This window comes from Andrena cerasifolii, chromosome 2 (genome assembly GCF_050908995.1).
Source record: "Andrena cerasifolii isolate SP2316 chromosome 2, iyAndCera1_principal, whole genome shotgun sequence".
In the NCBI taxonomy this organism is placed as follows: Eukaryota; Metazoa; Arthropoda; class Insecta; order Hymenoptera; family Andrenidae; genus Andrena; species Andrena cerasifolii.
This window is the reverse complement of record NC_135119.1, coordinates 956,769-1,100,947: the sequence shown is the minus strand read 5'-3', so window position 1 is coordinate 1,100,947 and position 144,179 is coordinate 956,769. Positions and strand designations below refer to the sequence as shown.

Here is a 144,179-nt window from a genome sequence, read left to right as displayed (position 1 = left end):
TGGATCACTCGACACCCGGTGGGACTGCGTAAATTTCTGTAAATTGCGACACCTCCGGCCGTCCGTCGTCGCTGTCTACTGTTGGACGACACCGACTGCAAACCGTTATTTTCTTGCGCCTTCAATTCGAAGCCCGACAATTGAACCGGTTTGTCCGGATCCTTCCACGTTTCCGTAATCGCGAGATAGTCTGACTTTTGAAGTTGACTATCGGATGCGATGTCAGCCGTGTGTGCGACCAAACTCTGGGCGTTAATTACGGTGGTTATTATCGTGATCGCGTTTTTGTTTATTTCGCTATTCCCTTCGTCCTCCACCTCGCGGCGGGACGTGAAGCATCGCAATTGCTGTGTTTTCGTAGGCAACCGGTGTTGTAGCAATCTGGAGTACTCGTCTCGAACTTCCTTCACCATCGGAGCCGTGTTTCTCGCACCGTGATAGAATTTAAAGTTTCCCCTTGAGTTGGTGATGTAAAGACCGTCTAAGCTGATCACTCGGCTCATCGCCACGTACACCAATTGATTTTGCAGAGATTTATCGTAATCGAAGACGACCCGCTCGAACGTGGCTCCCTGCGACTTGTGGATCGTAATAGCTGCTGTAGCAACCAGCGGAAATTGTTGACGTTTACATGTGACTGATCCATCAAGTCTGATCGTAGCGGTACGTTTACTGATCGGCGTCCACTTCAAACCATCGTCGCCGAACTCGCTTAACTTCGACAGAACCCGAGGTTTGCATTTTATTCTCGCTGCTTTGCCCATCTTTGCCTCTGAAAACTCGGGCCACAATCTAACTCGTTTCAGCGGCACTTTGCCGCCACCGCCACCTGTCGAAGTTGATGGAACGGCTACGGTGCTATCGTCGTGTAACTCCTGGTGTTTTTCGTAAAGTCGCTCGATGTGTTTCAACGTCGATGTTAGACCTGATCATATACGGAGACTCTGTAGACAATTTTATTCCATACGGCAAACCCACAGTGTCGACTGCACACATTTGGTGTAGCTTATTCCGCGCCGTCACAAGTTCAGAATTCTTGCCGTAGCCAGTTATCGTGTCCTCTGCGATGATGTCGAGTTGGGTGTTTATCATGCGTTTATTGTACGCATCAACGTTGCTGTTTCGATGATACAACCTGACCACGCCTCTGAGATTCTGTAGATACCAGTCATCAGTTCTGAAATGGCTCTCTATCAGTTTCAGCTCATCGAACAGCAAGGGGTCACCGTTACCGATCTGGGTGAGTATGCCGGAGAAAGCTTCATCGCTCTGTCGCATAACTCGCACTAGCGGGAAGTAATTTAGCAACTGCCACAAGGCCACTCCGTGAATTAAATCTCGACTGCCTTTGTATATCGGGCGGGCGTTGACGGGCGGTAGCTGTCTGAAATCGTCGCAGAAGATCATATGCAATCCCCCGAATGGCCGATCATACATGCCGGTTATCTCGTGCAACCTTTGGTCTATACGATGAAAGAGATCAGAACCGATCATGCTGATCTCGTTGATGATCACGCACTTGACACCGGTGAACTGACGATGATACTGCTGCTGAACTCCCCGTGATAGATTGCAACCTTCTTACTCAGCGGAGTGATCCGAAACGCCGAATGGACCGTATTACCATTGAGATTGATCGCCGCCTTGCCTGTAGAAGTGCACGCCACGTACGCATTTCTGAGCGTGCTATGCTGCTGCCCGAATATGTTCAAAGTCTCCATAATGAGTTTCAACGTGAACGTTTTGCTACTACCGGCCTTCCGGCCAAATACAGTTGGATTGGTTCGGCGTCGGACGTGCACAGACGGTGGACGAATTCGACTATGAGCTCTCGCCGCTCCTCGTTGGTCTTTCTCATCAACTCGCAGTACTGCTGCTTGGTCATGATGTTGTAGCGTTTTCTGACCACTGCGATGTTGTTGTTAATCTCGCATTCAAAATCGTCGTTATTTTCCTGACGCGCCTCGGCGACCATACGCACAAATTTCTTTCTCTCGGACTCGTCGATCATCTTAACGCCGTCGTCGGCCTCCTCGCACAGTTTGCTCAGTTCGTCCATCAACACGTCTATATCTATGTTGTTCTCGTACTCCTTTCACTGATTCATTATCTGCTGTTGCTTGCGATCATAGATCTCGTTGAATTTAAGCTGATTAAGAATGTGGACTAGCTCGTTTCGAAACGGGTAGAAGAGCGTCACTATTTCGCGTTTGTATTTGATAGAGTCTTCGACGTCGTAATGCCGATAGCGGATAACTCTCGCGACGTCTCTGCGGCGGTACTGTTTCACGACTGTAGACGTCTCCTCGGTGGCGTCCTCCTCATCTGCGTCGTCGGGCTCGCCCAAGTGAGTGTCGTTTAGCCTCGAGCGCCGTCTATCCAGCGTTGGTGTGTACTAAGCGACAAAGTCCGCCAAACAGATTTTGCTCAAATCATCGCCGTTCCTCGTACTTTTCGAATGTGGACTTGGTCCATATGTTGTTTGAATTTTCTTCGATGCCCTCCTTATTCATCGTTGTACTCTTCTTCATGGATCTCTGGCGCTCCTGTGGCCACACTGTGGGAATGTAGCTCACTAGTCAGCTGCTGTGGCTCATCGGCTGTCGCAACAAATACCAGGCGGCCTCTTACGCGCTCATTTCGACTGTGTTCAGTAATTTAATGCTCAACTGCTTCATGAGCTGTAGATATTCCTTGTCCGGATTGTGTTCATGTAGGTTCAGCAGCTCGCGATGCAAATTACTGATGCCTCTGCTCGACTTATTGACATACTCGACTACGTATTGCGCGCAAGAGTACTCCTCCAAGATGATCTGCTGGTCCATGTTCGAATTCAACACGGATGCTATCCACGGGTGGAACGTGTTCGTGTGGATCTCGGTCATGGTCGACGCAGAGATGCACGTATGATGTTTAAGTACTGGGCGTAACTTAGGTTGTTGTCGTTTAGAAATTCGTTGACGGTACCGTAGTTGCGCTCCTCTAGCGTACGTCTCAACTTCAACGCTGTGCTATTGAACGTCGCTTTCCGCGTGTCGTCTTTGGCCATAGGCAATAGAATCTTAGTTTCACGCATCGGCCAGTACGGTATGTTGAAGCGACAATTGCTCTCGCCTCGTTTGGTGCACGTGAAGGTATGCCGATGGATCTGATTATAGTTCTTATCGTCGCCGATGTAGTCGCGGCTCACCGAGCACAAATCCGTTAGCAGTTGGATCGTCTGCGGCATATCCTCGTCGATGGTCTCTCGGGGATCGTTTTCGAGCCACAACAGTATATGGGCGTGTGGACTGCCGCGATGTTGAAATTCGATTCTGAGGAAGTAATCCTTCACACGGTATTTGCCGAACAGATTGTGTTTCTGCTTGTTCTGGAGCATGTTCATCAGTGTGTCGACGAGCTTCTTAAAGTACACGCAGCAAACGACCGGATCCTCGTTAACAAGGTGACTGCGCATCGATCTGTTTAATTTTTCTAACGCGTTATGCATGTTAACATCGTCGATCCGTTTGTAGTAATCATTGAGACGATGCAGAGTCTGCAGTAAATGCGGCCATCGTATCTCGTTGGCGCTCATGGTTAAGAACATTGTGGGCTTTCCTCGCTGTCGGATGCTCGCGAAGAGATCATTTCGGCGGCTCTGCCAGTACGTGACCGAGTTGGGCAGCGATTTCAGAAATGCGAAATTTTTCTTCACGCACTCTTCAAGGAATTGCCGATTCTCGATCTGTTACCGCGTGATATTCTCTATCGCTTTGACGCACCTGAACGTGTTGTGTATACCGTCCACGATTCGCAGTCTCAGAATCTTCATCGCCATGTGGAGTATGTGCTGCGGAGTGGCTCCACGACGATCCCGTCGCCTGATTTCGCTGGTGTCCATCATATATGGTGTTACGCTCACGTCCATGTTGAACGTACGAGGCACACCGTAGTAGATCGCCGGGAATGAAAGCTCATAAATTATATTCATCGGCGTGGATTTCTGGCCAGGGGCGATGTCGAGACAACGGTCCTCGTCCCAAAGCAGCGTGTGTTGTCTTGCGAGCAGCACCTCAGATTCCGGCGCTCGTTTGGTGTCCAATTTCTCTATCTCACCCACATTTCCATCTCGTCATTGATTTTGTTCAGAGTCAGTAGCATTCTTTGTGCTGGTACTAGCTATATTGTGTATACTTTCGCCAGTGTTATAGCGTCGATCGAGTTTACCCCAGTCAACTTGAACATTGTACATTTTGTACAGAGGTTGGTCAACCAGATATCTCAACCAAGCCTTCACAACACGTTTCTTAACGAACCCACTCAAATACACACTCTTATGAACAAGATTTTGCTTAATACTGATATTTAACGCATAGTCGTCATCTAACTGTCGCGGCAGGGAAGTCACCATACTGTTGACGTCCACAGGCACATTTATCACTTGGCCGATGATAGCGTGTCTCTCGTGACGCAGCCGACGAAGTTGCATAAAAGGTATTCGTGGCGATACAAGTCTCTCAGTTATGGGATCTAGGAGCGGCAAAACTGGCTTCGGCGGATACTGAAACCCGTTCGATCTCGACATCGGCGGTATTTTCCCTTTGATAAATTCGTTCGGCAGTAACAGTCTAAAGTTTATGACGTCTTCATTGGGAAATTGTGGCTGAAGCAGCGGCAGCACTTTATGAGTAACCGTCTTTATGTCTATCTGGAACCACAGTCTGTCGCAAATATGACACGTGTCTCCAAATTCATTTTTAAGAAACGTATTGTTGAAATGCTTTGTTGCTAATTGATAGATTGTGGTAAAATCGATTGGCCGATACAGTTGCGACGTCATGCGGTCTTCCTCGTCTTCCTCATCATGTGTATCTAATTCCTTAACCTCCAACGTATCATTTTCGCAGACTTTGCGTTTTCCGCGTCGTCCACTATGATACAAATATCAGGAGCGGCAGATGTACTCAGCTGCGGGTCTGCTGTACTCGTGTGCTGCGCGCTGCTCTCGTGCGCCTTGGCTTGGAGGCGTTGTCTGTATTTCCTCTGACGTTCAGCATTTGCCTTTTTTGATTTTTGACGTAGAATACGTCTTACCTTTCAGGCCAGCAGTATCCCCCCACTTGTGTGATGATCCAGACTTGAATGCGTATACGCTGAGCAGGCTGAGCGCGCACGAATGACGCATGCGGAGGGGTCGAAAGTGCCATTGTGTCTTCCTTCGCCAACTTCTGTGCTTAGCTTAGCCCACTCCGCAGTCGTAAAGATGGTGTGATTAGCTAAATAAACATACAGCTCAACCCTCCGAGTCATTGGAGGACAACCCCTCACAGTGCTTCACTGAATTTTATGGGTTTCGACCCTCGAAACGGTTGGAATACCATTAAAAAGTCAGAAATGTCCAAGAGTTCCGCATTTCTCATCAGACCCTTGCGAAAACGACATCAATTCATTCCTTATGTTTCGCCGATAAAACTAACACCAAGAACAACGTAATTCGGACCATAATGAAGGAAATTTCGTGAAAAATTGATTTATATCATTTCAAGCTGAATTCGTTAAAAATAGTTTTGTGTGATTTTTTAACACAACAGCGAGGCGATCAGGCTGTATGAATTCAGAATAATGCAGGGTGTAGTGAAGAAAAGAAAGACAAATTATTCAGTAAAATAGAGCTTTAAAGTCTATCATATGGTAATTGCATTATATTGTTCAAAATGTCATTTTTAGATTTTTGATTAACTGTTTATGACAATATTAGCAATGGATGAAATTCATTCACATAGATCCATCCTTCATGATTAAAAAAAAAAGACGCAAGTCCATACCTTCAATAATTTAGGTCATTAAAATGAATTTCTGTAGGCGGGTTTCGTAAAAATCATCAAAACCAGGTAACTTTGAAGATTTGTATTTTTTAAACAATTTCGAATCTGCAAAAATGAGGACTTAACACTCCCTAATTTCATATGGACTACCATATATTTCAATATTATGAAAATCCGATATATCGAGGATTTTAGAAAAGTATCACATCTGCTTCTATCTTCCACGCTGAACGCAATGTACTCCAAATTCCCTTTGATGTGCGGAAGAAAACCGACAACGGTCGACTAAGGCCATGTGCCTTCGGTGGCATTCGCGAGTCGGGTCGCACGCGCCGAGTCACCACGAATGACACGTCCACACTAGCATATGCGTTCACGCTCACCCTTTCTGACGTAGAAGCATGCGGTCCTGGCTACAGTTTCATCCGTCCACATCAGAATATTCGTGCGCGCTCCGCCTGCTCAGCATATATTTATTCAGGTCTGGACCCGGCTTTACGCAGTGGAAGTGTGCTGGGCCCATAACCTGTTGTAAATCTGCTTTCTTAAGGTCGTATTCAGATATATTGGCCGGTGAGTTCGGTTTCGCGAGCAGCGTGCGAGTAGAAATCAGCCACCACCACCTGACGATCGTGGATTGGCAGTTGAAGTTGTTGGGCCCTCGAAGGGTATGGTGGGGTAACGGGAAAGCTGCTCGGCTCCACCTGAACGAAGCCGTGTGGCTGTTGTTTATTTTTAGCGTAATAGTTGTGTGCGTTACGAAGCTGTGCGTAGACCAATACGAGTTGAAGTTATCGAGAAAGAATCAGTGTTCTGACCAATAAAACTCCTGAATTTTTTCGGACCTCACGCACACCTATTCTGATGTATGTATTTCTACGTTAAGAACTCGGTTTGGCCTACTCGTCAGGAGCTTGGCGCTATCCCCACCACTTCTGACTCGCTCTTGTTCTGCGAAGGCGAGAGCGAGATGGAACGAGAGCAAGAAGGAAACGAGAAAGTGGTGGGGATGCTTCGCTGCGTGTTACGTACCTCACGGGCACTGAATCCCCACCGCGCGACGAGCAGGCCTAGCCCGAGAGAGAGAATGAGAACGTTGAGAAGTGGAGCACCGCGCAGGCAAGCGGTATGGTGGGAGAATACCCCTCATGAAACTCACCGGCCAATATATCTGAACACGACCTTAGTCCTTATATCGTCTTGGGCGTTTAAATGAATTACACTTCTTGCTGAACTTATATTTAATTGAATTAAATGGAATATAATAAAAATAACGGTTTAGAGATATCGCGACGGTTGTCGACCGTGTTCAAACCAAGACTAACTATCAATCGGTTCCGTTGACGATCACAACAGCGCAGCACCATAACACTTAGAAAAAACCCCGAGCTACGCCTTGGTCTTTGTGTCGATCCACGCGTGGCTCTCTAGACAGATATATAAATATACATATACATAGTTTAAATATATATTTTCAATACAGTCTATTCACTCACCGTATGAACCACCAGTCACCATTGCCTGCAGTCTATGCACTGAATGCGCAAAACGGAACACACCCTCAGACGCGAAGCAGTTACTGCGCGCATGCGTATTCGTTTCTACAATCTTTGATTATTCGAATTTCTCTATTTCCAATTGGAATTGGTTCCAAGCAGTTTCCGCAAGAATTGAAGCAATTTCCAATCGGAAATAGAGAAATTCAGCTAATACAATTTAATGAAAAGTAATAAAACCATTTAATTCCGTAATGATTATAACTGCTACTTTTCTACGTTATTGTTTTGAAGAAACTTCACCTCGTGTTTTTTTAATACAAAAGTATAATTATAAACTTATTACCTACCGAAAATGTTCTTCGAATATTGTTCTCGAATATCCCGGAATGACACGTTCTACGTAATCTGACGTAATCAGTCAATTTTTAGGCAAACATAATCTCTCCGGGCGTTTTGTTTACAATTAATGATATGTATAATATTTCCGATTCTAAATGGCAAGTTAATATCATCTTCATTTTCGCTTTCATCAGACGAATCACAGCTGCTGATTTCATTATCACTATTATGTAATAGTATCGAGGTTATTGTAAACAACGTTTCTTTGTCCATGGTGATTTCGCATGAAACGCAGGAAAAACTGTTCTGTTTTCGAGAACGCATGAACCTTACTAGGAAACGGAACGATATGAATGCGCGCAGCGACTGCACTGCGATCTCTGCACTCAATGCGCGAATCGGAACGGACCCTACCACCTGTGAAGAAGGCGACGCGCAACGCTGCTGAGGAACTTCCATCGTCGCTGTGGTCTTTGTTCTTGCTAGCTCGGCCACCCTTAAAGCCTGCAGGCTTTATTTTACAAAAAGTAGAAGGCAGTGGTAGAGAATCTATATTATGACAAAAATGGCAAGGCTCCATTTAAAAATGTTAAGCTGACCTTCGTTAAATAACTTCTGCTTAAAAAGTATCAGAAGCAGCCGAAGATCGTGGCAATAGTTTCAGCGAGCACCCTGTACAGTGTAAATTTTAAATAAAATGTTGGAATATGAAACAGTAGGCGGTATTGCAGGTATAGCGAATAATTTATAGCACGTTTCCATTGCAGCCTTGATAACATCGATATCGGGTGTGGCTTCAAGCAGATATGAAATATTCTTCGTATCAGACAACGCGACTTTTAACGCAACCGGGGCTGATATATTTCTAAGAGGCACTGTTCGCATTAAAACGTATCGTGTTCGATAACATCAGGCGGTTGCTGTATTACGGATACCATTATCGCATTCCTCGCGCGTTCACTGCAAATTACTTAAGATGAAGAAATATTAAAGTGAAAGTGAAAATACGCCAACAGCAGATTATTGAAACACGTAAAATAACTTTCGTAATAACGCATATTCTGTTATTCGATCAGGCTCCCAAGAAATTGCCTCCAATAAACTTCAAACGAAAGGAAAAATGTCATTTAAGTACAATTTGTATATTCGTTATACAAAAAATTATCGCGTAGTTGGCACACAAAAATTTATTTAACACGTGAAAATAGATATACCAAAGAATATGTACTTTACATGCCAGCAAAAAATGAAAACGTATTTATATTTTTGTATGGCAGAACTGCTCAACAGTTTTATGTCAACAGTAAAAATATTCCGTTCGGAAAGAGTAATCATTACGTTAATGATTTTGTCAATGACGTTTGTAATTTTCGATATTATAAAACTATTTTCACGCATTACTTTTGTATAAAGGGTACTCGCGTTATTATAACAGGTGCTATCCAGCGTTTTTCTCATCAATGGCAAGTGTATAAAGGGAATGGAAGCAGAAATTTAATTACTTTTGATAAGCAACGTGATTGGTGATATTATTTTTTTAAAATAACAATAACTTTTGAACAACGAAGATGACCTTCAATCTTTTTAATAGGATGCTATATACATTTTTTTATATTATGTGACACAGACTGTCAAAACGTATTAAAGATATAAAATAAATTAGCGTTTAGAGTCACATGTGGTCAGGAATAACAGAAATTATTTGAACATTTTATAGCTACACATGTTATACATATATACTTATTAATAACAAATACTAAATAGTAATAAACAGAGTGTTATGAAATTATTTTATTCCTGCCATCATGTGACCTTGGACGTTAAAAGTACAGTTCTGCCCGGTTAAGTTGAACTTTACCTCCGTTAGGTTCACACAAAACCAATACCATTTTTTGCATCCTTAAGTTGTGTTTTCGGTAGAACTACTAGCTGTCTCCACTGGCAGTAACGTCGTAACGCAAGGAGTAGCGTAAGTATATGTATTTCTGCTGTTCGACGCTCGGCTGGTTACTCGCAGCTAGGCGCTAAAAGCGGCTCTTTGCGCAGCCCTGTCGTAACGTCTGGCAGTCATTCTCTCGTTTTATGGACACAAATGTACACGTTTTCGCTCAAACACCTAACTGCCGCGTTCACATAGCGAACGGATGGCTGTTAAGTCTTAACTGCGAAGGACTTATCTCGAAGAGAGCAGTCCAGACGCGACGGTCATACCTGCTGTATGCTTAGAACATACTCAAATTGATCTTGGTTTAATCTCAAAAGTTCCCTAATTTTTTTTCTATCACCTTGCAAATGTAATGTTGTCAATATTTCGAAGTAGCTTTCCGCATGTCTTGTTCGATATATGTTGGAAATTCTAGCAGCATTCTAGCTTTTGTAGGTATCAATTGAATCAGCTCCCTTTCGTCCTCGTCCTCGATCAAAAAAGGCTGTCATTTTTGAGTCCATTTTATTGCACAAACGCAACGATCTGTTCCTTTCGAAGGACAAATGTCGACAAATGTATATGGAAAATAGTTGGACGTGAGTGGAACGATGACTATCAGCTCTACCGAAAAGACACCTTTAGCACTTGGGAACCTACGCAACCAAACGCTCGGCACTCGAGAATAGGTGACCGGGAAGACGCGAGACATTAATCCTTTCAGCCCTATTGGGACACATTGTCCCAGTGAATTTTTGTGACCATCTGTGGAACAATATGTGCCACACATGTGCGTTGTTTTATTCATTTTTAGTTAATCTGACTATATACTACTATCTTTGATTGCCAAACATGAGAATAAGCAACGTAGTAACGTGCTGGATAAGTTTTATTTTGGTAAGGTGTCTGGCTGCAGAGTCGCAATGATAGAAATCTCGTGTCTTACACGCGTAACTGAACAATTCTCTGAAGGTTTTTATTGTAGCCTTTCAATTTAGTATGCTTTGTTTAACAAATTTTTAATTTTTGTTTTTATTTATCTTAGTGAGCATGGAGAAGTGCCTATGCGTTTTCGGGGCACATACGACCCATTAGATAATTTCATTTTTATTCCTGAATACGGTGAAACTATTTTTTCCTAGTTACGCTGCGAAGCCCATTATCGCCGGTGAAATGTTATACTTTGTCAAAACGCTTCTTCTCCATCCCTCTGAAATATGTAGAAATGGACCTAATTGCAATGTATTCATTGTTGGATGCTTACTTTTTGCATAACTAGGCTTAATTGATATTCATTGGGAGGAATATCATAAGAATACATGTACGTCATACCGACAGCAGATCGGAAGAGTTTAATCCTGTTTAACTGTTCCGGGACACACATGTCCCACTCAAAAACACTGCTGAGACACAAATTACGTCCCAATTTTTAAAATTGACGTATAACTTTTAAATTTGATATGTACCTCTCCGCTGCCAAATACAATTGATTTCTGCAAGAAAATATAATAAAATCCAAATAGAAAAAAGTCGGGTTGAAAGGGTTAAGAAGTGAAGAATGTCAATTTTCGAAAAAATTAAAAAAATTCAAATGCAAAGATTGTGAAATCAACTTTGCTAATTACAATTGTAAACAAATCAATTCAGTGCTCAGATTTTCAGCTTCGGTTTTCGGTAATTAGCGGGCCGTATGAAGATCATTTTACGATCGAAGATAATAAAAACTTGGTAGAAACTAATTTAAAGGAATCAAAGTCAGTAGTGGATTAAGAGAGATGCGGATTTTTTTCTTATACAACGGCCCGCAAATTACTTAAAACCGAAGCTGAAAATCTGAGCACTGAATTGATTTGTATACAATTGGAATTAGCAAAGTTGATTTCACAATCTTTGCATCTGAACTTTTTTAATTTTTTCGAGAATTAAAGGGAATTAGCTTCTTTCATACATGAGTCATGTTTATGGGGGGTGGGGGGGATTATAATATTTCTGGATAAAGGTTTTCGTCTGTTGAATCTGCTTTCGAAAGGCGACATCTACTGGCGTCAAGTGGAGAAGTAAAACGAAAATGGCGACATCTACTGACGTCAAGTGGAGAAGTAAAACGAGAATGGCGACATCTACTGGCGTCAAGTACTAGCGCTACGTGACGTCTGACTGTCTCGTAAAAAATGTGTCATTTTGATAGCTATTAATTCAGAATAATTCTTTTATCTTTTATAAAAACAGCTTGAAACATTAAGTAAAACAACAAATGGGTTAAAAAAAATATATATATTCGCTGGATCATGTTAAAACACCGGAACAATGTCTAAGATAAGATAATAAGGCCAAAATAGCTGCGGGGTCATACCCATTTCGCTAGCATTCGTGTACAGAGACATGGTCGCTCAGTGTGCCTATAGGTAGGAGGAAGAGGAATTAGCTTCCAGACGCGACCGCGTCTGTTGATCAATCGATTCTTTAAGTTTTCCCCATGAATGTAATAAGAAACCCGACATAATTCAGACTATAATTAACGGCATTGCATCTAAAATTAATTTGCAGAATTTAAAGCCAAGTTCGTTAAAAATGGTCGTATTGAGGTCGTATTTGGGATTATTTTCATCAGGAACCGATTAGTACTATTTCCATGAAGATCAAATGAAAAATATAGAAATTTCAACATGCAGTCGGGGGTATTTCACGCTTGGCCGCGTGGTACCTTGTAAATTTTCTCACTTTTCGGCTTCGACGCGCACGTGTGCCTAGAGTCACTCGGTGATTTTGCAAAAAGCCAAGTACTTTATTTTTTATCGTATCGATATGAAAATCGCATCAATTGATTTCTGGCATTCTTCTGATTAAAAGACACCAAGTACCATTTCAATTAGACTATTTTTAACGAAGTCGGCTTTAAATTTTGGAAATTAATTTGATACATAATTTGGTTAATTATGTATGCCGAATTATGTCGGATTTATTATCATTTTCATCCGAAAAATGCAAGGAATCAATTGGTGTCACTTTCGTGAAGACCAGACGAGAAATGCGGGGCTTTACATTTTCCCGAGCGTCGAAACGTATAAAATTTAGTGAAGCGTGAAATCGCAGATGTGACATTCGCCTACCACCCCGAATAAAGATAGGCTCGAACTACGCCTTGCCTCGCCTCGGCGCGACTCCGAGCCGCGGATTCTTCTTCGAGAATATTTTGACGAAGAGAGGCGAGGCGTAGTCTGAGTGGACGCAATGCCACCGATTTCGGTGACAGCTGAAAGAAGAAGGAAAGGGTTCTCTGAGCAACTGACCAAACACATGAACCGTGGCAAGCTCAGATAACTTCAGTTACGGAAAACTCGAGGCGACGCGAGCCTAGATATGAGTGCGAAAAGAAGTTGCGCCGAGGCGAGGCAAGGCGTAGTGAGAGCCTACCTCTAAAGATAATCTCTGGAACCTGAAATTATGGACTTAACCTAGCACAAGCACAACTATCGTTCAGTATATCGATCCTTCGTTAATTAAAAGACACAAATTAAAAATCGTATTCCGTATAAAAAGTAGTAAAACTTTTCCCTTCCCCATGTTGTTTATACACTTGCCAGTTGCAAGATAAACACTAAATGGTAATAACGTAAACAAGCCATACCGGGTAAAAGTATGTTCCCCTGTGCGGAAATAATGCAATATTTGTGATGCTCTAACCGACATATGTACTACCAAACATCGAGTGTCACTTGCGTTATTTCAAGTGACTGCTTCAATGTAAGTAAATGCAGTAGTATACTTGTCCATAGTAATCTAGCATTAGATGACAGTGTAAGTAGTACCTACAATGGCTTTTCCGAACATGGTTATGCCACAACTTCGTCTCGAAACAAACAAAGAATAAAACACGTAAAACAGCATGAAGAGAGACTAACATTAACTCTCACTACTAGGAAGTGGACTCCTAGGTTCGAGAATGCTCCCTGAAAATCGTGATAGCTACAGAGATACACGGTGTTCCGGTTGATGGCGTCGATGTCTTCAAGGTCAACCGGAAATTCGGAAGCTGTAGTTAGTTCTGGAGAATTAGCACTGACCTAGGGAAGGCCTCGAGGTCGTCGATGGCACACATTCCGAGTGCGCCTATATTAAGTTAACTGCTTCATAGCTGCCGATTGGACAGTTGGTTTGCCATTGCCAACATATAGGTATATGCAGGGCATAAGCAATGCCAATTGTACGCATCCGCAAATTTGCCACCAACTGGCACGCTTATGTTATAGAGTTACTACGGCTCTACTTAAGTGGCTCCTCTCTCTAATTGTAAGACACTCGGTAAAGGTGTGCACACAACGATTATCCTCGCCCACTAATTGTAAGATATGTCAACATTGTGTTTTGTTCCTTGGGTGTTTCGGAAATATTTGGCTGCGTTTGGTAGGTGTATTCTTAAGGTGGAAGGATGTTCGTTTAAAGCTTGAAAATACATGCAACTGAAGGTCCACTTGATGGCGGATACAGGGTCCATTTTAACCGATAATAGGTAGGTACCTATAATTTCGTCCGCCCAATTCTGGGAATCAGTTTTGTGTTAAATATTGATTTTGTTATTCTCATGAATGATTATTTTCTCAAAGCACTATTTAATTCGAATAAGTAATGAGTGGCATAAATTATTTCGGTTGGATCCCTGTATCCTCCAGGCGAAAGTTCACAGAAAATGTGCTATTACGTGCCAATTACATGCTATGATGCATAGCTTAAAATTTATTTACTGAAAAGTTGTAAATTCTATCGAATTGTAAAGAATGTAATTCTAAGAAAGTTGTCGACTCTATTTTGTAAGAAGAATTTCACAAATAAATAAACGCTAGAATATATGAATAATACAACAACATGATTATTTGTGCGTAACTATGCATTTCACTATTATGTATATGCATTAGGTTGTTCGTTACATTAACGTTAGATAACTTGACACAATATATGATACTTGTTTTATGCAAAGTACCGATCATTACATCATTAGACTAACGCGCGGTATATCGTATTGCGACGGGTAGTAACGTAGTAACATAGTTTTCGTGAAATCACGGCTACAAGTAATTGTAATTCGCATGATTAGCCCTGATCAAAACGCGGTGATCGTTCTTTGAAACGTAATTGTCACATTCACCATCGAATTATTTATTCGTCAACGAATTCCCTGTATGAATATAATACTGATTTTTAACACTAATTATTGCGTCCATACCTGTTTTTACTAAAAGAACTAATGTGTTTTTTACCCTCTTTTTACGTACGTACTAAATCATGTCTTGCTTTTCTTACTTCCACACTTATAAAAAAATATATATATTACTGAAACTAATAAACACGTAAGATTTAAATGCATACATACCTACTCCATACCTACCTACATACTTCCGCAAGACTTCTCAATTAGCCTAATAATTTTGAAGTACTTAGACAGGAATACATTAAAATAAACTTCAGAATGCATGCTACCCTGAATACAACCCCTCACCACTCGCGTCCATTATTTTCTTTTAGAATATCTAATTCAATCCCGTTATGAAGTGTTTGGTAATTTATGTTTATAAAATTTGTTTCTTCCCTAAAATAAAGCTTAATTGGTCAGCTTCGTAAGTGAAATAGAACTGAATGTTAGAGGAGATAATATTATGTCACGCTCACACATGTGTTACTGGTGGCCATGCTCATCAAGGTTACAACGGAAACTGATACAAGTATTTACATGTGATGCAGGTTTGCTCCCGGTGATCTGTGATTAATGGGAATTCTGAGATTATATACTACGTAGTTCCACATAGTACGGGAAGTTCCAGTTCGTGCTTCAAACTTAAAACTCGCGTAAAAGAAACCCGTTTATCTAAAGAGATTGAAGATTTGATGCGGCCTTAACTGATATGTGAACTGATATGTGTCCCCAGACCTTTAATCGGTTCCAGGCATGCAATGTACTTACTTACGTTTGCTTCTCAAAGTGGTACAGGCAACGCATTCCTTGCCTTTATTTACTTGATAGCACATATTTTCTTTAAACTTGATATAGTTTATCGATATTGCCGCTGCAGTAGCGATATCAAAATTGGACGTTACATGATTCCGAAACGAGCACGTATTTTGTAACGAAAATATTTTTAGAAATCACTTTTAAATCTGTTTTTTTCCCCGTTGCGATAAATGCCGATAAATTACCGTGATAAAACTGAACAAAATAAGAAAAAGGTATTTAAAATTGCAATGCGAAGTATCTTATAATATTGCAATTTTACAGTAAATATTGAACAGAAAAAAATATATTAAAGCTTAACGATATTATTAACTAAATCGTAGCGACATTTTCAAAAGTAAAATGTAATTACCTGGATTGGTTTCGTATTAATACCTATCAGTTTTGGCTGATGTTACTTTCAAAAAATGTTCCTTATATATGCAGTGTTCCATTTTTATATGTGTTTTGTTTTAATGCAGTAGTAGAGCAGAGTAGTATAGCTACAGGGTGTCTCGTAAATGGTAGTACAACCGAGGGAGTAATGAATTTACATGAAAGAATAAATCGGAAAAGGGGAATTAAATTTGTTCTCAGGATGGACTTCCTTCTCTAGAAAACCGATTTCCAAAACTCGTCTGGTACATGCGCAGCCTACAAATTACAGAAAACCAGTAGAATTGATCAGCAAATATGATACAACTGCAGATGCAATGAATTCACGTACATAAATACAGTTAAAATTGTAAAATAACTTTTGTTTCAATGAGTTCCTGTTTTCGAGATTTTCAAACTCCCTCGATTGCATACACAAGCACCTATGCACTGGATTAACAATAAGAAAAGGCTGAATTTTTAAATGGATTTTATCAAAAACAAATTAGTATTGCCTCGAAGACAAAAGACAAATTCTTAGACAAATGCACGCGTACGAAGTGAGTTTTCAAAATCAATTTTCTCAAAAGCAAAGTGTTCTATGAATAAATTCTATTCCACGTTTGCTACTTATTTTTCCACATACTTATTTCTTCCCATTTCCTCGTACCATCCTGTACAGAAACAGATTCGGCAATTATTGTCGACCGCGTAACAATATTTCACTTGCGATACAGTCTTCGATCCGTCGATTCGTAACGGGTGTATACTTACCGGCAGCGAGGTAATGGGCGTGTTAGTCGTTTAGCTCGACTCGATTCGCTACATGCCCCTCGACTCTCCTTCTTTGCCCGTCAGATTCTCTTTCTGGGTCAGACAATATGTATACGACGGGTGTCGGTCGATATGACTAAGGCTGCTTTCACACGTAACGGTTTTCCGCCGGCCGGTAAGAAACCGGACGGTTTGCGTCCGAGGAAACTCTTTTTACAGGCAATGGTGTACTTATCGCCGGACGGTTCGAAAATGGCTTGACCAGCAGGTTCGAAGGTATTTTGGGCGCAGATGCGTTTCATTACTATGCTTTATTTTCGTTTTCCTCCTAATGACGAACGTATTTGTTGAATGTATTAGAAAAATCTCTTTTTATACTATTTACCAGAAATAGGGGAAACCTGCCCAAAATCGTATACTTAACGTTCTAGGTCCATAACTTTTTAAATTATAAAATAAATTGGGTAATGAGAACGGTATTTATTAAATGTTTTCGTACACAACAGAAAATAACGAAAATGTAATTGAAAAGTCCAAACAGACTACTTAATTTAGCAATAAAACAAAACCTGTTTTTTTTTTTCGATTTTACCCCCGTTCTAAAGTAACAACAATAGTATTCAGTTTTATCCCCCCCCGGAACCAAGCAACTTTTGTCCCAAACATTTCTTCGTATCTCAAAAATTATAGGACCTATTCAGGTGGCTTGTCTTAGGTGGCTCATCATGTATACGCAAAAATTATTTTCAACGTTATTTTCTCTACGATTCGTTGGTTAGCATTTTTTGTTCGTCAATTGTTGGTTTTCAGCTCTTATGGATTGCTCTATATTCAGAGTAGGTGTTTTCTTCTTTTTGTTGCTTGAAATAGCGTGGTACGGTTTTACCTCGTACGGTTGTGCCCCAGGACTTAAACACTACTACTCTTTTGGTTGCAGCTAAATAAGAAAATTAGAACAATCAGCCACGATCTTCAAAATATAATAGAATTAAATACTGTTAACCTTCGGAGGGTTAACCACCTAAGAATTTGGATACTTTTCCCGCCATTTTGGTGGTATATATGCATAAATTTGAAGTAAATAAAATTTACAATTTCAATGAAAAAATCCGGGCCCTCTAAAGGTTAATAGATATCTTCATGTAACTTACATTCTAATTACCAAAACACTATATAGTCCACTTAAAGTCAGTCGAAAATAAGATCAGACCACTTAAAACAGAATAAATTTAATAATTCGCTGGAGCGTACGTATTTCGCCACGAATCTCCGTTGACCAACACTTCAATGTGGCAGGAAACAATTGCCAAACGCGCGTGGACTTCTTTCATTTAGTTTCAGGAATAAGTATGGTATACGGTTTTGCACAGGCTTCCCCTACCCACCATTGCCACACGGCTTCCATTGCAATATAAGTAGTTTCAGGATCGCGCTGAGATTTCCGTATGCGGTTCTCTTCACCTCCGCCTAAACCCGTACTTCACCCCGTCGGTGCAGGCCTGTTTAGTTAAAATTAATAGGCAATTTTCTCGAAAGCGAAGCGCGATATGAAATATTTGTTTTCCACATTTTTGTCATATTGTGACCTGTAGAATCGCCTCCTAAATGGATCACCATCAGTAGCCAAACAAAAAGATATATGTATACAGGTATCTAAATAGGTACCTACTACCACGCGACTGGACCCAGGCGGCACAAACCGTCCAGCGAAAAATCGCTGCGTGTGAAAACGCCTTAACAATAAGTCATCGACACTGTACCACCTCGGAGGAATTCTCTTTGCTACGTCAGTAGTCGAGATGATGGAGACGCGAATAAGTGATAATCGATAATCGAATGCCACGGGTTCGAATGGTTGTTCACGGCGAAATACGACCCCCGCGCCGAAGACAGCCGAGGAAATTAACTACATAGTGCTGTATCTTCGATCGCTGAGTCGGTTTTAACTGTCCGCTCTAGTGCGATTCACTCGTTGCAAATTATGTTTTATGCACGCGCTGTTTATCGTTAGTGCGATCTCGGGTAGTTGTTGTGGAACTTGGTTGCGGAGGATGCGAGTCCCGCTGGGATAACTGTTGTGGGATATTTTTCTCCATTTTTTTAACCGCATCTTGGTCCCTTTGCAACGATACCAGCGTTTATCTAATCGTTACGAATGAAAACGGGTGAGTCTGCTCTCACTTAGCTCGTGATCGTTAATCGATTTCTTATAAATGATCATAATGTATCGCACGCGAAAGAATTAATTATTTTTCTGTCGCGAATGAATGATGCAAGTGAAGATTGGTTTATTCTCGCTGACGTTAAAGATTCCTCTGACAGAAATAGATCAAAATATGAATTATCAATAGATCAGTAGGATTAATTAGTTCTGCAATATGATTTATATTTTTTTTTGCTATTTCTATTTAGTTTATTTGTTTCTAAAAAAAATGGAAATCATGTTTTCTAATAATTTGCAAACGTAATTTAAATAATATTATTGTTGAATTGTCGATTGACACAGTAGGTATGTTAGGTAGTAGGCAGCAGGGTGGGCCGAAAAAATAAAATTTTCAAACCTCGAAATCTGGGGAAGCAAATGGAGGCAAAATTTTTTTTTTTATCAAAGTTTTTAATTTTTTACCAAGTTTGGCGACTTCTGTATATTTTCATAAAATTTGCATATTTCACAGCTGAGCATCAGAAAATATTATTTAAGCACATAAACACGTGAACTAGTGTTTTATATATTGTCGCGAAGCGGAGTATCTATGTGTTTCTATTTTGAGACGTAACACGGTTGTAGCGAAAGAGGAACATATTTCATTGATTCAAGAGCCGTACCAACAGCCATTTTGATCTGTGATATTCAATAGTCATTTCTTACAGCTTTTTGTGCGCTGAAAACGAATCCGCAAACCGTTCATCGCCATTACTCTCTGTTTTCGAGAAATTCGATTTTGAAAAGAAAAGGTACATTTTTAACTTTGGACGTCTTTTAAGTTCAAACAGTAATAGTTATTCGGTTGCTCGTTCCGCCAAATTATTCTATGAACCCTCGCGAATACAACGATATAAGTTATTATTGCATTATTAACATTTAAAAATTTTTAAACAACGATCAAATGACACCCAAAATGCACCACTTTTTGCAGATATCGCCCTATATATATAAAAAAAACTAAGGGTCTCGGAGAAAATCTGACAACTCCACGGGACGCAGCTAGACATTTTTCCTTCGGAAAACACCAACAAAAGCGGTAAGTCACGTTTTGTATTCAATACCTTAGCGAAAGAGTTTGGCAAAACGTGCGGCGTCGACAGTGGTCGTCGCACGCGTTTAAGGGGGTATACCCGTTTGAACCCTCGGAAAATGTATACATTTTGTGGATTTTTTTACAAGTCAACGGTTTGATGCAGATTTCCCGTTTTTTAACTATGTTTACATAGTATTATGAACTACTTATAAAAAAAGTTTCAGTTAAAAAACTATTGTTTTTCGGAAGTTACGGATACATGTCCGAAAGTCTCTCGATTTTAGACGGCTAAACGGTGGCCCTAAAAACTCGCGCTACGTTCAACCAATTTACTTCAAATTTTGCATGCAGAATCATAATAAGATTCCGCATCGTCCAACGAAGGCTTTTTTTATTTCGATTCCCCGTTTATTATTTATAAAGGAAAAAGGTGAATTTTTCTCTCAGAAAAATTTAACTTTACCTTTGATCTCTCACCATTTCTTTATTTTTCAAAATTTTCAAAATCGCCTTCGTTGGACGATGTGGAATCATATTATGATTCTGCATGCAAAATTTGAAGTAAATTGGTTGAACGTAGCGCGAGTTTTTAGGGCCACCGTTTAGCCGTCTAAAATCGAGAGACTTTCGGACATGTATCCGTAACTTCCGAAAAACAATAGTTTTTTAACTGAAACTTTTTTTATAAGTAGTTCATAATACTATGTAAACATAGTTAAAAAACGGGAAATCTGCATCAAACCGTTGACTTGTAAAAAAATCCACAAAATGTATACATTTTCCGAGGGTTCAAACGGGTATACCCCCTTAAGCGATTCTGTTGATGACCGGCAGTGGGTACGCCCGCCGCTGTTGGCTATTGTATTGAAACCAAAACGTGTCTTACCACTTGTGTTGATGGTTTCCGGGGGAAAAATGTCTGCTGCATCGCGTGGAGTAGTCAGATTTTCTCCGAGACCCTTAGTTTTTGAAATATATATAGAAAGATATCTGCAAACACTGGTGCATTTTGGGTGTCCTCTTCCCTTTGATCGATGTTTAAACATATTTAAATGTTCATAATGCAATAATAACTTATATCGTTGTATTCGGGAGGGTTCATAGAATAATTTGACGCAACGAGCAACCGATTAAGTATTACCGTTCTCGAAAACAGAGGGTTGCAGATTCGTTATCAGTGCACAACAATCTATAAGAAATGGCTATTGAATGTTACAGATCAAAATGGCTGCTGGTTGCCGGCTCTTGAATCAATAAAATATGTTCCTCTTTCACTACAACCGCGTTACAACCGAAAATAGAACACACATAGATACTCCGCTTCGCGACAATATATAAAACACTATTTCACGAGTTTATGTGCTTAACCTTTAGAGGGTCGGGATTTTTTAATTGAAATTGTAAATTTTATTTACTTAAAATTTATGCATATATACCACCAACATGGCCGGCAAAGTATCCAAACTCTTAGGTGGACACTATAGTGGCCAGCCCGGCCCTGTAAAGGTTAAATAATATTTTCTGCCGCTCAACAGTGAAACACGCAAATTTTATGAAAATATACAGAAGTCGCCAAACTTGATAAAAAATTAAAAAATTTAACCCATTTTGGGCTGGGTCAAATATTGACCATTTAAAAAAAAAATTTGCCTCCATTTGTCTTCTCCAAACGTAACTTTTCCGCACTAGGCTGTTTCGAGTTTCGAAAAGTTGCCCACCCCAATAGGCAGTGTATGCAAAATGGGCGATAACCATTTAAGTGACTGACCCAGTAATTGTTTTGAATACTGTGCAAGGCTTTGTAGAAACTCGAAATAGCAGTAGCTACACTTTACAAAAATATCTGCTGAATGTTTAAGTATAAAGTAAAATGTCTACCTAGAAGTATAAGTCTACGTACTTCTTATCTTTACGCTTTCACATATTATCTCGTTTTCACGATATTCAGTGCAGTGGATTTTATCGTGTGAAACACCTGCACGCTCGTAAGAGGTCTCTACATCAATATATCTGGAAGTAGTAATCACTCTCTTCGGGCACGCTTTTACTTAAAGTATTTGTCTAATGTCTTCCTGCATCGTCCCCCTTTAACGACAATCCAATTCCAATGTACCTTTGGCTACCAACATATGCACCTTGTGAGAGTAGTTTCCTGTTAACGTACATATACCTACATGCACACTATGTGCATTCCTTTAAGCATAGTAAAGGCAATTTCAAGAGCTATTTTTTCTTCAAGGCATATTTATCGAAGCTTAGGGTAAAATGAAACACATTAAGATGTTGAATTATTACTTGCGTTAATTTCGGATTATACAACATGGAATTTGCAAGTGGCGTGTATCTCTAACAGGAAAGATCGGGGGACACACGACGATTTTTATGAAACTGTGCACAGTTGTTTATTGGTCCACCCTAAGAACTTTGTCTTATATGGTTGGTGCTAGTTTCGTACTTTAAGGGCGGAACCAGCCCTTTCATTCAAATCCCTTGTTATTCATGCCCTTATAAGTCGTGAATTACAAAAAATATCGGGAAAGGATTCAAATGAATGTTGCACCATTCCTGAATGGCTATAATAGTTCCATATTCTATAGAAAAAAAAAATTGGTGCAAAAGTTACATTTTTCCTCCCCTCTTGTGTCAGAAATTTATTTTTTTTCCATATGTATATAGTTTTTTTATTCTAAATCCAACGACGTACTTATAACAATATATAATTACTGTATTTAGTAAATTGATTAATATAAGAATTATTTGGATTTCGGTATTAACTCGGCGGGAGGCGCTACTGTGTAAAATTTACCACAGAGGCGCTAGTTGCGAAAATATGAAGACCGTTTGAGTTTTAGTTACAATTTTTTAAAGAACTTTTATAAAGATTTTAACATATTTCATAAATTTTGTTTGATTCTTAAAACACTGTACTTTAACATAAAAATTACAAAGTTAAAAAAAAATATTCTGAAACCGTGGTTTTTTACGTTTCAATTTTGGGTATTTTTAACCCGGTAGCGACAACGTGTGTTACAATATGGGGTGCGCCTCCTGCCGGGTTAAATACACAGACAGTCTCTTCCACAAGAGCGTGCTCCTCGGAGCCACGACCCTGTACTTTAAGAAGGAGTGAGCCCTTCAGAATTCGGAGGAGAAAAGTGTCTTCTAGTACGCTGATTAACACGTGTGGCATTTTAGTTTGTGATTCCGTAGAAAACAGGCGATTTTTAAACTGAGAGTTCCGTATTTTTTGCCGTTTTTGCACGACGTGGAAAGAGGAGAAGAGCATAGTAACGTTTGCACTGACCTGCACAATCGTCTGATGCGAATCCAATCGAAAACGTTTGGGGTTTCATGAAGCACAAGCTTCAAGGAAAACGTATATTCACGGCCAAGCAGTTACCTGGAGAAATTAGAGAAATATGGTCTTTATCTCCGGAGTATGCAAAAAAGTTAGTTGAAAGCATATCTAAACGGTGCCAAGCGATTATCGACAGCAACGGAGATTGGACCATATAGGGTGGATGCACCATTTGTGGCCACTTTAAGATATTGTACCAGTTTTGGCCACTTCTTAAAAAATATAATATTTTTCCGTATAAGCAATAAATGTAACCTTATATTTCTGCTGGTATACTAAACAAAATATTTATGATGTGAAATTCTCCACATAATAATGATCCACAAGCAATTTAAAAATGAGATAATTAAGGGGAGGTTCCGGTCTAGAGCCCAAAAAACAGGTGATCTTTAGGAATTAATTAAAGGAAAACTACTATATATAATTTAATGAGACTTCTTGCATTGTATTAAGGATATCTTGAGTTATAGAAATATATTTTTTGTTTTATAATTAATCATTATAGACGGCACTGGGGAGTCGTTAAAGTCAAGACATAAAAAAATTGATCAAAATTGGTGGGACCTGTATCCCTAAAAATTATTATCCGATTCGACTGAAACTTTTTTTATTTTAAAGAATATATTTCTGGCTAGGGGGGAAACCAGAAAAAAATATAAAATGACATTATTTTAGAAAATAACGACGCTTGAAATTTGAAATCACTTTTTCCCTATAGTTTTCATCCTCTCAACGCCTTTGAAAATTATAAATTTTGAAATTTTTGTATTTTTTTCTGGTGTCCCCCCTTGCCAGTAGTATATTCTTCAAAATAAAAAAAGTTTCAGTCGAATCGGATAATAACTTCTGGAGATACAGGTCCCACCGTTTTGAGAACACTGTTTCGAGAAAAACGCGTTTGAAGTTTTACGTGAGTGCCAATTGGCCGGGTGTTACCCCTGCATTTGCCGCTACTCAAATACCTATAACTTCGGGAATATTACGAATTTCAACAAATCCTTTTAAACAAGTATTCCTAAAAGGTTGAACATTCGAAAACTGAAATAAAAAAAAATCGACTTTTAGACCGGAACGTCCCCTTAAGCACATGTCCAAAAACAGTGCAATGGCCACAAACGGTACACCTACCCTAATAGGTAATTGCGTATTAGTTCATAAAACATACTTTTCGGCAATATAGACTTTTTTTTAAATCTAATAATTCCTTTCAGTGACACGAGTAGCACGCTCTTGTGGAACAGACTGTACATACCTATACGTATATTAGTAACAATTTACACGAATGCCTGATAATGAAGTACGACGCGGTCAAATAAGTGCACATATAGGATGTAGGTATTATAATGGTCATTAACATTCAAGAAATAATGTACTGTTAAAAAGTTTATTGAATGTGGCTTTCACAATAGTGACACCTCTAAAAAAAATGCTTGAAACAGAAATACGGCTCCACCAAGCATGACGAAGTATAGCAAATTCTCGGCATACACGGCAACGATGAATTTCGTTATCCTGTTTTTCGAAACAAGAATCTAAGAATTATCATAACGAGTCGGACGTTCCTCTGGGTATCCACTTTTGCTCCGTGAATGTTTAAGCATATTTTTGAATTTAGGTGAGGAAAACTGATTACGGATAAGCGATTTTAACTTTATAATACTGTTTCTGCGATGTAAATTAACGTCGTGACTAAGTAAAATGACTTGATTGGAGAAAGTTTTCACAACATTTTTCCGAATGCGGAAACCAGGAATATCAAGAGGTTGTAGTCTTCTTGTTTTTTTTTTTTTTGTACGGTGAGAATAATGACCTCTTTTGCATGAGGAACAAGTTGTTGTTAAACATCTGAAAAATGTCCGCTCCGGGAATCCAATAAAAATACGATTCGAGGTGCCATATGGGGCAAGTGTATTTGCGCAAACGAAGTTTTAAAGTGATCGTTGGTTCATTTGCCAGATTTCGAAGGAGAAAGACGATTTAGTTTTACGTCCATGTTTAGTGACCGCCTGAGCTCAATGTCATGGATTATTGATCCTCTGTAAATAGCATCGATGAACTTTGGAAGAACATCATCCAAAATATAGCCTAATAAAATTTATCTCTTCGTGTCCCACCTGCTTTTATATAAGTACTTCTTCCATCTGCATAACTATTTGCGTGTCTTGACCTTTCCAAAACGATTTTTGCACCACGTCAAAGGATTTCCGCTTCGTTTATGTATCTGGCCCCTTTTCCAATATTCTACTGCTCTCTTTCTGTGCGCGAAATCGGCATTACCTTTTTAACAGACTTCGAAAAGAGAGAGGTTCTCAGTTCGATGTGCATGGTTGTATGTATGTATACTGCCTTTCATTTAAGAAGGAACCTGCCGACCGACGAGTTTAGACCGATTCTGCGCAGGTTGACGCTCATTGGTGTCGGGAGAAGCCACTATTGGCTGTACCCTCACCAACGCTTTTTCGGAGCCAATGAGCTCATTCTACATGCGCGAAACGGGTTCCTTCTTAAATGACTTCTGGTGTAGTATACATTATGTTTGTCCGCGAATTTCTCCCTAACTACTGGACATATTGCATCTAGTTTAGCTTCTCCAACTTAGGTCACGAAGGTAGAATTATCAAAATCGGTTAAGTAGTTGTGAGGTTACACCAAAAACAAGAAATCTGTTTCATTTCGACACATTGTATAATGTATGCCTTACATGTTTAGTCGGATCAAGTTCACCGATAACAAGGCCATCTAGGATAAATAGTGCTCTTCGCCTAATGCACTTATTTTCACAGTCTAGGGTAAAGGACCCAATTACTGTCACCTTAAGCTATTTTACTTAAAATAACGAACAAATAAACGTTGCAAAGTCGTGCACAAAAAGAATTATGTAATTCAACCTATAATCTATACTATAGATTATATACTATAGTTTATTTATTCGTTATTTTAAGTAAAATAGCTTAAGGTGACAGTAATTGGTTAGGTGTCAGTAATTGGGTCCTTTACACTATCAACTAATAAAAATATGCAAATAAAATAAAATTTTTAAAAATTTAAATCCACTTCAAAATGGCTAAGAAGAGCATAAAATAATTTTTCTTATTACTTTCTTAAAATTATACCTAATAAGTATCAATTTATACTTTTCCAAGTCGGCGCCAATCAGTTAATTTGAAAAAAATGCCGACTTCAAAAAGTATAAATTGATACTTTTTAGGTATATTATTAACCAAATATTGAGAAAAATTATTTTATCCTTTTCTTGGTAATTTTGAAGTCGGCTTAATTTTTTTTTAAATTTTATTTTTCGCCTCCTCTTCTACAAATTCCGTATCCGTAATATCGCCAGGTGATATGTCTACAAACTCTGCTTCTAATCGCCTTGCCTCTTGAAATTCTAGAATCTCATCTTCTTCAGCCGAAAAGGATCGATCTTCAATGCTTCTTATTATGATTCCTTCCAGTGTTTTGCAAAATGCAATTTCTTTATAATTCACTGGAGTCAGCGCTAAATTTAAAGAGTGTACTGTAGTCAGTAGCAAATTAATCACATTTACAGGATTTATAAATACTATTTGTTGAAAATTGGTGCACTGATCGAAGAGAACAATAAATAATAGTTAATTACCCATGCGTTTGCTCTTATACATAGGTATACCACGTAATACATATATTCTAATCTTTGTACTCTGTTATTCGCCGTTATTACTCTTTTCGCAATTAATATTATATCTTTATTAAAGGTGTGATCTATAGTCATTACTTATTCAGGGACTATCGGCCACGATAACAGCTAATACCGAAATGCACAAAATTAGGCCGACAATTTTACACAGTAAATTTAAGATAAAAGAAGCGTTTATTCATCAAGAAAAAAAAAATTCTGAAAAATATTTTTCGCGTAATTTCGTAAAAATATGATTTATTTCAAAATGCTTTCTAGCAGATATTTAGGCGTTCAGTAACAGTACCTATAACATTAATTTAAACCTTTTTTTTCATATCTTTTGTGATTTACGAATTATAAGCGCTTTAGTAAAAGGGCCCGCTTGGATAAAAGAGGTGGTTTTTCCCTTGTATTACAAAAGTAGCACCAACCAACGACGGCAAAGTTCTTAGGTTGAATCAATAAACAATTGTGCACAGTTTCATCAAAATCGTCGTGCGTCACTTATCGATCTTCTCTTTAAGGGGTCATTCTGGTTAGACGGTTTGAAAAAATCGATTTTTTTTAAACATTTTTCGAAAGTACATATCCTCAAGAATGTACTGTTAAATTTTCATTGAAAAAATTCAATTATTCTAGCTTCTACATAGGCATTTTGTAGGGAGCGCAGACGCTGGGCCTCTACAGATGAAAACTTTGAACGCGTTTTTCTCGAAACGTCATTTTTTCACATGGCGCAGGTAAAATCTAAAAATCTATCGAACCGATTGCTTTATAAATTGAACTGCTTATTCTGCACACCTATGCCTCTAGCCGGTACTACAACCAAGTATTTCTGTTCAGTCTAACCTACTTTTAAAATCGAAAATATCACAGAAAACACAGCCGAAATACATCGATTCTGGTATTTTGCCCGCCATTTTGTTAATTTTAAGGTTAAATCATTTATTCTAGTACGGGACATAGCGGCAGTCATACTCATCAAGAATCAGTTTGTATTTTTGGCTTCAGATAAGTCCAACTGCTGAAATCACTTGCACGAGCGAGGCATGAATTTTTAAACATTTCATCAAAATCGCCTTCAAAACCATTTTAAAAGCAATAATTTTATTACTTTTATATTTTTTATTTATTCTATAAATGTGGTTTAATCAATAGAAAAAAGTTTTATTCCATTACTGTAATTCCTGTCTTCGTAATAAATTCCTGAAAATCGCTGAATTTATCGGCGCGCTAACCAGAATAATCCCTTAAGGGGACTAGGCAGTCGAAAAATCGAATTTTTTATGGCATTTTCCGAAAGTACTATGTTTTCTGAATAAAATGCCGCTTGGTTTACAGTAAAATTCTCTAAATTGTAGATTTGGCAGCTAAAAACGTCAAGCGACAACCTATAGCGTCGCCTTTGCCCAGAAACTTTAAACGTGTTTTTCTCGAATATTTTTTTCTCTTCATTTTTTCCTGACTGCGAACGAATTGAGGTTCAGATCGACTTGGAAAAAATTACAGGATGTGTAAAACATGTGCCATTTCGGGGCAAACCTCTTATAGGGTACGTAAAAATTCGAGATTTGCATAAAAAAAATTAAGAAGTCACCGAATTTTGTTAACCAAGAACCATCATTGTTTTTGCGCTACAAAAATCCTGCGACTTCTTAATTTTTTTATGAAAATCTCGTATTTTTACGGACACTATAAGAGGTTTGCCCCGAAATGGCACATGTTTCACACATCCCGTAATTTTTCCCAAGTCGATCTGAACCTCAATTCTTTCGCAATCAGGAGAAAAATGAAGAGTAACAAATATTCGAGGAAAACGCGTTTAAAGTTTCTGGGCAAAGCGACACTATAGGTTGCACCTTGACGTTTTTAGCTGCCAAATCTACTATTTTGCGAATTTTACTATAAACCAAGCGGTATTTTATTCAGAAAGGATAGTACTTTCGGAAAATGCAATAAAAAATCGATTTTTCGACTGCCTAGTCCCCTTAAGTAAGTGATAGAACGCGATGTTTTAGGTAAGCTGTTGATCAGAGTTCTTGCGAATGATTATTTGCAGCTATGTACCTAAAATACAGGTACACAAGTTTATGTGATAGCACGATTACTCTCATTATTATTATTATAAGGAATAAATTTAGCGCCTGTAACTGGTTTGATATTGTTCCATTGCCCGACATCAATTTCTTTCGATGTGTCAATCAGATGTGTAGAAGTTAGCTGATTCCTTGTTTTAGTGCACTCATTAACTATGCTACACCCAAGAGAAGGGACGAGAGGGAGAGAGACAGTTTTATTTAGACAATGACGTAAATTGCCAATTTAGTTTTATTTATTTATAATTGAAGAGCATTGTGTGAAACTTTTGAAATTGTTTTGTAATTGTGTTATAAATTTATATTAGAAACAAATTTTTGCAGAATATTTTGAATTACCTTGTGTTTTTAAATATGTGTAGAATTTATCACACATTTTAATATGTTCGCTTAAAGATAAAAACAATTACTATTTTCAGCAGTGTTTACAGAAAATGGTTCCAGCGTTCCTGCCACATAAACATTACTCACACTGTTACTGTAGAGGAGTTGTAACATTCCATTCCATAACCTTCCCATAATTTTTAGATAAATACCTTGAGTAGGAAAGAATGGAATACACCGGGCGATTTTTTGTGCAAGAATAAACAAAAATTGTATAATTCCATTTTTTCATATGAGCCTTCATTTTTTAAAAAAAATCGGTTTAAACATTCGTCGGATACCCGTGCAATTGCTCAGAAAATTTGTCCAATCTTGAAATCGATTTTCTCGAAAACAAAGTTTGATTCGAAGAAACTTGTTCCATAATTTTATTGAGACCCAAACCGCATCCCGGTTTTACTAAACATTTATTCACTAATATCAATTCTATCTACCATTAAAAACCCAAAAAGCCTTATATTTAATTTTATAAAAAAGAAAGAAGAAAATAAACATGTAAAGTTGACTTTGCTGCAAATAGGGGCAGCTCCATAATTTCCTGAAAATGTGTAAAGGTATTCATGATTTGGTAAGCATATTTCACAATCGTTTTCCTAAAATTGTGTAGATTGATGTTTTTTTATATATTTCCATGTAAGTAGGTACTAATATCTAGTTTTGTAACATAATAATGGTTTAATTTAATTATTTACCCGAGATAAGTGGATTTTTATAGAATTCGATGGAAAAGGGGGAGCAGCCCTAAATATTAAAAATTCACCCTGCCATAGAAAAAAGATATTTTTATTTACAATTACTAGGTAATACTGCTAAATGATGCGTCAACACTTATGCAGATTTTAAGTGGGTAAAATACTTTGAACAGTTATCTAAAACTATTTTATTAACACTGTTTTTATTAGTTCTCGAAAAGTTAGTAAATTTGGAGCTGCCCTCTTCTTGCTGCAAAGTCTTCAATTGTAGTTCTCCGATGGTTCTTGGGCAACGCATTAAAGGACAAAACCAGGGAGAGTGACCGGTGTTCCCCAGAACGATTTTACCGGTTCCCCGAGACAGATCGCGCACACCTATCGCTTCCGAGTGTGCCTCGCAAATCGTGGTGGGGCCGCGACAGCGAGCGGAAAGTTGGTAGGCCTGCCCGCTGACTACGTTCTCTCACTCGCGGCTTGTCAGAGTCCACAGTCCTAACTCGGCCTCAGGCTACGATAGATCGTATCTTTTCGTCGGTTCGATCTTGCCGCGTATTCATCTCGCGCGTGTCAGACTTTGTCGTCCCTGGCCGACCTCCTTTGCTCAAACAACGACCGATCGAACGACCCTCGACTATCGCCAAAAACCCACCGGCTTGCTTTCTTTTCTCACGCGTCAAATCGGTAACACTCCCGCGAAACGGTCCTCCCTTTTTCTTCCAAGTGCTGGTGAACGTAGCGTGTCGAGGATAATTTTCCTGTTCCGAGGATACAATACCAAACGAACACAGGGGACCCAAGAGGTAAGAACACGTGGCTTACACAGCCAATTACAGGAGCCGACAGCTGCCCGTGACAAATTTGACTCGAGGTGGTCGCGCATAGGTGCGGGGTACTATCGCAAACTATGCTGGCGATTACAAGGGATCAACGCGAGTCAATTTACAATTAATTGTTTTTTTTTTTTTTTTTTAATACACCGACTGCTAGTAATTATCTACCTAACCCATTGGAAAGGGATAACGATGCCTGATAACGATGCGTGTCGTGGAACACTGGATTGCAAAAACGTGTCCAGTTTCATGTGAATGTTTCTTAACGAACGTGCAACTGATTTTCAACGAGGCAGCACTAATGTAACGTGACTTTTATGTCACATTTTTATTGCTCTTTGAGAAGAATGTATGTATGTAGATAGGGAAGAAACCTGATGAAAAATTGAAAATCATTCAGCGAATTCAGGAATTTCTTTCTTGGAATTCTTGTAATCTAGGCAGGGATTATTTTAATACTGACTTCTATATAGTTCGAGCTTTCCGTATAAGTAAATACCTGCACACGTATATATGCATATAACAGGATAGCATATTTTATGTCGGGTCGTATTTTCTTTGTAACGCAAATGAACAACTATTTCTACCTGTGTCCTATTTAGATTCGATTCGATACCCAGTTCGGTTCTTATGACTTTTGGGGAACTGCTCTTCCGGTATCAGTAGCCTAGCCGGGTTTTTCTAAAATTAGAACGAAATTCTAGAAATCGAGTAACGCAATCACGAGACAGTTCGGATTGAGCAACAGGGTGCAGCTCGTCTTTATTTTCATATGCGATAAGTACTGATAAACTTTGTTGCACAGCCATGTTCTTCTTCGGGAAGGCGAAGATTGCAGAAATTAGCCGCGAAAGATGCTATAGAACTTTGAAGAAATCGGTAGAACTGAATTTCATAGAAATGTAGGTATGCGTATATTATAAAGATTACGTCAAAAAAAAAAACACAATATGTTGCATGTAGGTATATACAGATTCATTTATATAAGAACTTCAACTGAAGTTAATAATGAATTCAGGTCACAGGTTGAACTTCCTGACGTTTACAGATTTTATTGTAGTTCGCTGTTACCTTTTCCTTACTGACGATGATATCCTCTACTTTATCCAACCAAACAGTGGGATTATTGTTTTTAACAGTGTAGTGCTCTACGTCGTTATAGCACAGTACCTATTTATGGTACGGTTACTTTTATGTTTTACGCTTATTTTCGCTATAGTATGTTAATACAATACTTAACATGTATATGATACTGATTGAATAGAAACCTATCATTATTATTATTATTATTAATATTATTATAGTGCTTTTTAGTAAAACCATATAAATTGGTCGAAATATATTCACTTCTAGGTAGGTACCTACGTGGAAACCTATTTTCCGTTTACTTACATTCAAGAATAATATCTGAAATTTGTTCTTTAATTTTGCTACGAAGGTATACAGAATTCGTTGAACAGTCTTCGCGTGAAAAGCACTCTTGAAATAGCAGTGCATCTTTGAATGAGTTTATCATTATTATGCACTAAAAACATGACTCATTGTCAGTCAAATAAAGAGTTTGTTCGTGCGACTATATTTTACCTTCAACTTGGCGGTACGGTCGTTTATTTATAGTGCGTTTAAGGTGCAAATGCATTCTTCACATGATTCGAAGAATCACTTTACCGTCCTTTTCGTAACGTTTCACTTCTTTCTGTAAAATTCATGCAGATTTCTCGGTTACGTCAACTTCTGTTTGATTGCTTATGGCTTTAAAAAAAATGGCTATTAAGACTAAAGCTGATATTATTTATTTTATCAGAGTGAACCTAATATGTTACGATTTTTTGTGCTGATTCGGAAAAGCTGGTCGATCTTTGTTTTAAGACAATATTTGCTGAAAACCATGTTGGAAACTGAAGTCATGACATCTGACTGTCTGTCCCAAGGTGCCGGGATAGATGGTTCTCGTCGTTGGGAGAGACCACTCGTATAATTATTCATGAAAAAATAACAAAGAAGAAAGCAAAATTGTTTATAATTTTGACTTCTACAACTGCAGATTTATTGATATTTAATTTCTTCATGCTAAGCAAGTAAAGATCATTTCAAACAAAAAATGAATTTGCTATTGGCGATTAGCGCAACAAATAAATACAAAAGTGAATAAATAAAATAAGTAAATGAAAATAATAGAAAAGAAGGAAACAAAAAAATCTCTCGCAAAGTATTGTAAATTTAACTGATAGAACAAAAGTTTAGAACGTCAGTCATCTCTCACCCACAATTTCAGAGTGAACTATTTATCCCAACCATAACTCGACCATCTCTACTTTCTGAAGGGAGAGATGGTCTTCTCGTAAGCTTTAAAAGGAAGGATTAATATGGTCAAATACTTTGGCTGCATTGTCCCCAAATACCTCTACTATCTGACTTACCCTTTATAGCCTATAAATCCAGAAAAACACAGAAGTAAGCAAAATGGCGCTATTCATTGAACTGTTTGGCTTCTAGAGAAGCTATTGTTCTGTACTGTAACGCGTTCTTACGTACAGAGTCTGAAATATAGAGACCCACCAACTCTCCTGCCCCACCGACCCATCCGCATTTACCCATAGAAGACAATTTTAATTTAATGGGACTGTTTCAATTTAACATTATCGGAGAATTCGTATATTCCTATTGATTTAATGGTGCTTTATCATTATTACCAATATATGTATACCAATGGTACTTTACAATCAGAAATTCTGGGAACGCGTCCTAAGTACGTGGATGGTATACTTTGAAACAAGAATTTAACTAATTGAAGTAGGAGGGGAAATAACGTTAGGGATTTTAATTAAGGGGACCTTCCGGTCTAGAGCCCCCAAAATAGGTGATCTTTGGGAATTAATTAAAGGAAAACTACTACATATAATTTAATGGGACTTTTTGCATTGTATTAAGGATGTCTTGAGTTATAGAAATATATTTTTTGTTTTATAAGTAATCATTGCACACGGCACTGGGGAGTCGTTAAAGTCAAGGCGTCAAAAAATTTATCCAAATCGGTGGGACCTGTATCTTCAAAAGTTATTATCCGATTCGACTGAAACTTGTCTTCCTATTTTGAAGAATATACTTTTGGCTAGGGGGGGGGCTGGAAAAAAATAAAAAATGAAATTTTTTTAGAAAACAACGACACTTGAAGTTTGAAATCACTTTTTCCCTATAGTTTTCATCCTTTCAACGCCTTAAAAAATTATAAATTTTCAATTTTTTGTAATTTTTTCTGGTACCCCCCCCCCCTGGCCAGAAGTATATTCTTCAAAATAAAAAAAGTTTCAGTCGCATCGGAGATACAGGTCCCACCGAGTTTAAGAACAATGTTTCGAGAAAAGCGCGTTTAAAGTTTTACGTGGGCGCCGAGTGACCGGTTGTTGCCCATGCATTTGCCGCTACTCAAATGCCTATAACTTCGGGAATTTTACGAATTTCAACAAATCCTTTTAAACACGTATTCCTAAAAGGTTGAACATTCTAAAAATGAAATAAAAAAAATCGACTTTTACACCGGAAGGTCCCTTTAATTTCATATTAATTTTAGACACTGATAGTTCTATAAATCAACGTAATTTAAAGAAAATAGGCATTAATCAATGGCATCACACATGTAGGTACCTAAACACCGTTACCAATTCTTCTATCGCTCATTTTACGTAATTACATGGAGATAAGCGTACATATCTTTGCTATTAAGAGTTGACACGCTCTTCACTCTTATCTGCAAGATGCTTTTCGTCTAGCAAGTGAATTAACGAATTAAATCTATGCTATTATATAAAGAGAGAGCCGATTTTTATGTTCGCGCAAAACTCAAAACCTATTGAACCGATCTTCCTCAAATTTTAACACGTTATTCCTGCATACTCTAGGATCGACATAGGTTATGTAGCATGTCTCAGAAACGCGTTATTAACATGGAACGAAGAAGCGCCTGGTATATGTGGCACTGGAGGGAAAGTAAATCTCCCAAAGGAATGTTATCTTTTCCAAAATATTAAGAAGAAATTAACCTTTTTTCAAAATACTTAATTTCCTTAAAAGATATTAATTCTAATAAACACGAAGCAGTCACGCTGATATCTCGGGCGAATCCGACACGGGGGGCGCTAGTGACACATAAAAGTCATTCACTTGAAAGGAACATCAACGTGGTTCAATATGCTTTACAGCTACAGCAATCCATACGATACCTAGGTACTGATATGGCTACATTCACTCATTGTCAGTACACTTAATCTACTAATGACCACAATACATTTCTTAAGAAGATTAGGGAATCATGTTCTTGGCTAATTCAACGAAACAAGTAAAATCTCAGGAAAGAGAGAAACGTATCTAGCCTATTGTTGCTTTCGAACTGTATTAGATAGTGTGCCGCCATCGTCAGTGGGAGAAAAAGGATCACTCGTGCAAGCGATGCATGCTCCAATTCTTCTTTATTATCCTTAATCGTACGAAAGTCCCATTATTGAGAAACTTTCGTGTCATTCGGCTGGAATTTTTCTTAACGAGCGTAGGTATGTGTGTGCAAGATGGCATGAGAAACTGTTATGGCGATATCAAGCTGATACACCTCCGTTACTCCTACAACTACTTCATTCATCACTTACCCCCACCCTGGAGACCTTGACTATTCTCACTAGGACTTGTACGCGGAATATCAAATGCACTTGTCCATTGGTCTGTGTCTTTGTTGGTTTTAATGCTACCTCCTCCGGAGAGAGGACATAGCGGTAAAGCGTCTTGACTTCATTTTATCGTGCATGTGGGAATCATTACTGTCTTGGTATCGACATATTATTGACGGATTGACACGTGCACGCATGATCGGATTGCCACGTATGTCACGATTAGTCACGCCACCGAGACGCACTTCCCGTCTCGGAGTTGGGAAACAACTAATTTTTTTAAAAATTCCTGCCACGGCACGGCTAATATCAGGCTACGTTTGCTCCGCAAATTTGCACGGCTGTATGTTTTTATCTTCAAAGTACACGAGCCTCAGTTTATGCAATTATAATTATAATTTTAATAATTATAATAATAATTATAATTATTATAATTATAATTTTTTTTTAATTTTAATTTTTATTTTTATTATTTTTTTTTAATGTTTATTCATAACGAATTTACCGGTACTGGGGCCATTAAACTGTTGCTAGAACATGTTTAATCGCGATTGTTGAGGAACTTGACTTGACTGTGTTACCATTGGTTTCCTAGTTGGTATTAGCAGTATTAAAGAAAGTGATTTTATTCTTCTAATCATTCTAATGGGAACTGTAATTATTCTACATCTTTCAGCTAATGTGCTGTGACGTGCCTATAATTATTAGGTATTCAAGTTTTAGTAATATTCTTCCTCATTAGCTGTACATATAATGTAGGTATATATGTAGTCTTTTATTGACTAACATAATTCAGAATAATTCGCAGTCAGAATAATGATTTCATAAATATAATTCTACCTCTATGCAGGTAACATAAAATTATTTAAACTATTTAAGAAGTCTCAAAAGTTCAGACAGACATCATATTTCGTCAAATTTACAATTTGATTCTAAAGAACTAAATAATCCTATGCCTCAAGTGCTTTTTAAAAGATTTTTTTTTATTAAACAATTTCATTCTGCTTCGATCCTCTGTTTATTTGTATTATGTATGTTTGTTTGGTTGAAATCTAGAAACTCAATTTTAACCCACCTCCAACTATCCAATTAACTTGAAACTTTGCAGCGTGCGTAGTTTGGATGACAATACAAAATTATGGAAGAAAAACACCAAAGGGTTTAAAAAATTACCCAGTCACCAATAATTTTAACCCATAACCACAAATCCAAACGACTTCAAATCGACTACTCGCGTTCTTTACAAGAACGACAAAAAGGGTAGTCCGCATCGCGATATTCGCGATTTCAAATTATCGCGATTCCTGTCATGGAGCGAAATCGGTGGACAGTACGTATTAGGGCAGGGACTATTTGTCGAATTTTTCGGTATTCGAATATTCGAATAATTCAGTTTCTCAATTATTTGGTGAATATAATTCGAATGTCCAAGTATTCGAAAACTATTCAAATATTTAAGTATTCGAATGCTATTCAAATATTTAAGTATTCGAATAGTATTCGAATATTTAAGTGTTCGAATACTATTCAAATATTTAAGTATTCGAATACTATTCAAATATTTAAGTATTCGAATACTATTCAAATATTTAAGTATTCGAATATTATTCAAATATTTAAGTATTCGAATAGTATGGTGTGAATTATAAATCAAGTTCTTTAGGTTCATTTGTCAGGGTGAAATCTTATAAGCTAATTGTTACCCACTTCACACCATACTATTCGAATACTGATGTATTAGTATTCGAATAATAACATTCGAATACTCAAATATTCGAAGTTTATTCGTAGCATTCGAATACTTGTAAAATATTCGAATATTAAATTATTCGAATAGTCCCAGCCCTAGTAGGTATATGTACATGGGAGTCGCGTGCGAGGGAATATATGTGAACATGAACAATATGATATAAGTAATTAATACAATCATTTAGCACTATATGGTTTAAGCAAACTTTTAAACTGTATACAGCAATAAAATATATTTGTAAAGAAGTCTGAGCTATGAAATGTAAATCCACAAATACTAAAAGCTAAAAAATAAAAGAAATACATACATATATAAAAAAAACAGAACATGAATCAATTTAATACAGTGTCAAGCGTCGAAATGAATTTGTTGCGAGATATCCTGTTCGTGATTTTATTTAAAGTGAAAAAACACCATCGATTGTAGTACAAGATAAGAATTATTTTTTAGTTTTTAGTACATTTTTAATAAAATCGCTTCACATAAAATTTTTTTTACACATTTTTTTATAACACTATGAAGGAGTAGTATATTTAACATGTGCTGATCACCAACGAAAATATTGTTCCTAATTGAAGATTTCCTTTTATGAAAAGTGTAAATCTCATTTCCGTGTTGTCACATAATACTATCATTGTTCTAATGCATACCGATTATTATCAGTCACTGGAAGCGCCGCGCCGCGTCGCCCGTCCGACCTGGTGCTTTTGCTCCGCGGTGAGTTATTTCGGTTCTAAATTGCTCTATGAGAGCACAAACGTTCCACTTCAAGGGCAACGATTTTAAGACTCTTAATTTTCTTAAGTGAGAATACGATGACTGTGGATTTGTCGCGGCTAAGCTGGGGATTAAATATTGCTTTTGATTAACGTCTCGTTGCGTAATGATTTATCCACGACGCGACGTGACAACGAAGGAACCTGAAAGTTATGTAGTAGAGTTGAGTACAATCTGATTCCGATGTTGAGTAATTCATTGATTGTGAGCTTCTATTAGTCACAAAGGAATAAGTTCTTTATCGAATAGGAATTCATTCAACTATTTCACATAGGGAGATAATTAATTTTCATTTGCATAATTATTTATTCGTTTTGTGCACTATTTATAATCTATATTATTTGTTATCCTTCTAATATTGTATTTCCTTTATTAGTCCTAGGATTTATTCCTTGCCAAAACCGTTGCCAATCAGCAAGCAGCGAAAACTATTAATCCATTATTTGCATTATTATTCAAATACTTTTAGAATACTTATTGAAATAAATTATTCGACTACATAACAATGAATTATTCGATGGACATGGTAGAACAATTTATTATGAATAACGAATAATTATTATCTTGATCATTCTAGATGAAGTGTTCAATTAAAGAGAATTCGTTTATATAATAGATTGTGAATAAATATTTATTTCAAACAATACAAATCATTCTCAATTATGCTGTCTAGGCATAGGTAGGTACTTGGGCGCGCATCATATTAATACCATTGGTATATATCATTAGTTTTTTATATATCAATGTTTTTAAATGGGATTCTTTTTTATGGGATTATTAATTTACCGTTCTTTGCGCTCATATACTTGGCGCTCTTTTTTGAACCTTTTTTTAAAAATGGTAATTTTGTGGGGATTTCACACATTTTGTAGTGTTTATTGATGAGTGGATAATTTTTTCACCCCCTCGGGATTATTTTTTTTTAAATATATTATATTAGCATACAAACTACGCACGCCTGCAAAGCTTCGCGACAATTGAATTGGTGGAATTGGTTCAAATTGAGTTTTCAGGTATGAACCAAAGATACAAGAAGCAAAAAGAGGATCGAAGCTGAATAAAATCGTTTAATTAATATAATACTATGTCACAATAAATTGTTTTCTTTGACGTAAATCACACTCCATTATCTGCTGCTTCGATTATCTGTAAATATATAAAATCCACATTTTAGTTACAACTTAACGTAGAACTTATATAGAAACAGAGTGGCCCTTTGCTATAGTAAGTGCAGAGACTACAAAATGTGTCGGAAGGAGGTGAGAGCGTATGGCAGAAAGTCTTGTTGCAGGAAATTTAAATGCTAATGATAATTCAGCGAAAATGAACGAAGAGATCCAATATTTTTAACGCACAATTTATTGGTGTTGGAATAAAATTAATTTAGTATGTTTATTGGTGAATTAAAATATTGTTAATAGGAAACTAATAAAATTAATGAATAACGTGGCAACTACTGTGGATTTTAAAGTATTGCGAATGTCTTACACAAAAAATTGAAAAGAATCAAGGGAGATGTGCAATTCGCCCTAATTTTCTAAATTCTTAATGCTATGCCTTTGGAAATTTTTATCGATTTACCTTATTTGACAAATTTCCAGAAACTTGTGCGATAGAAGATGCTTCTCTGTCGAATCTTCTCCGGACAATTTCCAAGTCTACATTCCCTTCGTTTCTATAGGCTCTACATAAATAGTCTATTAAAAAAATTTGGCGACTTACCTTGTTAATTGAGACAATTTTGACAACTTACCGTATTTGACATTTGACAGATTATGATTGATTGACACTAGCTAGGTTAGGTTTACTAGCGACCTGAGCGCAGCTGCTTTTTGTCTTTTTCGTGCTGCATAAATTGGCGGTACATTTCCTCACCCTTTCATGCTCGCCTCTTGCCCACACTTGGCGCTGGAGAAAATATCTATACTATTATATAAAATTGAAGTTGCATACTTCGAAATGCGGTTTCTCAGTAAATGTGAACTGTACCCACAAGTGTGTTACATCACTTTGTTCGTCTTGGCGAGGGGAAGGTCCTAACGTTTTTATTTTATTTAAATAATTAAATAATGATGTTTAAATAATAGTAGTTCGCGACGCGACCGCCAGGCGGCGACCGGGCGAGCGCTTCTCGCTTGCGAAATAGCACCGCGGCGGGAATAAGTGGCCGACGGCTCTCGAGTCTACAGATTTCAGATTACAGATTATGAATCAGTCACGCTAATCTTTCGGGCGAAACCGAGGCGGGGACGCTAGTCTTAATATAAAATTCGCCAAATTGGAAATTTGCATCGAAATATCTCAGCTCATAAGGAACGTAGGAACAAAATGAGGACGCTTTTGTAATGCAAATCAAACACAAGCTATCCATTGAGACCATTACAAAATTAATCGGATCAACCATTATTGAGAATCAGTAATCGAAGGGTTTTTCCAAAAAATATCTGGTGTAATATAGGCACGGTCGTCTGGCACTGAATATGTACTTGGCGCGAGACACTGCCGTGTTTCTTGATTTAATACTTGTTGCGGAATTGAAAGAAATAATATCTTAAAATGCGTAATATTATTAACATTTAAAGCGAACACAATATTAGGAAAAATAATAGCTGCATATGTAACACAATGAATATCACAAATCAATTGATGTTAGCCCTGAAGATATTGCAATCACAAACCTTTCAAATTAATCTTATGAAACTGTTAAGGATTATAATACATTATCGTATATACTTACAGATTTAAAATTGATTAAATACTTAATAGAGTTAATTTCGTCTTTTTCAAATGTTAGAAATCAAAAGCGCCCACTTCCATGTCTGATCATTGTTATGGTACATCTTTTCCTTTTGTATGTTTCATAATCATGGAGTTTATATGACATATAAACTTATAAACTTAACTTCTTCAAATTATAAAACTATACACGAATTTTTAAAAGTTAGATACATACATGTCAGTTAATAAATATCGCCCTGTTCCCCCAGTTATAAATGAGGTTTTGCAGATAAGCCACAGTTTCGTCTTTCAATCGAAACGGTCACGTATTTAGTCAAGACATATGTATGTCTGTCGATGCGTGAAGCTCTCGATCATTTAGAAGGATTGATTCACGATCAATTAGTTTAGACGATACTGATCGAAAGAAATTGCCGCCGCTTAAGAACTAATAGATTGAAATCCGTGCGACCAGTTTGTGAATTGATTTATCTAGGAACGGATTGATTTTTAGAGGTTCAGGAACAGAACACGCTACTTCACTTATAATAAAACAAAACAGAATATTTATCGTATAATAGGATACAATATATAACCGGAAAATGAATTAAACAGAAATGAATTAAAATGACGCGCTTCGTGGTTCTTGAACGACCGACTTGTTTTTTACTTCTTCTCGCGTCTTCGGCCCCTTCCTTTTCCCCACGCGCTTCCACGCAACACACACACGCTCGTTCCGCTCGTTCCCGCCTTCCCTCTTTTATAATTACTGGGATATATTCTAACCTAAATACAACTGCATAACACATCAGTATAAACATTAATTAAACTATCTTTATTTATAGCAACAAGTTTATGGCGCTTCGTATGCTTTCGTGTTAGATACACTTTATCTGTAGAGTGAATCATTAAGAAAGTTACAGGCTCTAAAACAAACTCGATGAGAAAATATATTTTTTAAATATCGCGGCTTCTTGGTCACCCAGCAAATTGTGTATCGTATTAAACAGGAGCATATACGTATCTTCCGTTTGTACTATAGGAAAACTTGACACTCATTAATATCATGCATCATTAATATCTTTTTATAGATTCGACAACTAGCAATTAATTTACGTCATCGCGGCCATTAAGAGCACACCGTAAGAGTGTAAAAAGTAAGACGACGTATGTCTCGGGTCACTCTCGGTATTCTGTTGCGTGTAGGGGGGGTCAAGGAATTAAAAAGATACACAGCACTCCTCGTTAGGTAAGAAAAAAAGTTGCAAGGTAATGTTTGTCGTAACGAGTAAACGATTACAAGAACTTTGCTGTCGGTACCTAAGCAAGTTCAAAGAACACAGCTATTTTGCTGAAACATTTAAAGGCGCGTACAGATTGAGCATGAGCGCCAACGAGGCATGCCGGGGCAGGGTTGCCAGGCGTGCTGAATAAATGGAGGCGTGCTGGCGTATATGACGTCGTACATATCTTCTCTTTCGTCGTACGGTGTAGGAGAAGGGACTTATATTTGGTTGGTGACGCCGTGACGTCATACCAACGCTAAGCCAATCCAAACCAAGTGACGTCATATACAGCGTCAGCGTTTTATCCTGCAACCCGCGCTCGCGCGAACATGTAACATGGCAACAGCGCCTCACGGACGCATTCCACTACAACCATGCACTGGCCCAGCGGAGAGCTGCCAGCGACCGCTGGATAGCAGTGATGCTCGAGCTCCGAAAATTTTAGGTTGGTCTCTTTCAAATTAACGTCGCAAAAAACTATTGGGAATTTCCCGGCCCAGGCAATCGAGCCGCGCGCTCCGCTTTTATGTCGGTTTACGACTCGCACCCCAGATTTCTGTAATGAGGTTTGAAAATAATGTCGACTGATCTCGTACCCGTCTCAATTTAAAAAATTTTAGCTATGACAGGGTTCACCGCGGCGCTATACAGAGAGATTTTTCGCCACCTGCGTGAAAAACCACAATAATGGCGCATCGTTCCAAAAAATGACATTAACGGAAGCCGGTATAGGCGTGGCGTTGAGTAGCTAAACGATTAAAACATTCAGACACAAAAATTCTAGAAAAAAAATTCAAGCACCGCTACAATCAAAGACACGTCCCATTAGTTACCCCTTACGTCTGATCTAGGTATGCACTGTATTAAGGATAAAATCATAAAAAAGAAACCAGAACAATAGATTTTGAGGTCTGCAGAACTAACACATAATTGAATAAAAATTTAATTTCTTAATTTCTGAAAGTTATGATACAGAAACAACTAGCCTATTGTTTATCAACACCACGAATTTTAAAAGCAGCATTAAATACAGTATCAAATAAACAGTTTGCAAAAGCTTTTTAAAACAATTATGGTTAAAAAATTGATAGAAATGATTAAATAAATGTAAAATATGTTAAATTATCCATCATTAAGAGGGAATAATTTTTTCTCATTTTTCGGCGCAAATTGCATTCCAATATCTTTTATATTTCAAAAGTTATACGAAAAAGGCCCCAAATTTTTGAACCCGGGCTGGGAAATTTTGAATAGCTCTTTGCGACGTTAATTTGAAAGAGACCATCCCAAAATTCTCGAAGCTCGGGCATCGCTGCTGCCCAGCGGTCGCTGGCAGCTCTCCGAACGCCGGGACGGTGCATGCTAGTAGTGGAATGCGTCCGTGAGGCGCTGTTGCCATTTTACCTGTTCGCGCGAGCGCGGGTTGCAGGATAAAACGCTGACTTTATATACGGATTGGAAAAATTGAGATTTTTTGTGCTGTGCGTTCCGCACGAGGCAAACTGAGGCAAGCTGAGGCTTGTACAAATTTTATTGTTTTGTACAATTTGTTGATGTAGAATAAAAAAGTGCAAAAACGGAAGTGTATTATTCAATAACATGTTGATTGAAAAAGAAAACGGCGGATTCAGTAATTTTGTTAGAATCTGATGAATCGGAAGAAGATTTCACTGTTCTTTTAAACACTATCAAAGATAAAATATCTATAAATGATACTGCTCTCCATAATGCCGTCCCGTCTTAGGAAAGATTGGCTGTAACTTTATGCGTCCTTGTAACTGGTTAGTGGTGATTCCTTCACCAGTTCGCAGTAGAGTTGACCCTTGAACAACGCCGGTCCAGTTAGGGTAAAGGACCCAATTACTGACACTTTAAGCGTTGACTCTGACATTATCTTATAGTTTTGTACTTATAGACTAAAAGTATACGTTGTTCTTATTATTTATTATTGTTTAATATGTTTACTTGATGAAAAAAATTTGTTGGATCTTAAAACTTCGATTTTTATGTATAATTTCATCAATTTCAAAAATATATTTCGGGATCTATTACTGACACCCTTAAAATGTATCTGATTGAATTACTGACACTCTAATTACTTCCAGCTAACCTAATACTGTTTATCTCATTTTAAGGTTATGTCGTCTCATGTACAGGAGCAACTACTGCTATGACAGTAATACCAAAATCCTTGAAACGCTTGTACCAATCACTGTCACCCAATTAACAAATAAACAGACTTAATGAATCGTTGTATTCCGATCGTTATTACTTTCTATGATTCTTATATTATCTAAAACATGATATTTTGTTATGTTAATAGCTTAAATATTACAATTACAGCATTTTCTTTAACGTCTTGTTTTCTCATTTGCTAGTAAGGAAGTCATCGTTTTCACTCTCCTAATATCCGCTTAAAATGTTTGATCATTTTATCCAAATTAACGAAGAAAAAAATTAAGTTCTGTTTTTTGTATCGTGTAAATAACAGTTTCAATTGTATGCTAAATTTTTTTACGTATCATTTCACAAGATTTATTCGTTATTTTAAGTAAAACAGTTTAGGGTGACAGTAATTGGGACCTTTACCCTATATACGTTTTTTTCTTGGAAAATTTTGGCGTCGGCCGCGAGCTTATTTGGAATCAGTTTATTCAGTTTGCCATTATTCTCTATCGCAGCGAGTGAGAGGGCTGAAAAATAGCGAGAAGGCATGTGCCATCTATGGTAAGCCATAAATTACGGCCTTCGCAGTAGCGGAGTCGTCCATTGGAAAAAAAAGACGAAATAGGACCTCTCACTAGCTGCGACAGGTTTTAAAATAACATTTCCTTTTCTCTACCTTATTATTTTAAAAATACAGTAATAACGCGTATAGCGTACAAAATAAGGCTTTTGGTCAACAGTAGGGTATTGGAGTTAAGTTTTTGGAGAGTGAAAAATTATAGGTACGTGGCTTTTCGACTACGCGGGGAATCGGCGCGGCGTCCCTAATAGAGCTATTACTTTTTGACCCGTCGGGTACCCGGCTACCCGGAATAACTTCAAGCCATTGCATGTGGTATTGTTCGATCATTTTCGGCTAACATCAGACTATACCACAGACAATCGCAGACAATACTAAATTCAATTACTTAAAGTTATCCCGGGTAATGTCCGGGTACCCGGGTACCCGACGGGTCATAAAGTAACAATTCTAGCCCCTAACCCTATTTTTTTTCAAGGATCAACTGTATTTGTTTAAAATATCAAAACAACTGACATCATAAATAGTTCCAAAGTATGTACCAAGCAAACTGTTAAAGCAAACTATGTAATAGTGCAATGGTGCATTTACCATTTCAGATTAGGTACTCGCAATGATATTGCTGTGATTGTGACAGCAGTGGATATGTTAATTATTATAATTTCGTTTCCTATCGCATCGCCAGGGAAACTTGGCTAACTTTAATTAAGCTTTTTTAAATTACTCCTCAAAACTTCTTCATGATCTTTACTGAAAATATGCGTAGGGGAGACCGGGTATGGTTGTCTCATTTCCTTATTTTGATTTTTTTACGGGTTATAGCTGCAGGGAAGTACGTCCGTTTTTTATAAAAAAATTGTCCTGTGGAATATGTCAATCAGATTAGGAGCTAATTCACGTTATTTGCAGGAACTATTTTGTGACAATATACCCCGAGGCTGGGTTGGTTGTCACAAATTTAGATAGCTAAGTTTATTAATAAAAAGCCGGTTCAGTTAAGGAAGTAATATCATTTTTTTATTGTAATTATAAATGCTATAGTCTTGAACACAAAATTAAACTTAAAAACATTATTAACCAACAGTTTACAACTTTATCACTCAACCCCAATTTGTCTGAATTGGCTTTCTGAATACAGAGAAAAGCAGGATATACTTCCGAATGGCCCCAGTGGCCGATCGCCGCGAGGTTTAAGGGGAGGGGTGGCGAGAGGGTGTGGACCCTAAATCTAAAGTTGTAGCTTCGGGTATTTATTAGTTTCCGAAATATTAATAAAAAATTATTGTTAATATTTTTTTACAAATTATTTTTTTGAACTGCATACCGGTAGCCCTAACGGGGATCCACCCTACCCCCCCTTTGTTCTACGGAAAGTTGGACGCGTTCTTCTTACCTCTGCGTGCCCTACAGGCGCTTAAAAGGCAGTTGTATTTAGCTGAAATTCAAAGCCAATTTTCTCGAAAACGAAGCGCGATATTAAAAAATTGTATTTTATATCTTCTTCTTATTTTTGCCTGTAGAATCACCCCCCCCCCCCCCCCGGAGTAGTGATTATCAATAGAGCAATAGGTAGCCACCCTGTATAGTAGGATGGCTCGCAGCCGCAAGTTTCTGGTTCAAATCTCCAAACTCACATCGGTTCGCTACCATGCTTTACGCACCCCCCGCACTAATCGAACCGCAACGTATACTAATACCAGGAACAAGTTGAAAAGTGGAATGCGTTGTGTCGGAATATGTCAGCAGAAATTCTAAAAGTTTTTTATTAATATCTCGGAAACTAATAAATTCCCGAAGCAACAATTTTAGATTTAGAGTCCACGCACCCTCCCCACCCCTCCCCTCAAACCACGTGACGATCGGCCACTGGGGCCATTCGGAAGTACAGCCGACAAGCACACAAAGCAAAAGTCTTCTTCATTTTCTTTTTCATCTTTATTATTTGTTGATACTTTTCCCTTCTTTTTATTTTTCCTTTATTAGATAAAAAAACTCGTTTTGCTTTGTTCTTCTTTTCAAATGTTCTGTGACAACTTGACCCAACCCGTTAAACAATCCCACCTCTTTACTTACTCATGTATTAAGATGTTTAAAAAATGCAAAAAAAAAAATCATTACAGTAAGAGGGAAGAAACTCTAAACTACGAGAATAATGCAACAATATTATAGTCAATACTAAGAAATAACCTATACTTACTTCATAGAAAATACGGCGTAATTTACTTCGAGCTTACGAAAACAAACAATGACACGTCATGTCTTCATGCGACTCCGCAGAAAATTGAGTGATGGGGGATGGAGGCGGCAAAATGTTTACGCGTCGCCATGGATTATTAGTACATTCCTATTGTTTATAGTTTCTTTAATATAGCAGTTGTGACAACCTACCCTTGTGACAACCATACCCGGTCTCCCCTACATATATCCTGCAAAAGTTCACGAAAAAATTAGCTACCCCTACCTGCCCCTTCATTTTTAATATTTTTTTACCTAGGTCAGCGGCGATCTATTACAATTTGTCTGTGTATCTCCGATAATAAGTGGATGTGAAGCGATTCAGGAGAAACAAACACTAAACTATTTACTTTCATTCCAGCATATTTTATACTATATTTCATTTTCTTATACCTATTATTATATAATAACACTACATCGACTCCAATTGTTTTTTTTAATTATGAATGTTTTTTTCTTTAATTTCATTTCATTAACTATGTATGAAAAGAATTCTTAAAAAAACATAATTCGTTAAAATGTGTATAAATAAATGATTGAAACTCGAAGTATTATTTTTGTCCCCAATTCCCCTTGACTCAACCCGCTGTGCCACCGCGACGTCCACACTTGCATTTAGTCATAGTTAACAAAAGTAGTAGCTCTGTTAAAACATTAATTACATTTTTTTTCAAAATAATACTATACGATATGTATCGGCACTATCGGCTATATGACACACATGCCTTTTTTCTAGCGAGGCGCAGGGAAACAGAGATAATTTAACAAAAAAACTTTTGGTTACCTACTAGCTTGGTATAAACCGATTGCACCCTATGATCTGCAAAAACTATTAATTCGAAAAACGACCCCTTTGACCACCCAGGGCGCGGATAAAATCAGCGACTTTTTTTGACACACCTCACACCTTTTTTTGACTATGTCAAGTCAGATTTAAAAAAAAATTTATTCAGTCCGTTTTCGACCCAGCCTACCTTGCATGCTCATTCGGTCTCGGCTTGCCTCATTTGCGTTCGTACTGAAGTCTGTACGCGCGCCTAAAACGAGAGGAAATATTGAGACAGGTCGAGCTGAAGATCAAATCGAGATCTACTAGGACTTTCATTATCTTTTGTTTTGCTTCGCCAGTGGGGTGCTTGGGGATTTTCGGGGGACTGACCGGGCGATTACTAACAAATACAAATTCAATTGTCAGCCATAGCACGAAGCAGATTTGACGCTGCAACTGTGCTTGACGCGTCTATATCGTCGTGATAACAAGTTGCCAGGTGTTTACGACCACGCGACGTCATCGAACCCACCTTTTACCATTTCAATCGCCTCAAGTTGCATTAACAGAGCGGTCTGTTGTGTCCTTGCCTTTTTCTGTCCGCGTCTCTCTCTCGACCAATGGGTCACTCCTGTCATAACCCTGTGACATTAGACTGGAATAGTCTGTGTAAAAGAACAGCCTTGTGTAAATGATTTTCACTATCATAATGACCACTTTGGTGTAGGTAACTGTGGCTTTCCACAGTGAGAAGGCAGGCGTTGAAAAATTCTTCCAATTGTGAAATTTCATTTCTCCACTCTTGATTATTTGCTTGATTAGTTGCTTTAATTCTACAAGTGATTCCTGCAGTTGGAGAAAAATTTTTGAAAAAATACTTTCACCGCCGCGGCCGCAACGCGACTGAAATTTGACTATGAAACGACTTGCATGCATTGGCGCCAATCAATCGCATGGTTCTGTTTCACGTCAACGCAACTTCTTTTCAATCAGTTTTATTCACGATGCCGAGTAGGGTAAATGTCCCAATTACTGTCAGCGTCCCTATTACTGCCACTTCATTTACTTTACTTAATAAATACGCAACGTATAAAGAATAGTGTAAAAAAGAATTTATCATAAAACTGGGACTGTTCTTCTTATTATTATAGTACATTTTTTATACGTCTATTCTTTATACGTTACTTTTTTTTTTAAGTGAAATAAACAAAGTGGCAGTAATAGGGACACTGTCAGTAAATGGGACATCTACCCTAGTTCAGATGATGTGAATGCAATTGAAAAATGAAAAATGAATAAATAGTATCACGCTGCCTGTATTCTACACAACTTCATTCGCAAAAGAGAAGGGAAACCATACGTGGTTCCCGATGACACCAATGCAATTAATGATACATTAAATGTCCAAATATGGCGGGATTATTTTTTATCTGATTATTTTCTCGACTCGCGAGTAGGTCTAATATGGCAATTCTTTAACTTTATAATTACATTTATTTATAATTACATATACGGACATAGATAATTTCCAATCGTCTGTACATCGTTAACACGCCAACTAATGGTTAAAAAAAATCACACGACAGTTGCCCACAAAACTGATCTGTACAATTGCGCTGCGATCGGTTGCAGATCGGTTCAATTCAGATCGAATTGCAGTGGTTTTGGTGGACGAGGTTTGAATTAAAAACGCGTGTCCCGGTCGTATGCAGCTGCGTTGCGGCGATGGACGAACGGCCAAAGTTTTAATTTGCCAAGGAAACATCTGACGAATTTCCTCGGGTTATACGGGTCATACCCACGCTATTGCACGCAAGTCATTTCATAGTCACATTTCAGTTGCGTTGCGGCGGCGGACGAACGGCCTTAATTATCGTGCTTGCACACTGAATTCAAGATAATTGTGGGATGAGATTATTTGATTCCCGGTTTTTCTGAAACTAGACACTAATTTCTAACTTCGCATACTCGATAACGGTTCAAACATTGGGTTTGTATAATACATACGTGAGTACTTATGTAGGTACGTGGTTAGGTCAGCGATATTAAAATTTTCATAGTAGTTAATATCTATACAATTATAATCATTCCATTAACACCCTTATTACCCTTTATTAGATTCGTGGTCCTACTATACTAATATTAATATTAATAGTAATAATAATAATAATAACAACAACGATAACAAGGACGACGACAACAACAAGAACAACAACAACAACAATAATAATAATAATAATTATTATTATTATTATTATTATTAACACTATTATTATTAGTATACTAATAATATTATTAATAATAATAATAATAATATTGTTGTTGTTGTTGTTGTCGTCGTCGTCGTCCTTATTATCGTTGTTGTTATTATTATTATTATTATTATTATTAATACGTCTTTACTGCACACAATAATATACAAGGCGTGTAAATTAAATAGCTGGCAGATAGTGCCAGGTAAGTGATTAACCTAACCTTAATTCAACACTTAATATATACGGAGAAAAGTAATGATGGAAGAGAATATGCCTTACTCCGTTGTTTATTTAAAATTTGTTTCTGTGAAGAAAATGTATTAGACTGTGCGATTGTTAGAATTATTCCGTTGATAAAGAAATATTGCATTACCCCTTATCTGGTTGATCTTTGAATAATAATCACGAATTAGAAATTTTGTATGAATGCAAATGTAATAACACTTGTGAATAGGTGTATTAATGAAATATTGTTGCGCAGAACGATTACGATAAGTATATATGTATACAAGGTATCCTGTAACGGATGGTACAAGACAAAAAGTGACATTCTGTATAAATCGCAAGGCAAAACGTATTGGCAGTGATAAAATATCTCGTATTGGTTTAACTAATTTCGAAGGAAAACATTCAATGTGTTGCAGTTTGCAGTTGATGATCTAAAAGCATTCCATAGAACTGTCGCGCTATCATTGCGTGGTATCGTGCGTGATTATCGCAATTCCAGTAATTAAAAAATTCTCCCAAGGCGCCTGCAAACTTCATCCGAAGTTTTACGTATCTTTTTATCGCATGCTTATCGATACGTGATAACGTTGTACGCGCCACACGTAAAGTAACGTTACTTGGTTCAGGCGCGAACGTCACTTCTACGACGGGCATATACCTACATATGTATGTATAAAATGTAGTGTAACTATAATAAGTAGAGTATTAATGAGTAGGGAGAAATGAAGTTATTGAAGGTCTTTAATGATGAGGTTGATAGGTACTTGCACGAGCTGTGTAAACGTGTGTAGGTTAAGGCTGTTCGAGTACTCGAATATTCGGTAGCTTGAAGTTCGGACCGAGCCGAGACTCGGTTTCCGAGCCGAGATTCGGTTTCCGAGCCGAGACTCGGCTTCCGAGCCGAGCCGAGTATCCGTAAAAATCGAGTAGCTCGAAAGAACCGATCGGCTTGATAAAACCGAGTAGCTCGATTTTTTTCGAGCAGCTCCAATATACTTGGAACAGACTGACTGTGTCGAGTAGCTTGAAGCTTGAAGCTTGAAGCTTGAACGTTTTGAGCAATTTCGAATGTTTCGAATATTTTAGGTTACGAAGAAAAAAGTAAGAAGAAAAGAAAGATAACATAAAGAGAAGTGTATAAATACGTTCATAAATACACAAAAAAAAATTTTAAAAAAAGAAAGATTTGAATTTAGTACTTATTTTCAAAAGTTTCAGAATATTTCCATTTACAGCTTACATTTTAATTATTCACATTACTTATTGAGAACCATTATTTACATTCCCGTAGATAAATGTAACATAAAATATTCGAAACATTCGTATTGCCCGAAACGTTCAAGCTTCAAGCTTCAAGGTACTCGACACAGTCGGTCTGCTCGAAAATTTAGATCTGCTCCAAGTATATTCGAGCCGCTCGAAAAAATTCAAGCTACTCGATTCTTTCCGGCCGCTCGAAAAAATTCGAGCTACTCGGTTTTATCGAGCCGCTTGGTTCTTTCCAGCCACTCGGTTTTTACGGGTACTCGGCTCGGCTCGGCTCGGCTCGAGAAACCGAGTCTGGCTCGGCTCGCTTTTTCCGAGTACTCGAACAGCCTTAGTGTAGGTACTAGCAAGTATTAAGTAATATTTAATATTTTAGTAAGTAATATTTAAAAAAAAGGTATTTTGGCTTCACTGATCATACGTGATTTGGTTGTTAAAGGAACTAAGATAATTTCCAATTATTTTTCATATTCAATTAATATAGATCTACATAAGTAGGTAGTTATATTTAATTGTCTGCAAATTTATTTTAGTTTTTTTTTAAGAGCAGGTCAATAAAATGAACAAAATATTTAAAAAATTTAATTTTATGCTTTTAAGTATTTTGGATGGTATTCTATATACCATTCCATCTAAGAGCAGACCTACGCCCCTCCCAATTTGCGACCGATCTGCGAAGCTCCCACGGATCTGACACACGCGATTGATTGTCGCGCTTTTCCTGCTGGTTTCCTACTAATCAACAGTATATCCCTGCGTGGAACGAGTGTACTCTTAAGTAAAATGCAGCATAGGTGTTTTGAATTCTGCACTGTTGTCATTCAAGTATATATGTATCTAATGTATTCGTGCACTTCGTGACCTAGGTACCTACTGACGAGGGAAGATCCCGAACCCGAAAATTCAAAAAATTCTGAAACTTTGTGGATATGTAGTGACTTTTCTCCTGATTACAACGCAAATTTTTTTGCTGCCGAAAATCACAATGAGGGGGTGAAATTAACCCCCGAAGATTCGGCTATTTTTCGATTTTATTTTCTAACCCGCAATCTGTAAGAGATAGAAAAGAAATTTCAAGACAAAAGTTACTTCTTTTAATTAGATTATCAAATGGTAAATGTTTTTTCTAATTGTTTAAACAATTGATAAAACATTTACCATTTGATAATCTAATTGTTTAAACAATTAAGCGGTACATTAACTATTTTATAAATCTCTATTATCCTTCCCATGTCGCGACTCTTTCAAAATAACTTCCTCTTTCTTTAAACAAAATAATATTATACAGGGCGTTAAAAACGTAATTGACACTGCTTTCAAGGGTGAATGTACTTCTGGGTCGGTGGACATTTGTAACAAAAACTTGCCGCAAAATTGCTTATAACATTGAAAATCAATGTTAATTTTTTTTACATCAACATATTTTGCTTGTTGAAAGGAGAAACAGTGTAAAAAGAACGGCACATATGGCACAAAAGCATCGCTTTCTGAAGTACGTACAAAATGGTTTCATCCAATTCATTAATTTCAGCCAAAACAAAATCAAACTTTTTTTAGTCAACAGTACATTTGCGACATGTGGTTCGTTTTAAACATGTTGACCTTTCAACGAATATGTTGGTGTAAAAAAAATAACCCTAATTTTCAATGGTATAAACAATTTTGCGGCAAGTTTTTTTTACAAATGTCCACCGATCCAGAGGTGGGGATTCACACCTGAAAACAGTGACCATCGCTTTTTTAATACCCTGTACAATATACACATACATGGATACTGCTTAAAACTATTCGTCCACAAATGATGTAATTAACATTTCGAAAGTCACTCATGCTAAAGAAGCTACACATCCCATGAAAATTCAATGCTATCAAATGTAAACCAACTTTTTCATTCATCAAGCGTGAGATATTTAACACGAAGGAACTATGATTTCGTCTATTTTTGGGGTAAATATTTTGTATAGGTAATCATATTCTCCTTAATCGATCTACGGTTTCAATCATATTCTCTCTTGGTTTCAAACAAAACATTTTTTCTATAACATGAACCATTCAACAAATTTTTGACATCCTAATGTGTCTATCAATAAATGTGTGTACCCAAAATCCCAATTAAATCGATAATTTTGAAAAGGGGATAAGTCCGATTTTTGGCGATATTCACGTTCCTTTCATTTCCCGCTGCTTCAGGCCTTAGCTCATCGTTTTCCTCGGAAAGGTAACAAATCCTCTTGCTTTAAAGGAGCCGCAGATATAGCATATGTACTACGTCCCGTCAGATTCCAAGGATTTTTATGAAGCTTTAACTAGTTGGCCTACAACAGAGCGTGAAGAATGTCCAAAACCGGATTTCTGATCACGATTATATGTTTCATTTTATCCAGGTTCTTATTTGATTTGTGGAAACTGAGTACATATGTATAATGAGTTTTAGTTTGTTTGCATTAAGCTCCCTCATATTGATTTTCCAGTTTTAAGTAAGTTAACATTATTTATACATCTACCTAATCATCCCTCCACTTTATGCTCTTAAATAATTTCTTAAATTCCGCGTTCGAGATCATCTATTTGAAAAAGGGGATAAGGCCAAAGAGCAAAAAACGAAATTTGACCACCTTAGGAATTTCAAAAATCAATGAAACTTCACTGAACACGCGATACCTGTATGAATTGAAGAATAACGCAGACAAGTTTGATTGTTCTAACATTAATTCTACGAGCATAAAACTTTTACTTCATATCCTGTAAAATGAAGTTTTGGAGACCTATCCCCTTTTCGAAATTGTCGATTCAATTGTCTCCCACTCCCCAGTAGGGGCACGAGGAGTTTGCGCGTTTTGGGCCATCGCGCAACTCGCAGGTTGCGTAACGCGACGTATCGCGATGTTACGTCAGAATTTCTACGTGCACGACCCGGGGGCCCGGAGCTGTCCGCAATAACGACCTTTCTCGACGTCCGCGTCGCGTCGCATTGGTCTCGCGGGCCGCAAACGTAACGCGAATCTCACTGGCCGTCTCTTAACAACTCCGTACAACACGGAACACATGTACGAACAAAAGAAGGAAGAGAGACAGAGGGGAGATCAAATAAATATGCGGAGGTCGTGGGTCATTTCTGTAGTCTAGGCTTCGAGGGCATCAGCGTTCAGCATTGCTAATGCCGTGCTGCTCATTGTCAGTAACGTGTTTTTCTATCGTATCGCCCAACCGGATGAAAAATCAAACGTACCATTCGCCACTTCCTTCGCTTCTCATTGTCAGCTGCATGAACACGGTACGACGAATACTAATGAACATCGATCCCACCTAATTTCTAACGAAACCTCCCGCTTGGAAGGAATATACTTTTTAAGTACTTGAATGGTTTTACGGAATTAGTTGAACGCTTATAGGACGGACTGTTTCAGTAGCGAATGTTTCTTTCATTGCTTCACTGCTATGAGAAACTTTGTCAGAGAGCACATACGTGTGCAGCAATTGCGTTCGCGTACGCTGTAGATCTACATAGAATGTAACTTGGACCGTACCACTTACCAGTTAACCCTCTGCTTGTCAAATGCATCCATTAAACCTAATTGTTCCCCGCAATGCTATTAATTATCATAAAGAGTTCGCTGTGATACTTGTGGTACCTTATTGCTAGTTTATCTGGCCATGAATAATAATCATCTAACGATTGTGTATCAGACTAAACTGAAATTCGTTAAATTTAACATTCGAAGTGTCGTTTAAAGTGAAGTAGTAATAGTAAAAAAAATTGCATTAGTATTTCATCAAAATATTCCTTTTATCAGGCATATTACTTTGATGAGGAATCTAGGCGGAGGTCCTAGATTTTTTAGGGCTTGGATTTTGTAACCTGTGTTTAATCTAGGCGGAGGTAATCTGATTTCGAAATTATCTTGGTGTGTTTCTTATTTGGGCATTTCTACGTAGGAACTATGTAGATTTTCTATTGGGAAATACTGTGACAGCGCCATCTACTAGAGTAAGCTCTGTAATCGGGTCAATCGCGTTACAGGACTGATGTCGCAGAAGTATTGAAACAGTGCAATAATGTTTTTGTCATTAAATAGTCTGTTAAATTTTACAAAATCGATCGTCAAACAGTCGAAATTCCCAATACTGCCAATTACATGTGACAGCTAACCCGATTGGACTGCTTTAATTTTCGCTACCAGATTGCATAGCGGAAAATAAGAAAATGACAAAAAATTTCAATCCTTATTGGAAAAAGAGTATTTATTGAACTGAGTAATAAATGCTTAGTGACAGACAGGTCGATTTTGGTAATGAATGTGATTTGCTGAATAGACTAACGCGAACGACCACCCTATAGTATATTTATTTCAATATCTAGAAAAGGTATTGTAAGTACACTCGTTCAATTTCCATTTGTATATGCTTCCTAAGTGTTCACGTGCCTTTTGTATCACAGAATTCTGTACCCTCTCAAAAGTTCCTGGTCTGTACTTGACAGGCATATTCTACTCGTCCGTTCGCAGCAATAGAGTCCGTATAGGCATGCACAGTAAAGGTAGATTGTCACTATCCGTCTGGCCGGCGCACAGTGGTCCGGATACCTACTTTTAGCGGCCAAACTTCTAATTTTTCTCAAACTTGGTGATCAAGGGTTTTTGAGGTCACTGATAACGAATCTGACACCAAAAATGCAAAATTCAAGATGGCGGATTCAAAATAGTCAAAATTGAAAACACCTTTATATCGATTTTTTCCAAAGCAAATTCATTTCCTATCATACAATTCGACTATTTATCGTCAATTATTAATGAAAATACTATTATTATTAACAAAAAAAAATCGTGGCAAAAATTAAATATCAATTTTTCCACACAAATTATTATTTTATCACGGAGTTCAACTAAATACTTATATTTTTGGAAAAAACACACCTGTACTAGAGAAGAAAAGGGGAAACAGAATCAGTTCTAAAATTATCTTTAACTAAATAAATATAACTAAACAAATAAATAAGTATTATACATATACACGCAATGAAAACTTCTGACAACGTCCATTTCTTCCAAATTGCTACTCAAGCGGGTATGCAGCTACACGCGTCTAGGACGCCCAAATACCTCGAGCGTCATTTCTAAAAGTCTGCATAAAATTGAAGACTGCAGGAGACTGCATTTGAAATTTGCGTGCTCTTGCTAACAATTATGTAAGCTTTCATGTAAGAAATGTCCGACGTTAATCAGTCTTAATCATTTTTTTATAAGCCTTCTGAAAGTTTATATTGATATAAACATTGCTGAAAAAAATGCTTATGCCACATATAAATAAGTGAAATATACTTCTTTATCTATATAACTGTAAACACGTATTTTGATGTTCTATAATGAGTAATTAAAACAATTAGATTGACTTAAAATTTCATGATTTGGCCTTCGTAATATTATATCTAATCAAAGAATCGTTTGAAAAAGGAAATGTATGCGGATTTAGAAGCTCCGGAGGGTTGTCAATGCATACAAAAAAAATTACATTGTAAAGTTGAAGTTGAGAAATTGATTTTTGGCCACCCTCCAGACCACTGTGCGGCGGCAGGCTACCGTCCATCGAAACATTCTCCAATGGGTTTTGTATGGTTTTATATTTTTATAAAACCCATTGGAGAATGTTTCGACGGACGGTAGCCTGCTGTCGGCCAGACGGATAGTGAGAATCTACCTTAGATCCTCGTTATAGCCACGTTTTTACCATGCATAGTACGCCCGGCGACTATCTCCACCATTTCTTGGGGTCCTTCGGTCGAGAGTGAGGGAACCCGAGAACGAGCGAGGGGGAACGGAAGAGTAGACCGAAGGATTCCAAGAAATGGTGGGGATAGTCACCGGGCGTACTACGCATGGTAAAAACGGGGCTATAACGAAGATTTACTGTACTTACTGCTCCTTGTATGTATACTGCTGGACACTATTTTTTGCCAAATATATGATTATGCATGCACATTAATTGACACATAAATGTCCAAGAAAACGCATATACGATCTTCATAAACATCATGTAAGACGTAAATAAGCCAGAGCAAACAATTTGAATACATGAAATTTACATACAACTTTAGAAAACTTATAACGAGGGCTAGTTTATTGCGACAGGCTAGACGAGGGCTAGTTATTTTTGACGATAAAGTTTGTCGCTTTGAATACTCACTTGTTTACTAATTCTTAAATTTGAAACAATACGGCATCATATTCTCGATAATAATTGATAATTTAAAACTGTGCCATATATGTATCAGATGATACGCTATTTACTTTATATAAATTTTGTTTCAGTTTTCGCATGACCCGTCGACAAAAACTAAATAGTGTCCAACAACATAACAAATATTAATAAATTACAATATTGTTGCGGTAGGTAGGGATCTCCTCGTTAGCCATGATTATTTATTTGAGAACAAGTTATTTAACAACACAATACAATCGCAAAGAGTTTAGAGCTTGGTTTTACAATAATAATTCTGTTGGAGCGTACCATCAGTCCAAGACTGACGGCAAATCGATAACAACTTCTCGTCTTCGGTAATGACCGACCGTCTTCTAACTTCGGATAACTTTCTCACAATATCAATTACATATAACTACTAGCCATATATATTTATTTTACAGTATTATAGCGTCATGTTAATTAGGTAAGTACTAAAGAAGGAAAAAAGTCAGTAGCGTTGTCAAAACGGAAAACGGATTTGAATAGTGACAACGTTAATTTTTCGCCTTATGTTCATTCATCATTTCTTAATTAATTTTGTGCCTACATACTATCTACCCTATAAATTCTGAACCCCTTTGTAACGTCCGTGCGCATAAAATGTAAGTAAGTATGTATATTTTCGTAATCAAACATAATATTATCTACTGTTTTTTTTAAATTTATACAAAAACCAAATACTTTTAAATAAAAAAATCTCATTTGTGGATTGTGATAGTAACTAGGAAGAATTAGAAGAATTACATTTTTTTAAACAAAAATGTCACAAAATTCATCGGTTTCCTCCGAAATTCTACAACTTTGTTATGTATGGAGATTCGAGACTCCCTCCGTTATTCCTTTAACCCTCCTGGGGGCTATGGAATGCACACGCCTGAGTACAGCTACCGCCCACGCGGTGGCGCGACGTAACCAGATTTTTCTCACGAAAACCGAGATTATGCATAGATATGTCCACCATTTTTTCCAGTATAAAAAGGGGCACATATATTGTATGTTTCGAGATATTTAGATTCTTGCGTTTGGGCGTATTAAAAAATATTTTTCCATTATTGAACAAAATGTTTCACAACATATATGCTCTTCTTTGAATCTCTCCCATATTCCAAAAACGCTCAAACGTAGCTTTTCGGTCTTCATAACTTAATAAATCTAAGCATTTTGTCGGACAGAAGGAATTTTTATTTTCAAATACTTTGCCACTAAAAACTTTACCAGTTTTGGCAATGTACTCTTTACCACTATTTCTCCTAACTGTTCTCATATTTTCAGCATAATTCAGTAGGTATATTTCGCGTTCCCTTTTTTCTTTTCCTTCCTTGCCCCACATCTAACAAGTAAACATTCACTTATAGTAAATGGAGTTTCCCGATTTGGAATATATTTTTTTAATCTACTCATAGTAACTAGGGCTGGGACTATTCGACTAATTTAATATTCGAATATTTTACAAGTAGTCGAATGCTACGAATAAACTTCCAATATTTGAGTATTCGAATGTTATTATTCGAATACTATTCGACTACATTAGTATTCGAATACATCAGGTATGATGTGGGTCAAAATTAGCTTACACGATTTCACCCTGACAAAGCAACTTAAAGAACTTGACTTATAATTCACACCATACTATTCGAATACATCAGTATTCGAATCCTTAAATATTCGAATAGTATTCGAATCCTTAAATATTCGAATAGTATTCGAATCCTTAAATATTCGAATAGTACTCGAATACTTAAATATTCGAATAGTATTCGAATACTTGGATATTCGAATAGTATTCGAATACTTGGATATCCGAATAATATTCGAATACTTGGATATTCGAATAGTATTCGAATACTTAAATATTCGAATAGTATTCGAATACTTAAATATTCGAATAGTATTCGATTACTTGGATATTCGAATTATATTCGCCAAATAATTGAGCAACTGAAGTATTCGAATATTCGAATACCGAAGAATTCGACAAATAGTCCCAGCCCTCATAGTAACTAACAAGGGAACATCCCGAACCCGAAAATTCAAAAATTTCTGAAACTTTGTGAATATGTAGGGAATTTCCTCCCGATTACAACGGAATATTTGTTTTCTGCCCAAAATTCACTCTAAGGGGGTGCAATTCAGCCCTGAGAATCCGGTTATTTTCCGACTTTGTGTTTAAACTCGTGAACTGTAAAATAATTTTTTCTACCAAATGATAGATCTAATTAAAAGAAGTAACGTTTGTCTTGAAACTTTTTTTCTATCTCTCACAGTTCGCGAGTTATAACGCAAAATCGGAAAATAGCCGAATTTTCAGGGATTGATTTCACCCCCTTCGAGTGAATTTGGGCAGGCGTACAAGAAAAACGGCAAAATCCTCTTATTTCAGAATAATTTGCTAAAACCTGCCATCTGTATATTTTTTGGGGTGCTGAATCCGAAGATGATGTTATTTTTTATATAAAAAAAAATCCTAAGCGAGTTCTCTTAATAAAAAATCGTTTTCTTGGGGGGATAACTCAAAAAGGAAAGGCCGAAGAATTTTTTTAAATAGACGACTTCAAAGTGTTAGTATGTACACCACTATCGAAATGAGCGTGAAACTGTCGCGACTCATTATGAAAGTGACAGTATCATGTAATTGCTTACTTGACAGCTATTTTGCAACAATTTCTTCATAATATTGAAATATAAATCAATATAACATAAAATAAGAGAAATCTCAATTTTTTTTTTGACACCACTTTCATAATCACCCGCATATGTTTTTGCTACGGATAAGGCACTCGTAAAAAAGAACACGGTAAACACTTGAAGCATAAAAAAGATTTCAATCGTATTTTTATAATTTCCAATTGAATTCGAGCGATTAATCTCTCTTAACATGTTTACACTTTTTTTCCACAAATTGTTATCTTTCTTTCCCATACTTGCACCATACAATCTTAAGTATTTTGATGCATTTTTATACAGATTTTTTCTCATATCGCTGCTGTATTCGTTTAGTTATACCCTTTCTTCTGTCTTCCATATCTCCTCTCACACTTCTATTTTCCTCGTCTATTTTTTTCCTTATCTTCTTGTTCCCTGTTTTCTATTATTTTTCAACTACCCCCTACATATTATACCGAAACAATAAACTCTTCTCTGCACGACTCACAACAACATGTCACCTCTGGCCAACGTTCGCATGCGAGTTACGTGTATCATAGAATCAAGAAAATTCACGATTTTTCAAAGATCCGTCTAGTAGCAGGCTTTACTAATCATTTCCATATTTCTTTGTACATTTGAAGTGCTGCTTTAATGTTTCCTTTTAAGTGATGATGTAACAGGTAACAGTAATCAGACTCCCGATTTTGTGGGAAGTATTTAGTCGAAGATTTGTAATTACAAATACCGACAGGCGATTTTGTTCAATTTTGGAAAAGTTGAATCGAATACAACCTATGTTGTTTCGTAGTATGAAAATACTAATAATTTTCATTCAAACTAATAAATATGTTCAATTTTTTATTTACACTAGTACATTATTTAGCCATTTACAAGGATACATTACCATTAAAATTAAAGACTTTAAATTCTGGAAATTAATTTTATTTGTAATTTCGTTAATTATAGGCCGAATTATGTCGGCTGTGGAAACACTTTCATTTGGAAAACACAAGGAATTTATTGATGCCACTTTCGTGAAGATCTAATGAGAAATGCGGAACTTGACATTTTTCACTTCTTAATGGCTATGTAATAGGGCGGGGCGGAAAATTTAAATTTGAATTTTCAGTTGGCCTAGGTGCGGGATAGATATCTATTGATTAACCAAACACAACTGTAAAGAAATTTGGAAAAATATTCATGTCTGCAGGTTCCTATCACTCCTAAAAATGACCATATATAATATAATTTATTTATTTATTTATGTATTTAATAATTTAACGGGACGTACCCTTTAGATACAAAAAAGCATATAACTAAGTAAGATAATCGTTTTTAGGAGGAAAAGGAACCCGCAGACATGAGTATTTTTCCAAAATTTTTTTACAATTGTGTTTGGTTAATCAAAAGACAACTATCCCGCACCCAGGCTAACTGAAAATTTAAATTTAAATTTCCGCTTGTATAGTATCGGTCCGCCCTACTATGTAATGCTACATTGTGTTCCCGGTCCTCTATTCTCGGGAGCCAGGCGCTCGGTTCGGATGATTCCCACGTGCAAAGTAAGCAAAAAGTGATAGTGGGGATGATTTTGTATCAACCTAACCGGGGTTTATCAAGTTAACCCGGCGCAACTGTATCTGATATTATTCTAAAGGTTATGTATACATTCATACATACATATACAGCAGTTATGTATACTTTTCGAACTCATCATTTATAAATTATCTTTCATTTAAGCGTCTGAAACACTTTTAGCAGATGCCTTTAAGATTGTGTGGAATAGGGATACTACACACGGGGTAAAGTAGCCGAGTATGAGACCCATTTCTTAAAAACATCATAACTCTTGACTAAGAACAGTTTTATTAAAATTCGATACATGTTTTAAAAGTAGAATATGTATTCTTTAGCAATCTACTGAAAAGTACTGTAACAAAGATTCGATTTCTTCATAATAAAATAAAAACGAAAGACTTTCAAATACGCAGATAAAAAAATGGGTTCCTAATATGAGACCCAGTTTGTTTTTTCTGAAATTTACTTTTTCTTTCTTTTTTTTATAAATTCGGCATGTGAAATCTATTTCTTCACTACCGCAGTCTTCATGGGCCCACCACCGAAGTCTTCATGAGCCCACCACGCACATCGTAACACTTAAAACGTACGCTTAACCCATTGTTCACCTAGCACATCTGAAAAATAAAAAGACCTGTGGAAAACAAGCGTTCGGTATAATAAGAAAATCCTTGGTTTTTTTATTTCAGGGAAGAATTGGGGCCACCATTACAATCGCAAATTTGCAACTCCGGCGCGCGAGTCTTAACGAACGTGTTCATATATCTCCATTTCTACCGAACACTTTGTAACGAAAAAAATAATCTTTATTGTTGGAATGCGAACTAAAATACCCTGAAAGTTTGGAAAAGATCCGCTTAACAGTTTCTCAGAAAAAAAATTCCCAAGAATCATCTTATTCCTAGCGTCCTAAACAGGGTTCCCCCCTTAAGGGGTTATGCCTAGTCAGGCGGCCGAAAAGAGGCGAATATTTGTGAATTTTTTTTGAAGAAGCGGATGCATATATTTTTACAAAACTTTTTGCGCTTAAAAGAGCAACATTTAAAGAACATTTGGTAATTTTTTCGTAGAAAAATATTTACGTTTATAATAAAGTAACAACCGATATCCAAGAAGCATTTTTAAAACTTTGATTTTGCGGTGAGCACTGCCATTCGGAACCAGATTATCTAAAATCAAAAAACAAAAAAGATTTCGTTAGCATATTAATGTATCTTCCGATTAACGGAGGGAATTTCCGAAAGATTAATTTAAAACAAAATGGCGGCTATTTGAAGTTGAAATCATGATTTTTTCGCTGAATTTTTGCACGAAAAAATCATGATTTCAACTTCAAATAGCCTGCATATTTTTCTACGAAAAAATTACCAAATGTTCTTTAAATGTTGCTCTTTTAAGCGCAAAAAGTTTTGTAAAAATATATGCATCCGCTTCTTCAAAAAAAATTCACAAATATTCACCTCTTTTCGGCCGCCTGACTATGCATAACCCCTTAAGGAGGTTCGATACCTCATTTGCAGGCGGCGAGAGGGGTAAGCCTATGCTTATACATGGGAGCTCTGCAGTGATACCAATCTTAGATAACAAAAAAATTATGTAGACAAAAATATTATTTACATGTCTATTCCTAATAAAATTATTACTACATATTTTGTTTTGGAATTCAATTAAACAAAAAGTATGTTTAATGCAGTTAGAAATATAATATTTTCATTAAAATTAGAGTAAAATATGCGAGCGAAATGCGGCAACGTCGCTTTGCGTCCATCTTTTTTCTTTTTCCACTTTACACTTGTGGCGTCCCTTTGCGCGTTCGTACTGGTTCGCAACAAATTACTAAATACATGTTTACAGCTTGGTAGTGTTGTTACAAATTTTTACTGTATCCTTTGTACAAGTATACACTGTATAGATGACTACCTGGCGTACAGCGTTGCCACGTTTCAAACAGTTCCTTCAGGCAGTTCCAAAAATACGAACACATTGCTGTCTATTTATTCAATTATCTAATAAACCGTACGGTAAATATCCTTCTTTTTTTTTTTAGAATTTCATAGGAATACTTAAGCTTTTCATTGCAACATTTTTTTAGGACTTTCTCACTATTTTTAAGGACTCTGTGTAACATTTTATAGAAATTTTATCGCTTCTCCCGTAACAGCCTGTGTATAAGAGCGCAACTTTGATTTCAATTTTTTCATAAACCGTGCTGTCAATCGACTTGAAATTTTAACACAATGCGGACTACACTTTGGACATTAGATCAAAATACTTTCATCATTCAGAACAATTTCTTCTTCACTCTCATCAGTTGATCCTTCACGGGTCTCGTATTCGGAAACAATAACATGATAATTATTAAGTAGCTTCGAAGTTAAGTCTTCATCATTTAATGATATACAACTAGTCAGCCTTAAACTCCATTGCACGCACTATACAACAGTATTTGTGAAAATCATTATACACTTACCACTTTTAGAGATATTTGCAATTTAATCGAACCACTTCAAAAACATTCTGCAACATATTTCAGAAATATGTGCTTGCTCAAGACGCTTAATTGAGTGCAATGCCACTTTGCGGACAAAACAACAAATACACGGTTAGTTAAAAAAAATAGCATCGCTATGACAATCAAGAGTTCTGTAGCGATGATAAGCTGGGGTCTCATTTTAGGAGAGGTCGTCATATTCGGCTAATTTACCCTACATATGTATTTCATTGGATCCAACAATAAGAAAAAGACATTCTCAACTTGATGTAATAAATATAACTGAACGTACAGCGTTTGTATTACAGAAGGCTTTAATCTAATCAAATTTATGTTTCTGTAAATGAATGAAGAAATAAATTTGTGAGTCGATTGAGACCGATCTGGGAAATGCAAAATAACTTCATTATCTACATGAAGATTTACGCCACTTCTATCTAATCTACATACTAAGGAATCATTTATCGATCGTTTCGATTACGTAACAAATGATGAATCGTTTGACGTAGTGAACATATTAAGTGGTGATTGTAGAGATTACGAGACGACAATCTGCAATAGTTATTAATTACAAATAAAAGTTAACGATAACTGGTTCTTTATTCCTTAAATTTTTTTTTAAATATATCTAGCTACTTAGGTACTACAGGTATATTAAAAGATCATTAGGTATGTTGTCAAAAAATGCGTTGCTAAAATATATTATGTAGAATAAACTCTCGATATTCTTTAAATAATGTATTCAAACGCTTTAAATGCCATTCTTGATTTTCACTTAATTATTAGTTATTTATCGGAAGCTCTTTAAAATATAAGTATCTATCTAAAATATAAGTTTCGTTTTGTCGACGTAGGTATGCCAAGAAATACATTCATGAGTATACTTTTTGGTGTGCCAGAAACTATTTTTACACCGTAATTCCATGAAAGATTGCATTGGATAAGATAAGATAAGGTAAGATTTACCCTCGATATACCACTTTTGCGCGGCCTTTTTCCATTTCAAAACGAGTAAATGTGATATAAAATTCAATCGTGTACATTATACCTAGGGATACGTTTATTTGCGAATTAATGTGATAGAAACTTATGAAACCGCGTATTAGTAAAAACTCGATAGGTTATCGATATTTTTACGTAATACCTATCATGGAAGACGTAGGTATCAATGGAAAAAATCATAAAATAACAGATCTATCATTTGAACTACGTTTTTACTAATATATATATACTACGTTCATATATTTTATTATCGAGTTTGTACATTTTTTTTTGTGAAAAATTAAATATTCAGTGCTAAATAATATTGTATTCACAGTTTAGGGACACGTACCTGTTCATTTCAATAAGGTTTTTAGTAATATGATACATTATAAAAAAAATTTAACTTAATTTTTCCATACACTTGTCGTTTATTAGTTCGACTATTCTACGTGTTTTTTTAATTTTGCAACGGTAGTTAGGAATTTACAGTTCAAACTCATGGAACATAAATAACTGTATTGGACTAATAAATGCACAGCGTATTATAGTGTTTGTATTATTTTAATAATAATTATGATATCAGTTTTTATGCCACTGGACATTATATATATATATGTGTACAATTGACCCTTCATCAGTTCTCATAACTGTATAAAACTGTATAGTTAGCTGAAATGTATTTTTGAGAGAAATCTAAATCAGATTGTACGAAATGATTTTGACAATATAGAGTGGCTTACATCAGACCTAGGCAGAACTTATTTAAAAAGCAAAATGTGAAATAATTCAAAATCATTTTGTATTTTAAAAATCATTTGGAGAAATGATCGCATTTTATTCCAAGACCAAATGAATTGTTCCAAGGTAACTTTTTATTTCTGTTAACTCTCTCAAATAAAAGAATATATTGTGAACACATAACGCAAAATAGTAAGTTGGAATCGCGAAAAAGTAGGTAACTTTAATTTAACATTTAACAGTGCTCGCTCTTAGGATTTTTATAATTTCAAACATTTCATTATATAAATCCAATGAAAAAATTATAACTAAAGAAACCGATAATATTAGTAGTACAGTATTAGAGAAGGACTGAATTTCTTAAGCAATTACAGTAATAAAAACTCATTTGAGTCATAATCAAACAACAAAATATTTCAATGGAAAATTATGTCCCTCTTCAAAGAAAATAACGCGCAAACATTTCATAATAATTTCCAAATCAATTAAGATAATGTATATTTTCAACAAAATGAATTACTAAACGATAATGTATTATTCGAATATTTATTTTTTAAAATAAATTACTCAAATAATGCCTAAGCCTGCTAGGGGAGAGTTGCCGAAATTGTACCTGATCAATTTCTTTGTTAATTATTTTGTTATTATTGAATGCGAACGACATTTAACGGTAAAGATATGAAATAAATAAGAAATGAGACATACTTATAAACAAAAAATTGCCAGAGCATATCTCCTTTTGTGCGCGCTACAAACATTTGAAACAATCATTTGTCTACTTTGTTTTAGCTGATAAGGATCGAACAGTGCGGTTCCATTCTGCATTTTTATATTTTTTTAAAAGTAGGTTTATTGTAGAATAGTTTACATTCATTTTATATACCTGTATACAGGTATTACATTTACGTACATACTAGGTATTACTTATATTTATTATAAAGCTCCAAGCGATATTTAAATAAATTAATGGTGTTTCCTAAACCATACCAACTACAAGGTTTCTTAAGGGGACTAGGCATTCGAGAAATCGATTTTTTATTGCATTTTCCGAAAGTACTATCCTTTCTGAATAAAATGCCGCTTGGTTTATAGTAAAATTCGCAAAAATGTAGATTTGGCAGCTAAAAACGTGAAGCGGCACCCTATAGCGTCACCTTTACCCAGAAACTTTAAACGCGTTTTCCTCGAATATTTGTTACTCTTCATTTTTTCCCTGATTGCGAACGAATTGAGGTTCAGATCGACTTAGGAAAAATTACAGGATGTGTAAAACATGTGCCATTTCGGGGCAAACCTCTTATAGTGTCCGTAAAAATACGAGATTTTCATAAAAAAAATAAGAAGTCGCCGGATTTTTGTAGCGCACAAACAATGATGGTCTGGGTTAAAAAAATTCGGTGACTTCTTAATTTTTTTTATGAAAATCTCGAATTTTTACGGACCCTATAAGAGGTTTGCCCCGAAATGGCACATGTTTTACACATCCTGTAATTTTTTCCAAGTCGATCTGAACCTCAATTCGTTCGCAGTCAGGAAAAAATGAAGAGAAAAAAATATTCGAGAAAAACGCATTTAAAGTTTCTGGGCAAAGGCGAGGCTATAGGTTGCCGCTTCACGTTTTTAGCTGCCAAATCTACAATTTACCGAATTTTACTGTAAACCAAGCGGCATTTTATTAAAAAAAGATAGTACTTTTGGAAAATGCAATAAAAAAAATCTATTTTTCGAATGCCTAGTCCCCTTAAGGGGGTATGCTAGTCTAGACACTCGTTTTTGAAGGTGATATTTGGAAATTAATTCTGGAAAACCTATCGCGCCTACAGGGCAGGGGTTTCGCACACATATTTATTAGTGTTTGAACTATCAACACAAATTTTTGGATTGCATTATATTGAAATTTGTACAAGTTACCCGCCGAAGCGCAGGTCATGTCATCAAAATCCGGCCCCATCGGGCGCACGAATTGCGGCCGTCCTAGTCATCTGAAACGAAAGTACCAAAGATTTTTTTAAACTATACGAGTGTAGTTATCGCCCGAACTAAATGTAACCAAGTCCGGATATTGTTACCGAAATCGCAGCTGTTTAAAAATTTATATTTGATTCTTTCCACTTTTCTTGAGCTAAAACGAGGTGTGGGGGAGGTTGTATTAAAACTATTGATATAATTCTAGTTCGGGATATAGGTACACATTCACTTTGAATGTGTATAAAATTTTAGCTCAATCGGTCCAGTAGTTTTTGAGAAAAATGTGCGCCCGATTTATAAAAATTGTTTCGAGAAAAACGCGTTTAAAATTTTTCATGTAGTTACGACCTATGCGACTGAATTTACGGTACATAACGACTAATTTCTGTAACTTATCCCTAATCTGATATACGAGAACCGTAGAGGAAACCTTCCTCCGTTTAAAAAAATCATATTCGGCAGCTCTCTCACGCTGCGAACTTAAGCCCCCATAACTCTGGGAGTTCTACGAATTTAACCATAATATTTTATGGACATATTTTCGAAACCCTAAACTATTAGAAAATAAAAAAAATCGATTTTTTTTAGTAGAATATCCCCCCCCTTAAATCGTACCAGTACGATTTGGAAACTCGTTCTTGTTCGCACGTATTATTTCTATTGATGAAGATGATTGACTTCGCTTGCTCTGCAATGGAGCACGTACATACATATAAAAAACTTGATCCAGTGCATACAATGCAAAATAGGCGTTCGTGGAAGTTGTGCGGGATTACTAAAAACACTAAACTTTTATGAGTTAATAAACTTATATGAATTAGTATTAGGGTAAGTCCGGGTGAGATGGTGATATTTTCGTTTGGAGCCTCCTACAGCCAACCTATTTGAAATAAAGCAACGAAAATGATGTAGAACAAAACTTCAATCCTTTGTCTACATATCCGTTAATATGAATAAACGAAAAATTATTATTTAATACACAAATTTCACAAATGAAAAAAAAAGTGTCATCGCCCATCTCTCCCTTAATGTCCGGGAGAGATGGGCATGTATACCTTTCAGGCTAACAAGTTGTGGATCTTACCTAGTTATCACAGATCCTTTCTAGTTTTCGTCCACTTTTGTTTCTGCCCGCTCAAAACTTCTTTGGGCTTTTGCTGTGAGTAGTCTAATCCGCATGTTTGACGCATAGTGCCAAACGCTGTACAATTTTCATTGGCCCAATAACCACATAGCTTACATCTTAGCCAGTCTTCTTTTTTTTCGTTTCAAAAGAATTTTCTCCGCATCCTCTGCAATTATTACTGTCAAAGACAGACTCTTGAATGAACTCACATTTATTGCCAAATTTTATTTACTTTGAGAACTTTTGTTGTTTTAATTATTTTTCCGCCTTTGCCCTGTCACTTATTTTTCGAGTGTTAATATGTGCTTGGGACGTTAATAATTTTCCCGGGTGTTTGACGCGATTCCGAGTAGGGTAGTTTTGAGCGGCACAGGAAAGATGTCTTCCAAAATTTGGGTTGGCGTACGTTCTTCATCAGTTTCAGCTGCAAGACCCGTGGCACTTGGTTGATTCAAGTGTACATTCGGTTTCAAATTAGTAGAGACCATATTAGATGGACCGAGATCATTGCTAGGACCATTCTAGGCTATACCTACAAAAACAACCTTCAAAATATCTGAAATTTTATCAAATACAGCTTTGCCCATCTCTCCCGGACAGAAATTGACCATCTCTCCCTTAAAGCCCTGGTAAGATGATCATTCCCATTTCACTGAGACTAACAAACGGAACCCTGAATAATTTACGGTTAAAAACACTGTAAACAATACACCATCGAAAATACATTTTGAGAACTAAAAATATTCAGCATAAATAACACAAACAAGGTGACCAAAATATAGATCAAACATTTTGAAGCACTAGCTTAAATTTCACAGTGGATTTACAAACCTTTAAAAACGTTCTATTCCAACAATTTTAACTAATAAGAATGTTGCTTGTCTATAACACTTTGCACCCACGTGGACGCAGCGCCATCTGGCTTTTTCTTCTAAAAATACTGTCATTGTTCATCTCTCCCGTATGACCATCTCACCCTGACTTACCCTAATGTAAATATATTATTTTTTTATTATTATTATATGCCAGATCTTTCTTTATTAATCTGTTCTTACTATGTGTAAATATATGTTATATAATAAATCAACTATATTTTTCATAACCACTCTTTTATTACCCTCATTCGCATATTTATTACTTTTAAAGGAAGTAGGATTCTGGAAACTGATAGGTACGATTTAGAAGACCAGTTGCTTAAATCGTACTTTGTACACTATGACACAAACGCTTACGACAAATTAAATTGTACGTGACAAAAAATGATAGGGTAGACCGGGGCGAATCGGATCACTTTGTGTTCGACGGTAAAAAAATATTAGTCAAACATTGAAAAACTAATTTTTTATTATATGTTCGTGACCAGTACACCTTTGACTTTAAGATTAATAATAGAAAATAAAATTAAACATAAAAGTGTTTCTTCTGCAAACAAAAAACAAAAGTTAGAAATATCCGATAGACCCCGAAACTCGGGGCGAATCGGATAACCCATAAATTTCTGAAGAAACTGAAATTTTCATAACAAAATCTTTAGAATCAACTTAAACAAATCTAATTTAATGACAGTGAAGTCAAGTGACTCTACTCAGCACACAGATCGGAAGAATATTGCCGTTTTTTGCCGCCTCTATCAGCACAATTCTCGTGGCATCATTCTTCTCAAATAATCTTCTGAAAGTGGACGAATTAATTTTTCACCAGAGTAAATACAATGTCATCTTCTTAAGACCATTAATTTATTTATTTTTTCGTCATTTCTCTAAATTTAATTTTTATCACAGATTCCTTTATTTTTTTTGACACCATGATCCCTGATTTCTCTTTTTTTATGTACGTACTAATCATCTGTATATAAACAATTATCATATTTATAATCATAAAAATACTCAAATGAAAATAAAGAGTGATCCGATTCACCCCAAATAACGTGATCCGATTAGCCCCATATATAAGTATTTCAAAGGGTATAGATTACTTAAACATATTATGATATAATAGTCTAAAATACATCAAATACTAAACTTGGACATCGTGCAAACTAATAACAATAAACACATTGGAATTTTCAAGCTTACTTTTTATTTTAAATACGAAATTGCAGATTACGTAGGTTAGATTCGGACCAGAATTGTCCATGTCACTGAAAACGTATGCCAGCTCTAAACAATGACTTGAAACAATTAACGGGCTTCTGCGGTAGGTGCGGGGGATAGAGACGAGGTACTACGAACGATCGGAATGCTCATTTCTATCGCGATGTAAGAAATATGGACTAAATTCTTATTTTGATCCGATTCGACCCGGTCTACCCTACATGTAGTAGTACATACATGTGTTAAACATCAAGCTACAATCTCCATATTAACTTGTGTGAAAATTAGTGCCAAATAGAAAATAGGAAATATAGACATAAAATATCTTAAGTGGTAGAGATTCAGGCAACTCTCCCCTATATATTACCGTTGGGTTTCGTATTTTTCGTTTGCGTTCGTGACGTTACACAATATTTACCTCCGATGCTTGCCGATTTGCCAAGCTGAAAAATGATCCTGGTGTCAGAATAGCAATTTAGGGTCCGATTTCATTGGAGACACGCCGATCACGCGGGACCAACGGATCTCTTCCCGTACAGATCGTGGATGAAAGTCGAATAAAGTGGATGCAACATGGTCGTTCGATTCGGCGTTATTGCACAAGCTTTCTTGCTACGGTAGGAGAATCGGTTGTAACGAGGCGCGATCTGGTCAGTTTCCGGGGTTTAACTGACTTCGCGAGCATTTTGAATCGAACGAAGAATGTGGACGGGCCAGCACTTGGTCACATTTTTCCTCGATCATACCTGAGATTCATTTAATATCTTGCGGAACACTGGAATTTGAAATATTAAAAGGCCTGTAGAATTTCTCAGGTATTCTAGCAAAAATATCTTACAAGTAATATTTTATAAACTTGAACGGCTAACGGACTTTGAATATTTTTTTTCTCCACCCAGAGATAAGCTTTTAACATTTTACGTACTCAACAAGCATACAAAATAAAAGTGGTGGACTTGAAGAGAAAATCCAATTTCTGTAGTGAATACCGTGCAAATTTAATTATACAAATTATATAAATTATATAAATAAAATATAAAGGTTGTACTTACAACGTACAGTGTTAATACCTATTAACGCTGATGACACGAGCTATCGAATTTGCAGCATAAAACTGTTGTTGAAGAATGTGTTTACATTACGTCACATTGGAATTGTGTCCTTACGTAAAAAAGTTTAAACTTTAAGGGTCATTCTGGTAATCACGCCGCAAAATTCGGTAACAGTAAGGTTTTTTTTCAGTCAATACAATGAATAACAATGTCAAACTTTTTTTTTCATTTATTAATCTACTTATGATGTATGCGGAACAATTGTTTAAAATACACTTTTAATTGTGTTTTTTTTCAATGTTATCTGGAACCGGTTCCCGTAAGATCACCGAAGTTAAGCATCACGGGGCGGCGTACTGCGGAAAGATGGGTGACCACCACCTGTCTCCCGGTACGTCGCTGCTGCTGGGACCCGAAGGAGAGAGAAGGGAAAAAGGAAAATGACTGTCGTCGTTCTTTGGGCAATATAAACGAAATGCTTGAAACGCCATCCTGTATTAGAAACACACAGGAAAATAAAAATACAAATATAAATACAATGTTATCTGGAGTTCAAAATCGCGCCTTTGAAAAGACGGCGGGGGTGATTTCTGCGCGCAGACTCTTCTGAAACAAAAAAACCAAACTGATTTTTAATCATTATGAGTACCGCTGTCGCAGGTGCCAGAATTAGCCACGCAAATAAAAATTTAACAAAATTGCGCGCATTGAAACTTCAAGTAAGAATGGAAAATTTCGAAACTTGAAGTTTGAATGCGCGCAATTTTGTTAAATTTTCACTTTCGTGGCTAATTCTGGCACCTGCGATAGCGGTACTCAAAATGGTTAAGAATCAGCTTGGTTTTTTTGTTTCAGATGATTCTGCGAGCTTAAATCACTCCCGCCAGGGAGGTACTTCTTTTCAGAGGCGCGATTTTGAACTCCAGATAACATTGAAAAAACACAATTAAAAGTGCATTTAAAAAATTGTTACGTATACATTACAAGTAGCTTAATAAATGAAAAAAAGTTTGACATTGTTGTTTATTGTATTCTCTGAGAAAAAAAGCCTGAATGTTGCCGATTTTTGCGGCGCGATTACCAGAATGACCCCTTATTTAATATTGTACTATATATGCGATAAATATTATAACAATCGCTAGTTAGTATGAAAGTTTTTATTTGCCAAGTGGCCTTTTTAAAATGCTCGATTTACATATACTATGCATGGTTATAGGTACGTTAGTTCGCAGACAAATGGATCATGAACCTAACATCTGCGGACCATACTTACTGCTTTCATTTCTATGCATAGGTATAAATAAAGGAGCATGGCTGACTGTTTGATTACACATAACCGTGTGATGATTTTAAAATGGTGTGTTCGTTAAATGCATAACTGGCGTAAATTAAGAATATTGTATGTATGTATAGGTACTTACAAGTTGCAACACTAAGGGAAGATCTCCAAACAATATCTGAAAAAAAAGAAATTCTAAATTAAGGTGAATGCCCCAATTTCTGCTCATGTCCCCATTTCTGATCATTTCGTATTCTTCTTATTATTACATTCTTATTATAATAATTCTAAATTATTTAAACATTTACGTGAATGTTTTCATGAGCAGAAATACGGACATTTAGAGCATTATATATTAAATTACAAATTACTAATAGTTAAACATCTTGAAATATCTTTCTTAAATAGTTTTTGAATTGCTTGATTTATTATTAAAGAATTAATCAATTACTGTGTAAATTTTGATCACAAGCAAATTTTGTACACCTTCTTTATGACGAGTTATCTCTTAAGTGAGCAGAAATTGGGACATTCACCTTACACTAGCTGATATTCAAATAGACCACTACATCACCCGAACATGTTATATCACTAAACGATTAATTGATGAACCCCGGGATAGGTACTCGCAGGTTCAAACGCTTTAAACTTTAAACCATTAAACAACATAAACAGATTTTAACACCACCATGGTACTATTTTATGTTATTAAGCAGAGAAGATATGAGCCGATGGTAGGGAATTCAATTCTGGGATCGTAATCCCGGGATCCCGGATGTTTTTTGGATTCTAAAACTCCTGGGATTTAATATATCAAGTTATAACTTATCCCGAGAATTTCGACAATTTTTAAAAACGTAAATTACTTTATGAACAACTGAAAAATATAAAAAATGGAATCTAAAAAACAGCCGGGTTCCCGGGATTAAATTCCTTATCCGATGGGTAAAATATCTATAATTTACTACTGTATAAGTAAGAAAAAAGTTGCCGGTCTTGAGGTACAGAAACCACGATGACCTTGCCCTGTTATAAACAGTTTACTGACCCACATTCTTTGCTTAACAGATATGACTAATCATTGTCACAGTTCCTTGAAGGACACTTAACATTTGTAGTATTATACTCTTGGCAACGTATTACAAACATGGATAGTACAGTGCGAAAGATTTGTTGCTTCTGATACTTAATAATACGTCATATTTCTATATCTACTTTAGATTAAGCATTTTCATCATTGTCATTCACTTATTCAATGCCAATAGACTTTGTAAATTATTTAAATAATATTAGGTTATCACAGCATAATGGGAATATGTATATAAAATGAAGTAAAGATATATTTCCCTTTTCCTTGAAAATAAGTTTAATCCTAAAGAATTTTCGGGCGATGTAAATATCTGTTAGTAGCAGAGTTGGATAGACTTTTATTCAGATGACGAGTAACGAATAAGTTCTTTTAATCAAATAATAGGAAGTTGAAGAATTTTCATTCAGATAATTATTTTTCGTTATTTTCATTATTTAGTTGATCTTATCTTTTACTTCTGGCCTACTACCATACTCTGCATTTATTATTTTGTGAAAACAGTAGAGGGGTGATTTTTCTAAATAGCGTATTTCCATTTTTGACCATGGAGCAAATTTTAATGGCATTTTCATAATAATCTTACAATACATCGTCTATGAAGGGCACAAAACACTACAAAATAGGTTTACTCCTTTTTGAAAAATTAAAGTTAAAATGTTTCATACAAAAGGTCTTGTTCCAAGTTTGTCTGATGACATAGTGAAATAATTTTTTAGTCTGAAACGAAACGGACATATTTCCTATACTCATCTACACTGCGTTCCATATAAGAGTGTACCAATACCCCTACCGATGTGCGACCGATCTGCGCAGCTCCCACGGATCTGACACACGCGATTGGTCGTAGCGCTTTCGCGATTGGTCGTAGCCCTTTCCCTGTCGGTTTACTACCAATCAACAGTGTATCCCTGCGCGAAACGAGTACACTCTAATGTGGAACGCAGTTTAGGAAATTGTAAGGAATTCAAAACAAAAGGAACTTAATTCCATAGACTTACCCAAACATGTACTAAATTAGTTTAAAAATGTACCCACTCTCATGGTATCTTTAGATTTATATTTGGCAAAACATTTTTTTAACCATACACATATTTACTTCACATATCAAGCGTTTGAAACCTTTCAACTTTAGTTGCTTCCACTTTTTTACAAAGCCAAGCAAAATAATACATGCATTACAATAGTAGGTGCTTATTTTCAAATGGTTTCATACAAAAGGGCTTATTTCTTATAGTTTCCACCAAAAGGGCTTATTTCCAAACATTTTTTTTTTAAATAACGCAAGTTGCTAAATTGAAAACATTACCGCTATCAAATGGTAAAATAAAATATACGCGTAGTAATAAAAAGAACAAGATTTTTTTTAATAAATGTAGGTACCACGGTTTTTGCCGTTATTGAAAATTTGTTGTATGTGGAAATAGAGGAGGATGTGAAAGAAAGGAAAGTTGTAGACAATGGTCAATTTTGAAAAAGGAAAATCATAATTTTCCTTTCATCGGTAAAGAATTTTTTTTACAGCATGTAAGGAAAGTGAGGAAGCAACATAGCAATTAGGCGAACTATGATGATAATTGCATTCTTGCATTGCGCGTGTTTATTATAAAATTTCCATCATCTTTTCGATAGATAATTGAGCCGTTTATTTTAAAAGTGGCGTAAGTCCATTTATGTTCGAATCGAGATATCGAAGGGTTTGCGTTGGATTAAATTTAAAAATATGGGTAACAGATAACATAGTAGTATAATGTTTCTGGGTTTCCAAGGGTGTCAAATTTATCATCCCAATTAGCATAATTAACATTATTTAAGAAATAATGTGTTTGATGGCTATGAATGGACTTACGCCACTTTCAAAATCAATGAAATGACGTTTTCAATTCTTAAGGAAGCACAAGTCCATACGAAAAGTAAATTTCCCTTGAAATAAAAATAAATGTATACACTTTTATGTTATAAAATCATAAAAATATTCAACTTTTATTCTTTGTTAAGTAATTTTTACATTAAAAATATTAATGTTTTATTAATTATTATTCAGTCTTCTCCAGTTTTTGTATGCGGGAGTGATTTAAAATAATTATCGTGTGCAGGTGGTATATGATATAATAAATCCATTAAGTCCTTATATTTTAGATTGTAATTGATCTCGTTTTTTTCGTCCAAGTCGCGTATTCCAATACATTTTTCGTGCATTTTATCTGTTTGCTGTAGTTTTAGTTGTGACTGCTTTATGTCCCGCAGACATTCACTTTGTAATATGCAATTAATTTGTTATAAACAAATTATTAACAAATTGCTGAAAGTTACAAGGGCATATCCGGAGACCCGTATGAATCCGTAAGCGGATCGAAAGTGAAATTTGAGATTAAATTGTTTATAACAAATTCATTGCACATTGATAATTAAACTGCTACCTTGATAATTAAACATAAAGCTGTGATCTCAAAAAAATTTATTGCACAATATTTTCCATATCCATTTGAAACTCTCACAATGGGACTTACGCCACTTTCAAAATAAACTTTTTCATCATTTCATTAACCAGCATATTTTCGTTTTGCAAAATTTTAATGATTTTAAATATATTGGTAACAATTTGCTTCAGAATGAAAAGATCACGTAAAAATATAACTATTAAGATAGCTAACACGATTTTTTTGGAAAATGGACTTACGCCACTTTCAAAATAAACTTTTTCATCACTTCATTAACCAGCATATTTTCGTTTTACAAAATTTTAATGATTTTAAATATATTAGTAACAATTTGCTTCAGAATGAAAAGATCATGTAAAAATGTAACTAGTAAGATAGCTAACACGATTTTTTTGGAAAATGGACTTACGTCACTTTCAAAATAAACGGCCCAATTATTGATTTTTGATCCCTCAGAACATATAAAATTATGGCGTAAAAAAATTGTTCTGTTACAATGACATTTAAATTTTGCCATATCTTACAATTTTACTTTTCATCGTTTAGGTACTATTTCTATCACAGAGACGCGTGTTCGTCGAATTCCGAAAAATGTCTGACATGGGATACGACGCGACTTGCCTTGCTCTTTTAGGCGGTTGACATCCATGGCGTTCGCGCCTTTTGTTTCGCCGCGAAATGTATGTCAGCGGCAAAGCTGCGTTCTTAATTGCTTCGATTGGTTGTCAATAGGAATTATTTTAGAAGCATTGACCACGTGATCCTCGTGGTTCGAGTCGATTTCGTGGCACTCGCGCGACTGCAAAAGTCGCCGTCGTGCGTCGCCGTCCGCGTCGTCGAGGATGCACGATTTTAACGTTGGCAACTGACATACCAGCTGGCATGCCTTCATCAATTACGGAAAACCAGTTTGCGCCATGATAACGGGACTATTTTTTCTTTGTATTACAAACTACCTGTCAGGGCTAAACGATAATCGTGAAATTAATAACCGATACGTTAAGTGTGTGTTAGCACAAGAAAATCTTGTTTTAAGATTTACCGTAATGGGCTCTATGAACACGTAAAAGAACAGTCTAGCTGAAACTGCCTTCGCTTTGATCTTGGCAGAGGCGAAACTTGTAATTAGCGCAACTGTTTGTAGAAAATAGTAGATAATAGTGTTCACTAATAACTTATCAGAAGCAGACTTAGTGTCTTCGTTTTATCAACTGCCGCTGATGCATTTCGAAAAATTAAGGACCGAGAATGAAACATGATTTTTTTTCAAGTTCGTAAGTATAACTGTATGATGACATAATGGAAACACTACTTAATTTTTAACTTCTTCTCTTAGAATGACGAGTTATACTCGTGCCGTGGAGCAAATTATGTTCCCCATAAGTAATGGAGTATGATAAAAAAAGAAGGCGGCAAAAAACTTATGTTCTGAACAAGCTTTTATCTATTTAGTTCTTGGTGGTTCGTTAATTAACATTTTGATAATCTGTTCTTTTTGGTCATTGAAGTCAATTTTAGCGGCTTTTATGCAACTGTCACATATATGGAAGGAGAAGGGGTTAATTGTCAATTTAAACCGTGGATCATGTAGAACAGAGGTAAAGAAAAATTGCTTGCAATAAATTGCAACTTACAGCATAAGAGCATGTTTAGTAATAGCATGCGCGCAGCATACATGCGCGGCAGGTACTCCAAAGAAGTAGTATGCGCGACAAGAGCAAATAAAATTTGTATATTTTTTGTTCTAACTTAATAATAAGGCTTCCAACGCAGTTGCGAAATTTTCCTGAAAAAACTGAAACTAATTAGTTTAGGACGTAACTACTTGTCTATACTATGTAGTTAGTAATACCTTTTCTTAAAAAAATGAAGTAAATCGATAGTAGAATTCTTGCCAGGAAATGATGTAGTAAAGTTAAATTAATCGTCTACACCAAGGATACAGTGAGTGTCGAACGTTTTATAGAAAGAATTGTTCTTACATTGGAGATTAAAAAATCGGGAATTCATGAAACATAATAGAAAGACTTGGTCAATCAATTTTGGAGAAATGAAGAAAACGATGTTAATTTCCGCACATTTCTACAGGCATTGAAGTGTGAACGTTAACAGTGACCAGTGAACACTGTAAAATGAAGATTCGATCAACTGTAGGTATTTGCGAAAAATTTTGAAACTTATTTATTTCGAAGAGAAAAGTTTTATTCTACATCCGGAATAAAATTTTTCATGAACAATTATCTGGTTTCTGAATCCTCCATTTATAGGTTGTTAGGATAAAGTGTCATAAGGTGTCGGAAATTGAAACTGATCTGATCAGACTAAAATAAAGCAAGCTGTATGTAATTTCACAGCACCGTAAACAAAATTCGTCAATAAATTCGACTTCTCACTTTATAATTGTTATGGTATTTAATTTTGTAACGTCATTGTCCTTTCGTTGTTATAAATATGTTGTCTTGATCATACAAGCAGACTGTGGTCACTGATTACAATACTTTCCTTTTTTAAGAGCACACGTTAAGGTATTACTTTCACTTATTTTCAAGCACCGTTGAGCAGGTTTCCTCGACAATCTTGCCCAACGATTCCGCTTTAACGATTACCTTTTCATTTCGTAACTGAAGCAGTAACTGGAAAAAGGAACAAAATAATGACCTCGTGTAATTACGTGCTTAAGTAAGTTTAATTAGTACAAAATCACCATAAAATTATAAATTTTAATCAAAAACTAGTAATTATATAGTGGATGTCGCATCTACATTCATCCTTCTGTCCTCTACACCGACAGTTTTTTTTCCGCCTTTCTATTTAGTTATGCGTAATAACAACACCTGTCCTGCTTAAACAGTGCCAGAATCTGTCTGTTAATAATAATTACACTTTTGTGTACTTTATTATATTGAACCGCTGAGTTGGCGCGATACTGTATCATGTATGATTGTGTACCCAACCAAAAATCACGTTATGCATCCTTTTTTTTGTGCAATAAATAATCGCCTGGTCAGGACCACGGACACATCTCAACCGATTTTCTCGTTCCGATTCGTTCATCGAACGGGCAACTCCTACATAAGTGGAAAGGCGAGTTGAGCGAAGCGAATACGCGATTATTGGGAGTCGAACCGAGCCAGATTTCTGGGCAGTTACAGTTTGCTAATCGTTTCACACGATCAGTACCCCTCTCCCTCTCCCTCTCCCTCTCCCTCTCCCTCTCCCTCTCCCTCTCCCTCTCCCTCTCTCCCTCTCCCTCTCCCTCTCTCCCTCTCCCTCTCCCTCTCCCTCTCCCCCTCCCCCTCCCTCTCCCTCTCCCTCTCCCGGTCCCTCTCCCTCTCCCTCTCCGTCTCCCTCTCCCTCGCCCCCTCCCTCTCCCTCTCCCTCTCCCTCTCCCTCTCCCTCTCCCTCTCCCTCTCCTCTCCCCTCCCTCTCCCTCTCCCTCTCCCTCCCTCTCCCTTTCCCCCTAGTTTGTAAGCAAACAAGCTGTACAATCATTCATCCAAACAAATCATTAGTAAAGATGGAATTTTTTCAAGCTTGATTTTGTCAAGCATATTCAAGTACTAACTTGAAGTAATAATTTGAAGTATGCAATCGACAAGTTTACCGTTTTTTGATTTTAGATAATCTGGTTCCGAATGGCGGTGCTTACCGCAAAACCAAATTTTTAAAAAGGCATCTTGGATGTCGGTTGTTACTTTATTACAGTCGTAAATACTTTTCTACGAAAATGTTAATAAATGTTCGTTAAGTGTTGCTCTTTTAAGTGCAAACAGTTCTGCAAAAATACATGCTTCCGCTTTTTCAAAAAAAATTCACAAACATTCGCCTCTTTTCGGTCGCCTGACTAGGTATAAGCCCCTTAAACGACATATGTATGTTTTTTTTTGCACAGGTACTTGTACAGTAGGGATGATGTAAATTTTTAATGGTCTTGGGGTGTCCTTGACCTCAACGATTTGTTTGAAATAGAGCACGAAGTTTATGAAGGATTTGGATGCAAAACTAGTTTTCAGCACCTGCATCTCTCAAGCTGACACTACTGGACTTTTGCGACTGCGATTTTGTGAAAGAACGCGTAATCGAAACAGAATCAAGAACGGTTGAAGGCATGCAGGATAGAAATCTTAATTGTATTTCGCGAAAGCATGTGTTGAAGCATAGAAAACTGTTTAAAAGTACAAGAAAATCTGTTTGAATATTTGTGGATATAAAAATAAGTACTAATCTGTCAGCACTTTTTTAAGTCGTTTATATTATTAACCATTTTTGTGATATTTTCATTAGTTATTGAGGAATTAACTTGTAACGTTGCGTTACGAATGTGCGTTTTAACATTAAAGCAGTTCAGAAAAAAAATTGAAACTTGTATAGCGTGTGTGTGTGTGTGTGTGCGTATGTGTAGTGTACACTGTTTATAACATTTGCGTTACTTTGCTGTAGAAATTTCTCTATATTTGGTTTATGATTATAGTAAAACAATGTGTATTTATTGCTACTAAATTATTATACATGGAAAGATATTTTTAATGTCTCCAATTTTTGGTATTTTTGGTAATATTTCCTTTTTGAGTTATTCATATTTATTATCTGTAAAAGCTAGAATTGTTTTCAACGAATGTCCCGAGTATTTATCTACGTATGTGTATCAAAAAAGTTCAAATAGTTTTAAATAATAAAGTTTGAACTTATTTGTAGTAAAATTTATCGTAAATGTTCAATCCATCAAATTAGGATTCCTGAAAGTGAAAAAAATAAAATCTAATTTAATTATTAAGGTAGTTCCTAACCACCTATGTTAATCAAATTAGAGTTGGGTAATAAATGATAAATATAAAGTAGTATGATAATATAGAAATAATAATAATAATTTTTACATCATTTATATATTTTTTAAAAGGTTCGATGTTAATATAAATAATTGTAATACGAAAGCAGAATATTAAGTTGGTCAGCGTAGTGAATTGGAGCAGCAGATCTGGCAACGTCGCATTCATTGGGAGCCTTTTTTTATAACCAAAATGTCAGAAAGGTTTCGTTACAAAGGTAAATTTATTAAAAAAATAATATGGGGAAAGAAAATTCGACAAACTTGAGAAAATTGTTTGACAACAATAAATAAATTTAAGTCACAATTATGTTATTTAATATTTTTTCCCACAAATTTCGGATAACTAATATGACTTACAATATAATTAGTCTTCATATGAATTTGAATCTTCGTTTGCTACTTAAATATCTAAACATATCGATATAGTGCGACGTTGCCACGTTGACTGCTGTACGCAGTTTCTGAAAAATTTGCACGCAAACCTATTTTTTATGGGCATTTACGAAGAAACTATGTGGTCAGTTTTGCAGAAATTAATAAATTCATTTCCTAACATTTCGATGCACACTGTTGCCAATTTTGGTACACTTCTTGAATATAATTTTCCTGTTTCAGAAAAAAAAACTGAAACAATAACCCTCTTTTTTCGACTCTGCCACATGCCACTGTGTTAAAATGCATTAACTTTAATTAACAATATCTGGATAACTATGTGGTAAATCGATTTTAAATTTTGTACAAGGGTTTCTTGCATTCCAAATTAGTTTTGCGTGAAATTTCAAAGAATTCTTGAATTCAGTAGATTATTCAGGAACTACCTTAAATACATTCGTATTCATTCAGACAGGTACACCATTGTTCACTACAATATTTCTAATACTAAGTAGGTTCAATGTCAAACAAAATTGAAATTCATTTCGAGGTAAAAAATTCAGTTGCAGACGCATTCGATTATACCTACTATAACGATATGATATTAATAAGATTTCAACAATTTTGTAAAGACTGAAGAGGTGTTTCGTATTTCAATAGTGAATAAAAATACAGACTTTCGCTTTCTTGACGATATTTCAGATCTATGACGGCCAAAAGTAATGATATTATCTCATAAAATTCGCATTAATTACTCGAGGCATTCATGCCGGAAAACTATGCGAGTTATTTGATCTAAAATCTAATTATGTTTGAATGCATTACTTGCTTCCTAATACTTACTTATTTTCACTAACACCTTGGTAACATAAGGTTGGTTATTTATTTAAAAAATATTGAATTCGCCGCATGTAAATAAATATGCTAAACTTTATAGGTATACCTATACCTATGCTCCACATTTCCCGTTTAATCTAAAATTTTCACTGAAATATTACATCCAAAAGTCCCTGGCGTAGCTAAAAACGACCTAAAAAATGACAGTGAATTGAAAGCAATAGGTATGCTAATCCGTTGACAAAATTTTCAGGAATTTCTCATACCTCTTCCCGAGAGATAGTTATAACTCAAGTTGTCACTAGTTATAGCTGAAGATTGGCTCTTCCAACGACACGATACAAAGTACAATGCAAGCTCACAATCAGATTTACTGCGATCGAAATTTCAATTGCCAAGGATTGCTCCAAGATCAAGATCAGCGCGCATCGATGCGCAAATGAGCGTTATTGGCAGGACGGGACGATACGAAAGAGGCAAAAAAAAAAACACACGAATTGGTCGGTCAATTAACTTTTCTTTCTTTCGTGTTCCAACGACTCCGATGGGAGGAGATCTTGCAGGTAGATACTTTCGACTTCCTCGTACTGAAAGGTACACGACCTCCTGAAACGACTTCTGGAATCGCTGGCTCTCCTCGAAGCACGTGGTTAACTGGACCACGAGGCCGCGATGGTACCGTTAAGCACGCAGCCGGCAAAAAGCCAAGCGAGCCATAACCAAAGCGGGCGTGTGTATGCTCCTTGCTGGCTTCTTTACAACTTCGAATTTCCTGCTTGCTGCTGCCATAGATATTGTCAGCTCCCTCGCCTGTCTCGCGCCGCTCAACGACGTGGATAGAGCAGGTACGCGTGATTTCTTTGGCCGCCATTCTCGCGCTTCATAGCAAGACAGCATACCAGCAACTTGCGGATGCGCACCATCTACGAGATGCTGCTTCGAATATCCACGATCATTCGTGTCTGAAGCACATTTTTTTCATCTTAAAGCTCTCAACAATTGGTGACTAATTAAATCTGACCCCTACCGTTCAGAGTATATCGTCGGTGATACTGCAACACCGCGTATGTGCAGTTTGTAAATACCGCGGTTCTGCATTTTACCGATTTTACAGGAGGAAGAAAAAACTTAATATTTCAGCCATTTTAAGGGATTTCTTTGACTGAACTTTTTTGGATCAGTTTTAGCACGCCTTGTAATAGATAGTAACATCAATTCATCATAAAAATCCTTAATTGCTGTGTAAAGTCACTTTCACGCACCAAACGTGCCGTCACTTCACCTGATTTCTCTGTAAATGCGCGGTTTTGTCGCCAACTTGCTAAGAGAGACGGATTCACGGTATCCTTGAACCTGCTGGTTCCGTTGGTAAAAAGGCGGCTTCCTATTGGCTATTTCACATGGCGTGACTTTTAAAAAAAGCGAAACAGGGCTTGGCAACCGTGGCCACGAAATCTCAATTTTGCTAGTTTTGCAGATACGCGGTATTTACAAACTGCTCATACGCGGCGTTGCAGTATCACCGACGATATAGGAAAAATTGCACAGAATCATGATCATCACGTTCAGAAATCTTTGAATTCAGTGAGGTGTACCCTCATTTGTATAATTACCCACTTCTGTTTCGATGATTTATTTACTTTGGATCACGGTGCGATAGACAGGTGTTCCGACTCAGCACCTTTACCCCAGCGATTTTGTGGGCCGGTTTCTGTGTGGTTCCTCTGGCCGCCGCGAGAGGCGTCGTGATAAGAAATCCATGTATGCAGGCATTTATGTGATTGTAGTAATAGAGCTCTTACAAGGGAACACCGCGAACCTGGACTCACCGATTGGAACGCGACTTTGTGAGTTTTTAGAGTGACTCAAAACAAGAACAACGGTGTCTTTCATTTGGGCCCTATCGCATTTTAAGGGGGTGAAAACTAACCTCAAAGTCAAATTGGCGCTTCCACTTTTTCGCGTATAACTCTCAAAGTACAACAGGTAGAAAAAAATGTTTCAAACAAAAGTTTAATGGTGCAATAAGCGCTACAAACTTGCGTTAACAAAATTTTGAAAACAGTTTTTTTCGTCAGTTATGTATTTTCTTTTAACTCTTTTCAAAATTTTGTTAACGGAAGTTTGTAGAGCTTATTGCACAATTAAACTTTTGTTTGAAACATTTTTTTCTGCTTGTTGTACTTTGAGAGTTATACGCGAAAAAGTGGAAGTGCCAATTTGACTTTGAGGTTAGTTTTCACGCCCTTAAAGGGTGATAGGGCCCAAATGAAAGACACAGTTGTTCTTGTTTGGAATCACTCTAAAAACCCACAAAGTCGCGTTCCAATCGGTGAGTCCGGGTTCACGGTGTTCCCTTGTTAGTCGTATTTTGCGCAAAGAGTCAGCCTCTTCTCCTTGAGCGCCAATCTAGCGGCCGCCAGCAGAACTAGGACGAAAAAGTCACACATTCTGAACAGGAGTCAGAACACCTGCCTATTACACCGTGCTTTGGATATTTCAAATGATCAGTTGCGATTCATCGTTTTAATTTTCACTGAAATGAGGCCACTGAATGAATGCTTATACGTGCTTCTACGGAAATTGAATACAGAAATATTTGATTTTCAGATGCATATGCAATCTTAAAGCTGGTGCATTGAGGTTATTCTTGACGCGAGTCATCAGTTGCTGATAAGCCACCAACACTCGCGGTTGGCCATGAGCATTTAATTATTATGAATTTCTTAAAGTTCAAAGGGCGGCGGTTCATCCAGAGTAACATTTCCTCGTGAAAGAAACAAATAAATAAAGTAGAAGGGTAGAGTAATAATGAAAAGAATGGGAACGAATGTTGATCGGAAGTAAAGTAATACGTAGATATTTATTGCAAAATCTACTATCCGTTACTTTATGTTAACAATAGGAAAGTATACATAACCAAAGTAATGAAAAATAATTTTTGTGATAATGCCTAGTGTTTCTCCATGAAGTAGAAGCGTTCTAGCCAGAAACCTATGGTGTGGCAATGTCCTAAACCTAAACCATGTTCACGAAACATTGTGGGAATGTTTGTGAAAAAAGGCCAACCATTCCTGCGATTCTCTTCGTTTCAGACGAAATGTAATCTTAGGATATGACGTAACTTTCTCCGTGAAGATTAAAAAAAACGAATGGATTATAATTATATGTAATTAAGACAAGTGCTGTTTGAGCAATTATTATTATTATTAATAATAAATCAACTTAATTACAAAATATACATACACGTAATAAAGTAATAAATTATCGGTTATTAGTTAGAAGAAGATGGCTTATTGTTTAAAAAATAATCAGTAAACAAGAGACTATTCAAAGTGACAAACTTTATCGTCTAAAAAAATGTGTCGCAAAATAAAAGTATTTAATAAATTAGCCCTCGTTATAAGTTTTTTTAAAATTGTATATAAATGTCATGTATTCAAATTGTTTTCTTTGTCTCATTTACTTCGTACATGATTTTTAAGAAGATTGCATGTGCCTTACCTTGGGCATTTATTTTTCCATTAATGCATACATAATTAATTATATGTGCATTCGGCAAAAAATAGTGTCGAGCTGTATAATAAATTGCGCAAATGCGAGGTGCAGCTGAAATGCTGCTATAAAAGCTAACACTAAGAACTAAAAATAATGTTACAATTTTACAACATGTACATTGTACAACAGGGCGGAGCGGAAAATTTTAATTAGAATTTTCAGTTGGCCTGGGTGCGGGATAGATGTATTTTGATTAACCAAACACAACTGTAAAAAAATTTGGAAAAATATTCATGTCTGCAGGTTCCTTTTTCTCCTAAAAATGACCATATAATCATATAATCACTTTTAGGAGAAAAAGGAACTTTTACAGTTGTGTTTGGTTAATCAAGCGACAACTATCCCGCACCCAGACCAATTGAAAATTAAAATTAAAATTTTCGCCTATAGGGGAGACCGGGGGTAGTTTGGACAATTTTTTATTAATAGTCTTTAGCGGACCGGTAAGATGCTTTCCAGCTATAAATTGTACACCATTCGATAGCTCAGAATGTGCGCTATTCATTTGAACCTGAGAAACGGGTCTCACAGTCCCTAGTATTACTTTGAGATGAAGAAAGTTCAGAGATGCATATTGTTCAAAGTATCCCCATTGGTGGGGTTACATGGGACATAGCACGGGAATAGTTTGGACAGATGGAAAGAAATGATAATGCATAATCCAATGAATATATAATTTATTTAAAATGACAAATAGATAAGAAATAATGAAGTTTAAAAACTTTACAAGGTTTGCTTACAGCAGTTGGGGCCTGTTGGGTAAAATAGGGATTACTTTGGACAGACTTGGGAATACATTGGACAGCTGCCAAGTCTGTCCAATGTAATCCCTATTTTACCCAACAGGCCCTAACTACTGTAAGCAAACTTTGTAAAGTTTTTAAACTTCATTATTTCTTATCTATTTGTCATTTTAAATAAATTATATATTGGCAGCTGTCCAATGTAATCCCTATTTTACCCAACAGGCCCCAACTGCTGTTAGCAAACCTTGTAAAGTTTTTAAACTTCATTATCTCTTATCTATTTGTCATTTTAAATAAATTATATATTGGCAGCTGTCCAATGTATTCCCAAGTCTGTCCAATATAACCCCTCATATCAAATCAAAACAAAATAATTCGTGCCTTTCCTCAAAAAGGATACTTTGATTCTTGCATAGCATTATTTCATTCTAAACACATTCAGCAATGTCTAAAAAAAGTTACAATAAAATTCTTCCATAATAAAGTATCCGAATCACAACAAAAAGTAGATGAAAATATTATACAGTAACATACAAAAATTGAAAAGTGTGACTTACCTTGGCATTCGTGAATGCAACAACTACAAAAACAATTGCAATAATCATGACACTATGAAGGCAATTTAACTGTCCAATGTATCCCCGTGTCCAAACTATCCCTGGTCTCCCCTATAGTATGATTATATAATCATTTTTAGGAGAAAAAGGAACCTGCAGACATGAATATTTTTCCAAAATTTTTTTACAGTTGTGTTTGGTTAATCAAAAGGCAACTATCCCACACCCAGACGAATTGAAAATTCAAATTTAAATTTTCGCCTACAGTGGCTCGCATTAATATTCGGACACTTTTTAAAATCACATAACTTTTTTAGAATTGGTCCAAACAACTTGAGTTTTTTTGAGAAGCTAGAAGGATTAGTTTGCTAACTGACGCGTTTCGTCGTTTTGAAAAAAAAAATGTATTTGGTTGGAATAGCGAAAAGAATAGTAAAGGTCGATTTTTAAACTTTTTTTTGTGAGCTTGTAATGAAAATTAAAAAAAAAACGCGTTTGTAGATTGCAGTAAGTTGTATACGTGCCTAAAATTTCATCAAAATCGGTTAACGTTGCTCTGAGCTGTGAACGCTTAAATATCGCAGAATGAAGTCGAGAATCGCGAAAATTCACGAAATCAGCGACCTTTACTATTCTCTTCGCTATTCCAACCAAATACATTTTTTTTCAAAACGGCGAAACGCGTTAGTTAGCAAACTAATCCTTCTAGCTTCTCAAAAAAACTCAAGTTGTTTGGACCAATTCTAAAAAAGTTATGCGATTTTAAAAAGTGTCCGAATATTAATGCGAGTTACTGTACATAGTATCGCCCTATTGTACAAGTACCTATTACATAATTTCACAGTACCTACCCTCCACTAGAAACTGCAGCAAATTCATAAAACTGTAATTATTATTCTCTTCGTTGTCTCTATATTAAATTATGTACTTACACACAGAATTAAGTATAAGACTTTAATCAACTATGCACACAATGTACCTATTTAGGTATATCTAATCGCTTCAGTTCTTGATAGTATCTTAACAAGAGGTGTACACCATCCTGCCTCGACAAAACGGCTGAATATTTAAAATTCTACATAAGGAATTTAACCTGATTTCTCACGAGAACAGTAAAGTAGAAAGTAGAAAATTGAACTGTTGAGAAATCACCGTGAAAAGGATGCACTATCATAACTAGTAATTAATCATCTGTAGTTGTATGACTAATGTTTCGTAATTCCTGTTATGTATGTAAGGTACAGTTCGAGAAATTCATGAATCACAGACAATTACCTAGAAACAAGGAAAATATTCAAATCGTACTCGCTTTTTTTTTATTGCAGTGTTACAACAATTTAGCTCAATATTATCTTAAAAAAAATACGTTTCTTTCGCAAATATTTTTTGAGTCCAAAGGTCCTCGGGATTCCGGCACTTGTTTCTGTATTTCCGTCATATTTTGTCCTTGACTTTTACCACGAACTGTGTGCATAGAAATGTATGTACGAAAAGTTACTTCCATTAGTAGAATATCCGTTTGTTTCATACACCACAGAAAGTGGAGATCGTCAGAGATTAAGAGATAACCTTAAAAGCTTGGGCATACAAAGTCATCAACGCGTTAAAAATTCATCGGTGAATTTAATGTGTTCGGGTAGGTACATATGTGATTCTACTATGTGTAATCGTTACCAGCGGTCATGGCCGTGATGGAAACACCGGTTCCCGTAAGATCACCGAAGTTAATCATCACGGGGCGGCGTACTGGGGAAAGATGGGTGACCGGGACCACTTTGTCTCCCGGTGCGTCGCTGCTGCTGGGACCCGAAGGAGAGAGGAGGGAAAAAGGAAAAAAATGGACTATCGTTCGTTGGGAAATATAAGCGAAATGCTTGAAACGCCATCCTGTGTGTTAGAAACACACAGGAAAACAAGAAATACAAATACAAAATATGTAATCGTTATTTCGTTCATTGCATTTCAGATGTTCCTGAAATTACGGTGCTGTGAAAACTACGCCTGATCAAACAAGTTGTAAGTATTTCATTAACTGTTTCTACATATTTATTCCGAATTCTGATCTTCGAACGATTTCTTTGAAACACAAAGGTATTCGAGTCTATAAATGGCGAGACAGTCAAATGTTGGATATTTGAGTTACTAAGAGGAAGAGTCTCGGATTCTGTATTAAAATCTCGAGCTAATTGGCCATGACCTGCCACTAGCCACGCGGCACGCGGCCGAACAGGACATGCCGAGACTGCTTTGCGCAGTACGTAACTAACAAGGGAACATCCCGAACCCGGAAATTCAAAAAATTCTGAAACTTTGTGAATATGTAAGGAATTTCCTCCTGATTACAACGCAAATGTTTGTTTCATGCCTAAATGCAATCTAAGAGGGTGTAATTGACCCCTGAAAATCCGGGTATTTTCCAATTTTGTGCTATAACTCGTGAACTGTAAAATAACTTTTTTTACCAAATGATAGACCTAATTAAAAGAAGTAACTTTTGTCTTGAAACTTTTTTTCTATCTCTTACAGTTCGCGAGTTATAACGCAAAATCGGAAAATAGCCGAATTTTTACGAGTTAATTTCACCCCCTTTGAATGAATTTGGGCAGCCAACAAAAATTGCGTTGTAATCAGGAGGAAATCCCCTACATATTCTCAAAGTTTCAGAATTTTTTTAACTTTCGGGATCGGAATCTTCCTTTGTAAGCAGAGTTGGGCAAAATGTAATCTGATTACAAATCACAAATTACGATTAAACTGTAATTGTGTAATTAATTACACTTTATTTTCTGTAATTGTTAATTTAGGTAGTTGACCATTTGGTTTTGTCAACTATCTAAATGAACGATTACTCAAAATAATGTCTAATCAATTACACAATTACAGTTTAATCGTACTTTGTAATTTGTAATTAGATTACATTTTGCCCAACTCTGCTTGTAAGTAGTAGTAGCTTCTAACTGCTTACTTAAGTCGTATTAAACGTTTCGCCTGTTTGCAAAGGCCCAGAAGTTGTCAGTAGCGCAGAACAGTGGTACACACGCGTCATTTGGACTTTTGATCGACGAAATTACGTGGCGGAATTGTAAACATGTCCGTCATATGTACAGCAACAGATTAATACGTCTGCGATCATATATGTACAGTGGCGCGCAAAAGTATTCGGCCACCCTTTAAAATCGCATAACTTTTTTAAAATTAATCCAAACGACCTGAGTTTTTTTTAGAAGATAGAAGGATTAGTTTTCTAAGTGGCGTGATTCGTCCTTTTGAAAAAATGCACTTCGTCGGAATAGCAAAAAAAAAAAATAGTAAAAATCGTTTTTAAAATAAACTTTTTTTTATGAGGCTGTAATGAAAATTCAAAATACCCGTTTGTAGGTTTAAGTAAGTTATATACATGCCGAAAATTTCATCACAATTGGTTAACGTTGCTCTGATTTGTAAACGCTTAAATATCGCAGAATAAGGTCGAAAATCGCTGATTTCGGGAATTTCGTGATTTCCGACCTTATTCTGCGATATTTAAGCGTTTACAGCTCAGAGCAACGTTAACCGATTTTCATAAAATTGTAGGCATGTATATAACTTACTTAAACCTACAAACGGTTTTTTTAAATTTTCATTACAGGCTCACAAAAAAAAATTAAAAAAAACGACTTTTACTATTTTTTGCTATTCCGACCAAGTGCATTTTTTTAAAACGACGAATCACTTCACGTAGCAAACTAATACTCCTAGCTTCTAAAAAAAACTCAAGTCGTTTGGATTAATTTTAAAAAAGTTATGCGATTTTAAATGGTGGCCGAATACTTTTGCATGCCACTGTATGTCCAATTACAGTATCACAGATTCCGACTGACTTGTAACTGTTGTTTCATATCGTAGTATTTCAATGTTTCCTTTTTTCACACAGAATTTGCATACTTATCTAGACATTCTGTTCACCCCTTGCTTGTTCCCTGTACAACTACTCAAATTCGCTGTTTACCCATCGTATTCTTGAAACATTCGACTAACTGCATAAAAAGTTGTTAGAAAGATGAGAATCCACCATGATCAATAATAATAACAATACGACGTTGCATAAAGCATAAGAAGTACCTACACTAAAAAAAAGTAAAGAAAATCACAGCAGAAATAAATAAAATAATAGAAAAGTGGGCATTGGGGGTTGAATGGGGATGAACTATGCTGTTTACGATTCTTCTCCCCTTTTGCGTTTTCGTTCCACACTACATACTACCGTTGAGGAACTAGTTCTTGATCAGGCACTAATTTTTTATCAGTTCATGAAATAAATCGTTCTTTTAATCAAAAAATAATTTTTTGAAATAATTACTAACATAAAAATTGATAATTCAAAAATATATGTGTTGTATATGAAAGCAGTTAGGATTGTAGTTTTCGTGAAAATAAATGTGTAAGGTAGCCCACTTGAAGGAAGCCCCTATTGAACGCCATCTCTTACTGATCGAAGTAAGAGATCACCATCGACGTCAAACTCGATTTCTTTGCTGGTTGTTGCTGTATTAAAGGTTATTTTCATACATTTTGCTTATAATAGTTTACTTTACAATGCAGCGCAAGAATTTTAGTATTATATGTACCACTTTGCTTGAGAAGTCAGTAATCATTATTTAGTTCCATTATTTTCTTGTGGAACTAATTTTTGATCACCTGAATAAAAAATAGGTTAGGACATTATAAAATTTTTAAAAAAATTAAGTTTATATGGTAAAATACTAAAAATAAGTTTATTTGGTACTTTCTTTTTAATTAGTATGGCATTCTGATCAAATATTAGTACCTTACTTGATGAGAAATTAGTTCCCATGTATTTTAGATGATCAAAAACTAGTTCCTCATCTGATCAAAAAATTAGTTCGCATGTGTTTTAGATGATCAAAAACTAGTTCCTGACCTCATAAAAAATTAGTTCGCATGTATTTTAGATGATCAAAAACTATTTCCTCATCTGATCAAAAAATTAGTTCGCATGTGTTTTAGATGATCAAAAACTAGTTCCTGACCTGATAAAAAATTAGTTCCCATGTATTTTAGATGATCAAAAACCAGTTCCTAGTCACCTTATTATTCCATACCCTATAAATAATTAAATTATATTTATTTTCCACTTTTTAAAATTTTTCCTTAAAGTTTAAACAATAATTCATCTTTTAGTATAAAAAAAGTCTATGATTTAAAGTTTTATTAATTTAAAAAAAAAATATTAAAGCGGGAAGCCCTCTAAACTGATAAAAAACTAGTTCCTCAACGGTATACCTAATGCAGATTATTCGCGCTATCGTATCGATAACAAGAGGCATTTGTTTTATCTCGTGAATGGTAGTGGAAATATTGCATGACGCACAAAGAGGGCATAGTACGGGCAGCCTCATCTACAAGCGAACGTACTTATGTAGGTATGTAGGTACGAAATCTTTCATGCGTGCGACGACGGCGTTTCTCCTCTTTTTATCTGACCACGGCGATATGTATGTATAGGGAAATTAGAATTACCAATGACATCATACTGTAATGTCGGCAATACGGACAGTATGCAAAATAATGCAAATAACGTGCCGAAAGTAGTCGGCATCCCTCCGGTCCTTCTATCTATAGAACGACTGTGATGGCGGTTTAGCAGTTGAAAATGGCATTTAAAGACAAGAAAAAGAGCCACCACTGCCGAGTCGTTCGCGGGCTTGCTTGACCTCGGTTTCTTCGGTGAAAGTTCGGTAATTTTGGAGCAGATAGCGATTTTACTTTGCTTTCGTTTAGATAAGTGACTCACAAGTGATACTCTAAGTCACGTGTGCTTCACTCTTAACACGAGAACCCACAAAGCAGTCAAAATCACTGGTTTATAATTTCTTATAAAAATTAGGGGAATTTGTGACAGTGCATTCCTTTATCATTTTCACTGATTTGTATTATAAGATGTGAATTATTATATTGGGCAATTTATCCTCGCCCCTTCCTCTCTTCTTTTATGGGGTTATACCTAGTCAGGCGGCCGAAAAGAGGCGGGTATTTGTGAATTTTTTTTTAAGAAGCGGAAGCATATATTTTTACAAAACTTTTTGCGGTTAAAAGAGCAACATTTAAAGAATATTTGGTAATTTTTTCGTTGAAAAATATTTAGGTTTATAATAAAGTAACAACCGTCATCCAAGAAGCCTTTTTAAAAATTTGATTTTGCGGTGAACACTGCCATTCGGAACCAGATTATCTAAAATCAAAAATAAAAAAAATTGTTGTATCCTCCGATTAACGGAGAGAATTTCCGAAATATTAATTTAAAACAAATTAGCGGCTATTTAAAGTTGAAATCCTGATTATTTGCGAAAAAATCAGGATTTCAACTTCAAATAGCCGCCATTTTGTTTTAAATTAATATTTCGGAAATTCCCTCCGTTAATGAGAGGATACATTAATATATTAACGAAATCTTTTTTCTATTTTGATTTTAGATAATCTAGTTCCGAATGACAGTGCTCACCGCAAAAGCAAATTTATAAAAAGGCTTCTTGGATGTGGGTTGTTATTTTCTTATAAACGTAAATATTTTTTTACGAAAAAATTACCAAATGTTCTTTAAATGTTGCTCTTTTAAGTGCAAAAAGTTCTGTAAAAATATACGCTTCCGCTTTTTAAAAAAAAAATCGCAAACATTCGGCTCTTTTCGGCCGCCTGACTGTGTATAACCCCTTAAAAGATATTTTCAATAAAATTAGCTGAACTGTAGTGTTAACCCTCAAACGCTACACTGGGTCCAGGCGACCCAGAATTTTCTTCCCTCTATATATCAGGATTTGCTGCACCGATTTAAACAATTTTTGGATATTACTCCGAAAGGGTGGCCGATCGAGACGAGGTTTGGGGGGAGGGGTGGGGAGGGGATGTGGACCCTAAATCTAAAATTGTAGCTTCGGGTATTTATTAGTTTCCGAAATATTAATAAAAAATTATTGTTAATTTTGTTTCTGAAATTTTTTTTTGAACGTTGGTGCAGACCCCCCTACCCGGGAACCCTCCCGTCCTGCCATTTTTTATTTTTGAAATTTTGTAACCACAGTCTCATTTTTAGCATCGCCAAACTCACATCGGTTCGCTACCATGCTTTACGCGCCCCCCGCACTAATCTAGCCCCAACCAATACTAATACCCGGGACCAGTTGGAAAGTGGAATTTGTAGTGTCGGTATAAGTTAACAGAAATATTGTTAAGAGCGGGGACCGTGGTAAAATGATTAAAAAAAATCAGTAAGGTGTACCCTTTTATGCACAATTACTCCTGTATCTTTTGAACGCATTATTTGCCGAAGCTAAAATTTTATATTTGGGGTCTTTCCACACCCCTCGTAATACCCACCAAGTTTCATCTTGATCGGCCACCGGTCCCTTTCGGAAGTACAGCCCAATTTTTTTTTAATCAATTCGCCAGACAATATGGAAATGGAATATATCGATAGTTTTGTCAAAAATCTTTTGATGCTCGATATATATTGAAAAAAAGCTGCCCGTGTTCTGAAAGTTCCGTTTTTTCTTCTTTTAATCGCAGTTTTTTCTAAAAAAAGGCACGGGGATTTTATTATACATCAATCGAAAGGTTTTGATATATATATATATATATATATATTCATTATATATAGTCATTATGATTGGTTCCAGAAAATATAATTATTTCGAGAGGTGAAGTCGAGTGATTTTTTACTTCTTCCGAACGAATGTTCCCTGTGAAATTATACAATAAAATGGTTGGAATAATAATTTATTTAATAAAAACAGTATAAATCACTATGAAATCGTTCATTTACACTAAAAGCAGTCGCAGCATATTTTCGCCACATATTCCCTACACATCGGCCGATCGCATTTTAAACACTTTCTTGTTCTACTTTATGTGTTCTACTTTATTCTACTTTATGTGTTCTACTTTATACAGCGTAGAAATACTGTCGGAACAACAAATCACTGTACAAACAATAACGTTCTGTAGTAACTGTTAACTCCACTTTTCTGAAACACTGGCGTGTACACCACACAGGGTCTGCGTGACCCATATAGGGTAAAGAAGCCGTACAAAAAAAACTCGCATAAATAAATAAGGAAAGAAATTTGTTTAATTAAGTTAATCTATTAATGTATGTTTTACAAACGAGAAGGTTGCATTTTTAAACAATTTAAGTAAAAAATTTTCAAAATTGCATGTGAAGATTTCGATGAATTTACCTAAATCCTTACCGGAAACGGTAAGGGACGCGTACTTTACAGAAGTGAATAAATTGATAATTATCATAATTTGCACTTATGTAAAGTGTTTATTATACCATAAAAGGTTCAAATTTTATGAAAATAATAGCAAAATGATCACTTCTGAAACGTTTTCCTATTTTTATAGTGAATCTGGTAATTGGGACTGGAATTTAACGCTTGTCCCTATTACCGTGCCCCTCGAATCCCACTGGCTCCCTCTGTAACTGCTAAACCTAACCTTACTTTCGTTTCTCAGAACGGGTGAACAGAAATTTATATTTGCGTATTTTGCTTTTGTAATGAAAACGTCATATTAAAATTACATAAAAACACCTCCCGTAGAGGAAAAAAATGTTTTGAACAGTTCAAAGTTCAAAGACATAACCTAACCGCGGAGACGTTATTCAAAAAAGGGCACGGTAATTGGGGGCACGGGAATAGGGACAACGCATTTTTCGGGGCACGGTAATTGGGACAAAAACATGTATTTTTATTTCAATTAAAAAAATATGAAAAATTAACATTTTCAACCCGAAAAAAATGCCTTAATAAAGGGAAAAGTTCAAAACACCAATATAAATTTTCACCAAGCAAAATTAAAGTAAAACAAGTCAGTAATTAATTCCTTCGCAAGTAAGTCGGCGTCAAAGCACGGTAATTGGGTCATCTACTCTACTACCTTTTTTACGATGTCACTCGGCTTCTTCAGGTAAATTATGGGCCTCGTGGTACGGAATCCGTAGTAAGGGTCCCAAATTTTTTTCCCCCACCACAACAGCTTTCCACCATTTACCGTGTTGTAGTGGCCAGGAATCTTCCAAACGGCTTGGGTCTCGGTGACCCAGTGTGGTGTTTGAGGGTTAAGGGCGTATTCGCTCGAAAGTGTGTAAAAGATGGGCAGGTTTTATGAATTTTTTCCATTCAAAATAAATGTTCTACATAGTTGTGGTTTTATACACTTGTTTATTAATATTTTACTGACACTTTCACGCCGTTACGTTAAAAAGTGACAAACATTTACTTTGTTAGGGGCAGTAATGCCAGAATCGTGGGACGTGGGGCAAATGGTTACCCCAACTATGGCCTACCGTCGTCCCCCACTTTCTTCCCATCGCTCTGCACACAAGCATATCCCTACTCCTGTCCGTGTACTCGGCAGCCCAACAGACAGCTCACATGGAGAGGAGTAGGGATATGCTTGTGTGCAGTGCGATTGGAAGAAAGTGGGGGACGACGGTAGGCCATAGTGGGAGACGACGGTAGGTCATAGTGGGGGTAAGCGTTTGTCCCACGTCCCACGATTCTGGCACCGCTGGTTAGAGGTGTTCATGTGCGATCACTTTAAAAAATTCCTCCTTCACGGTTATGATTGCTCCCGATGTATTCATGTGAAATAAAAAAAAACTACTTTTATTCTATTGAGTAAACTCGCCTTTGTTGTCATTAATATCGAAAATAAAAAGTATGGCGGGCGACCCAATGAGGGAGGAAATTTCATTTTTGATCAAAATTTTTTACGTTGATGTCTTATAAAACAAGGAAATAATGCTGATACTTTTATAATTCTGGTCGGACCAAGAAAGGCAACCTTCCTGAATAGAAAAGAAGTAGTTTTTTTTTATTTCAGATGAATGCAACTGGTGCAAGCATATTAACTGTGAAGGAGGAGTTTTTGAAAGTGATCGCACACGAACATCTCTAACATAGTAAATATTTGTCACTTTTTAATGTAACGGCATGAAAGTGTTACCAAAAATATTAATAAACAAATGTACAAAACCACCACTATGTAGAACGTGTACTTCGGAAGGAAAATAATCATCAAAACTGCCCAATTTTTGCACACAATCGAGCGAATACCCCTTAAGCGAGATCTCTTTGCAATACATTATTATTATAATTCAAATTAGTCTTCATTTGAAACCAATTAATTGTACCTTACAATTAGTAGCCTTAATATCTTTTAATAATAAATTCTTTCATAATATTTCTGTGCCCCTTCTGCCATTTTGTAAATATTTAAAAATATTTCATATTGTTCCAAGATGCTGAAAAAGTAGGATTTGGCAGTGGTCGAGCAGAAACAAGAACAAATGAAACAAGCGAATGAATGTTTCTAGAGGAATAATAAAACACTTGTTGCTACGTACTGTTTTATAACTCCTCGATGTATATAGTTCTTTAAAAGTTTTTGCGGAGAGTTATTACGAGTTCAACGACTTTAAATAAACGTAATAAAAATAACGTAAATATACAGTACCGTCGATAAGTTTTTCTAAGAGTTGAAGATGGGAATAATTTCGAACATCTTGAGATACACATATTTCAATCTACTAGGATATCCGAAAAGAGTGGAAAGGACAAAACAATTTTTTATTTAAATACTCCAAATTACTTAATTAGTCTTGTTCTTATTCAGTGCATGTTGCACAAAATATAATTATTATCATTGACAGAAACTTTCTTTACCGCCTGCATACCCTTATTTTCATAGAAATTCTTTCATAGAGTCCCAAGTTTTCAGAATTTCGATATCATATAGAAATTGTCTTTAATACTTTTAGATTTAGTTTGGCACTATTTCAAAATTTTCCAACTCCAGAATGATTCAATGCGTTTAACACGCATTTTTCCTCTCCTCTAAGTTTGTAAATCAATGATTGCATGAATGTATTGATGAATGAAGGAATCCATATGAAATGTCTTCAAGATTACCGCGAACAGAAGAATAAAACATTTTGAAATTAACGAACGACATTATGTTAATTAATTGATTATTTACTTGTGAAATGATTACTTGCACACGCATAAAGTGTTTTGTTATTATTATTAAGTCCAACTCAAAGTATTTAATTTTATAGTGACTTTTGCTGTGAGAATCTGACTTGATCGTATGAAATGAACTGTCTCTTATCACTACCCGTAAGCTGAGTACTGTCAAAGTGTCAAGCTATTGATAATGACACATATCGATTGTGAAGATAGCTACGTATGTATTACATTTCTCACTTCCAATTTCACTTGGTCATTGATGAAGCTATTGGAAGGAACATTATAGACTCGAATATATGTTACTTGTCCTTGGATGATTATGTGATCCCTGAAAATTATATTAAATGCCCTATTCAATACTCTGTTATAAATGAATATTCTGTGTAAATATTAATTACTTAAATTGCATTAAAAATAGTTATAATTTAACAAAAAAAAAATTATATGATCAATATGATTGATCTTAATATTTCACAATTGAGTAAAAATAAGTTTATTCATTCCCATTCGATACAAAAGATTTTATTGTTAATAATTTAAAAAATATATGCTCTTATAGCAATTCAGATGACACATTTATTTATTATGGCGAACTAAAACTCAATTATTGTCCTTTTCTATAGTCTTTACTATCTTTGCTATGAATAGGTAATATAAAAAAAAATTATAATACTTAAGATAATAAAATAAATATGAATGACTATAATATAATCAGAATTCCTCTCTTTCTCGCAGGTAATTCAGATAAAAAATGCACACTGCATCGTCCGTGCTGTCATTGATCCTCATCCTACTGAGCCAGTCAGGTTGGACTAATGGGCTCTGCAACTTGGAGAACGGTGCCGTGGCCCAGTGTCACGAGCTCGAAGATGTCAAGTACATCGAGACCTATGACCTTGAATCTTTGAGAGCCACCGCGACCGAGCGGATTCTCCAACCAGACTACTTCAGCAACTTGACCAGCCTTCGACATTTGGACCTCTCAGGTGGCAGCCTAGAGGAAATAAAACCAGGAAGCCTCCGTAAATTGGTCAACCTAAGAAGCTTGAATCTCGCTGAAAATCGTATTGGGTATTTGGCTTTAGGCTCTATGAACGGTCTAAATCATTTACACAGTCTAAACCTTCGCAGGAACAATCTTCGACAACTGCCACCGACCTTGGCCCATTTAAAAGTTCTCCGACACCTTGACATTCAAGATAACCCTCTAGAATGCAACTGTGCGACCCTTAGAGTCAGAGACTTGATCCTGAAAAGGGGTGTGAAGCTTTCGAAGAAAATCCTCTGCGCTGGTCCAAACAGTATGAAGGGGACGCCATTGTTTAAGCCAGACGCGACGATCATCTGCAATTTCGAGGAGCAAGATGGCGAAATGCAGAGGGATCAAAGTTACGAGGGGCTGCAGGAAGAATACGGATCTGGAGATGTTCCCGAGAATCTTGGCAAGGAGGAGGAGTGTAAAGACTGCCTAGAAATCGAAACACCGTTCCCAGAGGCTCCCGAAATCTCCACAACGTGGCCTACAAAACCGGCACAACCTGACGTAGACGAAGGTGAAGCGCCGCCGGAAGTAACGACAGCTGTCGAAGGAGTAGCGAGCTCCACACCAGTTGTAGATTCAATTGAGAAGACACTAGACAAGGATCAGGAGATTTTCTTCGACTCCGACGAGAAGAAGGATCAGACATCTACTATTGTAACCACAGACCGAAAAAAAGTGTACAAGGATGCCTTGTTTTATCCAGTGGAAGGTTCTGGAGATGGAGACGAAGGCTCTGGAGAAGGTTCTGGAGCAGGGATACTTTTCGGTGAATGGAAGAAGGTTGGTGAAGTGGAGAACACGAGCGAAAAGGAAGAAGAGTCAACGTCTTTGGGTGATAGGATCATCAGTTCGCTATTTAACATGTTTTGGAGTACTACGGAGAGTCCAGAAATGAAGAAGGATCTGGATTTGGAAGGGGAACAATTTATCGATGCATCGCCCACGGAGGAAGTGGACGAGAAGCCTGTTGTATCCAAGAATATCGATTTGAATGAAGCAGCCCCTAGCACCACCGAAATGACAACAGAAGGCACTGCAGTAGCTTCTACGAACGGAGTCGAATTGGTTGACAGTGACTTACACGATCTGTCGAAGATGGGCAAGGTTAAAGTCAGCAATGAAAATGTGAATGATGAATTGGCTGAAGTGTCCCCAGCGAAGCAGTCGAAAAAAGGAATGGGTTCTTACGTCGTCCTTGCTGCTTTACTGGCAATTCTAGCAACACTCATAGGATTCGCTGCTTACAAAGGTAACTTTTGCAGGAAGAAACGAAAACGTGGAGACGTTGAAAACGGAACCGAGCTGAAGGACATGCAGAAAGCTCTGTTAGATACAGAGAACGCAACGCAGCCGAAAATATCTTCCAATGGAAACGTGGAAAATATTCCTCTAGTCGAAGACGCGATCGACCACGAAGAAAGGAAGACCCCCTACGATTGTCAAAATCAAAGTACGACGAACATCCCGAAATCTCCAAATGGCACTGCCGATCGTGTGGAGCCAGTGAAACCACCGCGGAGGTCAGTCAGCTCGCAGGGCGATCTAAGAGACAGCGAGACGACTGGTCAGGATGTGAGCTCTGTAAAAGATAACTCATTGTCCGCGAGGACAAGCCCCATAGATCCTTCAGTTAATAACGGTCCGATGGCTCAGCTCTCGGAAGTCAACGGGCCACCCTTAAGCCCTGGTGCTCAGAGAGTGAAGATTACCTTGCAAGAGAATCCGGACAGCGTGCCAAGGACGCCTATACTCATCACGAGAACAATGGCTGGCGAGAATCTAGTCAAAACGCCATGAAGTCGATCCCCGAAGGAGTTGATGAGAAACGTGAAATGCTGATTTATCGTACAATCGAAGACGACATGAGCACAGTTAGGAGGTGGCCGAGAAACAGGAAGCAGTGATCAGCGTGAACGTGTGTTTCCGATTCCGAATGAATTCATAGTGTTCCCAGTGTTCCTAGGCTCACCCGTCATGGCCCTTCGTCGCGATGGACGTTCGCGATAAAGCGAGTTTAGAATTATTTTCGTGTTTGTATGTCTAAGATGAAGCGGAACTGCTTTTAGTGGAAGATCACGCTGATAGCGTGCGGCTCGGCGGCGATTTGCTTGGTCAAGTGTCAAGAACATTAGGGAGGGACGAGCGATTCAGTGAAACAAGTTTGTACATAACTGCAGATAATATATGTTATATAACCTCCCATTATTTCTCCAGGATTAATGGATGGGCAAATATTTGATACATTTTATATACGTACATATATGAAATATTAGCACACTAGTCAGTTTCCTTAAGGATCTTCCTTCTCATGCAAACTTGAATGGAATTAAACTAAAGTTCCATTCGAATCCTCTGCACTTGGAACCACGGCGTAATAGACAGGTGTTCCGACTCTGTACCTTTTACCCCAGCGATTTTGTCTGCCGATTTCTGTTTAGTTCCCCTGGCCACCGCGAGAGGCGTTGTGACTTAGAAGGCATATACATATGTGCTAATGAGATTTTAATGGTATTACTGGGCTTGCCAGAAAAATCCTGCGCGTAATGGAGGGGGAACATGCCACATGATGACGCTGTCATTTGTCAAGAACCTTGGCGTCGATTGGTTTGACGTCACGGGGTCATCACGCGCATGCGTGGCGTGTTCCCCTTCCACTACGAGTAGGAATTCCATACCAGGCCTGTATATGTATATGTAAATGCCTTTACAACAGCCACGAAATCTGCCGGCCGCCAGAAGACCTAGGACGAAAAAGTCACACATTCTGGACAGTAGTCGGAACACCTATCTATTACACCGTGCTTGGAACCTATCGACAATTCTGATTTGGACGTAATTTATTTTAGCACCGGCGTAACCATCCGTAAATCATGTTACGGCAGTTGTTTCCTTCTGATTTGATTAGCGTTAACGAAACGTTAGAATTGTCAGTAAAATATTTTATACGCGTAACGTAACTTTAGTAAGAAATAAATCTTCCACTGTATAGCGTTGAATGTAAGTTTTAGAAATGAAAAGGGAAAGAATTTTAACTTCTGTTAGCAGACTTTATCGTTTTACTAATTAGCTGGAAGGTTAATTTATTTAAAATTTCCACCGTATGAATATAGAACGAGCATTCCAAATCAATCATATCATCATGCCTAATAATACTGTTGCCATTTACTAGATGATCTTGTTTCGCGATATGCAATACTTTAATGTTTCATACAGATTGCGCAGCTGATTGCGTTTAGAATAAATTATTCGAGTAAAATTTAGGTAGGTAATCCTCACCGTCATATTTTTCCGATCTTTCTTAAGACACAATTAGAGATTTTAACAATTTTAAACGTAAAATCATTTGCGTTCGCAGGAAGCCCGCTGCTTGCGGCTATTTCGCGAATTTTCGACTCTGTTCAATGATTCTTTACTAACGTTTTCGAATCATTATGCGATAAACTTACCTGCACGAGAACACACACATATTTGCAATCTCTGCAATATTAAGTATTCTCAAATAATAATTCACTTGTTTATCGAAATAGGTATTGCAAATGTTGACGTTGGACATTGTTCGAATTGTTCATTGTTCTGTTGTGAACATGTGTTTGTTCTTCAAACGTTACACACAAGGGCACGAAACATAAATAACGCATCATTGTTTAAATTGTTCAGCCACATGTAAGCACCTTTCTTCGACAGCAACCGCATTCGATCTTGAATAAAAAATGTTGGGAAAGAGGAAAACGTAGAAGTTGCTTAAAGATGATTGATAGTGGCGATAAGTATTCTCATTACTTTCCTTACGAGCGTTTTTTTATACCAAATTTCTTTATGTACGTTTCTTTAAACCAAATGCGTGAAATGTTAAGGCATTTAGCTACGATTAAAATGTTAAGATAGGACAGATCCCCTTGTAAAAAAAGTTCTCCCAAAGAAACAATGTACGTCCCCGTGCAGCAATGATTGCAACATAGATTATTTATTCGTTAAATGTGTAAAGATTTCACACAAGCGGTCAGTTTAATCAGCTATGAAAAGGATTATCTCGTCGATACTGTGATTACTACTGAAACGCCAGAAAGGGCCTTCGTGAAGGAGAAATCCTTCGTGATATCATCGATACGTCATCATTATTGTCGCCATTTGCTTTGTTCCCTAAATAGATAAGTTGGTTGTACAGCGTTTACAAGGTATACTTATACATTATTATGAATAAATACGATGACGAAAATACAGTTAACGTAATTGTATGGAATATATTTTTTAAGTTCAACTTTCGGATGCGAAATAAACTATTAATATTTATCGTTTATCCCGGACCCTACCTATCGATCCTGTTTAAATGTTAGTAAATCAAAGTGTTATTTCACTTGTACGAGTTTAAGGTAATATCTTAACTATTTATTCTCCTATCACTTACTACACTTATTTGTAGACAGTACGCAATGAAAGTGGGAAACATTATTATACAATACAATGGTACGAAAAATAAAATTACTCAGAAAATATTAGGAATATATGCGATCATAAGAAGAAATTTCATCCTTGCGATAATTTCCATTTTACACGTTGCCAGTTGCCTTCACACAAAGTGATAATGTTAACCTTTAGAGCAGGCCTTCCCAAGTAGGGGAAATGCACTCCTAAAACAGATGTTTCGGTTCTCCCTCCACCTTAGCGCCTTCAGCTAAGATGGGACGACTCCTACAACCCTCTCTCCGAGGAGACAGTAACGCCGCTGGGAAGCATGTTGGGCGCTTTAGGGCGAAAGTACCAAATGTGTCAAATTTTTATAGGAAATTTCATAATGACTTAAAAATAGTGGGAAAAATTAAAATTTAAACTAGTTTAAAAATTAAAATTTAAACTAGTTTAAAAATTAAAATTTAAACTCGTTTAAAAATTAAAATTTAAACTAGTTTAAAAATTAAAATTTAAACTAGTTTAAAAATTAAAATTTAAACTAGTTTAAAAATTAAAATTTAAACTAGTTTCAAAATTAAAATTTAAACTAGTTTCAATTTTAATTTAACCCTTAACTGGTATACTGTTATTGGCAAACGTGACTGATATACTCGGGTCGTGGCAGACCCCAAATAAAAAAGAGCACAGAAATTTGTAAAGTCGACACTAGAGCAACCACTATGAATATTTTCTTCTTAGGTGGTAATGTAGAAAATAATAGAAGCGTAGAAAGTTAAACTAATATTATAAAATTAATTAGAAATTCAGTTTACCAACTTAGACAACCGAAAATTGTACATCGAACTTTGGGTGCTTGGGGTCACGAGCGACCCCAGGATACCAGTTAAGGGTTAACAATGTATGTAATACATTTTTTGTAATTCTTTTTACGTCATTTTGAAATGCTAGTTTAAATTTTAATTTTTCCTACTATTTTTAAGTCATTATTAAATTTCTTATAAAAATTTGACACATTTGATACTTTCGCCCTAAAGCGCCCAACATGCTTCCCAGCGACGTTACTGTCTCCTCGGAGAGAGGGTTGTAGGAGTCGTCCCACCTTAGCTGAAGGCGCACCGGTGGAGGGAGAACCGAAACATCTGTGTTAGGAGTGCATTTCCCCTATTTGGGAAGGCCTGCTTTAGAGGGCCGGGCTGGCTACTATAATGGCCATTGAAAATTTAAAAATTTGGAATAATGTTTCTAAGGGTTTTTGAAATCACTAATCGCGATTCTAAGGTCAGAGAATCGAAATTATACGCAGAAACAGTGTTGCCAATCTAAACAAGCCTAAATTATTCTTTCCTTTGGCGTTACCCAGAGCAAACGACGTGGACGTAGAAAGTTTTGTAGTTCTTTATTTTGTTTTTGGGGTTTTTTGTGTTATTTTTGGATTTGTCTTTTTAGTTTTCTGATTTTACTATTTATTATGCGAGCTGCAGTCGTGCAACTCACCAATGCCCATGCATTATACAAAATGAATAATGAACGTGTATCCTTTCCCTCATTTCGTTTACAAGTGCTTACACTGCGTTCCATATAAGAATGTACCAATGCCCCTGCCGACTTGTGACCGATCTGCGCAGCTCCCACGGATCTGACACACGCGATTGGTCGTAGCACTTTCCCTGCCGGTTTACTACCAATCAGCAGCGAATACCTGCGCGAAACGAGTATGCTCTAAATGTGGAACACGGTGTAGATCTTTACGGAATCTTGATCCGAATGACTCCACTTCTCATCTGCCCAAACCGTCTCGACTAATATCATTTATTAATTCGTCGTTATTTTCCAAAATTACGTAATAAAAACCGACGATCCAATTTGCGTTCATTACGACCAACTAGACGTCGAACTCTTTATATATGCTGTACATGTCGCACTACATTGTGCATAACACCCTGTTTTGAGGATTTCCATACGAAAAAATCAATACCGTAAATTCGAATTTCCGATATATAAATTCGAACAGTGTTTCATCTCGCTCCCCCCTTCGGCCAGAAAGAAGCGAGAAACGAACACTCGGAATTAGGGTTCTGTTCACGATACGGACTCAACGCCGGTCCCGACCAGCGAGCCGCTAACGAGGAAATACTGTAAATAGTAAAATCAGAAAACTAAAAAAACAAACCCAAAAATAACACAAAAAAACAAAAAAGTGCTACAAAACTTTCTACGTCCACGTCGTTAGTTCTGAATAAAGCCAAAGGAAATAATAATATATGAATGTAACTGCTGTTATACATTTGAACTTGTTTAGGCTGTTTCTGTGTAAAATTTCGATACTGTGACCTTAGAATCGTGATTAGCGATGTCAAAAACCCTTAGAAACATTAAAGTTCAAATTTTAAAAATTCCAGTATATGCCATACCGTTCGCGACCGGGCTGGCCACTATAGTGGCCACCTAAGAATTTGGATACCAGGGCGAAGCGGAAAATTTAAATTTGAATTTTCGGTTGGCCTGGGTCCGGAGTAGTTGTCTTTTGATTAACCAAACACAACTGTAAAAAAAATTGGAAAATATTCGTGTCTGCAGGTTCCTTTTTCTCCTAAATATAATCATTTTTTCTGCAGGTTCCTTTTTCTCCTAAATATAATCATTTTTAGGAGAAAAAGCAACCTGCAGATATGAATATTTTCCAATTTTTTTTACAGTTGTGTTCGGTTAATCAAAACTACTCCGCACCCAGGTCAACTGAAAATTCAAATTTAAATTTTCGCCTATATAGTATCGCTCGGCCCTATTGGATACTTTGCCGGCCATTTTGGTGGTATATATGCATAAATTTTAAGTAAATAAAATTTACAATTTCAATGAAAAATCCCGGCCCTCTAAAGGTTAAACCCTTATATGTGGATGAAAACTGTGGTAAACCACTTCGTAATGCTACAGTATTTTCTAACCGTGTCTAATGTTTGTTTGACCACGTTGGATATTACTTAAAGAGATTTACATTTTTTTTGGAGATCCCATTACAATTTGTTCTACCTCACGGAGTGCCGTAAATGATAGGTACACTGATACGATCAAATAATTGCTTACGGTGCGAAGGCTGACTTTAATCGTTCCCCCGTTGGCGTGAAATTACTGTAATTTTATACAAGTACCTACCTACCATGCTTTCATTCTTGTCAAGATTCGATTCTATGATTTTCCTTTTAGTAAGGAAAACCTTGTCAAGCATTACAAAATATCGTTATAACCATACCTAATTCATCAATATAAGTTTACACTTTTAACTAAAAAAATATCGTTACAGAGATTAATCTTTCCTATTAGTCTATTTTTAATTTACGACCTACTTAATGCGTACATAATAGATAAAGCATTAAATTCAAAACGTTCGTAAAATTACGAAGAATTATATTCACTCCACGGTAAGTAATCATACAAGTATATCAATATTCAAATATAGAAGTACCTACCTATGTTGACTATTTAATTCATGAAAATGAAATAATGGCAAAGTAATAAAAGATAAAATATTTATATGATATTTTATCAGAGATAAAATATGTATTAAAAGATGCTCATAAATATAATGTAATGTAATTTGACATTTTTTAAATTTCTTTCTTCAATTTGGGGTTTTTAAAAAAAAGAACATGAAGATTGTTTAGTGGTATTTAATATTATTACTCGATTTTATGTAGCAACATAATATCTTGTAAAAAAGTTTATCACTAAATTTTTCAGCCACCTTCAATGACGTATAAGACGTTGCAGTCTACATCCCCTTCTAATTTTGCAAATTCCTTCAAACAATAAAATGGTTTTAATATTGCAATATCTTACGTCATAAAAAAATTAAGTATACCAAAATCATAAAAATCAGTAAACGGCAGTATACAAAATTAATGGAGTCTTTATTGGACCCTTCGATATGCAGCCTTCATTCAGTTCATAAGTTTTCTGTTGTTATGGTTTAACAATATCCTAATAATCGTAATTACAACTAATAATATATGTTATTATTCTGTCATTTTTACGTTCGCAAGGAAGGTAAAAAACCATTTAATTGCTCCAACGTTTATATAACAAACGTTGACGCCACATGGAAAAACTCTCTTGGGCAATTACAGTTTTGCCACGGTTAGTAAGGCAACAGGTAGCCATAGCCGCTTTTAATAGCCAGATGCTTACAAAATATCAGAGTGTAATAACATTTTATTTCAATGGTTCAGACCATAGATAATTCGGAGTCTCGTTCCACCGTCGCTTCTCTGTAACCGCCCTTTGGTTCCTTTCGTAGTTCTCTGATGACGATCGATCTGCTCAAAGGGATTGACTGAAGATCAGAATCTTCATCGTCAGTTGAGTGTCCGTCGTAAACTGTGTGCCTTCGTTTCTTTTTTCTTGAACTCGGTGTTTGTGGCCTGGGGCGAACCCTTTCGGTTCCCGAGTCCATAGACTCACTTACCACGCGTTGCTTCGCAGTTCTATGCGTCGAATTTGACCTGGAGTTCCTTCGACTGCCACTCTGTGGTAAATCACTAGCGATGTTACCGGTCGAGTTGTTCCTTTCCCGCCGAATTCGTTCTTGTCGCCGCCCTTCTCGTCTGAGCAAATCATCCTCGCTCTGAATCCTCTTCCTTAGTTTCCTTGTTCTCCTCTGCTTGCTCCTCAAATTATCAGCTGAACCCATGATACGCATGGAAGTCGTTTCTACCGATATTTCATCCAAATTGTCTAAAGACCGGGCCAGTCTGGGCATTTGTACAGCCTCTTCATAACTAGGTGGTCCTATTAATTCCAGGGGGTGGATCCTTGGTTCTGGAGTACGTTCAATGCGTTCTTCTTGCACAGCTTGAATCCTGCTGAATAAATGTTAATTATATGGATTTACATTGAGAAAGAGAGTTACAAAAATTCCAATGTCTATATCGTTATTAAAGAAATCACTCCGCTAACAGATGCGCCGAATCACGATATTATAGTTTATTATTAAAATTTTAATAAATTCTGAGAAATTCTACAGATTTCTGCATATATAAATGGAATTCTAAAATGTCGGTTCATTCTCTCTAAGGTAAAGTAGATTTCTCAGTTATCCTGTATAGGCAATATTACTATCTGTGTTAATTAAACCACAGACGAGGTATAGAATAGACCCGTTACCCAATGCTTTTTTCTGTCTCACGATTTTGGGGCTCATGAGCCCCATTACCATTTCCGAGTCACGTCCAACTTTAGCATCTAGCAATAAGCTTGAAATAAGAGTGCAGCAATACAAGCGATAGGAATGAAAGTTAGCATAGCGGTGAGAATTTAAATTAATACAGCATATTCAGGAGGTCAAATAGTTTAAAACAGTTCATATAAAAAATAAAAATCCTTCAATTATTTATCAATCAGCAACTCTGCATACCCATACAACGCAGAAGCATTGTACAACTTTTGATTAACGGGTAAAGAATCTGGGCTATCTTATAAAATTACTTCCTAATAAATTATTTTCGGACAAGGGTTCATATGAACTTTTTTCAACTATTTGACCTCCTGAATAGGCTGTATTAAACTGGCGCCAAACTTTCATTTATCATTTTGAACATTTTCTATAATATGTAATTGGTTACGCTCACAGGCTGTCTATTCACATTTTGACCCTTTCGGGTGTTTGGAATGTACTTGACCCGGCGTTGCCATCATTTCCTGCAGTAGTGTGGTGCAACCAAGGTTTTCCACAAAAGAATGATATTCAATTGAAGGCATTCATGTCGCCACCACTTTCTAAGTCGACTGCATACTCGACTGCAAAGACTGAAGTTATAGATTATACTTTTTGTTATTTCTTATTCACAGTTCTTTGTTAGAATTCAATCATTATATGACTTTCCAGTGTAAGATAAACCAACAGAGATACATATTTACCGCTCGAGGTGCATCACATTATAAAGTTACGAGGCTAAACAAACATTCCTAGTGGCTCCCGGTGTTAGCCAGGCCCCGGTTCGTCCCCAACTAACAAACTCCATAAAACAATCTCAAATCCTCGATCCACCAATCTCACTGCCCTTAGACACGGCTCGTAGCGAATTAAAAAAATATTAATAAATTAATCTTATGTATCCTATGTACCTATCTCGTTTGCGTTTAAATTCTGAAGCTTTAGGTTATATTAAGGTCACATTGTTATTCATGGCATTAATGCCAACTACAACGTCCAAGTTTATATATCTACATACAACAACATTGGAAACCCCGAGAAACTTCGAAGCAATGATATTGGAGGAAAGTTTCCTTGTAACTGTAAGTTGGCAACGGCGCCGGAACGTATGGTTCCTTAGTATCTTGCTGTCGCGCGCCACTGTCGCACTTCCGTTTTCTACTTTTCATCCGAACGGTATGTACAAGGACATCAAAAAGTAATAAGGACCGTGTTGCAGAGACAAAACTTACACATGCAGTGCGATCCGCGACTGGACTCAAAGAGATGGCGCCCGGTACACCGTGGCAAAAAGAACACTCCGCGGTGCCTCGCCGTCTGTTATGACTTTCGCCCCTGGAAGTGGCTGGAATACCCAATAAGCGGTCATGCTGTCAGGAGGCCGAAAAAGGGTGGTCTTTGGAAATTTTTTACTCAAAAACTATAACACATTTCTCAAAAAATCCTTTTTCCTTTTAAGCATTGCATCTAGTACCGTGCATCGTAATTTTTTTATTTAAAAATATTTATCAATAACTAAGTTATTGTCCATCACTCGAAGGTTCTCTAAAAAAAGGCTTCTGTGGTGACCACTGCTGCTTGAAAGTCGATCATCTAAAATGAAAAATTCAAAGGAATTTACTTATTATATTATATTATCTAATATTTGAACGAAGGATTTTTTTTATCCGATGCTTAGTTTTCTTTTAATTGACGAAAAGCAGGCATGATTTATGGTAGAAATTGAAACTTTTACTTTAAACATCAGCCATATTTTCCAAATCAATATTTCGAAAAATCCTTCGTTCAAATACTAGATAATATAATATATTAAGTAAATTCTTTTGAATTTTTTATTTCAGATGATCGACTTTCGAGCAGCAGTGGTCACCGCAGATGCCTTTTTTTTAGAACCTTCGAGTGATGGATAATAACTTAGTTATTGATAAATATTTTTAAATAAAAAAAATTACGATGCACGGTACTAAATGCATTCCTTAAAAGGGAAAAAGATTTTTTGAGAAATGTGTTATAGCTTTTGAGTAAAAAATTTCTAAAGACCACCCTTTTTCGGCCTCCTGACTGAGCATGACCCCTTAAGAGGCGAGAAATGCCCAAGCTCCGCATTTCTCATCAGATCTTTGTAAAAACTTCTCCGATGAAACTAACACCAAGAACTACGTAATTCGGACCACAATGAAGGAAATTACATGAAAAATTGATTTCCATAATTTCAAGCTAACTCCGTTAAAAATAGTCAGGTTTACATGACATTTGGTATGATTTTCTTCAGAAAAACATAAGGAATCCGTCGGCGTCACTTGCATATCACGCGTTAGAAGTGAAACTTCTTCTTAAATATCAAAACCGTGAATTTTTCTTAATGTGAATAAGTTTTATTCCTCTGCATGTTCATCGAGAAGCAGACTGCGTGGTATATTTGCTTCTCGTGGTGCAATACGAAGATACTTTTCATCATTCCATAACAGTGTTTGGTATGTCTTCAGTAATTCTATCTATAGGAATTTGATTAACATTCTCATTATGAAACAAAGGATCTTAAGCTCTAATGCCGTATAGCCTGTACAGAGGAGTTTCAAATAAACATTGCAGCCAATTTTTTATGTTTCGTTTTTTCACCAAACCAACTAAATAAAGTGATTTAGGTATGTATTTTTTTCTCTTAATATAAACATTACTAACATAATGATCGTCATCAATGTTTCTTGGCAAATGATTCACCATCGTATTTAGAAACACTGGAACATTAATAATTTTCCCGAAGATTCCACGTGCATGTCGCAAGCGTCGAATTTGAATGAACGGTATCCTGAGTGAAATTAAACTCTTTGACAACAAATCTAATGTAGGTAGGTGAGAAGGTATTTGTGAATATATGAAACCATTTGATTTGGATGACGTTGGAATATTATTATTTTGAGGCACACAATTTATGCATGTGTTGCAGTTGCACGTTACCACATGTTGAATGTTAATGGCTGGGAAAGAAGTATGTAAGAGCTGTTGATGCTTGGGATCAACTGGTTTCACGTCGTTCTTAAACCATATTCGAACACAAATGAAGCAAACGTTACCAAGCTTATTAATGTTCAGAAATTGTGTTTGAAATACTTGAGGGGCAGTTTTAAAGAAATTAAAATTTGTGTATGGTAGCGTAGCAACAGTGGGTACATCGGTTGATGACACAGCTGAATCATATTCATTAGGATTATTCGAGGCAGCAGATGAATGCCTACTTGTAGAATGTAGAGGCGACGGTACATCTGGATTGCGTGTACTTGATCTGCGCAAACGCGTGACGTGTAGGAGGGGGCTTTGCAAAAATAACGGGCACATGACGTAATAACGAGTAGTAGAGGGAGAATAGCTGCAGGAACTCGTGACGTAGTAGGGAGTAGTAGATGGGGAATCCTCGCATATATAGAGCTATATACACTAATACGCTTGTGCACACGCCATACGAGGATTTCCTCTCTACAGTATTATTTTCGTTGAAAGCTCGCAACTAGGAACCGGCGCAAAGTGGTTCCAAAGTGACTTTTTGCGGACAAAATTCCGTATTTCCGTCAATTCTCAACCGATTTTTGATTTTTTTTGCTCATTTTGTAGGGGATTAAATTTGCTATAATATCAAATATCTGAATTGCAACTAAAACGTGTTTTTCTATCCTTTTTTCTGACAACGTTGGATGAAAACTATAGTAGAACAATCTTTGGGGCTAATTTGATAAGATTTTGCTTATCTAAGTAGTTTTTTTTACGTAAAATCTTCAATCGGCACTAGGTAATAGCGGAAACATAAAACAGGCGATCTGTTGACACGTCAGAATGGTTGAAATACAACTTTACAAGGGCTGAAAATTTGGAATGTCTACTGAGTTTACTACAACCAGAACCGTCTAAAATATTAATTCAATATATGATTCTAGAACCTAATAGCGTTCAGAAATATCGAAGAACGTCAAAACCGTGATTTATTTTTTTATGTTATTATTATTGTTAATTAGTAAATAAAACTTCGAATCTTCCCGAACCACATTTTGGACATTTGTAATGTGGGTAAGAATGTAATAAACAAATTAAAAAAAGAATTAGCTGCCACCATTTGCCACTGCGGTGTCAATCCGATTTTGTTTAATTGGCGATAGCGCTCGAAGTGCCTTTCTGTGGACAAAATTCCGTATCTCAGTGAATTCTCAACCGATTTTTATCTTTTTTTTGCTCGTTTTGTCTGGGATTATATTTGCTAAAATGTCACACAGTAGTTTTCCAAAATTTTCTTTAGCGATTAAAAAAAAAAAAATTCACGGAAAAGACGTTATAAACTCGGCTATTCTGCCGATTGGTCAGATGTCGGAAGAAGCTCAGGAATCTAGGAACAAAGATTTTACAAGATTCCGACAGTTTAATACCAGGAAAAGTTCGAGGTTTTTGATAAATGAGGATATAATTCATAATTTATTAATAACATCGGGTCCTTTAATTTCGATTTTGAGGTCCCAATGGCCAACTCCGTCTGTTGAACTTGAAAAAGACGCAAAATATCTTTTGTCTAATTATAAAGAAGATGCAGAATATATGGAAGAAGGCAAACTTGTTTAAATTCGAATTGTTTAATTTATATTTCTTTTATTTTATCTCGTTTTAATGTTGTATGAAAAAACTGGTTAATAAACTCGTTGATTCGGAACCAAGAGTTCAGAATTTTTTTTTCTTTTAATCCCTAAAGAAAATTTTAGAAAACTACTGTGTGACATTTTAGCAAATTTAATTCCAGACAAAACGAGCAAAAAAAGATACAAATCGGTTGAGAATTCACTGAGATATGGAATTTTGTCCACAGAAAGGCACTTCGAGCGCTATCACCATTTTGAATTTGTTTATTACATTCTTACCCACATTACAAATGCCCAAAATGTGGTTCGGGAAGATTCGATAAAGTTTTATTTACTAATAAACAATAATAAAAACATAAAAAAATAAATCACGGTTTTGACGTTCTTCGATATTTCTGAACGCTATTAGGTTCTAGAATCATATATTGATTTGATATTTTAGACGGTTCTGGTTGTAGTAAACTCAGTAGACATTCCAAATTTTCAGCCCTTGTAAAGTTGTATTTCAACCATTCTGACGTGTCAACAGATCACCTGTTTTATGTTTCCGCTATTACCTAGTGCCGATTGAAGACTTTACGTAAAAAAAACTACTTAGATAAGCAAAATCTTATCAAATTAGCCCCAAAGATTGTTCTACTATAGTTTTCATCCAACTTTGTCAGAAAAAAGGATAGAAAAACACGTTTTGGTTGCAATTCAGATATTTGATATTATAGCAAATTTAATCTCCTACAAAATGAGCAAAAAAAATCAAAAATCGGTTGAGAATTGACGGAAATACGGAATTTTGTCCGCAAAAAGTCACTTTGGAACCACTGTGCGGCGCGGCGGTGAGCATTCAACGTAGAGGGGGTTGTACATACTATTCCGAGCGATAGTTTCTCTCTCCTTTCTTGCCGAAGACGAGAGCGAGATAGAACGATAGCGAGTCAGAGGAACTGAAAGCGAGCGAGGAACGGTTACGAGACAGACGACGCGTTGTAGTTTGTCTCGCTCCGTCTGTCGGATAGCCTGATACTCCGTCGCACACGCAAAGGACGGAATATCAGGATTATCAGGCGCCTGAAAGACAGAGCGAGACGAAGTATCAACGCCTCGTCTGTCTCGTACCGTTCCTCTGACTCGCTCTCGTTCCATCTCGCTCTCGCCTTCTAGATATGGAAGTGGTACCAATAGATTCATGGCGTTCTCCCGAATAAAATAATACCAAATATCATGTAAATCGGACTATTTTTAACGAAGTCAGCTTGAAATTATGTAAATCAATTTTTCATACAATGTCCTTCATCGAAGAAACATAAGGAACCGATTGAAAAAACGTAATGAACCGGTTGTTTTCGCAAAGGTGTGGTGAGAAATGCGGAACTTGACCATTTCTCACTTCTTAATGCAGGGCTGAGCAATTTATTCGCCGCCGCGGGCCGCACAATCCCCGTTACCAGTCAGCCGGTTCCCCCCACCATCAGCAATATCGCCAATATCAGCTATGTAGGAGCGAGAGCTCCGAGCGACTGTTTAAAGCAGGGGTGTATTAAGTCTGCCCCTGGGCAGTCGATGCGCCCTCGAGCTCGACCGTAGTATGCTCACTCCCCACTCCTCGATCTAAGGTCTCGTGGTGGAGAACTGTATGACTGCAGAGGCCGTATGCCCACTTTGTTTTCTCCAAGGAAAATATGGCATTGTCTCGAGCTTCCCATTGTTGCTTCAACCCAGTCACCGGAAAGGTCCTGTTTATGTTATTATAACACCCCCAACAGCTAAATGATGGCTTCGCCGCAACTGGGATAAACAGATCCGTCACTGTGTGCATTAGCGAACTCAAGCGGTGGGTCAAAATTGACTCAGGCACAGGATACCGAGGGTTAATTGAGATTTGAAAAATATGTTTAAATTTTTGCACGCAATAATAATAATTTTGTTCAAAGTTATAATGGTAGCAGTAAGAGGGGTTTAAAAAAAAGTTTGATGCTGGCGAACATGATTCTGGCTGTCGTAGTCATCGGACACAAAACACGTACATTTTTTCTTAATCTATATAAGTGTGGTTATCGTATAAACTAGAATGAAGTAATTATTTGCAAAAATCCAATTTTGCAACACAGGACACTAACAAATGCTTTTTCCAAAAATTAATGTTTTCATTTGAAATACAACCCTAGTAGCATTTATTGTTGGCATTTTGATGGCCAACTAATTCCCAACTTGGGGATACTGTGGGCCAACCAGAAATGCTACTAGGGAAGCAGTTTTGTGCTTTTCAACATTTTTCATTCATTTTAGTTCACACGATAACCACACTCATACAGATTAAGAAAAATTTTGCGTTTTTTGTTTCAGATGATTAGGATAGCCAAAATCATGTTCCCCAGCAACAAACTTTTTTTCAAACCCCCCTTACTCGTACCATTATAACTTTGAACCAAATGACTATTATTGCGTACAAAAATTTGAACACATTTTTCAAAATTCAATTAATAAAAGTACAAAGTTTGGAATTATAATTCTCAATACTTTTCTTTAAAAAAATTCCAAAAATGTGCCTTATTTTCAGAGCGTCAAACTCTGAAGGCCCCTGCGGCAACCTGTGTCTTACACACCTAAACGCTCCGCTCCCCACTCCGTTGGCGGACTCGCTTGTCCTTGAACGAGCTCAACTCGAGCTCGAATGTGCGCTCGCGCCCGGAATTGGGGGTCCTGTGCATGCCTGGTTTAAAGATATACCTAAAAGCAGGTAATCCCTGTGCACCGCTGCACGCGGGGCAAAGCAGGCGAGGGGTTGAGCAGTGGTCGTCAAAACCACTGTCGCACGGTGTCATTCACGTGAGAGAAGCTACGACGAAAGGACAATGTTAAGTCCCAGAGGGGATTACTGACCTACGAGCGAGCAGCGATTGGTATACACCAGGGGTGCATATGGAGCCGTTTTTAGCGCCTAGCTGCGAGCAACTCGCCTATCCAAGGTGAGAATCGGTGAGGAGAACTACAGTAGTGTATGGTTGTAGTGGAATGCGTCCGTGAGGCGCTGTTGCCATTTTACCTTTTCGCGCGAGCGCGGGTTGCAACATAAAATGCTGTATATGGCTGGGTTCCTTGTGGAGCCCCAGTGCAGAACAGGTCCCGTAATAAAATTTAGGGGGGTGATGAAATTTCCAAAACATTTGCTACTGCCGGCATTTGATATGACTTGACGGTTCGATTTTACTGATAATGAAACATTTAGTGCTATTAATACTTATCTTTTCACCGACACATAAAATATTTAGAATGTTAATACTATACAAATAAATAACTCGGACACAAAGAAAATCAAATTTTAATTAACAATATATATCATTTATAAAAGTTAAAGAGTTATATACGTACACGCATGTGGTAGCCACCATTGCACTTAGGTTCTACTCATCAAGATAATAAGAACAGGTGGTATGCGTATATGTCCGATAATGCTTAGTTTTGCATTTTTATATTCCGTAAAATACCAGTCCGAAATGTCTATTAAAGGGCAACCGGTTGGGCTTCTTTAAATGCCATTTTTATTGATTATCATTTCGCCTTTGTTTTTTTTATGAATTGCGTTTCGACAAATGAAATTTCTGGCTGTAACCTATCAATCGCTACGAGCCTACGAGCACGCACGTACACTACTTCAGTTCTCCTCACCGATCCTAACCTTAGCAACGGGACAGGCGGGTTGCTCGCAACTAGGAGCTAAAAACGGCTCCCTGTACACCTCTGCTATACCATTGGAAAGTTGTCGTCAAGACCAATTGATTGATACCATTTTTAACTTCAATATCAGATGGAATCAGCTCGAAAAAATTACCTCAAAGTTTGAGATTTTGCGGTTTTGAACAAAAGAAATCGGTAGTAAAATCCCAACTGGCCCGAAGGACTTCAGGAAGGCACCTGAGGAAAAACGAAAGGATGAAAGCGGTACTCCAGCAGGCTAGGGCGGCAAATATGCCCCATGACTTTCATTTCAGGGCGGTCTTGAGGTTGCATTTGCCGTATGGGCCACTTTCCTAATACCCAGTACGAAATCGCCAATGGATCAGTGACCCACGGGGCAAACGCGGGCTTAACCCTACCGACACTGAAATGAAGGTCATGAGGCACTTTTGCCGCCCCAGCCAGTTAGAGTATCGTTTACATCTCTCGATTTTGTCTTCAGGTGCTTACCCGAGGCCCCACGGGCCAGAGGGGATTTTACTACCGGTTTCTTTGGTTCAAAACCGTAAAATCTCAAACATTGAGGTCATTTTTAGAGCAGATCCCATTTAATATTGAAGTTAGAAATTGTATCAATCGATTCGCCTTACCGAGACCTTTCCAATGGTGTATAGCAATCACTGCTCGCTCGCAGGTCAGTAATCCCCTCTGGGACTTAACATTGCCCTTTCGTCGTAACTCCTCTCAGGTGAGTGACACCGTGCAACAGTGGCTTTGACGACCACTGCTTGACTCCACGCCTGACTTGTCCCGCATGTAACATGTGCACGCGGATTACCTGTTTTTCGGCATAGGTATCTTTAAACGCTTATAACAAACGAAACCTCAACCGCAATACCGTTATTTTTACTTTTCGTCTTAGTATGGTGTCTAGAATCACCCCTTAAATTTATTCCTACGTGTAGCCAAACATCTTGTATAATGAGTCTGGGGAATGAGCAGGTGTGTGGAAGGTATACAAGGTAGGTCAGCGCTGTTCAGCGTAGGGGCCCCTCATACGCCTGCTTCGCCTTCCGAACTTCGTTTCGAGCAGCGTGACATGTTGTCAAGGAAACCTCGCGACGCTAAAAAGGAGACCGTGACAGTTCCGTAGCAAGCACGCTCAGTAACTTGAGTCTCGCGCGACGCCGACGTTCACAGTTACTTTGACTCCGCCGCGTTTTGACCATGGCAACGGCGGACGATGGTGGGGATGACTTTTGCCTCTCAGAAGGCACGTTGAACAGCGCTGAGGTAGGTGGTTGAGGAAAACCCAAGTGGTGTAAGCGATAGTCTTGCAGGTCAAGATGCCAAATGAATATTTCGTTCCTCAGTTTAGGACCGCATTGGCCGCCGATATTTTACCTGCCTTGGCATGCTCGTGCCTTTTTACTAAAAAGGATAATAAATTACACCACTGTGCTTGCTGACGTCCTTCCCATCGGAAGTGTCAAACAGTTAAAAGAGGCAAGATAGGTAGCTCGAAAGCGAATTCGTTTGAAGTTCGATGTATTCGAATGTTTCAAATCGTTTCAAAAATTGAATTAGTTGGGATAATTGAAACAGTATTGGAATATTGATTTGTACATTTTTCTACGTAAAAAATTCAACTATTTGTTCATGATTTCTATATCACTTTTTGATGACGTTAGTTTGGTTTATTACACACGTCTCGTATGGCATCTTATAATTTCAAGACTGTAAAATATATTTATCACTATTATTAACAGTATTTGATGGCCAGCCATCTGATGTACCTACCCTGATAGCCAGATCTGGACAGCAGAATCTGACGTCAGAACTGCAGCAGTCTGTGTCCGCATTTGGCTGCGTTCTGATGTGCAGAGCCTGAGGTGCAGTGCCTGATGTCAGATGGACAGCAGATCGACAGCAGATCGACAGCAGATTTCGCCGTCTGCTAGGCACAGCAACAGCGCCATCTGAGATCAAGAATTACCAAGCAATTGCCTACAGATGGCGCTGTTGCTGTGCCTAGCAGACGGCGAAATCTGCTGTCCATCTGACATCAGGCACTGCACCTCAGGCTCTGCACATCAGAACGCAGCCAAATGCGGACACAGACTGCTGCAGTTCTGACGTCAGATTCTGCTGCCCAGATCTGGCTATCAGGGTACATACTGACACATGTACATGGTACATGCGCTCGACCATGTTTCATAATAAAATGTAATATCTCAGTACGGTGAGGTTTGCGATAAATGTACCTTAGTACTTTTATACTTAAATTTCGCTATTCTATCGAATTTCATTATGAAAATTTAGACATTTTGTTCACAAAAATAAAATTAACCTCCAGATCTTCTCTATGCCTCCACCTATATAGAAACTATTGCCATCACGTTATGTATTTCTTGCAACCATACAACTTTTGTGAGTAATATTTTCACTTATTACTTGAAATAACGGTGATATACGAGGTGGACAGAGTTAGTGCAACATCCTGTATATACAAAGCTTTAACCTATTTTTTCGGTAATAAGGTAGCTTTACCAATGTCAGTGGGAGAAACACGATATGCTTCCCACAGCCACCGCTAAAAAAGAGTAGAGGGCGCTCGAAAGCAAGTAGTGTTTCAGGAGATCGGCATTTTAGAACTGGAAACACGAAACCCCATAAGTAGACAGCCTGTCTCAGACAGATCTACTCTAGGGTATACTGCGTTTGTGATCTAATACATTCTTCTGTTCCGTGTTTGTAGGGTCGTACTTAGAACCCCATCACCATTTCAGTATCACATGCAACGTTACCGGTAAGTTCTGTAAACGGATTGTGGAAAATCTGGAACCATATTTCAGTAGATTCAACATATTAAGTCTTATCACAGTGCAAAATTTCATTAAAGAGTCAAAATTACACCTGGGTTGAAGCAGACCGCTTTTAGGTTAGCATTCAATTTGTTTTAAGGAGATATTAAAATAAGCGTACTGAAAGCGTACTGCTTACTATGCCTTCGTTCTAGTGGCCACTGGCAATAAACTTGCGACATTTATTGCGTAAGAAACTTGCATGAGTGTTTACACTACAGTAATTCTTTTACGCAAGTTCTTGCCTGCAAGTAGTTGCGAGAGAAGTCTTGCGCAAGATATGTCCCGCTTGTCTACACTGCAGTGTTACACTTGAGAGTTGAGAGCAAAAATTTATACGTAAAGTATCTACTATAATGTCGGTCCAACACACTAGAATTTAGAATTAGTTGGACCAAACATTACTAAAAGTGATACAAAAATGCTGGCGTGCACGTAGATTCGAAACCGAATACTATGGTCCACCTACTTGCTTTCTACTCTCGCCAAAAATTTCCAATTCGTTTGGAAGTAAAATCTTTCTCTCTGAGAGAAGATTATCGGGTGTCTACACTATGACAGAATTCACTTGCTGAGACCAACTGTCGCAAGTGATCAGAATTTGCTAGAGTTACTCTCAGGCGTGTTTACACAATGCTGACATCAACTCTCGCAATAAATGTCGCAAGTTTATTGCTAGTGGCCACGAGGCTTATGAATCTTCATAATCCTTCAGTACACTGTTCATAAGCTAGTCAAAAAAAATTATTTAGGGATCAGGTGGTAAAATCTCTCCTTATACCACATGTACGTCCCAACTATTCTGTAATAGGTCAAACATAATGTCCACAATACTCGAAGTAATGAATACCCATTGTTTATGCGTTTTTCAGACACTGTGACCATTTTTCGCATGTAGCTCCCATGGTGCTAAGCTCAGAAAACAGTTTACCTTTCCAATACTCTCAAATAGTCTACTAAACACTAATTAACGTTCAGGCAACATGTCCTTGAATCCCTCTTACTTAGGTTTCTTGCTTTGCCAAGTCAAACTGGTGGCCGAATAAGCTATTATACAAGCAGAATTAAAATAATTTTTTGAACAACAGTTATGTGGTATTGAGTGGTTTCGAACATTATGAGTGCGTCATGTACGAAACTGTAAATCACTATTCATTACATAAACGAATAAAATACTAAATATAATCATGTAAAGAATAATCCGAATATAATCCAGTTTCACCTCATTTTCATTGTAAAAATCACCCTAATGTATTAGAAGTATTTAAAAGAAAAATATTTATGTTTATACCTATACGTGTATATTCTAGATTCCCACCCCCCTAGCAATATTTTTGGCGAGAAACCCGCAAGCACAAACTTTTCATCATTTCAAAGTTTTTAGAGTAGTTCATGAGCAGAGGACGCTAACAATAAGTTCAGTCACTTCAGTCACTGACGATGTACAGGATAAACCTGCCTTAATAAACTAAAGCGATAAATACGAACGTGAAAGGCTCTTTTTCACATCTAAAATTGTACACGTGCCATACGAGACGTGTCTAATAAACCAAACTAACGGCATTTAATATAAATTGAAACATATTGGTTTATTTATTAAGAAGTGATATAGAAATCCTGAAGAAATAATTCTGTAGTTGAATTTTTCACGTAGAGGTATGTAACGAATATTTCAGCACTGTTCTTATTATTCCAACCAATTCAATTTTTTGGAAAGTTTTGAAGCGTTCGAGGAACACATCGAACGGTAATTATTTACAAAAGGGTTGTCCTCACTGATTTCGATGACCTTGAAATATGTGGTCAAGGTTAACATTCTGAACAACTTTTTTCTATACATATTACCGTCGCTCGGCTTTAGTTTTCGAGATATTCGGAAAAAACTGTAATCGGTAGTTGGTGTGGGCTAGATGGTTTCGGAAGATTTAAGAACAAAATTTGTAAACCTCACAGGGGGCCACTAAAACATCGAACGGTTAGATTCTAACCCCATTGTAAATAACTCTTTTGTAAATAATTACCTATCACACTTTAAGGTACTTTGTTTTCGAACTACCTATCTTGCCCCTTTTAACTATTTGACACCTACAAGTTGAGGTGAGGCTAGTGATAAGGATGCACCACTACACTTATTCGCGTTATGTCCATATGCCACCCTTCAATGAGACGGCTAAATACAGGCATCGTGCTCGACACAGTCCAACTATCGCAGCGAGCCTACACTTTCTTATGTTGGAGGCCCCTTGCTCAGTGCCATATGCCAGTATACCTTCGGTTTAAACTACTCTAAACAGTATCTATCTTTTAACGTTTCGAGTGTTGAGCACTATAAAGCAAAACGCATACTACCGACGACACCAAGCCCGCGATGACAATTTCTGTGGTCGAGAGTAAGAAAACATAAAAACGTGTGACAGTATATAGCTACTTTGCATGTGCCATTCATTCAGACTACCTATGAACCATCGTAACGGAATATGGGCAATAAATAGGTACCTATATCCTACATCTCAGGAGCCTTTAAATCTGTGTGAATAATGCCCCCCATCCACCATTGTGTTTAAAGAGGGAGGTCAAACTAATTATATCCGCAATCCAAAGTAGAAAACAAGCAACTTTTATCTGAAATATTTCTTCTTCAAACCATTCCAACCATTTCTTGAGTACCTACTACAGCAGTGAAGGGCAGTTGGAGCATTTGGGAGCCCGGCCTCCATGATGTTTACAGAGCCCCACGGAAGGAGAGCTCGAAACCCAATGATAACATGAGTGTAACGGATAGGGAAAACTGTAGTAGTGTGCGGTGCAAACTCATATCCGTAGGATAGGCTAGACCAGGAGTGTCGAACTTCCCCACTCCGAGAGCCGCATGAGTCGGGCCCCGGGTCAGACGGTTCCCCACTTATTTTTCCTCAGGCGTTGTACGAGACCCGGCAGGGAGGGAGTGCGGCACCCGGAGGAGAAATTCATCGGAATGAAGCAGGTGTGGTGGGGGCCGTTCTCCTACGTCTCTACGGAGCAGGAGAAGAGGAGAACGAGCCACTGCGGCTCGGGAGCCGCTAGTTCGACACCCCTGGGCTAGACCCTCGAAATGGTTAGAAAGCTAAATAGACGTACAGGGTGATCCTTTCGTGACGCTAGTCAAACAAACTGGCACCCAGCACCACGTGCCGAAAACAAGACCCTTCGAAGTGGTTAGTATACCTACCCATTAAGAAGTGAGAAATCTTTCAGTTCCGCATTTCTCATCAGATCTTTGCGAAAACGACGCCAATCGATTGCTTATGTTTCGCAGATGAAACTAACACCAAGAACGACGTAATTTGGAACATAATGAAGGAACTTAAATGAATTGATTTATATAATTTCCCATTGAGTTCGTTAAAAATAGTCCAATTTACATGAAATTTGGTATAATTTTCATTGGAAAAACATAAGAAATCCATCGGAATCACTTCGATATCGATGCGATAAAGAATAAAGAATTCAGTTTTTCTTAAACAGATATGAATCCTCGGTTGACCGCAGCGAATCGAGGTTGACGCCCCGCAGTCGAGGGAGAAATATTCATTTCAGCGCATTAAGAAATTCTTTATTCTTCATAGTATCGATATGGAAGTGATATCGATGGATTCCTTATGCTGTTCCAATGAAAATTATACCAAATATCATGTAAATCGGAATATTTTTAACGAAGTTAGGCGGAGATTATGGAAATCAATTTTTCAAGTAATTTTCTTCATTATGATCCGAATTACGTCGTTCTTGGTGTTATTTTCATCGGAGAAACATAAGGTATCGATTGGCGTCGTTTTTGCAGAGATCTGATGAGAAATGCGGAACTAAAAGATTTCTCACTTCTTAATGGGTAGGTATACTAACCACTTCGAAGGGTCTTGTTTTCGGCACGTGGTGCTGGGCGCCAGTTTGTTTGACTAGCGTCGCGAGAGGAACACCCTGTACGTCTATTTCGCTTTCTCTCGTTATATTCATTCTCTTTCTTTGTCCAACTATTCAGGGTTCCATTATTGCGAGACTTTGCATGCTCAACGTCGGACCCCAACGCAGTCGAGTTTAAAGGACCGAGAATTTGTAGGTATCATTTGGGAATCGATTCTATTCGATACCTAAAGTACTCATTACGGTTTCGATACCTATGCATGCTTGATTCCGTTTCGAATAGTATCGATACTTTACTGTTGCCGTGATACTAACTCCACTCAGTACTCATTTTAGCTTCTACTGATATCAAATGCCGATACCAAGTACTTACAATTTCGATACGTATCGAACCTTCCAAACGAATACTTTGGGTATCGAATTACTTGAAACTCGTGAGAAAGACTGGTATCACGTCCATCACTGACTTCCGTGCCGACGTAAGTAAGAGGAAGAGATCCTCTACTTAGGCCCCTCTTCGTCTTACCACTGGTACGCCGGCACGGAAATGACTCGGAAATAATAAGTGTGCCCAGACCTTAATCCGTCGCACGGATTGTCCGCCCCAGTGTGACACCTTCCATAAAATTTTTTGTAACTTAAAGTGCGGACAAACCGCAAGCGGACGATCCCCACAGCCAACACGCAAATGTGGCACAAACTGGACCAAGTAGACCTCAAACAGGTCTCCAGCTCGGTAGCGGCTCATTGTGCACCTATGAAGTAATCCAACTGGAGACAAGCCGATTTTGTAGAAAAAGCTTCAAAGAATGTGATTACATTAATTTAGAATTTTATGAACGTCACCTCGAACTGAGAACACAAATTTGTTTATAATTTCCAATGTTGCAAAAATGATTTTTCAATTAAAAAAAAATGTATTCACAAACCCCGATCTTTTCCGATTGCAATAAAAGGAGAACGAACCCAATATCCTAAACAGTTTCTGAGATAAAAATTCGTTCTTACGGACCGTTTTCACTAAAATCAGCAAAAACGGCAAAATGTAAAACCACGTATTTTGTGAACAAATGTGAAACCAGCAAAATGACTTAAACTCCTCGTCTCAATCTCGTGTGGACTACTTCATGCTTCAATTTCATAAAAATCTCTAAAGTGATGCGCAAAAATGATTGATTTGGCATGGAATGACATATCTAGAGAGGCGGTGGCGTCTCGACGCCAAGTACATGTTTCAACACCCTGTATACAGGGTCAGCGTTTTATCCTGCAACCCGCGCTCGCGCGAACTTGTAAAATGGCAACAGCGCCACACGGACGCATTCCACTACATGCACCGGCCCATCGGAGAACTGCCAGCGACTGATAATTTTTTGGATGGTCTGTTTCAAATTAACGTCGTAAAGAGCTATTGGGAAATTCCCGGCCCATGTAATCGAGCCGCGCGCTCCGCTTTTATGATCGGTTTACCACTTGCACCCAGATTACTGTAATGAGGTTTGAAAATAATGTCGACCGATCTCGTACCCGTCTCAATTTAAAAAATTTTAGCTATCACGGGGTTGACCGCGGCGCTATACCCTTGTAAGAAGAAATTTTTCGCCACCTGCGTGTAAACGCCACAATAATGGCGCATCGTTCCAAAAAATGACATTAACGGAAGCCCGTATAGGCGTGACGTTGAGTAGCTAAAACATTCAGACACAAAAATTCTAGAAAAAAATTCAAACACCGCTACGATCAAAGACACGTTCCATTAGTTACCCCTTACGTCTGATCTAGGTATGCACTGCATTAAGGATAAAATCATAACAAAAGAAAACCAGAACAATAGATTCTGAGGTCTGCAGAACTAACACATAATTGAATAAAAATTTAATTTCTTAATTTCTGAAAGTTATGATGCAGAAACAACTACCCTATTGTTTATCAACACCACGAATTTTAAAAGCAGCATTAAATACAGTATCAAATAAACAGTTTGCAAAAGCTTATCACAACAATTATGGTAAAAAAATTGATAGAAAAAAATTAAGTAAATGCAAAATATGTTAAATTATCCATCATTAAGAGGGAATAATTTTTTCTCATTTTTCGGCGCAAATTGCATTCCAATATCTTTTATATTTCAAAAGTTATACGAAAAAGGCCCCAAATTTTGCAACCCGGGCCGGGAAATTCTGAGTAGCTCTTTGCGACGTTAATTTGAAAGAGACCATCCCAAAATTCTCGACTCGGGCATCACTTCCAGCGGTCTTTGGCAGCTGTCCACTGGGCCGGTGCATGGCTGTAGTGAAATGCGTCTGTGAGGCGCTGTTGCCATTTTACAAGTTCGCACGAGCGCGGGCTGCAGGATAAAACGCTGACCCTGTATGTCGACTGTCGCTGCCGCTATCATTTACTCGTCGCTAATCCAACCTAACTTGAAACTTATTTCATTAATATCTCATCACATCTGCAATATTTTCTAAATTTAAAGGCATTTTTCTTATGTAAACCGCATTTAAGCTTTCGAATAAGACCAATTTCAATAAAATCGGTCCACGCATGACAGAGATATCGTAATATCGTCTCATGGATCAGTCCTAAATTCTTCTGATTCTTCTTCTTCTCCAGTCAAAATTTTCGTCAACATAATACGTATACGCGTTACACGTACACCTTCAGCCAAAAGGAAGACTAACACATGTTTCGTTCGTCGAGTCTCGGTGCGCATTACAGGCACACCTTCAGCCAACAGAAAGTAACACATGTTTTGTTCGCCAATCGCTATCTTTACTATGCAATCTACTCCAAATTTGGACAGCTTACCGTCAAGTTATAACCAAGTTATAAACGTGTTTTTACAAGTATGTATCGTTGTAGCATTGAATTGCAACCAAAATACAGTCTCAAACACAAGGTAAGTTGCCCAAATTTGAATTTCGACATGTTTGAATATCATCAACCTGTTTTTTATTTGTAACTAAACTGAGGATTTTATGTATATATAGATAATCGAAGCGTAAAATGATGCTGTGACTGAATTTATCCTTAATTCTGTCCCGTGATAATTTGTAAGTTATAATATTAAAAATTATGAATGATTAAAAAATTATGATTTATTGTAAAAAGAAGTGAGATCCCCATAAAAAAACTTCAAAAAAGTAAAAAAATTACGCCAAGTACATGAAATCAAATAAATCACAAAAGAATAGAAGATAATAATAATTAGAATGTAAAAATAAAAGTGAAATCAAAATGAGCTGCAAGTACATAAAGGTGCTTTCCAACTGCGCTTAAGATAACACAACTACATATATACAGCTAAAATGCTGTGTTCATACATTCCACTACCTATATCGCAGACATTTTAATAATGTCAGGCAAGGTCAAGGTGTCGATGAATAAGAATTATTTAAAAACGCAAAATAATGAAAGTGTACTCATATTGTCAGAGTTTTGAATTGACAAATTATTTGAAAACTTGCGAGAGGAAAGGTATCGATGTCGATGAATGATCTTGGAATTATTTTAAAACGCAATATAATGAAAATGGACGAATATTGTCAGAGTTTTAAAGTGACAAATTATCTAAAAGCGTGGGAAAGGGAAGGTATGTGTATTGATGATCTGAGAATACCTTGCCTGGCCACGCCAAGTTGACTTCCAGGCCGCGGACATCTAGGCAAATGTCTAGATGTTATATTTTATCTTCACATTATTAAAATGTCCACGATATGGGTAATGGAATGTATGAACACAGCATTTTAGCTGTGTATATGCAGTTGTGTCAACTTAAGCGCAGTTGAAAAGCACTTTTATGTACTTTCAGCTCATTTTGATTTCATATTTATTTTTATATTCTAATTATTATTATCTTCTATTCTTTTGTGATTTATATGATTTCATGTACTTGGCGTAATTTTTTTTACTTTTTTGAAGTTTTTTTATGGGGATCAATGTATCCATCTCGCAAAAAACAGAACGTTATATTTAAATTCATTGAAATTTCAATTCCCACCATAATGAGCGCTAGAATCTGTTTCGATACTCTGCCGGCAACGTTGCGGGTGACACGGAAATGGTAATGGAGCTTTACAGCTCCAGAAAGTCTATTCTATACCTCGTCTGTGTTTCAGTCGTCAGACTATGGGTCGGTAACACAGTTTGCTGATGATACAAAACTTCAGCAAATGTTAGTTCCACCTTGTAGGCGTATGTACCTTTTCTATGATTTAAACGTATGTGGTTTTTCACCAAATTTGTGTAAATTGCATTTGGCATTTGTAAAGAAACATTAACCTGAGTCACGTGAAATATTATTCTCTACTTTCAGTCTCGTTAAATTGCGTCGACGAAATTCACTTACCTTACTAGTTTTTTATCGATTTCGCTATGAAATAAATCATAAACTGTTTTATCATGAATACAAGATTTATAGCTAGAAATATTATAATTTTTTTTTTGCATTTAAGGCTAAATTGTAGGGATAGATTTCTCGAAGCGTTGAAACCTCGAAATCCAAGATACTTTCGAGTTTCGCAAATTCGAAACTTTGCACTGTTTTCGTGTTTCGAAACTCTCTAAACCCAGATAAGAAAAAGTTTAAAACCAATAAATAAAGAATGGTCTGCAGCGTGCCTCGAGAATCTGTGTATTGTTATATTTTTGTTTGTATTTTGTTAAACTCAATAGAGATTCATGCAAAAATTTTGTTGACTTCAGTTCTTACAGCAAAATATTTTATTTGCAAAATGGGACCCAGAACAGAAACACTTCAAGTTTCGAGAGTTTAGAGAGTTTTGAGGTCTTACAAAGTTTCGGATTCGAGTTTCGAGAATTTACAAATTAGGTTGGAATCCATCCCTACTAAATTCAATAATTTAATAGTAGGCAAATACGAAAAGAAACATTTTTCTAAATTTTTGAAAGTCACTTCAATCGTATGATCTTTATGTTCCTTAATTGAAATTTGAATATCAACTTCAGCAAATTCATTTCAAACAACATCGTTAAAGTTAGCTTGATAGAATCTAAAGATCCAAATTTGTAGAAAGTTCGAAATATTTTTGACTTTTGAAGAACTGTAAGCTTTTGTAATAATTTTGATTTACCACATAAGCAGTAACTTCTTTGAATACATCGATAATGATATTATAACGATAAAAGGCGAATAACTGTAGAATTTGTAACTGATTAGTTATTATACGTATGTACGTATAATTAGTTTTCTTTTTTGAAAAATCTGTTGAATTTGCCTTTTAACCATTCATAGTACAGAAACAAGAATATAGCAGAAGCAGGTGAGTTTCTCTCAGATTTTTTCATATTTCCCATGTATCGTAATATTGATTTTTACCTTCTTTGTCTTAATGGTCTCAACGATTCTTGGTGTAGCCTTTGTTCCATGGCTCTTCTCTTAATTCTCATCATGTGCCTGATAGAGACAAAGCTACCGAATAAAACGATAACTGTAAGAGCGCTGATCAGTACAAAACCCCAAGTCCTATCTCTGCTGTGGTACACAGGTCCATTCCAGGCATCGAAACAAGCACTTTCCCAAGAATAACCGGACACGTTTGCAGGACTCTGGCAAATCAGACTGGTTTCTGAAGTTTTCGCAGGAGGATCCGTTAGAAAGTTATACATAATGAAAAGGTCCATGCAATCGCAGTGCCATGGATTGTCTTCTAGTTTCACGATATTCAGATCTGGATTGTTTCGAAAGATGTCTGGATCTATGAATTGTGTCAAACGGTTACCTAAAATTTATATATTGAAGGCTATATAAATGTTTTTTTAACGATGGATAATTTAATATCACTTATTGCTAGGCAACAGGGTTGGTAATTTTTAATCGAACGAAACACGTGATCTGTTCGAAATTGCATTCCGTGTCTTAAGTTTCTATAACTTTAGACAGCATTTGAATTAATGAACCAGTTTTATAAAATAAGGAGTATAGCATCTTTGGAATAGCAGATATCCTGAGATCTTCCCACTCTCCTTCAGTTGCCTTCAATTTAATGTCATTAAATGTGAAAATTGAATTCTAATATTGCTCCTTTAGACTTAAGTTAGACCGAACTCAAACTACTTTTTCAAATAACTGAAATATCACTAATAATAACTTCTTTTTAAAAAAAAAAACACTGTATCCTGTAGCTGTCTCATTCTTCGTAATGAAGACGCAATTAATCAATTATGTAAATTAATTCAGCTTCTAGATTTCAAAAGAAAGATAAGCATTAACCACGTATATAAAATGAATATAGTATGTTCCACTTAATCCACTCAACTTAAATTATCTTCTCCAATTTTGAAAATTCGAGAAATGTTTCACACGTATTTTGAATAGTTTCAAGGAACAAATACACTGCAAGGAGAATTTTGTTTTTAATGCTGTTTTGTTCCAGAATTTTCAATATCACCTATGTTCTTTTTAGATGGAAATATATACCTATTTTTTCTCCTTACCTTGCAATCTACAATGGCGTTGCACTCTAAAATTGAAAGTCAAATGTAAAACTTATTTTGTTGAGTACCCCAGATTTCAGTGTTTCTCTGTATAGTCGAACCGCTAAGAGAAGTCCTAGGATTGTTGACTTCCACCGTAAATCAAAACTTTTAAAGATGAAACCAGAAGAACGACCGTGTCAAGGTTAAACGAAAAACACATTCCGATGCTAAGATGCTGTCTTGATTATCATGATGATAAGTGTTCGATATGATTTTATTTCACTTCAAATTTTAGAGTCCAAGGTCATCGTATGGTTATAATATTATACATCTTTGAATGCACATTCGTGTCATCTACAACGTTCAAGAGAAAAAATGCGTAAGTACTTACATTTAAAACAGTTTGAAAGGCTTTCAAAATTCTGGAGGAAAAATGAATCGGGTATTTCAAAAACGACATACATATTTGAAATTTCTGGCGATGTTGAGTTAGACACAGATCTTTATATACGTTACTAAGACGCATTATTTGGTATAGAAATGACACATGTTCCACCTATCCTTCTCTGTTAAAAACACCCTCAAGGATTGAGCATAGCGCAGAAACAGTATGTATGTGATAGCATATGTCTTGCTGCTGCAGTAAAGAAGCAGAAGAAGAAGAAGTTGATGCATGAACATCGGTCATGAATGGAATATTTTTCCATGTAATTTTTGTATTGTTTTAATAACCCATACAGCACACACACGTTGCAGCAACGTTGCAAGATCGTTGCAGTGCAAGATTGCAATGTTGCACGCAACGTTGCCGCAATATTCCTGTGTCCGCCGTCTGCAACGTTTCGGGCAGTAGGGTTAAAAATTATATTGAATGCGTGCACGGAATCATAGAAGTATAAAAGCCCGCTTTTGTTTTTCTCATAGAAAATTTTTTTCCCCCAAGGGGATTCGAACCGGCGACCAGTAGCGTCGTAAGCGAACATTTTACCGCCGCGGCTACAGCCCCTGATTGGTAATGCTGCTACCGCATTCGAACTTATACTCCTACCGTGCAAAACTTTAAACTCAAATTATTCAAAAACGAAGGCTCATTGTGACTAACTCCATTAGGGTTTTGTAACACTACACTAGCGGACAAAAAAGTTAACACTTTTTCGATTTGTCCTATTTATTATATTTTTTAGCATACATTTGGGACTGTGGTATGTTTAATATGCATATTCTGATGGAGAATTTAAAGCTGCATAAAACTCAGTTAAAGTTGAATTTATTTAACCGACAAACAAAAGTGTTATATGACATTGAACGGGGTAACACATTTTTGGGGCCAACAAAGAAGTTACCACGTTTGGTAACTTTTTAGGTTCTCCTAAATGCAAAAGGTGCCTCCACAAAATATTTGATTTTGTTTATAAATGTTCAAAAGTAGTAACTAGTTGTTCACTTTAAAAATGTGTTGTCTTGTTTAATGTTATGTGGGGTTTTTGTTTGTTAGTTAAATAAATTCAACTGTAACTGGGTTTTAAACAGCTTTTAATTCTGTTTCAAGATATGTACATACATTAGGCACATACTGCAGTTTTGTAGTGGATATTAAAAAGTAATAGATGTAGGGTGGTTCGAAAAGTGGTAACTTTTTTGTCCGCTATTGTAGGTATGTACTACAACTTCCACCCTGTGTTATTCTACACATTAAAATATACAGGGTGAGTTACCTAACATTTAAACTTAATATATCTCTGTTGTGTTTAATGATACGAAAAAATACCTCAGCAAAAAAAAATGATTGCTAGACAAAAGGACAACATATTATACATGGCTGAATTTGTATTTTTATTGGCTATAACGTTACAGTAATGAAAATACGTCATCCCATTAAAAAAACCATCGATGATCTTGAAATTTCGGGAAATATAACCGTGAAACAAAAATCGTCTCTGTCAGAATAATTGTCTCTCTAGAGCAAACATTTTTTTCCTTAGACATTTTCTCGTATCATTAAAAACAACGGAAATATTTTAGGTTTAAATGGTAGTTGCAGCAACGTTGCGGCAGCATTGCAGGATTGTTGCCGCAATACTGGCGCAACGTTGCAGCAACATTGTGGAAACGTTGTTGCAACGTTGCCGTAACGATGCAGAAATATTGCAGGAACGTTGCCGCGCAATATTGCATCGCAACATTGACGCAACGGTGCAGCAACAATTCTATGTCCGCCCCGTGCAATGTTGCCGCAACGAAGTGTGCTGTATGGGAACATGTGTATCCACACAAGTAAAATGTGAAAAATCTTAGGAAAAGTGATTTACTGCAGAAGCAACTCCTTCAAAATTTCTTTGCTAGTTGTCTAATGGAAATCCGGTTACCTAATTTGCCAGAAAAATGTAGAGACAGCTTTTCGGAGCAGGAATCATTGGAACGAAACAGTTTTTATGATTTTTCTCAAAAGCTGGAAAATGTCACAACTTAAATAACACTGAGGTTATTCCTTGCAGCGTATTCGCTCTTTAAAATCATTCAAAGTATACGTATATGAAGGATTTTCCCTATCGCCACAACTAAGGGAAAATACTTGGGTGGGTCTCGTTTTAGCTGGGGCACTTTGTGCAATTTTGAGAGTAGTAGAATTTTTCACCTCATCCAGACGTAATCTATGCGCACAAAAGTAGAAGTCACACCTGACAAGTCGATTCTTATAAGTTGCGGTAGCTGCAGAAGAGTGTCGTTGCTCAATTGAACCAATCTATTCCTTCGTAGATCCAAATTCTTCAGCGTTGTGGATTTAAGCCCGGATGGTATCGTTTGCAATCGATTGTCACTCAAAATGAGGCTCCTTATTTTCGGCATATTTGACAAGGAATTTCTGCTCAACTTGCTGATCAGATTCGATGACATGTCCAGTGACGCCACCGCTGACGTGAGGTTTGGAAATTCGCGCAACGTGTTGTAGGAAAGATTTAGAAACGTCAGCTCCACGTTCTCGTGGAACGTCAGCTGGTGAACCGCTTCGAGGCTATTGACTGATAAATCCAGCACCTGAAGGTTCACTAATCCCTCGAAAGTACTGGCGTTCAGACTCTCTATACCGTTTGCGTTCAAATATAGAAAACCGAGCTCTCTGTTTTTAGCGAAAATTCGGTCAGGCAGTAGACGAATTGTATTCCGAGATAATCGAGCGCGGGTCAGCGATGGGAATCCATGGAGACCAGGTCTATCCAGATTGCACCTCGACACGTCGAGTTTCTTTAACCCCAAGTGTCTCAGGGTCGAGTGTCTGAAAATTAACGTACAGATATTAGTTGTCTATATTAAGTGGTAATGGCTATTGACTTGAAATTATTGTTTAATGATCACTTTAGCGCGGTGTACGTATGCACTATTATTATCGAAACGCACTATCTTGTATCTCGACCCTCCACTCCTACTTGACAGAGCGATGCGATGCTTTTCTAATTATGGCATGTGACGTGTGTATCTAATATGTTAAAAATGTAATATTTTTCTTGTGGCTGGACTGATTGACTGATTTACACTATTGATAGTAATGTTTAAATACAAAATACAGAATGCACCTATGACATATTTATGCATTGTACACTTTTATTTAAATAAAATTCAACGTTTCACATACGATATCTCAATAATGATAAAGTTTCAATATTTTCTATTACTTTTATGATGTAAGAAAGCAATGATTTTGTGAAATGGAATTTGCCAGCTGTTTTATGATAAAGTTCGAATGAATAGATCCGATGACTTCATATTATTGTATATTATAGGAAAATTATTTATTTAGAGTTTCATTCTCTCGTTTGCTAACCTTGTGCTATAGACTAACGTAGGATTGTTGGACAGTCGAAGATCCTCAAGTTCTGGAAAGCCGCTGAAAGTATCGGGACTCAAGTAATTCAAAAGGCAGTCGGACATATCCAGCCATCGTAGTTTTGGACTCCACGCTTTCTGAATGAATTTCAAAGGGTTTCCTACCAAGCTTAGTGTAGTTAATGCTGGCAGACCGTCTAGAGATGTATTGCTAAGTTCCCGTATCTCTATTAAAGGAAAATGTACCTATTTTAAAAATGAGTGACTTTCGTCTACAGCTGACTTTTTGTCCTAAAAATCCACTAACATTAATGAACAAATACACTTTATTCTTTCATAAGTAATGTTCACTCTTTCTTTTTCTACACAATGCTCTGTCAAAACGTTGAATTTCTAATATACCGTCGAAAACAATAATTGGATTTATAATTAGCAAACTAAAATAAAAAAATTTACACGAGATGGTAATCGTTAAAGTAGTGTTGAGTGATTCTTGCGAAGATTCTACACAATTGCGGTATTTATTGAAAAATATTATAAGCAAGAGCAAATATTCAAATGTCAATCACTTCATTGAAATAATCTCCAATTTTTAATATCGATATGACCAAACAGAATATGGACAGTGTTAATTATAAATGCATCTGATCCAGTTTAAACAAAAAAAAATGTTATCGTACCACAATGACTAGCATCCAAAGCTTCAAGTCCAGAACTTATTAAATCCTCTAAACTAGACAATGAGTTTCTCGATACATGCAGAACTGTCAGAGATGGCAGCTGCTTTATAGAATTAATATCAGCGATTTCGTGTATTTGGTTGCCACTCAAATCTAATCTCCGCAGGCTTCTTAAGGAACTTATATCGTCGGGCAATGAACTCAATTTGTTTCTCGCTAAATTCAGGTACTGCAGATCTGTCAGTCGATTAATATCACTTGTGATATTCGTCAACAGGTTGTTCGATAAATTTAAATGTTCCACCTGGAATGCGATTGAAAAACGACACCAATGACAAGATATTTATCTGGCATTACATACGTACATACAGTTATGTACTTACAAAAGTATCCGTTCACTCTATACGTAATATATTTTATACATTTAATCACTGCTAAAGTTAGAATTACCCATGCTGATTCGCATTATCATAAACATTGATCGACATACTTTAAATTAGAGTGCATGAAATGATTGAAAAATTATGCAGAGTTCATTTAAAGATGTATTGTTATTTATGGAATAATTCATTGCTCAATATGTATTTAATTTACAACATACTTACTTACAATAATTTAATACTTAATATTTTGTCGAATATCCCTTCGATCTTATTATAAATTTTAATGCATTATGCATAGATGGAACTGCTTTCCTGTGAAATTCGTGCTAATCTTCATCCATTTCTCTACCAACATTTGTTTAACCATTTCTTTAGTAGGTACGTGGTACTAATTGTGAGTGCCTATATTAACCAAGTTTTTTTTACCTACTAATATGAATTATAATCGGTAATTCTAACTCCAACATTGATTACATATGTAAAATATGTTATATGTACTTACATATGTGGTGGGCGGACATTTCTGTGAGTAACTGTACCTATATATTTGATTTAATTTATAATTAATTCCATAAGAATAATAAATAATACCAAATAGAGAATTATTTTTTCATACGAATTTAAATCATCATAGTAGATACATTTCACGTAGATGTTACAAGCAACGATTTACATAATAATATACAGAGTAGGTACACGAATCCGTGACACTTTCATGTAACGATGCAATTCGTACAAAATTATTCTGTTCATTTTCGTTAAAATTGACATGGACATGTGTTGCAATTTTTACCACCTCTCGAGTTATCTGTTATAGATACTTTGTCTTGCTTTATCGGTACATTTATACAGGTGACTCAGTCCTAGTTACATTTGCAATAACCGCCGCGATAAAGCATAAAAGAGTATACCTCCAACAATTACCAATTAACTTCAAAACTCGGACCAACTTTAACTTAATAGAAAACTGACGCAGAGTTCACCGCACGTATTATTTAGTAGCCTCTATCAGAGTGGCTCACTCACCACGTCGCTTATATTTTCAGGAAACACCTCCAAGCCTTGTTTCGAGCACATGACAATTCTTGGCTGCTGGCTGAGGTGGCACACGCATTTTAAGGGACAAATACTTTGGCACTGCCCGACCGAGAAAATTCCCACGTACACGATTGCCAAGAAAAGAGAGCCAAGACGCGTCATTATCCGTTCCTTCATGTTTTCTGCTATTAAACACGATCCCGTTGTCTTCCATGGAATTCACATTTTCATCAAGGGAAACACGACTGTCCACATCAATGACGGTACAGCGAGCATCCTTTGGCGAATATTCGATTATTCATTTTCACGAAGTGAGCACGGCGTGGCATAGATCGATGAGCGGCCCAACAGTGCTACGAACTGTCCTGAAAACTACTGAGTACTTATCTTTGATAAGTAACGTGGGCTATGTCGCACGATATCTCCGTAAGATAACTCGAGCGCGCGATGAGGTGTTGAGAGCAGTATTCCGTTCTGCAGACGAAAAAAAAAACGAACAGACGTGCCAAGAAATGCACCTGTGAACTATTAAAAAATTACGCACAGTGCTGTGAATAAATTTCAGAGTTAAACCCGAGTATATTTGATTATACGTGGCGTTAGTATTTGCGTAGTGACAAACACAGCGTTTGGAATGAAATCTATAACAATATCAGGGATACACGTGCTGCCTGTTCAGAAATTGCAGTTTACACCTACCTGTGCAACTACTTTCCACTTTGTCGCCATTTAAACTGAGTGCGCTCGAATTTGTGATGCAAGTGGGAAAGGAACCATTCCTCGTTCCGAAACTAAGTAACAAATGGAGAATAACATTTTTCCGTACGAAGCTCCGTTTTTTAGAGAAACAGTTTTGAACGGTCACTCAGCATGCTTGTATCGCTTGGCTCGAACAGTGTTTATCGTTCTGTATAACTTGTGGGTTGTGTGAAAGCTGCCGTATAAAGCAAAGAGGCAAAACACCTCAACGAATCAATACAAAGCATCGATAAAGCATTTGAAAAATTAGAAGCAGGACAAGAACCCACGTATTCGTAATTTGTTGCGTGTAGCTTTGCAGGGAGCAACAGGGGCAATAATCTTAGCAATTGATCGAAATCAGTAAAGTAAATAAATTTAAAATTAATTTTATTTTCATTCTCTTGAATCTAATCGCATGTGAACGGTTTGTAGACGTTTTGTGAAAATATGATATCTGTCAAAGTACCATTCGACATAGCTCAGTTTATCCAACACTGCGCGTGTACTAAAATTGTTTAAAACTGATTTCCCTGGGAACCGAGCATTGGGAGAAAAAATTTTATTCTCCGCTGTTGACTTGTGGTTGCACAAGAAATCACCATTTTGCTTCTTAAACCACAATTGTGTCCATGTCCAGTGCCTTAGCTAGATATGTAGGTAAGTACCTACCTATATTAACCTTTAAGGCAGGGCTGAGCAACTTGTTCGCCGCCGCGGGCCGCACAGTCCCCAGTAGCAGTCAGGCGGTTCCCCCACCATCAGCGGATTAGCCGCCACTCCATGTCCCTTCCTTTTACTCCTACGAGTGCGGTCATATATAGGTACGGCGTACACTGTAGGAGTTAAAAGAGTATGGTGGGGTCGTTCTCCTGCGGCCCAGCAGAGTAGGCAAGTCGGAGAACGGGCCGCATGCGGCCCAGCAGAGTAGGCAAGTCGGGGAATGGGCCGCATGCGGCCCAGCAGAGTAGGCAAGTCGGGGGATAGGCCGCGGGTTGCCCAGCCCTGCCTTAAGAGGCCTTCAAACACTGATACATGTTGCAGTGAAACGTCGATACATGCATGTTGCATCTTGCTCCCCCCCCCCGGCTTCATTTTCATGAAACCTGTATCATGAAGCATGTATCAATGTTTCATGCAACATGTATCAGTGTCTGGAGGCCCCTTTAGGGATCACACTATCAGTGTGACCCATGTCAGGCACACATGGGTTTAACGGGTTATACCTAGTGGGGCGGCCGAAAAGAGGCGAATATTTGTGAATTTTTTTTTAAGAAGCGGAAGCGTATATTTTTACAAAACTTGTTGCGCTTAAAAGAGCAACATTTAAAGAACATTTGGTAATTTTTTCGTAGAAAAATATTTACGTTTTTTTTTGCACGAAAAATCAGGATTTCAACTTTAAATACCCGCCATTTTGTTCTAAATTAATATTTCGGAAAATTCTCTCCGTCAATCTGAGGATACATTAATATATTAACGAAATCTTTTTTGTTTTTTGATTTTGGATAAACTGGTTCCGAATGGCAGTGCTCATCGCAAAACCAAATTTTTAAAAATGCTTCTTGCATGTCGGTTGTTCCTTTATTATAAACGTAAATATTTTTCCACGAAAAAATTACCAAATGTTCTTTAAATGTTGCTCTTTTAAGCGCAAAAAGTTCTGCAAGAATATATTCTTCCACTTTTTCAAAAAAATTCACAAACATTCGCCTCTTTTCGGCCGCCTGACTAGGTATAACCCCTTAAGTAACCCAGAGCGCTCTTTTGCCTATATCTCTGGATGGGCTGCACCGTTTTTAATCTTTTTCCCTTTAATCAATTCGTAAGACAATAAGAAAAAAGAATATATATAGGCGATTTCGTCATACATCGTTTGGTACTCGAGAAATCTTGAAAATAAAGAGATCAAGTTTGTGGATGTTCTGAAAAATTTGATATTTTTTCTTTTAATCACAGTTTATTTTTAGAAAAAGATACGAGGGTTTAATTATTATACAGCAATCGAAAGGTTTCGAGTCACACTTTAAGGCAAAAAATACGTTATTGTGATTGGTTCCGAAAAATATAATTATTTGGCGAGGTGAAGTTGAGTAATCTTTTACTTCTACCGAACAACTGTTCTCTGTGACAACTGGTTTAGTTCGTTGAAATAAGGACCTAAACTGCTACTGGCATTGAGTATACAGTATTAGAAGACATTTCATTGATGGCTTCGAATATTTAAAATGGCGGATCAAAAATGCCGGTCACAGAAGGTTGTAATGTAGAAATTCTCGGAAAAAATGCATGTATTTAAGGAAAATCGATGGAATGATTGAAAGAATAATTTCTTCCATAAATATAGTAAAATTGACAAAATGTATGGAATTATTTATTTATATGTACGTTTATATCTTTCAAAAAGCATGTGTACAGTGGATCGTTAATTATCCGAACTGCATGTAGTCGGGGTGGTTTAGAAATTATATTTGGACAAAAATATTGTTTTCTAATATAAAATGAATATTTCCAGTATATTTGGAAAAAAATATTTGTTTCTTAATCTAGAATAAATATTGTATGTATATTTAAATATTAGAAAGCTATTGAACCCCTGTTTAATATTGGATGTATGTGTATTCAATATTTTGTGCTACTACGATAGTAACATAAGACAGTCTGGTTTAGACAGCCACTTAATGTATTCTGGTCATCCGGCCGAAAAATGAGCAATCTTTATGAATTTTTTACTCAATGAATAACAAATATAATCGTGCAAAACTTTTTACTTAATAATCATCTACTTGTGCCGTGCTCAATTTTTCGGCCAGATGACCAGAGTTAAGGGGACCTTCCGGTCTAGAGCCCCCAAAAATAGGTGATCTTTGGGAATTAATTAAAGGAAAACTACTATATATAATTTAATGGGACTTTTCGCATTGTATTAAGGATGTCTTTAGTTATAGAAATATATTTTTTGTTTTATAATTAATCATTACAGACGGCACTGGGGAGTCGTTAAAGTTAAGGCGTCAAAAAATTGATCCAAATCGGTGGGACCTGTATCTCCAAAAGTTATTATTCGATTCGACACAAACTTTTTTATTTGGAAGAATATACTTCTGGCTAGGGAGGGGAACCAGAAAAAAATAAAAAATGAAATTTTTAGAAAACAACGACACTTGAAGTTTGAAATCACTTTTTCCCTATAGTTTTCATCCTTTCAACGCCTTAGAAAATTATAAATTTTCAATTTTTTGTAACTTTTTCTCATATCGCCACTAGCCAGAAGTATATTCTTCAAAATGAAAAAAGTTTCAGTCGAATCGGATAATAACTTTTGGAAATACAGGTCCCACTGTTTTGAGAACACTGTTTCGAGAAAAACGCGTTTAAAGTTTTACGTGAGTGCCGAGTGGCTGGGTGTTACCCATGCATTTGCCGCTACTCAAATGTCTACAACTTTGGGAATTTTACGAATTCCAAAAAATCCCTTTAAACACGTATTCCTAAAAGGTTGAACATTCGAAAAATGAAGTAAAAAAAATCGACTTTTAGACCGGAAGGTCCCCTTAATGGCTGTCTGGACTAGACTGTCTTATGTTACTAGTAACCGGCTCCGAGCGGGTTACAATCCCTGGTTTTAACCCGTTCCCTGCGAAAGGCGTATACATACGCTGTCACAGTTCCATCAATATATACGAAAGCCGTATATATACGCAGCCATTTTCATTAATATAGTATACGAAAGGCTTACATATATATCTTACGACCAATAAATTTTTTTTATTTTTTTTTCACTCCTTCACACTGTTATTTTGTTTATTAAGTATCATGGTGTTAGATACTGTAATTATTTTCTACTTGTTTGGTATGGTCTATTTGGATGGCCTGAGAGTTTGAAGGGAGGATAGGGTGTAAAACTGGTAGGGGTGAGTTTGGAGGGATCTGTGGTGGGGGAGGTGGATTTGCTAAACTCTTTGCCTCGACTGCATCTTGAGGATAAAAAATGCAATTTTTAGTGGTATTCCTATGCTCACAATTAGTCAAGTAACCCCGTCCGACATTGTCAACATGTTAGGGGTCGTACGTACAAAACCTCCACGCACCGGATAAAATAAAATCCCCCAAATTATAGTGAATGTATCACGTTTGCACAAAATATTCATGACAAAACGTCAAGCAATACTTAGTGGACAAAAATTCATAAATAGTCGAAACAGAAATATTTACGTCCCGCCGACCTTTTTAGCTTTTTCATTCTCACTGATAGAACACGCAAGGTTTTGTCACGGGAACACATTAAATGGCAAGCTGGTCGTTCATATGCTTCAATATCACGAATGGCAGCACAATTTATAACATAATACTACAATTAAAGGGAATTAAGTAGTCAACTAAACTCGTTAGTCAACTAGCCCCGGTCTCCCCTACTACTGCTGTAATTTGAAATGTAATGTATATTACGTAAAAATCAATCAATCAATCGGTACCGCTATAGTGGCTTGAAGAAGTGGTGGGAATAGCGATGTTACAGTACTGGTTTGGATAATCGCTGGTCCGGTTAATCGAAGTTCGAATAATTGACGCTTTACTTTATTTCGCTTTTGGTAATTCACAAATGCTGTAGGTAAAAAAAAATATTCACTACTAAATTGGCTTTCACTTTAAATGGATTCCCTAACGATTCAGGCACACTGGGTGGACGTCACCCACAGGGTACCTTTGCAATGATTTTACTCGGCTTCTTCAGGCATTTCAGCGATCCTGTGTAGGGGGAGGGTGGGGGAGGGGGAGGGGAGGGGAGGGGGGAGGGGAGGGGGGAGGGGAGGGGGCATTTATAGCAGAGGTATTAAACTGTTTTCCCCCAAAACCCTAACACTCCACACTTTAACATACCGAAATGCCAGGTGTTTCCGGACGGACTGGGTTAGCGTAACCCAGTGTGGTCTGGGCGGATTAAAAAGTGTTGAATTCTGTTTTGTCACTTTGATATATGGTTAATATGACTCTAATTGTACTATCTTCCGTAAAAACGTGTAAAAGTGATTCAGAAAACGGACAGTGCGATAAACAAAAATTACGAAACTGTGTTATTTTATCGATCGATTTAAACGGGGAAAAACGGAGAACACTTTGTAGTAAGAAACGAATGTGCTTACCTATTTCATGGCAAAATTCGAATTGAAATTTGAATGGGCAGTCCCGCGGAAAATACAAGACATTAGATAAATACCTCAAGCATTGGAAAAGCCGATATTGAAACGGTCATCTCCTCGGTCTAAGACTCTCTTGGCTGACCCATGCGGAAAGTTTCTCCTTTCCCCAGCCACTGTCGCTGCATTACAACCTTTTTTATCCGTCCCTTCAATCCGACAGCCGCGACTAAGGTCCTCTCCAGGATGATACCATCGTAACCCAGAATCATGCCGACAACGCACGTCAAGATACTAGCGACAAAGATGCTTGGACTAGTCATAAAGTTGCTGCACTTAACAAATATGAATGTAACTGCGCCTCACCCTCTATTTCCATTGTAACCGTGCAGTTTACTCACAGTCGATAACGGTCGGTGATAAGCGATCATTAATTCCTATTAATACTGGGATCAGGGGGCAATCCCAACCCAACAATTCTGATTTTAATGAAACTTCGTGTGTGAATGTAGAGCATATTGGAGTATGGAAGGAGTAATGCTTTCTTTCTGCGGATAGAAAATTTCCACTCTTATCTGTAGTGGTGAAATCAGCCCTTAAAGTTATCGGGTTATTTCGTTTTTCAATATAAGTTTATTTTTCTTTTTGTAGTAGGTATCGTAGAGCATAGAAAAGTGAAGAATTTTTCTAGTTCGTTATAGGTATTAAAAAAAATCGAAAAAAAGTAATAACTTAAGGGCTGATTTCCTCCCTTCAAAGTGAATTTCCGCAACAAAAGCAAATCGCTCTGTGCACACCTACTTCCATATGCGCTACATTCAGATGAAGTTTCATTAAAATTAGAATTTTTGGCTTGGGGATAGGTAGGTATTGAGTAGTCATATAGTGATAAAAATGAGATCGATGGACCACGTATTGATGATGGAGCTATG

At 36.8% G+C, this 144,179-nt stretch overlaps 2 protein-coding genes and 1 long non-coding RNA gene across 10 annotated transcripts; 2 read left to right on the top strand and 1 right to left on the bottom strand.

Moving 5' to 3' along the window:
- Positions 1 to 30,559: 30,559 nt before the first annotated feature.
- Positions 30,560 to 102,702, top strand: Wdp (Leucine rich repeat protein windpipe). 6 transcript variants are annotated; one of them, XM_076830284.1, is made up of 5 exons: positions 30,560 to 30,928; positions 41,953 to 42,110; positions 90,231 to 90,280; positions 99,384 to 99,511; positions 100,030 to 102,702. In XM_076830284.1, exon 5 carries the CDS (start codon positions 100,046 to 100,048, stop codon positions 102,131 to 102,133), a length of 2,088 nt encoding a protein of 695 aa, XP_076686399.1. In that variant the 5' UTR covers positions 30,560 to 30,928; positions 41,953 to 42,110; positions 90,231 to 90,280; positions 99,384 to 99,511; positions 100,030 to 100,045; the 3' UTR covers positions 102,134 to 102,702. The 6 variants fall into 6 exon arrangements, with proteins under 6 accessions (XP_076686399.1, XP_076686397.1, XP_076686396.1 ...); XM_076830282.1 differs by lacking the exon at positions 41,953 to 42,110; XM_076830281.1 differs by lacking the exon at positions 41,953 to 42,110 and having other exon boundaries at positions 90,231 to 90,284.
- An 891-nt stretch (positions 102,703 to 103,593) lies between these two features.
- Positions 103,594 to 108,068, top strand: LOC143378559 (uncharacterized). Its single transcript, XR_013088289.1, has 2 exons — positions 103,594 to 104,920; positions 107,626 to 108,068. It is a non-coding gene; the product is annotated as an uncharacterized LOC143378559 (long non-coding RNA).
- A 332-nt stretch (positions 108,069 to 108,400) lies between these two features.
- On the bottom strand, positions 108,401 to 143,484 carry LOC143378488 (uncharacterized). 3 transcript variants are annotated; one of them, XM_076830272.1, is made up of 7 exons: positions 143,328 to 143,484; positions 137,360 to 137,845; positions 135,951 to 136,254; positions 135,269 to 135,497; positions 134,127 to 134,722; positions 130,349 to 130,751; positions 108,401 to 109,602 (listed from the first exon to the last, which is right to left on the bottom strand). In XM_076830272.1, the coding sequence occupies exons 2-7, from the start codon at positions 137,546 to 137,548 to the stop codon at positions 108,969 to 108,971; spliced, it is 2,355 nt and encodes a 784-aa protein (XP_076686387.1). In that variant the 5' UTR covers positions 137,549 to 137,845; positions 143,328 to 143,484; the 3' UTR covers positions 108,401 to 108,968. The 3 variants fall into 3 exon arrangements, with proteins under 3 accessions (XP_076686387.1, XP_076686385.1, XP_076686386.1); XM_076830270.1 differs by having other exon boundaries at positions 108,401 to 109,605; positions 143,328 to 143,483; XM_076830271.1 differs by lacking the exon at positions 143,328 to 143,484 and having other exon boundaries at positions 108,401 to 109,605; positions 137,360 to 138,051.
- Between the last annotated feature and the right edge of the window lie 695 nt (positions 143,485 to 144,179).

Bases quoted from the DNA above. Each gene is read 5' to 3' on its own strand.
- Wdp (XM_076830280.1), top strand. From the start codon at position 100,046: ATGCACACTGCATCGTCCGTGCTGTCATTGATCCTCATCCTACTGAGC.
- LOC143378488 (XM_076830270.1), bottom strand. From the start codon at position 137,548: ATGAAGGAACGGATAATGACGCGTCTTGGCTCTCTTTTCTTGGCAATC. The intron at 134,723-135,268 runs GTTAGCAAACGA...GTTAATTTTCAG, and splicing joins ACGTTAGTCTATAGCACAAG to ACACTCGACCCTGAGACACT. The intron at 109,606-130,348 runs GTAAAAATCAAT...ACATTTATTCAG, and splicing joins AGACCATTAAGACAAAGAAG to CAGGATTCAAGCTGTGCAAG.